We start from the raw sequence: 109,612 nt of genomic DNA on the forward strand, positions 1-109,612 counted from the left end.
TCCCAGTGGGAAAGACTTTCTTGACCAGGAGCTGTGCCCAGGGTCAGCCAACAGAGCAGGGGGCACATCCCCACCGCCGCCATCGGTGCCGGGGTCAGCGCCCTCCAGCCCTGCCCGTCCTGACCTCCAGGGCCCTTCCCACACGGAGCCTGGCACTGATCCCACCTTCGAGAAGTTCAGCATTCCCAGGGAGTTTAATCCGAGTTTCCCCTTCTGACTCACCTGGCTGAAATCCACGGGGAGAAATGGTTCCCATGTGCTCCCCAAAAAGGCAGGGGGTGCCCGTCCACGAGCAAAGGAATTAAAGGAATTAAAGGAATTAAAGGAATTAAAGGAATTCCTGAATTCCTGCGGCTCTGTTGGCTGCTAATGAGCCCCAGGAGGGGTTCAGTGCCCCAGAGGTGTCCCCAAGTTTGGAACGTCACCATGGAACTGAGGGGGCTGGGGGCAGGTTGGGTGCAGGGCAGGGACTCATGGAATTGTTTGGGTTGGGAAAAACCCTCTGAGACCATCGAGTCCGGGCTTGCCAAGGCCACCACTGGCCGTGTCCCCAAGTGCCACATGCCCAGGGCTGGTAAATCCCCCCAGGGATGGGCACTGCACCCCTGCCAGGGCCGGACAGCCCTTTCCAAGGAGGAATTTCCCCAATATCCCACCTGGCCCAGCCTGAGGCCGTTCCCTGGGACCAGATCCCAACTCCTGGCTCCAAGAATCCAGGGAGTTGTGCAGAGCCTGAAGGTCCCCCCAATCCCCCTTTTCTCCAGGCCAAGCCCCTTTCCCAGCTCCCTCAGCTGCTCCTGGAGCTCCAGACCCTTCCCTTGACTCTCTCCATGGATCCCCTGGATCGCCAGTGTCACCCAGAGTCACCAAACCCCAAGGAATGACCCCAAACTCGAGCCCTGGGGTAACTATACAGTAAGAACATTTATTTCCTGGAGACACCTGGAACAGTCTCTCCCACGTCGGATGATCGGAGACACAATTCCAACCCTCTCCTGCTGCTTTGGGTTTGGTCTGTTCCCAGCTCCGATTTTTTACACCGTGGATGCTCCTTCCCGCCCCCGAATGACAAAGGAAATCCGAACACACAGAACTGACTGGCCCCGAAGTGTGGTTCCTGGGAAGCTCCATCACCTGGAGCTCGGCTCCTCCCCGCCGCTTTCCTGCTGCTTGGCCATGAATTTCTGTGGAGAAGGGAGAAGAGATGGTGCTGCAGGGATATTCCGGGATTATCCCCTAAAACCTGGGCCAGGAACACCCGGGCCAGGTTTAATCAGCTCCTCCCACGGCCAAGGTGGGATTTGTCCCATAAAAACCCCCAAATTCCACATGGGAAGCTCCTGAGGGGAACGTGGCCAAATCTCAGGGGGCAGGATCCCCCACAATCTGGGCATGGAATAAAAATATTCCATATTCCCACTGCATTCCCAAACTCCATCACACGTGAACTCCCAGGGAATTCTCGGCACCCTGAATCCAAGGATTTGGGGGGATATTCCCGTTTTTCTGGTGGTACCTCCATGTTCTGCCGGTGCAGGGGGGTCCTGCAGTGGTTGATCATGGAGGGTTCGTCAGCGTAGAAGAGGGAGCAAATCTGGCAGAAGAATCCGGCCTTTGGGACCAGGATGTCCAGAGCTGAGGATACACCACAGTCACCACACACAGCGCCCAGAAATATTCCAACCCCACCTTTCCTTTAGCCAAATCTGGGGGATCATCTGTGATTCCTCAGGGGGAAATTGCAGATATTTAACATTCCAAAAAAATCAGGTTTTTCACCCAAGCTGGTCCTTGCCCCACTTCAATCCACAGGTCATCTCCAGTTCCCATATACACACCATCTTCTGGGAATAAAGCAACCAATCTCATGGAAGTTGGAGCAGTTCCTGAAGGACTGGCCCCATGGAAAAGTGACCCATGTTGGAGCAACCTATTCCTGAAGGACTCGCCCCATGGAAAAGTGACCCACCTTCCCGAAGGATTAATCCCAGGGAAGAGTGACCCACACTGAAGCAGTTCCTGAAAAACTGACCCCATGGAAGTTGGAGCAGTTCCTGAAGAACTGATCCCATGGAAAAGTGATCCATGTTGGAGCAGCCTGTTCCTGAAGGATTGACCCCATGGAAGTTGGAACAATTCCTGAAGGAAAGACTCCATGGAAAAGTGACTCATGTTGGAGCAGCTCCTGAAGGACTGACCCCATGGATGTTGGACCAGTTCCTGAAGAACTGAGCCCACAGAAATTGGAACAATTCCTGAAGGACTGACCCCATGGAAAAGTGACCCATGTTGGAGCAGCCTGTTCCTGAAGGATTGATTGATCCCATGGAAGAATGACCCACACTGGAGCAGTTCCTGAAGGAAAGACTCCATGGAAAAGTGACCTGTGCTGGAGCAGTTCCTGAAGAACTGAACCCATAGAAGTGGGAGCAGTTCCTGAAGGACTGATTCCATGGAAATTCAGGAAGCTCCTGAAGGACTGACCCCACAGAAGCTGGAGCAGCTCCTGAAGGATTGATCCCATGGAAAAAGGGACCCACACTAGAGCAGCTCCTGAAGGAAAGACTCCATGGAAGTGACTCATGTTGGAGCAGTTCCTCAAGGACTGACCCCATGGAAGCTGGAACAATTCCTGACCTCATGGAATTCACTACATCCCTACACCCTCATTTCACAGCCCTGGCAGCAATTCCCTCCTTTCCAGACACTGAATGTTGGGAATAAAACTCGCCAGAGGATGGGAACCCTCAGGAGACACCACACTGCACCCCACTAATAATCCATAATTCCACCTGGATTTGGAAATCTCCAGAAAAAAACTCTCCATGAGAGGCTTCTGAGTTTAACCAACTAGTTAAACGTGGATTTGGAAGAGCCAAGAAAAACCATGGATTCTGGGCCCTGCCTTTGAGGTTCTCTGTGGTGGTGAGGCACAGGAGGAGTTTTCAAACGGGCAGGACAGAATCTTCCAGCCAGGAAAACCTGGAGCATTTCAGGGGATTCCTTTGGATTTACCTTTGGGAGTGCTCTGCGTCTTGGGGACACCTGGAAAAGTCGTTTTCTTCGGCTGAGACTTTGGTTCTGCATCTTCTGATCCCAGCTGAGCTGCTGGAGACAGAAATGCATGTTGGGATGGAATCATGGAATCATGGAGTGATGGAATGGAATCATGGAACAGAACCATGGAGCGATGGAATGGAACCATGGAATGGTTTGGCTCGGGAGGCACCTAAGAGACATGGACGGGGACACCTTCCACCAGCCCAGCTGGCTCCAAGCCTCGTCCAAGCCGGCCTTGATGTTCCTCACCTTTTGGCTTGGAGATTTCAGCCATTTCATCCTCTGGATTTGTATCTCCTAGAATTCCCATTTCTTCTGGTCCTGCAACAGCAACAATATCTTCGTCATCTTCATCCTCGGGCGGGTTCTTCCCTGGGAAAGTGTTTTCTTCTTCCTCATCGCCGACTTCGTCGACTGTAACAAAGTTTAGTTCCTCTTTGAGGTGGTTGAAGTCGGCCAGGAAATCATCCTCATCCTCGTTAACCTCATCCAGAGTCACCAGAGGATTGTCCTCGTTGTCCTCCTGGATCTCATCCACGGTCACCAAGGCGTTGGGATCATCGGGCACCTGGGAGGCCGCGCCATCCCCGGGATTGGTTTTCCCCTCCTCGGCGGCGCTCAGCTCCGCGGGCTCGTTGAGGGGCAGCTCCTCCACCTCCCCAATCTCATCCACGGTCACCAAGGGCTCGGCCTTCAGATCCCGCTCCTCAAATTCCGCCCGGGGCCCATTCCCGTGGGAGCCCGGCTCCTCCTGCTCCGAGATCTCATCCAGCGTCAGCAGCGCCTGCGGATCCTTCACCGCTTCCGACAGCTCCTCCTCTTCCACCACCTCATCCACCACCACCAGGCCCTGGGGGTCGACGCCCGGCAGCGGCACCGGGGCGTCCTCCTCCTCCTCCCCGATCTCATCCAAGGTGACAAAGGACAGCTCACCTTCGGCTCCGCAACTCTTCCCTTTCCTCTTCTTGGGCGCCGGCTCCGAAGGGTTGGCTTTGGGGGCTTCTTTTCTCTTCCCCCTCGGGGGGTTCCGCCGCGGCATCACCGGAGACTCGGCTTCCTCCAGCACCTCGTCCACCGTGACGAACTCGTCCAGGTTAAACGGGAAGAGCTCTTCCTCCTGGGAATGGAATAGTTAACTGTCATCTCCAGGAGGAACATCCACACATGTTGGATCCAAAAAATAACCCCAAATTTAATTTGAGTGGGGAAAAAAAAAAAAGAAGTGGTCAGGGCTTAAATTGCAGCTTAAACCTGAGTTAATTTAAATGAATGACTCAGAAATTCAACATTTCTGAGGAATTAATTTAAATTAACTCAGGTTTAATCTCGTCCACCATGATGAACTCATCCAGGTTAAACAGGAAGAGCTCTTCCTCCTGGGAATGGAATATTTAACTGTCATCTCCAGCAGGATCCAAAAAATAACCCCAAATTGTATTTGAGAGTGAAAAAAAAAAAAAAAGTGGTCAGGGCTTAAATTGCAGCTTAAACCTGAGTTAATTTAAATTAATGACTCGGAAATTCAACATTTCTGAGGAATTAATTTAAATTAACTTAGGTTTAACCTCGTCCACCGTGACGAACTTGTCCAGGTTAAACGGGAAGAGCTCTTCCTCCTGGGAATGGAATATTTAACTGTCATCTCCAGGAGGAACATCCACACATGTTGGATCCAAAAAATAACCCCAAATTTAATTTGAGTGGGGAAAAAAAAAAAAGTGGTCAGGGCTTAAATTGCAGCATTGCAACTTAAACCTGAGTTAATTTAAATTAATGACTCAGAAATTCAACATTTCTGAGTCATAAATTTAAATTAACTCAGGTTTAACCTCGTCCACTGTGACAAACTCGTCCAGGTTAAATGGAAGAGCTCTTCCTCCTGGGAATGGAATATTTAACTGTCATCTCCAGGAGGAACATCCACACATGTTGGATCCAAAAAATAACCCCAAATTTAATTTGAGTGGAGAAAAAAAAAAAAAAAAAAAAGCGGTCAGGGCTTAAATTGCAGCTTAAACCTTAAACCTGAGTTAATTTAAATTAATGACTCAGAAATTCAACATTTCTGAGTCATAAATTTAAATTAACTCAGGTTTAACCTCGTCCACCGTGACGAACTCGTCCAGGTTAAACGGGAAGAGCTCTTCCTCCTGGGAATGGAATATTTAACTGTCATCTCCAGCAGGATCCAAAAAATAACCCCAAATTGTATTTGAGAGTGAAAAAACAAATAAAAAAGCGGTCAGGGCTTAAATTGCAGCTTAAACCTGAGTTAACTTAAATTAATGACTCAGAAATTCAACATTTCTGAATAATTAATTTAAATTAACTCAGGTTTAGTTCAGGAAGCCAAAGTCCTTTGGAAAAATCGCAGTGGATCAATAGGGGATAAAATTCCATGGGTAAAATTCAATGGATGAAATTCGGTGGATAAAAATCAATGGATAAAATCCAGTGGGATAAAGGTCAATGGACAAAATTCAGCAGATAAAATACAACTGATAAAATTCAGTGGATAAAATTAAAGGGACAAAATTAAGTGGATAAAATCCAGCGGATAAAGTTCAAGGGACAAAATTCAACGGATGAAATTCAGTGGATGAAATTCAGTGGAGAAAGGCCAAAGGATAAAATTGAAGGGATAAAATATAGTAGATAAAATTCAGTGGATAAAACTGAAGGGACAAAATTTAGTGGATAAAATTCAGTGGATAAAGTTCAACAGATAAAATCCAATGGATAAAATTCAGTGGATGAAATTCAATGGAAAAAAATCAATGGATGAAATCCAGTGGAGAAAGGCCAATGGATAAAACTGAAGGGACAAAATTTAGTGGATAAAATTCAGTGGATCAAGTTCAACAGATGAAATTCCTGCCAATTCGAAGTTCTGGCTCCAAAGGAACGGGTGCCCCACCCCAAATGATGCCTCTGATTTCTTCCATGGAGAATTCTGAATTTTTGTTACTTTTTCTGCCAAAATATTCCATCCTACCCTCACATTTTCATGGATATTTAACACAAACTGGGAAACTGGGATTTGGGGATGGATTTACGGGATCTGATCCCAGCTGGGGTTTCCTGGTGGCCCCAGCTCCGTGAGCCTGGAAATAGGGACTGGAGAGATCCAAAGGGAATGGATCCAAAGGGAATGGATCCAAAGGGATTCCAGCACCCCAGAGCCCACGGGATCCATGGACACCAGAAGGAAAAAGGGCAGGAATTTGGTGATATCATTTTGGAAAGAGGGGAAAGATTCCTGAGAGCAGGAACATCCTGGAATCCTGGAATGGTTTGGGTTGGAGAAGACCTTAAATCGCACCCAATCCCACCCCCTGGAACATCAGAAGTCCCCATTTCCATACACTCCATCCTTTTAATCCCACGGTTTTCCATCCTTACCTCCTTCTGTTTCCCAGTGCTGCCAGTGCCGCTTTTCCAAGCTGCAGCACCGCCCCCACCAGGAGCCTGCAAAATGGGACAAAAAATTCCATGAAATCCCAGGAAATCCCAATCCTCACTGAGCACAGCTTTGTTAGGACCAAAGAGCTGCTCTGGGATGTCTTCATGGCTCCAGGTGTTTGCCACCAACAGGTGACACCTGGCTCAGGAGCCCCTTTTCCATCTGTGCAGGGCTTGGAAAAGCCAATTCCACCTCCCCAGAGGACACGGGCTTTATTCCCACTTGGAGCTGCTCCAAGGAATTCAGTTTGGATTCCCTTCCAAAACAACTTCCATAGGATTTTCCAACCAGTTCCGCCCTCGTGGTGCAGCTAAAAGGAACAGGCTGCCCAGCAGCTCCTCTGGCGGCCCCAGGATTTATGGAGAAGGGATGATCCCAGAAACCCAGGGTGGGAGAAGCCCAGGGAACACCTGGGCATTCCTGCCCTCCTCACCTGATTCCCACCAGGATTTTCCTTCGTGCCAGATGTTCCGCTCTCTCCCGGCTGGCTCTGCTTTGAACTTGCCCGAGATTCCAGCTGGGAATCCTTTTCCTGCTGGGATGAGCTCTTCCCACCGTCCCCCTGTGCGTCCACTCCGGAATTTCCATTCCCTTTCCACTGGCTGCTCCCAGCTCCTGGCTGAGCCGTGGTTTTGGGTGGGATTTTCTTCTCCAGCCCCGCTTTGGGGGGGATTTTCTGCTCTCCAGCTCTTCCCAGGGAAGGCTCGGTGATCCTGACGGGAATTTTCTGCTTCAGGATGTCCGGGACAGACACCACTGCCTTCAAAAGCGTTTTCCCAATGCAAGATTCCTTCAGGGACGCAGCGGGATTTACCGGAGCTGCCGCGCGGTTTTCTTCAGATTTTGCAGCTCCCATCCCTTTATTTTGTGGGATTTTAACCGAACTTCCCCCGTGCATCTCACCAACAGCATTCCCAGAGTTCTCCCCACCCTTGGATGATGTTTTTCCAGGTGTTTTCTCCAGCTCTGTCCCAGCCTTGCCCCCACTCTTCCCCGGATTTTCCCCGATTTTGAGCACGGATTCCTCCGCTGTCGCCTCTCTCTCTGCTCCAGCCACATCCAGTTTTTTCCCTGGAGCATCCGGAGTTTTTGGGACAGCTTTCCTCTCCGTGGACGTTTCCTGGCTGCTTTTCCCAGCCTCGGGAACGGGAGTTTTTTCCGGAGCAGCCAGCTCCGTGCTGGGCTGGGTGACACCGGGTGACACCGCGGGAGCCTCCTCCGAGCTCGGGGACATTCCAGGGATGGCTCCTGGCGTTCCCCCAGCTGCTGGGATGGCCTTGCTGGATGATTCCAGAGGCTCCACGGCGGGAGCAGAGGGTTCCTCATCCTCCTTGTGGATTTCCAGCTCCGGCTCATCCTGAGATTTGTCCGTCCCCGCTCCGGAAAGCGGCGCCGGTTTCTCCTCCGACCTCGCTCCGGGCGATTTGCTGCCAGCAGGATCCACAGGAATTCCAGGATCCGACCCCTCCACATCCATCCCTGCAGGAGATTCCCTCACTGCTGCTCCTCCTGCCTGCGACTCAGGGATCTCCAGTTGTCCCGCTGGAATCTCCTCCGGGACATTTGGGGTGGGAATTTGGCCTTTCCTGGCCTCTCCTGATGGATTCCCAGCTGGTTTTTGCACCGTTCCTGATCCCTCTGGAATTTTTTTCAAGCCAGAGCTAAAAGCATTTAAAAGAAACAAAAATCAAACCACGGGGAGAGAATTCCAGAAGTCTCAGAAAGCTCTGGATGGCACCGGTGGGAGTTTTCCTGGAGCATGAGGAAATGGGATTGGGAATTCTGCGGGAAAAGGCGGCACTTGAGGTGAATAATTCACATTTTGGAGACCTCAGGTCTCAGAAAATTTCCATCCCACAGAGGGGAAAATTGGGAATATCCCACCAAAAGGCAGCTCCTGGATAGGAGCATTAGAGGAGCTTTGCTCTGTCTGCAGTTCCCAATCCCCAGAGAGCAGGTCTGGATTTGGGATTGGATTTGGGTTTAAAATCCCTGTTTTCCATGGAGAACCCTCTGGGATAACACAGCCCAAGGTGCCACAGGATGGAGCTTTCCAGGGAATTCCAGAGACTTCACTGAAGGAAAGAATCCCACAGCATGAGCTTGGGAAGTGCTGGAATTAGGGATGGCTGGGCCTGGAGCACCCATTCCAGCAGAATTCCAGCAGGGAATTTCTGCTCCAAAACCTGGAAAAATCAGGATTATCCAGGAGAGCGGGATTTGGGATCCTCCAAAGGGATTTTCCCATCAATTTAACATTTCTGGCTGTGCTCAGTTTGTTTTCTACTGGGATTCATGGAAAACTCCTGGGATTCATGGAAAACTTCCCCCTGGATTCATGGAAAACACAGCCTGGGAAAGGCAGAGTCCAGGAGCTGAGTTTAATTAATTAAAGCTTCATAGAAATAATCACTAATTAACAATTAAAATTATAATTCTGGTCTTTTCTGCTCCCTATGAAATGAAATAATTTTGTGTAAAATGTGTGGAACAGGAAAAATGTCAATTTTCCAACTTTCCAGGAGCTGGGATTAACGAAAAAGTCACATTTTAATTTTAATTTTAATTTTAAATCCCACTAGTCTGGAATAAAGAAGTGGCTGTGAGGAAGAGATTCCCGTTAATTTGGGAATTAATGCTCCCAAAATTCAGCAGTTTCATGGAATGATAAGGAAAGAAACGAGATCTGGGAATACAGAGCTTTTCCATAACAGAATTCCTTAAATTTGAGAATGATCCTTACACAATTTGGGGGTTTTGACAACAAAACTCATCCAGAAATCCGAGTTGGAATCACAGAAAAAAGGGATCGAAGCCATATTTAACAAAAATTCCTAAAAATTTCTGGAAATTCAGCAGTTGGGAAAAGGCATTGCAGAGGCAGGGATAGAGGGAAGAGCTGCAGGATGGAATGAAAGCAACAGGAGGAGCCAGGACCTGAGCAGGGGAAAAAAAAACAAGGAAAAACTCCACAGAAATTGGGATTTCACGCCATTTTTCCATGATTTTTTTAATGAATCCCAAATATTTTGTCTCATGGAGGACATGGACTGGGAAGGAGGAGCAGCAGGACACAGCTGGAGGGAGGCTCAGCGATCCCTAATCGTGGATGAACATTCCAAGAGAGAAAAGAAATGGATAAAATTCCCAAAAATCCTTGCAGGCTGTACCTTCCTTTGCTCCCGTCCTCTCTCTTCACTTCCTTTTTCCCAGTTTCTGCCTGAAAAACAAAAATCCCAATCCCTGAGGGTGAAATCCCGGCCCTGAAGAAAATATCCCAACCCTGAGGGAAAAATCACGATCCTGAGGGAAATCCTATCCTCGAGGGAAAAATCCCAAACTCTGAGGGGAATTCCATCCTTGAAGGAAATCCCAAACTGTGAGGGGAAAATCCCAACCCTGAGGGAAAAATCCCAACCCTAAGGGAAAAATCCCAACCCTGAGGGAAAAATCCCAACCCTAAGGGAAAAAAATCCCAAACCCTGAGGGAAAAATCCCAAACCCTGAGGGAAAAATCCCAACCCTAAGGGAAAAAAATCCCAAACCCTGAGGGAAAAATCCCAACCTTGAGAGGAAAATCCCAACCCCTGAGGGGAAAATCCCAACCTGAGGGAAGAACTCCAACTCTGAGAGAAAAATCCCAAACCTGATGGGGAAAATCCCAACCTGAGGGGGAAATCTCAATCCTGAGGGGAAAATCCCAACCCTGAGGGAAAAATATCATTTTTGAAGGGAAAAATCCCAATCTCTGAGGGAAATCCCAGACCTGAAGGAAAAATCCCAACCCTAACAGGAAAACCACAATCCTGAGGGAAAAATCCCAACCCTGAGGAAAAAATCCCATCCTTGAAGGAAAAAATCCCAATCCCTAAGGAAAAATCACGATCCTGAGGGAAAAAATACCATCCTTGAAGGGAAAAAACCTAAACCCTGAGGGAAAAATCCCAATCCTGAGGGAAATCCCATCCTTGAAGGGAAAAATCCCAAACTCTGAGGGAAAAATCCCAACCCTGAAGGAAAAAATCCCAACCCTGAGGGAAAAAATCCCAACCCTGAGGCAGAAAATCAGGCTCTGAGGGAAAAAAATTCCAACCCTGAGAGAAAATCCTGGCCCAGAGGGAAATCCTATCCTTTAGGGGAAAAATCCCAAACCCTGAGGGAAAAAATCCCAAACCCTGAGGGAAAAATCCCAAACCCTGAGGGAAAAATCCCAACCTCTGAGGGAAAAATCCCAACCCTGAGGGAAAAAATCCCAACCCTGAGGCAGAAAATCCTGGCCCAGAGGGAAATCCCATCCTTGAGGGAGAAAATCCCAAATCCTGAGGGAAAAAGTCCCAAACCTAAGGGAAAATTCCAACCCTGAGGGAAAATCCTGACCCGGGGGGGGGGAAATCCCAACCCTGAGAGGAAATCCCAATCCTGAGAGAAAATTCCAATCCTGAGGAAAAAATGCCATCCTTGAAGGAAAAAACCCTAAACCGTAAGGAAAAATCACGATCCTGAGGGAAATCCCATCCTTGAAGGGAAAAATCCCAAACTCTGAGGGAAAAATCCCAACCCTGAGGCAAAAATCCCAACCCTGAGGGAAAATCCCAGCCCTGAGGCAGAAAATCGTGGCCCTGAGGGAAATCTCAACCTAGAGGTAAAATTCCCAACCCTGAGGGTAAAATCCCATCCTTGAGGGAAAAAATCCCAAACTCTGAGGGAAAAATCCCAACCCTGAGAGGAAATCCCAATCCTGAGGGAAAAATTCCAATCCTGAGGGAAAAAGTCCCAACCCTGAGGGAAAAAGTCCATCCTTGAAGAAAATCCCATCCTTGAGAGAAAAATCCCAACCCCTGAGGGGAAAATCCCAATTCTGAGGGAAGAACTCCAACTCTGAGAGAAAAATCCCAAACCTGATGGGGAAAATCCCAACCTGAGGGGGAAATCTCAATCCTGAGGGGAAAATCCCAACCCTGAGGGAAAAATATCATCTTTGAAGGGAAAAATCCCAATCTCTGAGGGAAATCCCAGACCTGAAAGAAAAATCCCAACCCTGACAGGAAAACCTCAATCCTGAGGGAAAAATCCCAACCCTGAGTAAAAAATCCCATCATTGAAGGAAAAAAATCCCAATCCCTAAGGAAAAATCATGATCCTGAGGGAAAAAATACCATCCTTGAAGGGAAAAAACCCTGAATCCTGAGGGGAAAATCCCAATCCTGAGGGAAATCCCATCCTTGAAGGGAAAAATCCCAAACTCTGAGGGAAAAATCCCAATCCTGAGGGAAAAAGTCCCAAACCTAAGGGAAAATCCCAACCCTGATGGAAAATCCTGACCCTGAGGGGAAAATTCCAATCCTCAGGGGGAAATTCCAATCCTGAGGGGAAAAAATTCTGACTGTGAGGGAAATCCCATCCTTCAGGGAAAAAATCCCAAACCCTGAGAGGAAATCCCAATCCTGAGGGGAAAATTCCAACCCTGAGGGAAAAAAATCCCAAACCCTGAGGGAAAATTCCAACCCTGAGAGGAAATCCCAATCCTGAGGGGAAAATCCCAGCCCTTAGGGGGAAAATTCCAACCCTGAGGGAAAAAGTTCCCAAACCTAAGGGAAAATTCCAACCGTGAGGGAAAATCTTTGCCCTGAGGGGGAAAATCCCAACCCTGAAGGAAATCCCATCCTGCAGCTCTTTGCAGGAACATTCTCCCATGCCCAAAAAAAAGCCAGATGGTGGAAAATACGGAATTTTTACCTCAGGAATGTCTCCGTGGGAGGACAAGGAGCAGGTGAGTGTGTGCTCTCCTATGGAATAAGGGTACTGCTGCAGGAAGCTGTGCATGGAGCGCGCGGATTTGGGGCTGTCCAGGTGCAGGATGGCCTGAGGGAAAAAAATCCTGGTAATTCCTTAATTTATGGATAAAATGAGAATTCTTAAACCTGCTGGAATGCCTTGGTTTTCCCCCGCCATTTTCTAAGCATAAAAATGGTTAAAAGTCACTTTAAAATGGCCCAATTTGGGTCTTAAAGGTGGAACTAACTTGGGTTTTTTGGGATTTAAAAAATACATCCTTGGATTTTTAGGATTTAAAAAAACATTTTCAATGGATTTTGGGATTTAAAGGGCATTTTCTTTGGATTTTAAAGACTATTTCCATGGGTGTTTTCTTTTTGTTTTTGGGACTTGAAAAACATTTTCTTGGTTTTTCTGTGATTCAAAGGATATTTTCCTTGTTTTTCTTGGGATTTAAAAACATTTTCCTCAGTTTTTTTTTTTTCTTATTTAAAGACCATTTCCTTGTTATTTTGGGATCTAAAACATAAAGAATCCCACAGAAACTGCAGCAATTCTGCCATTCCCATTCTTTCCAATTCCCAAAAACTCCCAACCCCCTCACCCCCAAGTCCCCAAAATTCCCCCAAAAATCCACCAAAAACTCCCCAAAAATTAAAAAAAATCCCCCAGATCCACCAAAAACTCCCCCCCCAAAAAAATCCCCCCGAAATTAGAAAGTCCCCCCAAAATTAAAAAAATCCCCCAAAAATCACAAGAAATCCCCCCAAAAATCAACAACAACAACAAAATCCCCCAACATTTCCACAAAAATGCCCCAAAATTAAAAAATAATTCTGAAATAATCCCCCAAAATTCCCAAATAAATCTACCAAAAATCTCCCAAAAATTTCAAAAAAATCTCCAAAAATTCCCCAAAAATCCCAAAGGAAAAGAGAAAAGGGAGGAAGGGGCAGAAAAGGAGGGGAAAAGGGAAAGAAGGAAGGGGGAAAGAAGGAAATGGGGGAAAGGGGAAAAAGGGAAGGGGAAAAGGGGGAATAAAGTGGGAAAGAGGAAACAGGGGCAAAAAGGAGAAAAATTGAAAGGATGGGGAAAGGAAGGGGGAAAAGGAAAAAAAAAATCCTCCAAAATCCCTAAAAATTTCCCTAAAATTCCCAATAAATTAAAGGAAAAACAACAAAAAATGTCCTAGAAATCTCCAAAAATTCTGGAAAATTCCCCCAAAAAAATTCCTCAAACCATTTTACCCCGTTTTTTCCCCTCCAAGCCCCATTTTTTTTACAGTCCTTGGGGCTGAACCCGGTGGTGGTTGCTGAGCACGGTGCAGTGCTCCACCTTGCCAAGCACAACCCAGCTCCAATTCCTGGAACCCCTGTGCCAAAAATCCCCCAAAATTTCCCAAAAAACCCCAAAATTTCCCCCATTTTTTCCCCTCCAAGCCCTGATTTCCCCAGTTCCTGGGGCTGTACCCGGTGGTGGTTGCTGAGCACAGCGCAGTGCTCCACCTTGCCAAGCACAACCCAGCTCCAATTCCTGGAACCCCCGTGCCAAAAATCCCCCAAAATCTCCCCAAAAACCCCATTTTTGCCCATTTTGGGCCATGTTTTTCCCCGCCGTACCCGGCAGCGGTTGCTGAGCACGGCGCAGTGCTCCACACTGCACAACCCAGCACTGGCTCCAATTCCTGGAACCCCTCTGCCAAAAATCCCCCATATTTCCCTGAAAACCCCCATTTTTGTCCATTTTTGCTCCATGTTTTGCCCCTGTGCCGTACCCGGTGGCAGTTGCTGAGCACGGCGCAGTGCTCTCCACCTTGCACAACCCAGCACTGGCTCCAATTCCTGGAACCCCTGTGCCAAAAATCCCCCAAAATTTCCCCAAAAACCCCATTTTTGCCCATTTTTGCCGTGCCGTACCCGGTGGCGGTTGCTGAGCACAGTGCAGTGCTCCACCTTACCCAGCACAAACCAGCTCCAATTCCTGGAACCCCTGTGCCAAAAATCCCCCAAAATCTCCCCAAAACCCCTGTATTTTGCCCATGTTTTGCCCGTGTTTTGCCCGTGTTTTGCCCATGTTTTGCCCGTGTTTTGCCCGTGTTTTGCCCATTTTCCCCTGTGTTTTGCCCCCGTGCCGTACCCGGCGGCGGTTGCTGAGCACGGTGCAGTGCTCCACCTTGCCCAGCACAACCCAGCTCCAATTCCTGGAACCCCTGTGCCAAAAGTCCCCCAAAATCTCCCCAAAACCCCCGTGTTTTGCCCATGTTTTGCCCATGTTTTGCCCGTGTTTTGCCCATATTTTGCCCATATTTTGCCCGTGTTTTGCCCGTGTTTTGCCTGTGTTTTGCCCATTTTGGCCCATGTTTTGCCCATGTTTTCCCCCGTGTTTTCCCCCGTGCCGTACCCGGCGGCGGTTGCTGAGCACGGCGTAGTGCTCCACCTTGCCGAAGCGCAGCCCCGCGCACACCAGCTCCAGCTCCCGGTAGCCCTGGGCTGGGAGGTTCCCCAGGTGCACCAGGTGAGAGCGCAGAGAGGCAGCGTCCACCTGAGGGGAGAACAGCAGGGGGGTAATGGGGAAACAGGGGGAAAGGGGGGGAAAGGGGGGAAAAAGGGGAAAAAAGTGGGGGGAAAGGGGGGAGGGAAAAGGGGGAAAAAAAGGGAGAAAGGGGGATAAAAAGGGGTGAAAGGGAGGAAAAAGGGGGGAAAGGGGAAGAAAGGGGAAAAAGGGGGAAAAAGGGGGAAAAAGGGGGGAAAAGGGGGAAAAAGGGGGAAAAAGGGGGAAAAAGGGGGAAAAAGGGGGGAAAAGGGGGGGAAAAGGGGGGAAAAGGGGGGAAAAGGGGGGAAAAGGGGGGAAAAGGGGGGAAAAGGGGGGAAAAGGGGGGAAAAGGGGGGAAAAAGGGGGAAAAGGAAGGAGAAAAGGGGAGAAAAGGGGAGAAAAGGGGAGAAAAGGGGAGAAAAGGGGAAAGGGGGGAAAAAAGGGAGGAATAAGTGGAGGGAAAAGGGGGAAAAAGGGGGAAAAGGGGAGAAAAGGGGGAAAAAGGAGGGGGGAAGGGGGAAAAGGGGAAGAAAAGGGGAAAAAGTGGGGGGAAAAGCGGAAAAAAGGGGTAAAAGGAAAAAAGGGAGAAAGGGGGGAAAGGGGGGAATAAGTGGGGGGAAAAGGGGGGGAAGGGGGAGAAAAGGGGAAAAGGAGGGGAAAGGAGGGAAAGGGGGGAGGGAAAAGGGGGAAAAAGGGGAAAAAAGGGGATAAAAAGGGGTGAAAGGGAGGAAAAAGGGGGGAAAAGGGGAAGAAAGGGGAAGAAAGGGGAAGAAAGGGGAAGAAAGGGGAAGAAAGGGGGAAAAAGGGGGAAAAAGGGGGAAAAAGGGGGAAAAAGGGGGAAAAAGGGGGAAAAGGGGGAGAAAAAGGGGGGAAAGGGGGAAAAAGGGGGAAAAAGGGGGAAAAAGGGGGAAAAAGGGGGAAAAAAGGGGAAAAAAGGGGAAAAGGGGGAAAAAGGGGGGAAAGAGGGGGAAAAGTGGGGGGAAAAAGGGGAGGAGAAGGGGAAAGCGGGGAAAAAATGAGGGAAAAGGAAGGAGAAAAAAGGGGAGAAAAGGGGAAAAAGGGGAGGAAGGGGATAAAAAGGAGGAAAAAGGGGGAAAAATGGGGGAAAGGGGGGGGAAGGGAGAAAAGGAGAAAAGGGGGAAATGGAACAAAGAGGGGAAAAAGGGAAAAAAGTGAAAAGGGGGGAAAAAGGGAAAAAAGAGAAGAAAAGGCGACAAAATAGGAATAAAGGGAAAAAGGGAAAAAAGGGGAAAACAAGGGGAACAGAAGGGGAAAAGAAAGGGGAAAGGAAGGGGGGGAAAAGGAAGAAAAAGGAAAAAGGAAGGAGAAAAGGGGAAAAAGGGGGAAAGGGAGAAAACGGAACAAAGCAGGGAAAGAGGAAAAAAGGGAAAAAAGGGAAAAAAGGGAAAAAAGGAAGGGGAAAGGAAGGGGAAAGGAAGGGAAAGGAAGGGGAAAGGAAGGGGGGAAGAGGGGGGAAAGGGGGGAGAAAAAGGGAGAAAATGAGGAAAAAAGGGGAAAAAGGGAAGAAAGGAAGGAGAAAAGAGGAGGAAGAGAGGGGAAAGGGAGAACAGGAGAAAATGGAACAAAGGGGGATAAAGAGGGAATACAATGAAGGGGAAAGAGGAAAAGGGGGAAAGGGGGAAATGGAACAAAGAGGGGAGAAAGGGAAAAAAGGGAAAAAAAGGGAAAAAGGGGAAAAAAGGGAAAAAGGGGGAAGAGGGGGAAATGGGGGAAATGGAACAAAGAGGGGAAAAAAGGGGGAAAAGGGAAAAAAGGGAAAAAAGGGAAAAAAGGGGGAAAAGGGGGGAAAAGGGGGGAAAAGGGGGGAAAAGGGGGGAAAAGGGGGGGAAAAGGGGGGGAAAGGGGGGGGAAAGGGGAAAAAAGGGGAAAAAAGGGGAAAAAAGGGGAAAAAAGGGGAAAAAAGGGGAAAAAGGGGGAAAAAGGGGGAGGGAGGGGATAAAAAGGGGGAAAAAGGGGCAATAGGGGAAATAGGGAGAAAAGGAGGAAATGGAACAAAGAGGGGAAAGAGGTGGAAAAGGGAAAAAAGTGAAAAGGGGGGAAAAAGGGAAAAAAGAGGAAAAAGGCAAAAAAAGAGGAATAAAGGGGAAAAGGGGGAAATAAGGAAAAAGAAGGGGAAAAGAAGGGGGAAAAGAAGGGGGGAAAAGGGAAAAAAAGGAAGAAAAAGGGAAAAAGGAAGGAGAAAAAAGGGGGAAGAGGGGGGGAAAGGGAGAAAAGGAGAAAACAGAACAAAGGGGGATAAAGAGGGAACAAAATGAAGGGGGGAAGAGGAAAAGGGAAGGGGAAAAAGGGGAAAAGGGAAAAAAGGAAGGAGAAAGAAAGGGGAGAAAAGGGGAATAAAGGGGGGAAAGAGGGAAAAAGGAAAAGGAAAAAGGGAAAAGGAAAAAGGAAAAAGGAAAAAGGAAAAAGGAAGGGGAAGGAAGGGGGAAAAGAGGAAAAGGGAGGGGGGAAAAGGAGAAAAGGGGGAAGGAAAGGGGAAGGGAAAACGGGGAAGGGGGGAAAGGGTGAAGGGGAAAAATGACCAAAAAAAGGAAAAAGGGGAGGATGGGAAAAGGAAAGGAAAAAGGGAAAAAAAAAGGAAAAAAATGGGAATAAATGGGCAAAAAGGGAAGAAGGAAAGAGGAAAAATAGGGGAAAAGGGGGAAAAGTGAAAAAAATGGACCAAAGGAAGGACGAAAAGGGTGGGGGGAAATGGGGAGAAAGAGGGGAAAGGACAGAGGGGGGAAAGGGGAATAAAGGGGAGAAGGCAGGAAAAATGGGGGAAAAAGGAGAAAAAGGGAAAAAAGGAGGAAATGGGGAAGAAGAGAACGAAGGACAGGGAAAAAGGAGTGGGAAAAAGGGGGAAAAGGGGAAATTAGGGGGGAAAAAGAAGAGAAAAAAGTGGGGGGAAAAGGAAAAAACCTCTCTGCATTTATAAATAATGGAATTTTGAGTGGGAATTAAGAAAAATTCCCCATTCCCATTTGGAACTTTCCAACACGTTATTTTACAGGGAGAAAACCTCTGAGAATCCTGGAATTAATCCTGGAATTAATCCTGGAATTAATCCTGGAATTCTGAAAGGATCTAAGGGCCAGGGAGATCCCTGAGGTCTCAAATAATCCCATTCCAGAAAGAAAATGGGATTTAGCCCAACCTGAAATGCTCAGGAAGGAGCACTCCCAGCTCCCAGTTCAGGAAATTCCAAAGAAATTTGGGACAATGAGGAGAAAAATTGGGGATAATGAGGAGAAAAATTTGGGACAATGAGGAGAAATATTTGGGACAATGAGGAGAAAACTTTGGGGATAATGAGGAGAAAAATTGGGGATAATGAGGAGAAAAATTTGGGATAATGAGGAGAAATATTTGGGATAATGAGGAGAAATATTTGGGATAATGAGGAGAAATATTTGGGATAATGAGGAGAAAAATTGGGGATAATGAGGAGAAAAATTGGGGATAATGAGGAAAAACTCACCTTGGGATCAGCCTCCTTGATGAGGGAGATGAAAATGGCTTCCTTTAGGGAGGGAAAAAGGGATTGGGGCTTAATTAATAATAATTGATGATTGATTAATAATTAATAATTGATTAATTAATCATTATTAAAGTGGTCATCATGTTAAAATAAATAAAATTAAAAAAACCACATTTCCCGGGGAAAAAGTCCTTTATTTTATACTCCAGGAAGTGCAAAAAATTCTATTTAAATTTTATTTAAATCCCAAATCTTGCTTGAAGTGGAATTTTTTTCCCAGAGTTATTCCCACAATTCCCAAATTCTCCACATTCCCACAATCCCCCAACTTCCCCCAATCTCACAATTCCCAATTTTTCCCAATCCTCCCAACACCCCCAGTTCCTAAAATTCCCACAATTCCCAATTTCCCTCAATCCCACAATCCCCAGATTCCCAAAATCCCCAAATTGCTCAATTTCCCTCAATCCCACAATCCCTAAAATTCCCAAATTCTCACAATCACCAAATCCCCAAAATTCCCCAATTTCCCTCAATTCCCCAATCCCCCAATCCCTCCAACTCCTAAAATTCCCACAATTCCTAAATCCCCACAACTCCTCCAATTCCCACAATTCCCAAAATGCTCAACTTCCCTCAATCCCACAATCCTTGAAATTCCCAAATTCCCAAATCCCCACAATTCCCCAAATCCCCAAATTTCCCAAATCCCCCAACTTCCCCCAATCTCACAATTCCCAATTTTTCCCAATCCTCCCAACACCCCCAGTTCCTAAAATTCCCACAATTCCCAACTTCCCTCAATCCCTCAATCCCCAGATTCCCAAAATCCCCAAATTGCTCAATTTCCCTCAATCCCACAATCCCTAAAATTCCCAAATTCTCACAATCCCCCAAATTCCCAAATTCTCACAGTTCCCAGTTCTCACAATCCATATCATCCCTCAATTCCCCCAACTCCTACAATTCCTAAATCCACCCAACTCCCTCAATTCCCACAATTCCCAAAATGCTCAAACTCCCTCAATCCCACAATCCCTAAAATTCCCAAATCATCGCAACCCTTCAAATTTCCAACTCCCCCGATCCCTACAATCCCACAAATCCCCCCAACTCCCTCCATTCCTAGAACTCCCACAATCCCATGATCTCCACAATTCCCAAAATCCCCACAATCCCCACATTCCCCAATCCAAGTTCCCCAACTTCTCTTAATTTCACAATTCCCAAGTCCCCACAATCCCCAAATTCCCCAATTTCCCCCAATCCCCAGAACTCCCCCAATCCCATGATCTCCACAATTCCCAAAATGCTCAGGTTCCCTCAATCCCACAATCCCTAAAATTCCCAAATTCTCACAATCACCAAATCCCCAAAATTCCCACATTCCCGAATTTCCCTCAATTCCCCAATCCCCAAATTCCCCCAATCCCTCCAATCCCGCAATTCCCCCAACTCCTAAAATTCCCACAATTCCTAAATCCCCACAACTCCTCCAATTCCCACATTTCCCAAAATGTTCAACTTCCCTCCATCCTACAATCCCTGAAATTCCCAAATCCCCAACTTCCCTCAATCCCCAAATTTCCCAAATCCCCAAATTTCTCAACTTCCCCCAATCTCACAATTCCCAAATTCCTCCAACTCCTACAATTCCCACAATTCCTAAATCCCCACAACTCCCTCAATTCCCAAAGTGCTCAACTTCCCTCAATTCCCCGATTCCTCTCAATCCCCACAATCCCCAAATTCCCAACTCCCCCGGTTCCTACAATCCCCACAATCCCAAAATTCCCCAAAATCCCCAACTTCTTCCCCCAATCTCACAATCCCTGAAATTCCCAAATCCCCACAATCCCCCAATTTCCCTCAATCCCCAAATTTCCCAAATCCCCCAATTTCCCCGAATTTCCCAATTCCCCAAATTCCCACAATCCTCCCAACTTCCCTCAATCCCACATTTCCCACAATTCACTCAATCCCCAAATTTCCCAAATTTCCCAAATTCCTCAACTTCCCCCAATCCCCCCAACTCCCTCCATTCCTAGAATTCCCACAATCCCATGATCTCCACAATTCCCAACATCTCCACCATCCCCACAATTCCCAGATTCCCCAACCTCCCCCAACCCCCCAATTCCCTCAATTCCCACAACTCCTGAAATTCCCACAATTCCTAAATCCCCACAATTCCCCAATCTCCAAATTCCCCAATTTCCTTAATTCCACGATTCCCAAATCCCCACAATCCCCCAAATTCCCAACTCCCCCAATTCCTACAATCCCCACAATCCCCAAATCCCCACTTCTTCCCCCAATCTCACAATTCCCAAATCCCCAAAATTCCCCAATTTCCCTCAATCCCCAAATTTCCCAAATCCCCAAAATTCCCCAATTTCCCTCAATCCCCAAATTTCCCAAATCCCCCAACTTCCCCCAATCTCACAATTCCCAAATTCCTCCAACTCCTAAAATTCCCGTAACTCCTAAATCCCCACAACTCCCTCAATTCCCAAAGTGCTCAACCTCCCTCAAATTCCCCAACTTCCCTCAATCCCCACAATCCCCCAAATTCCCAACTCTCCTGGTTCCTACAATCCCCACAATCCCCAAATTCCCCCAAATCCCCAACTTCTTCCCCCAATCTCACAACTCCCAAATCCCCAAAATTCCCCAACTTCCCTCAATCCCCAAATCCCTCAACTTCCCCCAATCTCGCAATTCCCAAATTCCTCCAACTCCTAAATCCCCACTCCCTCAATTCCCAAAATGCTCAACTTCCCTCAAATTCCTCAACTTCCCTCAATCCCACACTTCACTCAATCCCCAAAATTCCCAAATCCCCAAATTCCTCCCAAATCCCCCAATCTCACAATTCCCAAATTCCTCCAACTCCTAAAATTCCCGTAACTCCTAAATCCCCACAACTCCCTCAATTCCCAAAGTGCTCAACCTCCCTCAAATTCCCCGATTCCCCTCAATCCCCACAATTCCCAACTCCCCTGGTTCCTACAATCCCCACAACCCCTAAATTCCCCCAAATCCCAACTTCTTCCCCCAATTCCCCAAATCCCCACAATTCCCCAACTTCCCTCGATCCCACACTTCCCACAATTCACTCAATCCCTCAATCCCCCCAATCCCCCCAATCCCCCATTTTTTTGGGATTCCCGTGGTTCCCACCTCATCCTGCAGGGATTGGTGCCGGGGCTCGTGCCGGATGCGGAGCTGGTTCCCCTCCAGGCACATGGGGAAGCAGCCGTAGAACTTCACCATGGACTCCGCGGCTCTGCGGGGAATCTCCAGGAACGCCTGCAGAACGTGTCCACAATTCCCAAAAATCCTCCCAAACATTCCCCCAAACATTCCCAAAAATCCTCCCAAAAATCCCCCCAACATTCCCAAAAATCGTCCCAAAAATCCCCCAACACATTCCCAAAAATCCCCCCAAACATTCCCCCAAATCCTCCCAAAAATCCCCCCAAATATCCCTAAAAATCCTCCCAAAAATCTCCCCAAACATTCCCCCAAATCCTCCCAAAAATCCTCCCAAATATCCCTAAAAATCCTCCCAAAATCCCCCCCAAACATTCCCAAAATCCTCTCAAAAATCCCCCCAAACATTCCCAAAAATCGTCCCAAAAATCCCCCCAAATATCCCTAAAATCCTCCCAAAAATCCGCCCCAAACATTCCCAAAAATTCCCCCAAACATTCCCCAAAATCCTCCCAAAAATCCCCCCAAACATTCCCCAAACCCTCCCAAAAATCCCCCCAACATTCCCAAAAAACGTCCCAAAAATCCCCCCAAATATCCCTAAAATCCTCCCAAAAATCCCCCCAAATATCCCTAAAAATCCCCCCAAACATCCCCAAAATCCTCCCAAAAATCCCCCCAAACATTCCCCAAAATCCTCCCAAAAATCCCTAAAAATCCTCCCAAAAATCCTCCCCAAAACCTCCCTAAAAATCTTTAAAAATCACCCCAAATTCACAAAAAATTCCCTAAAAGTCCCCCCCGCAAAAATCCTTAAAAAATTCCCCCCCAAATTCCCAAAAATATCCCAAGAAATACCCCCAAAATTCCTCCCCAAAAAAAAACCCTAGAAGAATTCCTCCCAAAAAGCCTAAAAGAATTCCCCCAAAATTCCAGAAAAATCCCCAAAATTTCCCCAAACATCCCTCAAAATCCCAAGAAATTCCCCAAAAAATCTCAAAAAAAACTTTCCTAAATACCCCAAAAAATCCTACGAAACTTCCCCAAAAATCCTCAAAATATCCCCGATACCTCAAAAACTAAAAAAAACTTTAAAAACCCCACAAAATTTAAAAAAAATTCCCAAGAAGCCTCCTAAGAAACCTCCAAAAATCCTAAAAAAAATCCGCCATAAATTTTGAAAAAAAAAACTCCCAAAAATCAAAAACAAATTCTCAAAACTTTAAAAATCCCCAAAATCATTAAACCCCAAAATCCCCAAAAAATCTTCCCAAAAGTTCTTAAAAACATCCCCAAAAATCCTCACAAAAAAATGATAAATTAAAAAAAAATCCGCAAACGTTTCTTTAAAATATCCCCAAAAATCCCCAAAAATCCCCTAAAAATTCCCCAAAACCCCCAAATACCCCCAAAATTCCCATTTTTCTCCCAAGAGCTGTCCCTTGTCCCAGAATTCCCGGGAATTACCTTTTTGTGGGATGAGAGGATGAGCAGGTCCCGCAGGCCCCCGAAGGGCTTGGCCAGGTTGGAGATTTCCTCTGGGGAGTAACCCCGGGCTGGGAGGTTGGACAGCAGCAGCACACAGCAGGGATCGGGGTCGTCATCCTGTGGGGTCAGGGGATTACAGATCCTAAATCCCAGTCCTGATCCCAATCCTGATCCCAAATCCTGATCCCAAATCCTGATCCCAAACCCCATCCCGATCCCGGCAGGTTGGACACCAGCAGCACGCAGCACTGCTCGGGATTGGGGTCATCCTGTGGGGTCAGGGAATTACAGATCCGAAATCCTGATCCTGATCCTAAATCCCCATCCTGATCCTAAATCCTGATCCCAAATCCTGATCCTAAATCCTGATCCCAAATCCTGATCCTGATCCCAAACCCCATCCTGATCCCGGCAGGTTGGACAGCAGCAGCACGCAGCACTGCTCGGGATGGTCATCCTCCTGTGGGGTCAGGGAATTCCTGATCCTAAATCCCCATCCTGATCCTAAATCCCAAATCCTGATCCCAAACCCCATCCCAATGCTGGCAGGTTGGACAGCAGCAGCACGCAGCACTGCTCGGGGTCGGGGTCATCCTGTGGGGTCAGGGGTACAGCTCATTCCTGATCCTAATCCTGATCCCGATCCCAAATCCTCATCCTGATCCCAAATTCCCATCCCAAACCCCATCCCAATCCCGGCAGGTTGGACACCAGCAGCACGCAGCACTGCTCGGGATCGGTGTCCTGTGGGTACAGCTCATTCCTGATCCTAATCCTGATCCCAAATCCTCATCCTGATCCCAAATCCCCATCCCAATCCCAATCCCGATCCCGGCAGGTTGGACACCAGCAGCACACAGCACTGCTTGGGATTGTCATCCTCCTGTGGGGTCAGGGAATTCCTGATCCCAATCCCACAGCTCCTGTTCCCATCCCAATCCTGATCCTGATCCCACAGCCCAGAGCTCCCGTTCCCATCCCAAAGGGAATCCCCATCCCCATCCCAATCCCAATCCCAAATCCCAATCCCAATAGGTTGGACACCAGCAGCGCGCAGCACTGCCTCAAGGTCATCCTGTGGGCTCAGGGAATTCCAGCCCCATCCTGATCCCAATCCCGATCCCAATCCCACAGCCCACAGCTCCTGCTCCCATCCCAAAGGGAATCTCAACCCCAATCCCAATCCCAGAGCTCCCATTCCCATCCCAAAGGGAATTTAAATCCCAATCCCAATCCCAGAGCTCACTGCTCCCATCCCAAAGGGAATTTCAGTCCCAGTCCCAGAGCTTCCTGTTCCCACTGTTCCCATCCCAAAGGAATTCCCAATCCCAATCAGAGATCTCGTTCCCATCCCAAAGGGAATTCCAATCCCAATCCAAATCCCAATCCAAATCCCACACTTTGCTGTTCCCATCCCAAAGGAAATTTCAGTCCCAATCCCAATCCCAGAGCTCACTGTTCCCATCTCAAAGGGAATTCCAATCCTAATCCCAATGCAAATCCCAAAGTTTGCTGTTCCCACCCCAAAGGGAATTCCAATCCTCATCCCAGAACTCCCATTCCCATCCCAAAGGGAATTTCAGTCCTGTTCCTATTCCAAAGGGAATCCCAATCCCCATCCCAGAGCTCCCATTCCCATCCCAAAGGGGATTTCAGTCCTGTTCCTATTCCAAAGGGAATCCCAATCCCAATCCCAATCCCAGAGCTCGGTGTTCCCATCCCAAAGGGAATTTCAGTCCTGTTCCTCTTCCAAAGGGAATCCCAATCCCAATCCCAATCCCAGAGCTCGGTGTTCCCATCCCAAAGGGAGGTTCTGGGGTTTGGGATTGGGATGGGAATGGAGCCAAGGCCAAAGGGGTTGGAGCTTGGGAATGCTGGGAATCACTGGGAAAGCAGGGAAATTCCCAGTGTTCCCACAATTCCCAACGTTCCCAATGTTCCCACAATTCCCTCATTCCCCCAAACCCCCACAATCCCACAATTCCCTAAAATCCCCCAAATCCCCAAACCCCGCTGACCTTCCCGCCTGGGTCCGTGGGTTCCTCGCTCACCGCAGGCTCTGGAAAGGGGGAAAAGGAGCAGAGCTCAACCCTCCAGAATTCCCAAATTCCCTTTTAATCCCCTCTTCCCCACTGCATTTCCCCCAGCCCCACCAAAATCCCGGAATGACCCCAAATGGGGAATTCCAGGAATTCCTTGGGATTACCTGGCCCTGCCTCTGCCGCGGGCTCCTCTGCTCCTTCTGGCCTTGGGGAGCTTTTGGGATTGGGGTTTTTGGGATTGGGGCTGTTGGGATCGGGGCTGTTGGGATTGTTGGGATTGGGGCTGTTGGGATTGGGGTTTTTGGGATTGGAGCTTTTGGGATCGGGGTTTTTGGGATCCGAGGGCTCCGATCCCGGGATTTCCAGCCCGGCCCCGGGATCGTCCCCGGGCTCCTTCCCTGCAGGGAGGAACAGCAGCACAGGGGGTTTGGGCACGGCTCCATCCCCCGGCCCCATTTCCCCTACATTTTACCCCAATTCCCCATCTTCCCATTCCCCAAATTTCACTTTCTCGCTTTCCCAATTTTTCCCCATTTCCTGCCATTTTTCCCCAAGATTTTCCCCATTTTTCCCCATCTTCTCAAGTGTTTTTCCAATTTTTTTCCCATTTTCCCCAAATTTCACTTTCACATTTTCCCAAATTTTTTCCCCATTTCCTCCCATTTTTCCCCCAATTTTTTTTCCTCATTTCCCCAATTTTTTTTCCTCATTTCCCCAGTTTTTCCCAATCTTCTCAAGGGGTTTTCCATTTTCTTTTCCCATTTTCCCAAATTTTTTCCCCATTTCCTCCCATTTTCCCCCAAGATTTTCCCCATTTTTCCCCCATCTTCTCAAGGGTTTTTCCATTTTCTTTTCCCATTTTCCCAATTTTTTCCCCATTTCCTCCCATTTTCCCCCAAGATTTTTCCCCATTCTGCCAAATTTTCCCCATTTTCTCATTTTTTCCCCATTTTTCCCCATCTTCTCAAGGGTTTTTCCATTTTTTTCCCACTTTCCCCAAATTTCACTTTCTCATTTTCCCAAGTTTTTCCCCATTTCCTCCCATTTTCCCCCCAAGATTTTCCCCATCTTCTCAAGGGTTTTTCCATTTTCTTTTCCCATTTTCCCAAATTTTTTCCCCATTTCCTCCCATTTTCCCCCAAGATTTTTTTCCTCATTTCCCCATTTTCCTCCATCTTCCCAAGTGTTTTTCCATTTTGTTTTCCCATTTTCCCCAAATTTCACTTTCTCATTTTCCCAAATTTTTTCCCCATTTCCTCCCATTTTTCCCCCAATTTTTTTCCTCATTTCCCCAATTTTTCCCAATCTTCTCAAGGGTTTTCCCATTTCCTTTTCCCATTTCCCCCCTTTTTTCCCCCATTTCTGAGTTTCCTCCCCCCAAACTTTGGTTTCCCATTTCCCTGAGATTTTTTTGCCATTTTTCCCCATTTTTTCACCATTTCCCCAAGGTTTTTCTTCCATTTTCTTTTCCCATTTTCCCAAATTTCACTTTCTCATTTTCCCAAGTTTTCCCCATTTCCTCCCATTTTTCCCCCAAGATTTTCCCCATTTTCCCCCCATCTTCTCAAGGGTTTTTCCATTTTCTTTTCCCATTTCCCCAATTTTTCCCATTTCCTCCCATTTTCCCCCAAGATTTTTTCCCCATTTCTCAAATTTTTCCCTTTTTCCCAATTTTCCCCCTTTTCCCCCCTCTTCCCAAGGTTTTTCTTCCATTTCCTTTTCCCATTTTCCCAAATTTCACTTTCTCATTTTCCCAAGATTTTTCCCCATTTCCTCCCATTTTCCCCCCAAGATTTTCCCCATTTTCCTCCATTTCCTCCATCTTCTCAAGTGTTTTTCCATTTTCTTTTCCCATTTTCCCCAAATTTCACTTTCTCGTTTTCCCAATTTTTTCCCCATTTCCCCACATTTTTCCAAGATTTTCCCCCCATTTTGACAAATTTCCCCATTTCCCCCCATCTTCTCAAGAGTTTTTCTATTTTCTTTTCCCATTTTCCCATTTTTTCCTCATTTCCTCCCATTTTCCCCCAAGATTTTTTTCCCCATTTCACCAAATTTTCCCCTTTTTCCCCATTTTTCCCCATCTTCCCAAGCTTTTTTCTTCCATTTCCTTGTCCCATTTTCCCAAATTTCACTTTCACATTTTCCCAAATTTTTCCCCATTTCCTCCCATTTTTCCCCCAAATTTTTTTTCCTCATTTCCCCAATTTTTTTTCCTCATTTCCCCAATTTTTCCCAATCTTCTCAAGGGTTTTCCCATTTTCTTTTCCTATTTTCCCAAATTTCCCCCATTTCTGAGTTTCCTCCCCCCAAACTTTGGTTTCCCATTTCCCTGAGACTTTTTGCCAATTTTCCCCATTTTCCCCATCTTCTCAAGAGTTTTTCCATTTTCTTTTCCCATTTCCCCAATTTTTTTCCCCATTTCCTCCCATTTTCCCCCAAGATTTTCCCCATTTTCCTCCATTTTTCCCCCTCTTCCCAAGGGTTTTTCCATTTTCTTTTCCCATTTTCCCAAATTTCACTTTCACATTTTCCCAATTTTTTTCCCCATTTCCTCCCATTTTTCCCCCAATTTTTTTTCCTCATTTCCCCAATTTTTTTTCCTCATTTCCCCAGTTTTTCCCAATCTTCTCAAGGGGTTTTCCATTTTCTTTTCCCATTTTCCCAAATTTTTTCCCCATTTCCTCCCATTTTCCCCCAAGATTTTTCCCCATTCTGCCAAATTTTCCCCATTTTCACATTTTTTCCCCATTTTCCCCCATCTTCTCAAGGGTTTTTCCATTTTTTTCCCATTTTCCCCAAATTTCACTTTCTCATTTTCCCAAATTTTTTCCCCATTTCCTCCCATTTTTCCCCCAAATTTTTTTCCTCATTTTCCCAATTTTTCCCAATCTTCTCAAGGGTTTTCCCATTTCCTTTTCCCATTTCCCCCCTTTTTTCCCCCATTTCTGAGTTTCCTCACCCCAAACTTTGGTTTCCCATTTCCCTGAGATTTTTTGCCATTTTCCCCATTTTTTTTCACCATTCTCTAAAGTTTTTTTCCCCATTTTCTCATTTTTTTTCCATTTTCTTTTCCCATTTTCCCAGATTTCACTTTCTCATTTTTCCAATTTTTTCCTCCAAGATTTTTTCCCTATTTCTCCATTTTCCCCCCTTTTCCCCATTTTTTTTCTCTTTCCCCCAAGTTTTTTCCCCATTTTCCCTGAGGTTTTTTCTTCTATTTTCTCTTCCCTTTTTCCCATTTTCCAAAGTTTTTTCCCCAATTTCCCCAAATTTTTCCCCATTTCCTTCCCATTTTCCCAAGGTTCTTTCCCCCATTTCTTCCCCATTTTCCAAGGGATTTTATTCCATTTTTTTCCCAATTTTTCCCCAAGATTTTTTTCCCATTTTCCCAAATTTCACTTTCTTATTTTCCCAATTTTTTCCCCATTTCCCCACATTTTTCCCCCAAGATTTTTTTTTCCGTTTCCCCATTTTTTCCCCTCTTTTCCCCATTTCCCCCCATTTCTTCCCCATTTCCCAAGGGATTTTTTCCCATTTTTCCCAAATTTTTTCCCATTTTCCCAAATTTCACTTTCTCATTTTCTCAAATTTTTTCCCCATTTCCCCACATTTTTCCCCCAAGATTTTTCCCCCAAGATTTTTTCCCCATTTTTTCCCCATTTCTTCCCCATTTCCCAAGGGATTTTTTCCCATTTTTCCCAATTTTTCCCCCATTTTTCCCCCTCACCTCCCACATTCGAGGTTTTCTTCACTTTCTTCTCTCCCACCGCTTTCTTCACTTTTTCCTTTTTCCCTACAAAAAAATCCCCAAAAACCCCAGAATTCCCAATTCCCATCAGCGATTCCTTCCCAAGGGAACAAATTCCCAAAAATTCCAAGGAATTCCAGGGATAGGAGCAAAAAAAAAAAAAAAAAAAAGATTTGGGGAGGGAAAAAAAATGAGGATTTTTTAGGCTAAAAATCCCAAAATTTCAATTAAATCCAGGGCAATTTATGGAAAAAAAATGGGAATTTTTGGGGGGAAAAAATCTGGATTTTTTTGGGGTAAAAGAAACCCAAAATTTGAATTCATTCTGTGGGATTTTGGAGGCAAAACGTCCCAAAATTTCAATTAAATCCAGGCAAAATTTTGGGGAAAAAAAAAAGAGATTTTAGGAGCAAATGTGGATTTGAGGTGAAAAAAGTGGATTTGAGAAGGATTTGGATTTAGGATGGAAAAATAATTTTGGGGAGAAAAAGGAAGGATTTAAAAAAAAAAATTAAATTGGGATCCTGGGGGAGAAATTCAGATTTTTTTAGGGTAAATAATCCCAAAATTGGAATTAATTCTGCAATTTTAATTAATCCCAAAAGCCAGTCAGGAATGGATGAAAATCAGGAATTTGGAACCCAGGAATTTCCTATTAATAAAATTAAAATGGATTCAGCCAATTCATTAATTAATGAATTAATTGACTGATCACTCATTAAGAATTCATTCATAAATAAACGAGCTCAGGAATGAAAAGAAATGAATTATTGGGCACCCAATAATTTCCTATGAAAAGCCAATGAAGTTCAAATTAATTAAGGCAATTCATTTATTAATTAAGCCGGCCAATGCACAATTAATTATTAATTAATTATTAATGAATTATTAATTATTTAATGAAGATCGGCCTCACCTGTCAGGACTTTGGGGCTCTTGGTGCTGGTGCTCGGGACCTTCCTGGGAGGATAAAAAGGACACACAAAAATCAATTTAATTAATAATTATTAATTATGAAGCCCCAATTAAAGGTCAGAGTTGGAGCCCCTCGGGTTCCCAATTAACGTAATTAACATCCATGCATTAATGAGGCTCTTACTTGGTGCTTGTTGGGGTTTTTTTGGGGTTCAGGACTCGTTTTTTCACCGGTTTTTTGGCCTGGAATGGGAAAAAATTTGAGATTTATTAATGATAAATGGGATTCTGAACTTTAATTAATTACTGCTAATTAAGTAGTAATTAATGTAATATTAATAAGTAGTAATTGATTGTTAATATAATTAATTAAATTAATTAATTATGAATATTTTTATTTTTAAAATTTATTTTTAAATTTTTAAAATTTTATTTTTATTTTTAATTATTTGTATTTATTAATATTAATATTAATATTGACAAGGTATAAAAGTAGTAATTAATAAAATACGAATATAATTATTTTTATTAATTAATTATTTATTCATATATATTTTTTTAATTTTTTAAATTTATTTTAAATGTCTTTTTCTTTTTAATTATTTATATTTATTAATATTAATATTAATAAGGTATAAAAGTAGTAATTAATAAAATATTACTTCTGTCCGTTGTTCATTAAAATTTCACTCACATTTTATTCACAAATGTGCAGATTTATATATGAATACATTAAATAGATTAATAGTTACCAATAATTAAGTATATTAATTAATTTTGACTAGGTTAATGTAATTTTTATTTAATTAAAAATATGTATATGGAACCATAAATGCATTATTAATAATTAATCCTTAACGGTAAGATGTAATTAATATTAATTTAATTATTAATAACTGACATTACATGCAAATAGGATGCTTAATTTCAACTCATTAATGCTAATTAAGCAGTTATAAAATACAAATTCTGTCCATCATTAATTAACATTTCAGCAAGACTTTATTAACAATTGTGTGAATTTTAGATATAAACATATAAAACGGACAAATAATTAACAATTAACCACATTAATTAATTTTTAAATAATTAATTTCATTTTTATTAAAAAATGTGTGCAGGGATACAGAAATCAACACAAATAAAGTTATAAAATAAAATGTTAATTATCGTTAGTGCTTAAGTGCAGGAATTAATTAATAGCTCTGGCTGGAATTCCCAGCTGGAATTCCCACTCCAAATTCCTGCCTGGCATTCCCTGTCAGAATTCCCAAATCCCAGCCAGAATTCCTGCCTGGAATTCCCAGTTAAGAATTCTCTCTCCCAGTCAAAATACCTGGCAGGAATTCCCAGCCCCGGTCAGAATTCCCAGTGGGAATTTCGAGTTGGAATTCCCAGCCCTGGTCAGAATTCCCTCTCCCAGTAGGAATTCCCAGTGGGAATTCCCAGTCCCAACAGGAATTCCCATTGGAATTCTCAGTAGGAATTCCTGGCTGGAATTCTCACTCCCAGTAGGAATTCCCAGTTGGAATTGCCACTCCCAGTCAGAATTCCTGATGGAATTCCCAGCTGGAATTCCCTCTCCTGGTCGCTGTCAGAATTCCCTCTCCTTGCTGCAATTCCTGGTCAGAATTCCCGGTCCCAGTTGGAATTCCCATTGGAATTCCCAGTAGGAATTCCCAGCTGGAATTCCCAGTCCCAATAGGGAGTCTTGGTTAGAATTCCCAGTCCCAGTCAGAATTTCCGCTCCCATTGGAACTCCTGCTCCCATCAGAATTCCCATTCCCAGTCAGAATTCCCAGTCCCATTCCCAGTGGCAATTCCCATTCCCAGAATTCCCATTCCCAGTCAGAATTCCCATTCCCAGTGGCCATTCCCAGTGGCCATTCCCATTGGAATTCCCATTCCCAGTGGCCATTCCCATTATGGCCATTCCCATTATGGCCATTCCCATTATGGCCATTCCCATTCCCAGTGGCTATTCCCAATGGCCATTCCCATTCCCATTATTCCCATTGGCATTCCTGTCATTCCCATTCCCAGTGGCCATTCCCATTCCCAGTCAGAACTCCCAGTCCCATTCCCATTCCCATTATTCCCATTCCCACTGGCATTCCAGTTATTCCCATTGCCATTCCCGCTGGCGTTCCCATCATTCCCGTTATTCCCACTGGCATTCACATTGCCATTCCCATTCCCATCATTCCCACTATTCCCACCATTCCCACCATTCCCGCTGGCACTCATTCCCACTGGCATCCGCATTGCCATTCCCGCTGGCATTCCCATCATTCCCACTGCCATTCCCGCTGGCGTTCTCATCATTCCCATTATTCCCATTGGCATTCCCATTGCCATTCCTGCTGGCGTTCCCATCATTCCCGCTGCCATTCCCACTGCCATTCCCATTGCCGTTCCCACTGGCATTCCCACTGGCGCGTGTTCCCATTCCCATCATTCCCGCTGCCGTTCCCATTCCCATCATTCCCATTCCCATCATTCCCATTGCCGTTCCCACTGCCATTCCCATTCCCATTCCCATCATTCCCATTCCCATCATTCCCATTCCCATCATTCCCATTCCCATTCCCATCATTCCCATTCCCATCATTCCCATTCCCATTCCCACTGCCATTCCCATTCCCATTCCCATCATTCCCATTCCCATCATTCCCGTTCCCGTCATTCCCATTCCCGTCATTCCCATTCCCATCATTCCCATTCCCATCATTCCCATTCCCGTCATTCCCATTCCCATTCCCATTCCCATCGTTCCCATTCCCATCATTCCCATTCCTGCCATTCCCATTGCCATTCCCATTGCCATTCCCGTCATTCCCGTCGTTCCCATTGCTGTCCCCACCTGCGCTCTCTCGGCCACGCTGATCCGCACGCGTTTCCCGTTGAGCAGCACCGGCGCCGTCTCCCCAAACTTGACCGCGGCCATCACGGCCTCCTTGTAGTTCATCTCCAGGTAGGCCTGCAACGCACAGCGCTCAGGGAATCCCGGGATTCCCGGGATTCCAGGGATTGCCGGGGCTAGGAGGGGGCTCTGAGGGAATCGGGGTCCCAGGGAGGCGAGGGAGGGGAAATCCGGCCGGGATTGGGAATGGCAGGGGGAATGCAAGGGTGAGGGGAAAGGGGGAAAGGAAAGAAGGGAAAGGGAATAAGGAGGAAAAGGGAAAGGGAAAGGGGGAAAATGGGAGGGAAAGGAGAGGGAAAAAGGGGGAACAAAAGGGAAAAAGAGAGAAAAGGGAAAAAGAGAGAAAAGGGAAAAAGGGGGGAAGGGGAAAAAGGAAAGAAGGGAAAGGAAATAAGGAGGAAAAGGGAACGGGAAAGGGGAAAAAGGGGGAGGGAAAGGAGAAGGAAAAAAGGGGGAAAAGGAGGAAAAAGGAAAACAAAAGGGAGAACAAAAGGAAAAAGGGGGAAAGAAGGGGAAGGGAATAAGGAGGAAAAGGGAAAGGGGAAAGGGGAAAAAGGGGGAGGGAAAGGAGAGGGAAAAAGGGGGAAAACGGGGGAACAAAGGGAGAACAAAAGGAAAAAAGGGAGAAAGGGAAAAAGGGGGAAAAGGAAAAAGGGGGGAAGGGGAAAAAGGGGGGAAGGGGAAAAAGGAGAAAAGGGGAAAACAAAAGGAAAAAAGGGAGAAAGGGACAAAGGGAGAAAAGGGACAAAGGGAGAAAGGGAAAAAGGGGGGAAGGGGAAAAAGGAAAGAAGGAGGAAAAGGGAAGGGGGAAAGGGGAAAACTGGGGAGGGAAAGGAGAGGAAAAAAGGGGGAAAAGGAGGAAAAAGGAAAACAAAAGGGAGAACAAAAGGAAAAAGGGGGAAAGGAAAGAAGGGGAAGGGAATAAGGGGGAAAAGGGAAAGGGGAAAGGGGAAAAAGGGGGAGGGAAAGGAGAGGGAAAAAGGGGGAAAAAGGAAAACAAAAGGGAGAAAGGGAAAAAGGGAGAAAAGGGAAAAGGGAGAAAAGGGAAAAAGGGAGAAAAGGGGAAAAAGGAGAAAAGGGAAAGGGAATAAGGAGGAAAAAGGGAAGGGGGAAAGGGGAAAAAGGGGAGGGAAAGGAGAAGGAATAAAAGAGAAAAAGGGGGGAAAGGAGGAAAAAGGAAAACAAAAGGGAGAAAGGGAAAAAGGGAGAAAAAAGGGAATGGGAAGGGGGAAAACCAGGGGAAAAAAACCAGGGAAAAAGGGGGACAACGGGAGGGAAAAAGGGAAGGAAAGAGAATCCCCCATGGATAAAATCCCAGAACTGCGAGCGGGAAGGGCCCGGAGCCTCCCAAGGCCGGCCCGTCCCAGCCGGGCCCTGTAGGGTGGGAATTGGGGTCGGGATTGGGGTCGGGATTGGGGTCGGGATTGGGGTCGGGATTGGGGTCGGGAATTGGGGTCGGGAATTGGGGTCGGATTTGGGGTCGGATTTGGGGTCGGGATTTGGGGTCGGGAATTGGGGTGGGATTTGGGGTCAGAATTGGGGTCGGATTTGGGGTCGGGATTTGGGGTCGGGAATTGGGGTCGGAATTGGGGTCGGGATTTGGGGTCGGGAATTGGGGTTGGGATTGGGGTCGGATTTGGGGTTGGAATTGGGGTCGGATTTGGGGTCGGGAATTGGGGTCGGAATTGGGGTCGGGAATTGGGGTCGGAATTGGGGTCGGATTTGGGGTCGGGAATTGGGGTCGGAATTGGGGTCGGGAATTGGGGTCGGATTTGGGGTCGGATTTGGGGTCGGATTTGGGGTCGGGATTTGGGGTCGGATTTGGGGTCGGATTTGGGGTCAGATTTGCCCTTTTGGGACCGACCTCGTTGCGGGAGCGCAGCACGATGAGGTCGCTGACCTTCCCGAAGGGCTGCACCAACTTCTTGATGTCCTGGTCGGAAAATCCCGAATCCGGCAGATCCGAGATCTGCAGCACCGTCCCGCAGCTCAGCAGCTCCTCCCGCAGCAGCTGCAAACACACCGGGACCATTCCCAAAAATTCCCAAAATTCCAACAGAACCGGCACCGGGAACGGCCAGGGCAGGAGGGGATGGGGCTGGGGAATAAACGGGGAGGGGGTTCCAGGATTTTGGGGGATTGGAGGCCAGGGAAAGGTGGGATCGGAGCCACCTCGGATTGGATTGGATTGGAAGGTTGGGATTGTGGAGTTAATCCTGATGGAATTCCAGAATTCCAGGAATTTTCCATCCCTGGAAGTGTCCAAGGAAAGGCTGGATTGGAATTATTGGAATTGTTGGAATTGTGGAATAAATCTTGATGGAATTCCAGAATTTCACAAAATTCCAGGAATTTTCCATCCCTGGCAGTGTCCAAGGAAAGGTTGGCTTGGAGCCATCTGGGATTGAGGGAATTGTGGAATAAATGTTGATGGAATTCCAAGAATTCCATGAGTTTTTCATTCCAAGGAAAGGTTGGATTGGAGACACCTTGGATTGGATTGGAATTGTTGGAATTGTGGAATAAATGTTGATGGAATTCCAGGATTTCGGGACTTTTTCATTCCAAGGAAAGGTTGGCTTGGAGCCACCTTGGATTGTGGAGTTAATCTTGATGGAATTCCAGAATTCCAGAGAATTCCAGGATTTTTTCATCCCTGGAGGTGTCCAAGAAAAGGTTGGATTGGAGCCACCTGGGATTGTTGGAATTGTGGAATAAATGTTGATGGAATTCCAGGAATTTTCCATCCAAGGAAAGATTGAATTGGAGCCACCTTGGAATGGATTGGAATTGTTGGGATTGTTGGAATTGTGGAATAAATCTCAATGGAATTCCAGGATTTCGGGAATTTTTCATTCCAAGGAAAGGCTGGGTTGGAGCCACCTTGGACTGGAATTGTTGGAATCATGGAATAAACCTTGATGGAATTCCAGGATTTTTTCATCCCTGGAAGTGTCCAAGGAAAGGTTGGATTGGAATTGTTGGAATTGTGGAATAAATCTTGATGGAATTCTGGAATTCCAGAGAATTCCAGGATCTTTTCATCCCTGGAGGTGTCCAAGGAAAGGTTGGCTTGGAATTGTTGGAATTGTGGAGTAAGTCTCGATGGAATTCCAGAATTCCAGGACTTTTCCATCCAAGGAAAGGTTGGCTTGGAGCCACCTGGGATTGGATTGGAATTGTTGGAATTGTGGGATAAATGTTGATGGAATTCCAGAATTCCAGGAATTTTCCATCCCTGGAAGTGTCCAAGGAAAGGCTGGATTGGAATTACTGGAATTGAGGAATAAATGTTGATGGAATTCCAGAATTCCAGGAATTTTCCATCCAAGGAAAGGCTGGATTGGAGCCATCTGGAATTGTGGAATAAATCTTGATGGAATTCCAGAATTTGGGGAATTTTCCATCCCTGGAAAGGTTGGCTTGGAGCCACCTGGGATTGGATTGGAATTGTGGAATAAATCTCAATGGAATTCCAGGATTTCGGGAATTTTTCATTCCAAGGAAAGGTTGGCTTGGAGCCACCTTGGATTGGATTGGAATTGTTGGAATTGTGGAATAAATCATGATGGAATTCCAGAATTTCACAAAATTCCAGGATTTTTTCATCCCTGGCAGTGTCCAAGGAAAGGTTGGATTGGAGCCACCAGGGATGGTGGGAATTGTGGAATAAATTGGAAATTTATTGGAATTCCATTGGAAAAATGGAATTCCAGGAACTTTCCATCCAAGGAAACATTGAATTGGAGCCACCTTGGAATGGATTGGAATTGTTGGAATTGTGGAAAAAATCTTGATGGAATTCCAGAATTTCACAAAATTCCAGGAATTTTTCATCCCTGGAGGTGTCCAAGGAAAGGTTGGATTGGAATTATTGGAATTGTGGAAAAAATCTTGATGGAAATCCAGAATTCCGGGAATTTTCCATCCCTGGAAAGGCTGGATTGGAGACACCATGGATTGTGGAATAAATCTTGATGGAATTCTGGAATTCCAGAGAATTCCAGGATTTTTTCATCCCTGGAAGTGTCCAAGGGAAGGTTGGATTGGAATTGTTGGAATTGTGGAGTAAATCTTGATGGAATTCCACAGAATTCCGGGATTTTTTCATCCCTGGAGGTGTCCAAGGAAAGGCTGGCTTGGAGCCACCAGGGATGGTGGGAATTGAGGAATAAATCTTGATGGAATTCTGGAATTCCAGGAATTTTCATGCCTGGAAGTGTCCAAGGAAAGGCTGGATTGGAATTGTTGGAATTATGGAATAAATGTTGATGGAATTCCGGAATTCCAAGGAAAGCTTGGGATGGGATTGTGGGAATCATGGAATAAATCATCCCCAAATCCCTCCCCATACAGAATTCCAGAATTCCCACCTCCATCCTGGCAGGAATTCTCCCACAGAACAACTTCCCTGGAGTCAAACCCCAACACCAAACCCCAGGAATTCCCAAAAATCCACAAACCCCAGGAATTCCCAAACTCCAGGAATTCCCAAATCCCAGAAATTGCTCCAAACCTCCAAACCCCTGGAATTGCTCCAAACCCCCCAAACCCCAGGAATTCCCAAACCCCAGAAATTCCCAAAAACCACATAACCCCAGAAATGCCCCAAACTCCCAAAATTCCCCCAAAACTCCCCAAACCCCAGGAATCCCCAAATACCCCACAAACCCCAGGAACTTCCCCAAACCCCAGGAATTGCTCCAAACCTCCAAACCCCAGGAATCCCCCAAAAGCCCCAAACCCTAGGAATTCCCAAATATCCCCAAACCCCAGAAATGCCCCAAACCCCCCAAACCCAGAAATGCCCCAAATCCCAGAAATTGCTCTGAACCTCCAAGCCCCAGGAATTCCCCAAACCCCCCCAAACCCCAGGAATCCCCAAATATCCCCCAAACCCCAGCAATTGCCCCAAACCCAGAAATCCCTCAAATGCCAGGAATCCCCCAAAACCCCAGGAATCCCAAACCCTAGGAATGCCCCAAGCCCCAGGAATCCCCCAAAACCCCAGGAATCCCCCAAAAGCCCCAAACCCTAGGAACCCCCAAATATCCCCCAAACCCCCGGAATGCCCCAAACCCCCGGAATGCCCCAAAGCCCAGGAATCCCCCAAACCCCCGGAATGCCCCAAACCCCAGGAATCCCAAACCCCCGGAATCCCCCAAATCCCAGGAATCCCCCAAACCCCAGGAATGCCTCAAACCCCAGGAATCTCCCAAATCCCAGGAATCCCCTGAAACCCCAGAAGTGCCCCAAATCCCCCAAAGCCCAGGAATCCCAAAGCCCAGGAATCCCCTAAACTCCTGGAATCCCCCAAAACCCCCAATTCCCTGGAATCCCAAACCCCAGGAATGCCTCAAACCCCAGGAATGCCCAAATATCCCCCAAAGCCCAGAAATCCCCCAAGCCCCTGGAATCCCCCAAATCCCAGGAATCCCCCAAACCCCAAACATCCCCCAAATCCCAGGAATCTCCCAAATCCCAGGAATCCCCTGAAACCCCAGAAGTGCCCCAAATCCCCCAAAGCCCAGGAATCCCAAATCCCAGGAATCCCCAACCCCAAAACCCCCAAACCCCTGGAATCCCAAACCCCAGGAATCCCCCAAACCCCTGTAATCCCCCAAGCCCCAGGAATCCCCAGGAATCCCAAACCCCAGGAATGCCCAAAACCCCCAGGAATCCCCCAAACCCCAAAACCCCCAAACCCCTGGAATCCCAAACTGCAGGAATCCCCCAAACCCCAGGAATGCCCCAAACCCCAGGAATTTCCCCAACCCCCCCAAACCCAGAAATCCCCCAAGCCCCCGGAATCCCCCAAACCCCAGGAATCTCCCAAATCCCAGGAATGCCTCAGACCCCAGGAATCCCCCAAACCCCAGGAATCCCCCAAACCCCAGGAATCCCCCAAGCCCCAGGAATCCCCAGGAATCCCAAACCCCCAAATATCCCCCAAACCCCAGGAATGCCCCAAACCCCCAGAACCCCCCAAAACCCCCGGAATCCCCCAAACCCCAAAACCCCCAAACCCCAGGAATCCCCCAAACCCCCGGAATCCCCCAAACCCCAGGAATGCCCCAAACCCTGAAATCCCAAACCCCAGGAATCCCCCAAAGCCCAGGAATCCCAAATATCCCCCAAACCCCAAGAATCCCAAACCGCAGGAATCCCCCAAACCCCTGGAATCCCCCAAACCCCAGGAATCCCCCAAACCCCAGGAATCCGCACACCCACCCTGTTGTAGGGCTGGCTCTTCCCCGCTGCCTCCTCCTCCTCCTGCTGCTCCTCCTCCTCCTCCCGGTCTCTTTTTGGGGTGGGTCCCGGGGTTTCGGGGCCCCCGTCCTTGCGGGGCCCTTTGGGGCCGGGCCGCGAGGGTTTCCTGGGGACGCCGTGGGCTTTGCCCAGCGACTCCTGCAGGGATTTGTGCCTCTGGAACTCGGCCAGGAAACCCGGGCCCAGCGTGCGCATGACGGCCTCCAGAGCGGCTCGGCGGGCTGGGGGGGAAACGGGAGAGGGGTTGGTGGGGGAAAATGGGGGAAAATGGGGGAAATGGGGGAAAAATGGGGGAAATTGGGGAAAAATGGGGGGGAAATGGGGGGGGAAATTGGGGGAAAATGGGGGGAAAATGGGGGGAAAATGGGAGAGGGATTGGTGGGGGAAATGGGGGAAAATGGGGGAAAAATGGGGGAAAAATGGGGGGAAATGGGGGGGAAATGGGGGGAAATGGGGAAAATGGGGGGAAAATGGGGGGAAAATGGGGGGAAAATGGGGGGAAAAATGGGGGAAATGGGGAAAAATGGGGGAAAATGGGGGAAACGGGAGAGGGATTGGTGGGGGAAAATGGGGGGAAAAATGGGGGAAAATGGTGGAAAATGGGGGAAAATGGTGGAAAATGGGGGGGGAAATGGGGAAAATGGGGGAAAAAGGGGGAAAAATGGGGGAAAATGGGGGGAAAATGGGGGGAAACGGGAGAGGGGGATTGGTGGGGGAAATGGGGGAAAATGGGGGGAAATGGGGGGAAAATGGGGAAAATGGGGGGAAAATGGGGGGAAAATGGGGGAAAAAGGGGGGAAAATGGGGGAAAATGGGGGGGAAATGGGGGAAAATGGGGGGGAAATGGGGGAAAAATGGGGGGGAAAATGGGGGAAATGGGGGAAAAATGGGGGAAACGGGAGAGGGGTTGGTGGGGGAATGGGGGAAAAATGGGGGGAAAAATGGGGAAATGGGAGATGGGGATTGGTGGGGGAAAAATGGGGGAAAAATGGGGGGAAAATGGGGGGAAAATGGGGGGAAATGGGGGAAACAGGAGATGGGGATTGGTGGGGGAAAATGGGGATTGGTGGGGGAAATGGGGATTGATGGGGGAAATGGGGATTGGGGATTGGTGGGGTGAATGGGGAAAATGGGGGAAACGGGAGAGGGGGATTGGTGGGGGAAAATGGGGGAAAATGGGGATTGGGGGAAGTGGGGATTGGGGATTGGTGGGGAAAATGGGGGGAAAATGGGGGAAAATGGGGAAAATGGCGGAAAAATGGGGATTGATGGGGGAAATGGGGATTGATGGGGGAAATGCGGGAAATGGGGGAATGGGGGAAAAGGGGGGAAAATGGGGGGAAAATGGGGGGAAATGGGGGGAAAATGGGGGGAAAATGGGGGAAAATGGGGGAAAATGGGGGGAAAATGGGGGAAAATGGGGGGAAAATGGGGGGAAAATGGGGGGAATGGGGGGAAAATGGGGGGAAAATGGGGGGGAAATGGGAGAGGGATTGGTGGGGAAAATGGGGGAAAAATGGGGGAAATGGGGGAAATGGGGGAAACGGGAGAGGGATTGGTGGGGGAAAATGGGGAAAAATGGGGGAAACGGGAGATGGGGATTGATGGGGGAAATGGGGAAATGGGGGAAAATGGGAGACGGGGATTGGTGGGGGAATGGGGAAAATGGCAGAAACGGGAGATGGGGATTGGTGGGGGAAAATGGGGAAATGGGGATTGGGGGAACAATGGGGATTGGGGGGAGGAATGGGGAAAATGGGGGAAACGAGAGAGGGATTAGTGGGGGAAAAATTGTGGGAAAATGGGGGAAATGGGGGAAACGGGGATTGGGGATTGGTGGGGGAAAATGGGGGAAATGGGGGAAAAATGGGGGGAAAATGGGGGGGGGAATGGGGGAAAAATGGGGGAAAAATGGGGGGAAAATGGGGGAAAAATGGGGGGAACGGGAGAGGGGTTGGTGGGGGGAAAATGGGGATTTGGGATTGATGGGGGAAATGGGGGAAATGGGGGAATGGGGGAAAATGGGGGAATGGGGATTGATGGGCGATTGGGGATTGATGGGGGAAATGGGGAAAATGGGGGAATGGGGGAAAATGGGGAAATGGGAGATGGGGATTGGTGGGGGGAAAATGGGGGAAACAGTAGAGGGATTGATGGGGGGAAAATGGGGAAATGGGGATTGGGGGAAATGGGGATTGATGGGGGAAATGGGGGAAACGGGAGATGGGGATTGGTGGGGGAAAATGGGGGAAAAATGGGGGAAATGGGGGAAATGGGGATTGATGGGGGAAATGGGGGAAATGGGGGAAAATGGGGGAAACGGGAGATGGGGATTGGTGGGGGGAAAATAGGGATTGGTGGGGGAAATGGGGATTGGGGATTGGTGGGGTGAATGGGGAAAATGGGGGAAACGGGAGAGGGGGATTGGTGGGGGAAAATGGGGGAAAATGGGGATTGGGGGGAAATGGGGATTGGGGGAAGTGGGGATTGGGGATTGGTGGGGGAAATGGGGAAAATGGGGGGAAAATGGGGGAAAATGGGGAAAATGGCGGAAAAATGGGGATTGATGGGGGAAATGGGGTTTGATGGGGATTGATGGGGAAAATGGGGAAAAATGGGGGGAAAATGGGGATTTGGGGATTGATGGAGGAAAAATGGGGATAGGGGGATTGATGGGGGAAATGGGGAAAATGGGGGGAATGGGAATTGATGGGGGGAATGGGGGAAAATGGGGATTGATGGGGGAAAATGGGGGAAAATGGGGGAAAATGGGAGATGGGGATTGGTGGGGGAAATGGGGGAAATGGGGGAAATGGGGGAAAATGGGGGAAACGGGAGATGGGGATTGGTGGGGGGAAAATGGGGATTGGGGGAAATGGGGATTGGGGGAAATGGGGATTGGGGGGGAAATGGGGATTGGGGATTGATGGGGGGAATGGGGAAAATGGGGGAAACGGGAGAGGGGGATTGGTGGGGGAAAATGGGGGAAATGGGGGAAACGGGAGAGGGATTGGTGGGGGAAAATGGGGGAAATGGGGAAAAATGGGGGAAATGGGGGAAATGGGGATTTGGGGGGGAATGGGGATTGGGGGGGGGAATGGGGAAAATGGGGGAAACGAGAGAGGGATTGGTGGGGGAAAAATGGGGGGAAAATGGGGGAAATGGGGGAAACGGGAGAGGGATTGGTGGGGGAAAATGGGGGAAATGGGGATTTGGGGGGAAATGGGGGAAAATGGGGATTGATGGGGGGAAAATGGGGAAATGGGGAAAAATGGGGGAAACAGGAGAGGGATTGGTGGGGGGAAATGGGGGAAACGGGAGAGGGATTGGTGGGGGAACAATGGGGATTGATGGGGGAAATGGGGGAAATGGAGAAAAATGGGGGAAACGGGAGTGGGATTGGTGGGGGAAAATGGGGATTGGGGGATTGATGGGGGAAATGGGGGAAAATGGGGATTGATGGGGGGAAAATGGGGGAAATGGGAGATGGGGATTGGGGGGGGAAAACGGGGATTGATGGGGGAAACGGAGATTGATGGGGGAAATGGGGGAAAAATGGGGATTTGGGGGAAATGGAGATTTGGGGGGAAAATGGGGATTTGGGGGAATGGGAATTTTGGGGGGGAAATGGGGATTTGGGGGAAACGGTTTGATGGGGATTTGGGGTGAATGGGGATTGATGGGGATTTGGGGGAAATGGAGATTGAGGGAGAAAATGGGAATTTGGGGGGAATGGGGATTGGGGATTGATGGGGATTGGGGATTGATGGGGATTGGGGATTGATGGGGGAAAAATGGGGATTTGGGGGAAAATGGGGATTGGGGGAAAATGGGGATTGATGGGGATTTGGGGGAAATGGAGATTGGGGGAGAAAATGGGAATTTGGGGGGAATGGGGATTGGGGGGAAATGGGGATTGGGGATTGATGGGGGGAATGGGGAAAAATGGGGGGAAAATGGGGATTTGGGAATTGATGGGGGAAATGGGGATTGATGGGGATTTGGGGGAATGGGGGAAAATGGGGATTGATGGGGGAAAATGGGGACTGGGGGGGGAATGGGGATTTGGGGGAAAAATGGGGATTTTGGGGAAAAATGGGGGGAAATGGGGATTTTGGGGAAGAAATGGGGATTGATGGGGAAACGGGGATTTGGGGATTCATGGGGATTTACGGGAAAATGGATTTGGGGATTGATGGGGATTTGGGGGAAAATGGGGATTTTGGGGGAAAATGGGAATTTTGGGGATTTTTTAGGAATTTTGGGAAAATGGGAATTTTGGGGAAGAAATGGGAATTTTGGGGTATTTTTTTAGACAAAAATGGGAATTATTTGGGATCTATTTTGTGAAAAAATGAGAATTTTTGGGGAGAAATGGGAATTTTTGGGGAATTTTGGGAAAAAATGGGGATTTTTGGAGAAAATGGGAATTTTGGGGGATGTTTTTGACAAAAATGGGAATTTAGGGGATTTATTTTGTGAGAAAATGGGAATTTTTGGGGGGGGAATGGGAATTTTGGGAAAATGGGAATTTTGGGGCATTTTTTGGGGAAAATTTTGGAAAAATGGGGATTTTGGGGATTTTTTTTATTTTGGGGGAAAAAACCCAGGATTTTAAAAAATTTTTCTAGGGAAAAAAAAAAGATAATTTTTTGGGATTTTTTGGGATGAAAATGGGAATTTTTGGGGATTTTTTTAAAAATTTTAGGGAAAAAAAACGGGAATTTCTTGTGAATTTTTTTTTGGCATTTCTTTTGGAATTTGGGAAAAAACGGGAGTCTTTACAAAATTTTTGAATTTTTTCGGAATATTTTGGGAAGAAAATGGGAATTTTTGGGGAATTTTTGGGAAATTTCTTTTGGAATTTTTGGGGTTTTTTTGGGGGGGGGAGAAGGGATTTTCAATTTTTTTTTTTAATTTATATTTTTGGGAAAAATGGCAATTTTGGGGAATTTTTGAGGGATTTTTTTGGAATTTCTTCAGATTTTGGGAAAAAACCCCAGGAATTCGTTGGATTTTTTTTTTTTGGGGGGGGGGGAATTTTGGGAATCAAATGGGAATTTTGGGGGAATTTTTTGGGATTTTTAAAAATTTTTATTTTTTAATTTTTATTTTTTAAATTCTTTGGGAATTCTCTGGGAATTCTCTGGGAATTCTCTGGGAATTCTTTGGGAGCCTGCTCCTCTCTGAGCCCGCAGTACTTACGAGCTTGGAGCCTTCCTGCGCTGCTTTAATTAGTCCTTAATTAGTCCTTAATTAATGCCCGGCTGCTGCGAGGCTGCAGAGAACCCACAGGTCGGTTATTGGCTGGAGCATTCCCAAGGATTTGAATTTATCCCTAAAAAAAATCCTGGGAATCCCAAAATTCCCTTTGGGGGTGGGAAAAAAAAACCAACAACTTTGGGAATCCCATTGGGAATTCCATTGAGCATTCCCAAAATTCCAGTTAGGGGTGAAAAGTTGGGAATCCCACTGAGCAATCCCAAAATTCCCATTGAGCATTCCCAAAGTTCCAATTAGGGGTGAGAATTTGGGAATCCCACTGAGCAATCCCAAAATTCCCATTGAGCATTCCCAAAATTCCCATTGAGCATTCCCAAAATTCCAATTAGGGGTGAAAATTCGGGAATCCCACTGAGCAATCCCAAATTGCCCATTGGGGATCTAAAAATCATCGTGAATCCCAGTGAATTCCCAAAATTCCAACAGGAGGTGAAGAAAATCATTGGGAATCCCATTGGGAATTCCCAAAATTCTCATTGGGAATCCCATTGATCATTCCCAAAATTCTGACTGGAGATGAAAAATCATCAGGAATCCCATTGAGCAGTCCCAAAATTCCCATTGGGAATCCCATTGAACATTCCCAAAATTCCCACTGGTGATAAAAAAAAAAACTTTGGGAATCCCCACTGAGCAAAATTCTGATAAGGGTTGAAAAAATCATCAGGAATCCCAGTGAATTCCCAAAATTCCCATTGAGGGTGAAGAAAACCATCAGGAATCCCACTGGGCATTCCCAAAATTCCAATTAGGGGTGAAAATTTGAGAATCCCACTGAGCAATCCCAAAATTCCCATTGGGTTTAAAAAGATTTTGGGAATCCCACTGAGCATTCCCAAAATTCCAAATCAGGGGTGAAAATTCGGGAATCCCACCAAGCAATCCCAAAATTCCCATTGAGCATTCCCAAAGTTCCAATTAGGGGTGAAAAGTTGGGAATTCCACTGAGCAATCCCAAAATTCCCATTGAGCATTCCCAAAATTCCCATTGAGCATTCCCAAAATTCCAATTAGGGGGGAAAATTTGGGAATCCCATTGAGCAATCCCAAAATTCCCACTGGGTTTAAAAAGATTTTGGGAATCCCATTGAGCATTCCCAAAATTCCAATTAGGGGTGAAAATTCAGGAATCCCACCGAGCAATCCCAAAATTCCCATTGAGCATTCCCAAAATTCCAAATCAGGGGTGAGAATTTGGGAATCCCATTGAGCAATCCCAAAATTCCCATTGAGCATTCCCAAAGTTCCAATTAGGGGGGAAAATTTGGGAATCCCATTGAGCAATCCCAAAATTCCCACTGGGTTTAAAAAGATTTTGGGAATCCCATTGAGCAATCCCAAAATTCCCATTGAGCATTCCCAAAATTCCAATTAGGGGTGAAAATTTGGGAATCCCATTGAGCAATCCCAAAATTCCCATTGAGCATTCCCAAAATTCCAAATCAGGGGTGAGAATTTGGGAATCCCACCGAGCAATCCCAAAATTCCCATTGAGCATTCCCAAAGTTCCAATAAGGGGGGAAAATTTGGGAATTCCACTGAGCAATCCCAAAATTCCCATTGGGTTTAAAAAGATTTTGGGAATCTCATTGAGCATTCCCAAAATTCCAATTAGGGGTGAAAATTTGGGAATCCCACTGAGCAATCCCAAAATTCCCATTGAGCATTCCCAAAATTCCAATTAGGGGTGAAAAGTTGGGAATCCCATTGAGCAATCCCAAAATTCCCATTGAGCAATCCCAAAATTCCAAATCAGGGGTGAGAATTTGGGAATCCCACTGAGCAATCCCAAAATTCCCATTGGGGATCTAAAAATCATCGTGAATCCCAGTGAATTCCCAAAATTCCAACAGGAGGTGAAGAAAACCATTGGGAATCCCATTGAGAATTCCCAAAATTCTGACTGGGGATGAAAAAATCATCAGGAATCCCATTGAGCATTCCCAAAATTCCCATCAGGAATCCCACTGAGCATTCCCAAAATTCCCACTGGGAATCCCATTGAGCATTCCCAAAATTCCCACTGGGAATCCCATTGAGCGTTCCCAAAATTCCCATCAGGAATCCCACTGAGCATTCCCAAAATTCCAATTAGGGGTGAAAATTTGAGAATCCCAGTGAATTCCCAAAATTCCCTTTGGGGGAGGAGGATAAATTTTGGGAACCCCAGTGAATTCCCAAAATTCCCATTGGGGGGGTGAAGAAAACTTCGTGAATCCCACAGAGCATTCCCAAAATTCCCATTGGGAATCCCACTAAACATTCCCAAAATTCCAACTGAGGATTAGAAAAAAATCATCGGGAATCCCACTGAGCATTCCCAAAATTCTGATTGGGGTGAAGAAACAATTGGGAATCCCACTGAACATTCCCAAATCCCATTGGGGGTGAAGAAAACTTTGGGAACACCACAGAATTCCCAAAATTCCCATTGGGAACCCCACTAAACATTCCCAAAATTCCAACTGAGGATTAAAAAAAAAATCATCGGGAATCCCACTGAGCATTCCCAAAATTCCAATTAGGGGTGAAAATCTGGGAATTCCACTGAATTCCTAAAATTCCCATTGGGGGGTGAAGAAAACTTCAGGAATTGCCGTGAATTCCCAAAATTCCCATTGGGAGTGAAAAACCAACAAGAATTCCACGGAGCATTCCCAAAATTCCCATCAGGAATCCCACTGAGAATTCCCAAAATTTTGATCAGGCAGGAAAAACCCTCAGGAATCCCAGTGAATTCCCAAAATTCCAACCGGAGATGAAGAAAACTTTGGGAATTTTTGCCGTGAATTCCCAAAATTCCCTTTGTGGGGGGTGAAGAAAACTTCGTGAATCCCACAAATTGTGAATCCCATAAAATTCCCTTTGTGGGGATAAAGAAAACTTTGTGAACGCCACAGAATCCCCAAAATTCCCATTGTGTGAGTGAAAAAAACTTCGTGAATCCCACAGAAATCCCAAAATTCCCTTTGCGGGGGGTAAAGAAAACTTCGGGAACCCCAGAGAATTCCCAAAATTCCCCTTTGTGGGAGTCAAGAAAACTCCGGGATCCCCACAGAATCCCCAGAATCCCCTTTGGGAGAGTGAAGAAAACCTCGGGATCCCCACAAATTGTGAATCCCATAGAATTCCCAAAATTCCCTTTGTGGGGATAAAGAAAACTTCGTGAATCCCACAGAAATCCCAAAATTCCCTTTGCAGGAGGATAAACTTTGGGAATTGCCATGAATTCCCAGAATCCCCATTGTGTGAGTGAAGAAAACTTCGGGAACCCCACAGAATTCCCAAAATTCCCTTTGGGAGAGTGAAGAAAACTTGGCGAATCCCACAAATCCCAGAGAATTCCCAAAATCCCCTTGGCGTGAGCAAAGAAAACTTTGCAAATCCCACAAATCGCAAACCCCACAGAATTCCCAAAATTCCCTCTGTGGGCAGTGAAGAAAACTTCGGGAACCCCAGAGAATCCCCAAAATCCCCATTGTGTGAATGAAGAAAACTTCGGGAACCCCACAGAATTTCCCGGATCCCCTTTGTGTGAGTGAAGAGAACTTGGCGAATCCCACAAATCCCCGGGAATTCCCGGCTCCCCTCGCCGCGATCCCCGCCATCCCCGCCATCCCCGGGATCCCCGCCCGGCCCGGTTCGCGCAGGGACCTTCGGAGGCGCGGCTGGGGCGGCTGCGGGCGCGCTCGGCGCTGTCGGAGCGGCGGGGCCGGGGGCTGCCCCGGGCCAGGCTCCGCGGCCGGGAGCGGGAGCGGGAGCGGGGCCGCGGGAGGTGCCGCCCGCCGGGGCTGCGGGAGCGCGGCCGCCGGAGCCGCCCGGGGCTGCGGGAGCGGGAGCGGCGGCGGCGCGCGGAGCCCGGAGGCGGCGGCGGCGGCGGCAGCGGCGGGGCCCGGGAGCGGCGGCGGGAGGGGCTGGGCGGGGAGGCCGAGCGGCGGCGGGGGGTGCGGTTCTCCTTGCGGTCAGCGGCATGCCTGAGCGGACACACGGACACACGGACGGACACACGGACACACGGACGGACACACGGACACACGGACGGACACACGGACGGACACACGGACACACGGACAGACACACGGACGGACACACGGACGGACACACGGACACACGGACAGAGAGACAGACAGAGAGACAGACACACGGACAGACACACGGACAGACACACGGACAGACACACGGACAGACAGACACACGGACAGACAGACACACGGACAGACACACGGACACACGGACGGACACACGGACACACGGACGGACACACGGACACACGGACGGACACACGGACACACGGACGGACACACGGACAGACGGACACACGGACAGACGGACAGACACACGGACAGACAGACGGACACACGGACACACGGACACAGAGAGAGAGAGAGGGGAAATGAGAGACAGACCGGGAAACGCCGGGCAGATCGAGCAAACTGGGAAAAGTGGGGGAAACTGGGGGAAAAAATGGGGAAAAAATTGATGAAAAACTGGGGAAAAACTGATTAAAAACTGGGGAAAACAGATTAAAAACTGATGAAAAACTGGGGAAAAACTGGAGGAAAACTGATTAAAAACTGGGGAAAAAGTGATTAAAACTGGGGAAAGACTGATGAAAAACTGGGGAAAACTGATTAAAAGCTGATTAAAAACTGGGGGAAAACTGATTAAAAACTGGGGAAAAAGTGACGAAAAACTGGGGGAAAACTGATGAAAAACTGATTAAAAAATGGAGAAAAATGGATTAAAAACTTATTAAAAACTGGGGAAAATGGATTAAAAACTTACTAAAAACTGGGGGAAAAGTGATTAAAACTGGGGAAAGACTGATGAAAAACTGGGGAAAAACTGTGGGAAAACTCATGAAAAACTGGGGAAAAACTGGGGAAAAACCTGATTAAAAACTGGGAAAAAAGTGATTAAAACTGGGGAAAAAACTCCCCAAACAAATTTGGGGAAAGGGGGATTGGGGAAAGGAAAAAATGAGAACCAAAATGGGAAACACTGGACAGATGTGGAGTAAACTGGAAAAACTGGGGGGAAAACTGATTAAAAACTGATTAAAAACTGGGGAAAACGGATTAAAAACTGATGAAAAACTGATTAAAAGCTGGGGGAAAAAATGGGGAAAAACTGGAGGAAAACTGATGGAAAACTGGGAAAAAAGTGATTAAAACTGGGAAAAAGATGGAAAACTGATTAAAAACTGTTGAAAAACTGGGGGGAAAATGGGGAAAAACTGGAGGAAAACTGGGGGGAAACTGATGAAAAACTGGGAAAAAACTTGGAAAAAAACTGGGGGAAAACTGGGGAAAAATTGATTAAAAACTGGGAAAAAAGTGATAAAAACTGGGAAAAAAATGGAGGAAAAACTGATGAAAAATTGGGGGAAAACTAGGAAAAAATTTGGGGAAAAATCTGATGAAAAACTGGGGAAAAACTGATGAAAAACCTGATTAAAAACTGGGGAAAAACTCCCCAAACTAATTTGGGGAAAGGGGGATTGGGGAAAGGAGGAAATGAGAAACAAAATGGGAAACGCTGGACAGATCTGGAGTAAACTGGAAAAACTGGGGGAAAACTGATGAAAAACTGATTAAAAACTACAGAAAATCTGATTAAAAACTGGGAAAAAAATGGGGAAAAACAGGGGGAAAACTGATGAAAAACTGGGAAAAAACTGGGAAAAAAACTGATGAAAAACTGGGAAAAAACTGGGAAAAAAACTGATTAAAAACTGGGTAAAAAATGGGGAAAAAACTGGGGGAAAATGACGAAAAACTGGGAAAAACGGATTAAAAACTGATTAAAAACTGGGGAAAAAACTGATTAAGAACTGGGAAAAAAGTGATTAAAACTGGGAAAAAACTGGGAAAAAACTGAGGAAAAACTGATGAAAAACTGGGGGAAAAAACTGGGGAAAAACTGGGGAAAAACTGGGAAAAAACTGGGAAAAAACTGGGAAAAAACTGGGAAAAAACTGGGAAAAAACTGGGAAAAAACTGGGAAAAAACTGGGAAAAAACTGGGAAAAAATCTGATTAAACTGAATATGGGAAAAGGGGATTTGGGGAAAAAGGGGATTTGGGAAATGAGATTTGTGGGGAAAAGGGAAAATGAGGAAAAAAATGGGAAAATGCTGGACAGATCTGGACTAAACTAGAAAAACTGGGAAAAATGGATAAAACTGGAAAAACTGGGAAAAACTGAGTAAATGAGACTTAACAGGATCAAACTGGAATGAAAGGGACAAAACTGGAAAAAAGTGGGAAAAAAAGGAAAAAAAATGGAAAAAAAAAAGGAAATAATGGAAAAAATGGAAAAATGGGAAAAATGGGAAAAAAGGGAAAAAAAAAAGGAAAAAAAGGAAGAAAAAATGAAAATGGAAAAAAAATTGAGAAGCTGGGAAAAATGGACATAACTGGAAAAAGCTGGACAAAACTTGAACCAAATGGATTAAACTGGAATAAAAGGGATAAAACTGGAAAAAACAGGACTAAACTGGAAAAAATGGAAAAAAAATTTACAAAACTGGAAAGAAATGGAAAGAAATTGAGAAAACTGAGGAAAATGGAAAAAATGGATTTATTGGGATTAAACTGGAATAGAAGGGATAAAAGTGGAAAAAAATGGAGAAACTGGGAAAAATGGACAAAGCTGGACTAAATTAGATAAACTGGGAAAAACTGGAAAAAAAAAATCAAAAAAACCCAGAAATAATGGAAAAACCTGGAAACTAATTTGAAAATAAATGGAAAAAAAAAATTGGATAAAAATATGTGGAATTTAAGGTCCCTCCAACCCAAACCAGCTCGGAATTCCGTGGAATTTGAGACAAAATCCCATGAAAATGTCCTGAAATTTTATGATAAAAATGTGACCTCGTGGGGAGGGGTTGAGAGGGCGAATCAGGGAAATGAAAAGGTTAAAATTAATTATTAATTATGTGTAATTAAGGGAAGGAATGAAAAGCACGAGGTACCTGCTGGAGGAGTGAGCCTCAGGGTTCCACTCGGGATATCTGCCAGTGCCAAAGGGAAAAATGGAAAAATGTCACTGGAAAAGCCAAAATTCCCAAAAAAACAAAAAAATAAAAGGGATTTTTTTTTTTTTTCCCGGATAAATTTTCCCATCTGGGACCCCAAAAGCACCAAGTGTTGATTCCTGCTTGGGAATGTCCCTGGATGGGACTGGAGGTTCCTCCCACCCCAAAGCATTCCAGGATTTTGGAGCCCCTTTGGCTCTGGGAGAACTGGGAATGTTCACCTGGAAAGGGGAAATTGCAGGGAAAACTCGGAGGGATTGCAGAGGGGAGCTGTGATTGTGGGATGGTTCAGGATTAGAGCCCATGGGGTGTCTGAAATCCCAAAGGTTTTTTGGGATTGGGGGGGAGAATCCAGGGAAATGCTGGAATGTCCAAGGCCAGCCCGGACAGGGCTTGGAGCAGCCTGGGATAGGGAAAGGTGGGAATGGAGGGGATTTAGGGTCACTCCCAGCACAATTCCAGGATTCTGGTCTGGAGCCAGGCTGGGAGAGCTGGGAATGCTCCCCTGGAGAAGGGAAAATTCCAGGGAATCCTCAGAGCCCCTGCAGGGGCTCCAGGAGAGCTGGAGAGGGGCTGGGGACAAGGCCTGCAGGGACAGGAGCCAGGGAATGGCTCCCACTGGGAAAGGGGAGATTGGGCTGGGATCTTGGCAAGGAATTCCTGCCTGGGCTGGAATTCCCAGAGCAGCTGGGGCTGCCCCTGGATCCCTGGCAGTGCCCAAGGCCAGGCTGGGATGGTGGGAGGTGTCCCTGCCCACGGATGGGGTGGAATTGTTGGGATTTAAGGTCCCTCTCCAGCATTCCGTGATTCTCAGTGGATCCCAAATGGATCCCAAATGGATTCCCAGTGAGCTCCCAACTTATTCCCAGTGGATCTAAATAAAGATCCCAAATGGATTCCACAGTGGATTCCCAATGCATCCCCAGTGAATTCCCAACTGATTCCCAGTGGATCCCAAAAAGATCCCCCGTGGGTCCCCAAATGGATTCTTCAGTGGATTCCCAATGGCTCCTGTATGGATTACACAGTGGATCCCTGGCAGACCCCCAAATGATCCCCAGTGGATTCAAATGGATTCAAATGGATCCCCAAGTGGATTCCAAATTGATTCCCAATGGATCCCCAGTGGATTCTCAGTGGATCCCGAGTGAATTCCCAGTGGATCCCCAATGGGTTCCCAACAGATTCCTGGCAGATCCCCAGGGGATTCCCAAATGATCCCAAATGGGTCCCCCAGTGCAATCCCTGGCAGATCCCAAACTGATTCCCAGTGCATTCCCAATGGAACCTCAGTGGATTCCAAATGGATCCCAAATTGATTCCCAATGGATCCCACATGGATCCAACAGTGCAATCCCAGTGGGTCCCCAATTGATCCCCAGTGGATCCCAAGTGATCCCCAACGGATTCCACAGTGGATTCCCCACAGATCCCTGGCAATCCCCAATGGATTCCCCGTGGATCCCATGCAGATTCCAAAAGGATTCCCACTGGATCCCTGGCAATTCCCAATGCATTCCCGGCAGATCCCCAGTGGATCCCTGGCAGATTCCCAATGGATTCCCAGCAGATCCCCAGCAATTCCCAATGGATCCCCAGCAGATCCCCACTGGATCCCTGGTAATTCCCAATGGATTCCAAATGAATTCCCAGCGTGTCCCTGTCAATTCCCAATGGATTCTCCAATGGATCCCCAATGGATCCCTGGCAATTCCCAATGGATCCCTGGCAATTCCCAATGGATTCCCAATGGATCCCTGGCGATTCCCAATGGATTCCCAGTGGATTCCCAGTGGATTCCCAATGGATCCCTGGCAATTCCCAATGGATCCCCGGCGTGTCCCTGTCAATTCCCAATGAATTCCCAGCAGATTCCCAGCGGATCCCCAGCGTGCCCCTGTCAATTCCCAATGAATTCCCAGCAGATTCCCAGCGGATCCCCAGTGTGTCCCTGACAATTCCCAGTGGATCCCCAGCGTGCCCCTGTCAATTCCCAATGGATCCCCAATGGATCCCCAGCGGATCCCCAGCGTGTCCCCGGCGTGTCCCTTACTGTTGGCGCAGCCTGCGGCAGCTCTCGAGGTGCTCGGGGTTGTTCTGGTGCAGGATCCAGTCCTGGGGAACAGAGAACATTGGGAACGGTGGGATCGGGGTGGAAACCCCCGGGATCACCCCAATCCCTCGGGGCTGGATTTCCACTCCCCAGCCCTTGGTTACCTGGGAAAAGCCGAATTCCCATGGAATTCAGGCAGGAGGCCAAAGGCCGATTATCACTGCTCCACAACAAAAGCCTCAGTCAAACCGACTCCTCCAATCAATTAATTAAAATGATTAAATCAATTCGTTCAATCAGTTCATTAAATCAATTAATTCACCAGTTAACGAAGGGGATATGGCAGCAGCACCGTGGATCACCGGAGGCTGCTCCGAAAAAACAAAAATGGGAATTCAAGGGGAATAAATGCACGATTTGCTGTGGCACCCATGGGCAATTCCAGCTCCCCTCAACATGTGGCATCTCCACGTCCAAGCTCATTCCCAGGCTGGAATTCCCGTGCCTGGAGCTCTGGGAATGCTCAGTTCCCATCACGTCACGGCTCAAAGGCCATCCCAGAGCCCCGGGATGTTTTTCACGCTCGCTCATCGTTTAAAAAATCCGATAAAAGCGGGATTTAATTCCATGTAAAAATGCCCAAACTCTGGTTTAGCTGGGAATGTTGACAGGGAGCTGGGAATAAACAAAAAAAAGGAAGGCAGTTTTCTATGGAGAAGGGATATTCCTTGGAAAACTCTGGAATTCTTCAAGGTGGAACATCAGCAATGATAACAATGAAATATCCATGGGGAAAAAAATCCAACTTCCAGCTGCTCTGAGATCGTAAAATCCAATCAAATACGGAATAATTAATATAAAATAATGGATCTGAGGAGTCAGGATGATGGAATGATTCCCATGGGGATAAAAAGCAGCGATTTCAGCATTCCAAGCTGGTTTTCCCTAATTCCAGACCGTCCCCTAAGCCAATCCCATTCCCAAGGATCCAGATTTTTCCAGGTTTGAATTTAACCAGGATAAACCAAAGCTGCTCCTCAAGGAAAACTTGGTGGGAATGAAAAGGGAATTCGACTCCCGAAATTCCAATTCCATGGTGCCAGAGGGAATTTGACTCCCAGAATTCCAATTCCATGGTGCCAAGGAGGGGTTTTGGTCCCAAATCCCTCCAGCTGCTGATCCAAGACTTTTGGGAATCTTCTTCTCCTTGCCAGGTCCTCACCAGCCAAAGCCCTCTGGATTTATGGATTTTCCTCCTTTTTGCCTCATTTCGAACTCTTCCACTCTTTGGGAATATTCCACTGTCCACAGAATCCAAAACCCTCTGGATTTATGGATTTCCCTCCTTTTTGCCTCATTCCTGGCCTTTCCCACTCTTCAGGAATATTCCACTGCCCATGGAACCATCCTGGAATGGTTGGGTTGGAAGGGAACCCAGAGATGATCCCATGATCCCAGGTTGCTCCAAGCCCCATCCAACCTGGATTTGGACATTCCAGGGATGGAACAGCCAAGATTTCTCCTGGGATCCAACTAAATCCTTCCCCTAAAATTACAGGATCCCTTCCCATAATTCCTGGCGAGAAGAAAAAATCCCATCTGAATGAACTCCTCCATTCCCACCTTCCCTAATTCCATCCCAACCTCCTCTCACCCATGGATCACCTCCAGGAAATCCTGGAAGCAGAAGGTGGCGGAGTGAAGTGTCCAATAAAAGAACTCTGGGTGCAAATCTTCACGGAAAACAGAGAATCCCAAGGATTTCGCAAATTCCGCGTCCGAGGAGGCGTCGCCCCCAACTTTGACAGGATGTGGGGAACAGAAGTGGATAAAGATAAGGATAAATCCCATCCCATTGTGCTGGGAACGTTTCAAATCCACTTCATTCCAGATGTGGTGGGACTGAGGATGAAGGAATTGTTATTCCAAGAGATCTGCTCCATCCGAGACGCCAAGTGTCCGGAGAAGGAGGAATCCCACAGATCTCCCTTTGTTATTCCCACGGGATGCGATTCTGAGCTGAAAATGAAGCTGCTCCACGGAATATCCCTAAAATCCTTCGGGATTTTTTGAGGATTTGGGAAATCAGAATTAAAAGGGACAGCAGGGGGGGGTCAGACTCCGCCCATCCCAAAGCAGAATTTGGAATTTTGCCCTAAAAAAAAAAAACACCCAGGACACAAAGATTTTTAGGAATACCTGGCCCAAGCATCAAATTTTGCCTGAAATTCTGATTTTAACGCCCTAAAATCCAGCTTGGTGTGGCTGCTCCTCCTCACAGAGGATCCCACAGGAATGTTCCCCAGGATCAGAGTCCAGCCTCTCACCACGGCCCTTCCTGCCCGACACCAAAACGAGCCCAAATCTGTCAAATTCTGCTGCAGCCCCAAACCCACCTTCCGCGGACACCTCCACAAATTTCCACCATTTCTTCCACAAATTCCCAATATTTCGGACCTGCCTGCTTCAAACGATGCATTTTCCATAAAAAAAACTCTGGATGCAGGTGGGAAATACTAAAACTTGTGGCTTCTAACAAAAAAACCCCAAAAAACATAACACCAATCAAACCACCTTGAAATGCATCAGAAATCTGAAAAAATGACATCCAGGATGTTTTGGTTTTTTTGTTCTTCCCAGGGAAAATTCAGCTCCCAGAGTTTTGGCACAGCCAAGCTGGAGGGACAATGTTGGGATGAACGTCCCACATCCAGGTGAGGTGGGAACCTCTGGGTTTCATATTCCAGGGGCTGGGATTCTCTTCCCATGGGCAACGCGGAGTGGTCGGATCCAGAACGAGTCAATCCAAGAGTAGATTAAAAAATCCATGGAAAAATTGTGAAAAACTAATGGAAAAAGGGAGCTCAGCACCAACAGCCTGAGCTCAGAATCCATCACTAAAATTTTGGTTTTGGGGTCTTCAAATGTGGGATAGAAAAGGTTTCCCTCGTTGGGCACCTTCATCTTCATCCAGTGTCAGCTCTGTTATCCCAGAATCCTGGAATGGTTTGGGTGGGAAGGGACCTTAAATCCCATCCCATTCCCACTGCTGCCATGGGCAGGGACACCTTTCCCAATCCCAGGTGGACCCAAATCCATCCAGCCTGGCCTTGGGCACTGCCAGGGATCCAGGGGCAGCCCCAGCTGCTCTGGGAATTCCAGCCCAGGCAGGAATTCCTTGCCAAGATCCCAGCCCAATCTCCCCTTTCCCAGTGGGAGCCATTCCCTGGCTCCTGTCCCTGCAGGCCTTGTCCCCAGCCCCTCTCCAGCTCTCCTGGAGCCCCTGCAGGCACTCTGAGCATTCCCTGGAATTTTCCCTTCTCCAGGGGAACATTCCCAGCTCTCCCAGCCTGGCTGCAGAGCATCTCCATGGCCTCCTCTGGATTTGCTCCAGGTCCTGCTGATGTTGCCCCAAAGCTGGAGGCAGCTCTGCAGGTGGGGTCTCACCTGGGCAGAATTCCCACCTTTGCTGCTGCCCGTGCTGTGGGATCAGCCCAGGGCACAGGGATCCGTCCAGGACATTTGGAGCTTCCCATCCCCAACACCCCAAGTCCTTCTCCCAGAGCTGCTCCAATCGTCCTCGTCCCATCTTGGATCTGTGCTGGGATTGTCCTGCCCCGGGAGCTCCTGCCCTTGCTGGGCCTCATGGGGTTGGGATGGCCCCACCTCTCCAAGGAAACCCCTCCAGGGCAGAGCTCGGTGTCACCTTCACCATGCCGAGGTGGCCGGTCCCGGTGTCCCTGTCACCGCTGGAGACGCTGGATGACGCCAATCCCAATGCCAGGGTGGCTGCTCCAAGTGCCACCATCCAGGCCTGAACGCTCCTCCATCCACGAAATCCATTGCTCCAGGCCAAGGACAGCCATGCCACCTGGGACAGCATCAAACGCCTCAGGTCCTGGGGAATCCTGGGAATCACCAGGTCTGGTGGCTCTTCCAAGCTGAGGCCCCATCCAGCTCTCCCAGGACAGACAGGGAATGGTTGGGAAGACAAATCTTGAATGTCCAGGTCACCTCCAAGCACCCAAAACCGACCAGGTTTGCTGAACTGCAGAGCTGGAACTGAGAGGAATTCTTTGATCTCTGCAATCCGTGGATACACCAGCTGCACATTTCTTCATCAAAGTTTTATTTTTGGGATAAAATTCCCAAACTCTTGTGGTTCTTCTGCACCAGGGCTGGTCCTGGGAGGTCTCCTGTGGCCCTGGGAGACAAACACCAAACGCTTCCCGAAGGAAGGGGATCCAGGGCTGAAGGACAGGGAGCACATTTGGGAGTGGGATCCTGCAGTAGGATCAGGATTCCTGGGAACACATCCCGCCCCAGGGCCACCAGGACAAGATCTCACCACCTTTATTCCCCCCCAAAACTCTCAGCCAGAGCTGATTGGCCAACAGATTTTTAGTGACAACATTTCCCTCCTTAAAGGCGCTAAGAATTCCCATATAAATTCATTCCCTTTTCCCAAATTGCTTTTTCCCTTTGTTAACAGTCCCCCGCTTTCATTTTCCTGTTCAATTTTACCCATTTTTATTTAAATTCATCCTTCTCTTCCTATTTCCAGCTGCCCATCTCCCTGGCCCTCAGCACCTCCTGCGGAAAACGGTTTGGGAATTTCTGTTTTTTTTTCCTAACAAAGCCATCCCCGTTTTCAGCCAGATTTTTAATTCACAGCAAACAGAGCCTAAAATCTCCAGGATTTTGCCAAATTACAAAAATCCCTCCCCCGCAGCCTCTCCACACTTTGCAATTCAAACACGTTAAACAACTATTAATGAATTATTCTGGGTTTTTATATCACCTTCTCCAATATTTTTGATGGATCAAACCTTGGGCTTTTCCAGGAAAACCCACAGCTTCCAAAACATTTTTTATCTCCCAGTATCCACCATTTTCTCCCTTTATTTTTTCCTTCAAAGCTCAAACTGTGATTTCCTCCAAGGCTGAGAGCCCGGTGGGATGAAGGGACGCATTTTTCGCGTCGCCCCGAGCCAGCCTCTGGAATATCCAGCGTTGTCGCACAGAGCGGATTTGGAAGATGAAATTTCGGGTTCTAAATGGGCTCTTTTGTTTTCAGGCAGAGTTTGGAGGAGGAGGAGGAGGAGGGGGGGAATGAACACACGGACATCTCACCCACCCCCCAGACACGATCTGAGTCCCCCCCCCACAACGTTAATATTTCACTCCGCTGCTCGAGGTTTGTTTTGTTGTTTGACACCCGCTGCAAAGTCAAAAAACATTTCAATACTGGAAAAAAAAAAATAATAATCAACACGTAAAGCAAGTCTGAAATGCAACTGGGAGCAGAACACGCCGTTACAATCATTTCTAGCACCATTCCCAACACTCAAACTTGGCGACCAGCATCCCAATCCACGGAATTCCCAGGGAAAAGGTGCCGAGTACACACGCTTAGGGAATAATCTGGGAAAGCCACTCACCTTCATATGAGTGCATTCAAGGTTACACAGAGAACACAAATGTGGGAATATTCGCGGCGACGTGGCATAGTAGTCGTTCATCATGGACGGGGTGGGCAGGCGTTTGCTCTTCTGCTCCGGGAACACGGGCAGCCAGGACGCCTTCACCACCCCGAACGGGGATTTGATGGGCTCCTGTGCCGGCGCGTGGAAGGGTTTGTGGTAGGGCTTGTGTCCCGCCGAGGCCCCGCCGGCGGCGCTGGGCCCGGGATGGGCGCTGGGCCCGGGATGGGCGCTGGGCCCGGGATGGGCGCTGCCGGCGTCGCGCTGCTTCTGCTCGTGCTGGCTGATGGCGGCCAGGAGCCCGGCCGAGAAGGGCGGCGGCGTCAAGGGCGGCAACACGTGCTGGGACACGGGCGGCTGGACCAGCGGCGGCATCACCGGGGGCAGCATGGGCTGCGGCAGCGGCGTGGGCAGCAGCGCCGGCAGGATGGGCGGCAGCACCGGCGGCATGGGCGGCTGGGACGCCGGCTTCACCACCGGCAGCGCGGCGGGCGCGGCGCTGCACAGCACCGGCACCTTGGCCGGCGGCTCGGCCGGGAAAAACGACGGAGCGGGCGAGGAGTCGGCGGGGAAGGCCGGCAGCTTGATGAGGTCTTCGGCCGGGAACACGGGGTTGCACGGCACGTTGGGCGGCGGGACGGCCACCGGCACGCTCTGCTCCCGCTGGAATTCTTCCCGGTTCTCCGCGCTCGAGCTTTCGGGATTGAAGACGCGCGCTTCCAGCGGTTCCTCGGGCAGCGCCTCGGGGTTGTAGGTGCGGATCTCCAGCGGGTCCTCGGTGTAGCCGTACTTGCTGGCGTGGCCGTAGTCGATCACTTTGCTCTTGACGGCGGTGCCGCTGCTCTCGCCCACCGGCTCTTCCCCCCGGCTCGGAGCGTGCAGGCCGGGCACGGCGTGGCCCATCTTCCGGATGCGGATCTCCCGCAGGATCCGCGGCATGTTCTCGGGCGTCAGCTGGTCGTCGGGGTAGCGGCTCAGCTCCTCCAGGTCTTCGTTGGACAGCCCGAAGCTCGCTAAAATGCTGGAGGCGCTTTCGGGCGTGTAGCGGTTCTGAGGGTTGGAGTTGTGCTCCAGGACCGGCGCCGGGCCGGGCGGCTTCGGCCCGGCGGTGCCGGCGGGGCAGGGGCCGCCATCCCAGCGAGTGGCACGCGGGTCTCCCTTCTGCTCCTGGTGCAGGCCGCTCTTCTCCTTGACTTTCCTGGGATCGGCCCTGTGCAGCGTGACGCGGACGTTGATCCTCTGCGAACCCGTCCACTCCTGCCCCGAGAATCTCTGGGGCGCTCCTTGGGGCGTCGCGGGCGCGGCTTTCCTGGGCGGCCCCGCCGCGCCTCCGGCCCTGAAAGCTGCCGGGGGTTTGGTGCCCGCCGGGTTGGGTCCTCTGGGCCTCGGGGGCAAGGTTCCTCTGGGGCTAAACATTGCGTCTTTCAGCAATGCCTGGCGGACGCCAGCGTGGGGAGGCGCCCGCCCGCCGCCGGCAGCCAAGCGCTGGAGAGCCAAGTGGGTCTTAATTTGGGCAAGCTGAAAAGGAGGAGGGCCCAACACAAGGGGGCTGGCAAGGCCAAGGTTCAGGGAATTCACAAGTGGAGCGAAACTTTCCAAGAACAACACAAAGCTGCAAGTTAAAAGACAAGGATTAGATGGGTCATCTTTGGCATCTGCTCACAGCGGCTTCTAGGACGGGGAGAAAAGCAACCCGAGGCACGGAAGCGGGATTTGCACCACAGTTTAAAGCACTCATAATTCACAAAAAAACCGTTTTCTTTCACTGTTTAAAATCTTAAATATAGAGAACAGGTGATTAATCAATCAAACAGCTGATTAACAAGCTTAACCCAACAAACTGGATGTCACAGGGAACACAACCGGTGGTGACACTTGCAACAGCATTGCTTAAAACCTGCCATTTCACTTCTTTGTGACAACAGAGTTTGGATTTAATTACAATTAATAATTTTAGGAGCAGCAAGGCAAAGCGTGAAGCCCCCCTGTCGGAAGGGTGACGAGGGATGAGCTGGAAGTGGAACCGTTTAGGTGGAGCACTCCAACCATTTCCAGCTGGGTGGAGCGGAGCCGAGGCCGGAGCGGTTTCCAGGAGGACACTCCCATGAGCGCTCCCATGGGTGAAGAGCAAACCCTGCAAGAATTCGCAGGGTGGGACGAGGCTGGAATTCTGTGGGTAGAAAATATCCCATCTCTCCGAGAGCTTAAATAGAAAGGGTTGGAAACAGAGAGGAGTAAAATCGTACAGGAACAGCGACAAAAAATCTCCACACAAAAAGCACCGTGGTCAATGGAAGTGGGGCTTGGTTTGGGTGAAATCACTGAGAATTTGGTGCTGTGTGGTGGGAAAAGAAGGTACAAATACAGGGAGAGGAAAACGAAACAGCACAGAGTTCTGGAGAGAGAATCACACAGGGCTTTGGGCTGGAAGGGACCCTAAAGCCCATCCCATTCCATCTCCTGCCATTCCCATTCCCACACCTCCCGTTATCCCAGAGCGCTCCAAGCCCCGTCCAAGCAGGTCAGGGATGGAGACCGAGATCAGTGCAACATCAAAGAGCGGCCAAGTCCCCGTGCAGCTCCTCGGAGACCGAGCGAGGACACCGGGAATTCTGGATTTAGGGCGAGGACAAAGCAGCGGCCACAACATCAGCGCGTTCCCAGCTCCATCCCCGTTCCCAACCCCGAACACGGCACCACCGGAGCAGCAGCTGCAGAAACTCCCAACCCTGTCCCAGCCCAAACCAGGAAAACTCCAAACCCGGGAATTCCTCATTTCCCCCTTGTCCATCTGTTGTCTCCTGGAGCTGGACTCTTCTCGCAGGTTTTCCAGGAGTTTTCCCAGCCGTTCCCGGAGCTCTGCGCTGAGTTCCCGCGGTGCCGAGGCTCTCGTCCCGCCGATGCCGTCACGGGGTTTTGTTTTCCAAGCTCGTGGAAGTCGACTCCAGCTGGAAGTTTTTCCACGAGCAGTGGTTCACGCTGAGATCAAAGCTCAAGGAATAAACCTCACAGGGAATGACCAAACCTGACAGGTGCAGGAGAGGAGGATTTTCCAGCACAATTCCCGGAGTTTGCTCCCATCTGGGTGTGAATTTTTTTGAGGAATTATTTAATTTGAACCGAGTACAAACTGTTCAGGCTCAGGAGAAACATGAATCCTATTAATCCTCTTCAAGAAAACAATAACCAGATTCCCACCAGACAGCATTCCCAAAATTCTGGCCTCTCACCCAATATTCCTCCTCCCTCCATAAATTAAACCAGATTTTTCAACAGGAGCTGCATGCGAAGCCAAGTTTGTTCCAGAGGGTTTCCAAACAAATGTCAACCAACATTCCCCGAGCCACCTCCTGCCTTTCTGTTTGTGTTTTCTCCAGAATTCCCAGCACTGGAGGACAAAAATTCCCTCTGAGCCCATCCCTGTGGGAAGCACTTGGAGAAGGAACACTGTCAAAGCCACCCATCAGCAGGACAACCTCAAACGCATCAGCAGAGCAAATCTGGAACACCACCAACCTTAATTCCACGGACCAGGAACCTCCCAAAGGAGGGGAAAAAAAAACAGAACTCCCACAGGATGAGTTTTTACCTCTCCAGGTATTTCCAGGTGCTGCATCTCACACGGACAGCTGGGAGCAGGATCGGGGATACCAACTCACCTGTGCAAACCTCAGGGATGGGATCCAGGCTGGGAAAGACTTGGAGCAGCCTGGTCTATGGAAAATGTCCCCATCCATGGCAGGGGGTGGCACTGGATGGGATCTGAGGTCCCTTCCCACCCAAACCAGTCTGGGATTCTAGGAAGGGCTGCGGACAAGGAGCTCCCGAGTGACCTTTCCAAAGGAAATGCTGGAAATGCTCCAAAGGAAATGCCAAGACGGAGGAAACAATGGTCTGGAGATATCAGGGAGAGCCTCACCTTCCTCCTCCAGGCAGCTTTGCCTGGGAAGCGTCAGAGCCTCGGAGGCGCCGCTGCTGGGACAGGGACACCACAGCAGGGACCGGGCTCCGAGCTGGGGCTGCCACAGTGACACCGACTGGAAATCATGGAATGGTTTGGGTGGGAAAAGAGCTTAAATCCCATCCAATCCCGCCCCCAGATCAGGGACATCTCCCACCGTCCCAGCTGGATCCAAGCCCCAATGTCCAACCTGGCCTTGGGCACTGCCAGGGATCCAGGGGCAGCCCCAGCAAATCTGGGAATTCCAGCCCAGCCAGGAATTCCTTGCCAAGATCCCAGCCCAATCTCCCCTTTCCCAGTGGGAGCCATTCCCTGCGTCCCATCTCTCCATCCCTCATGTCCCAAGTCCCACTCCCGCTCTCCTTCAGGCTCTGAGGTCTCCCTGGAGCTCTCCCTTCTCCAGGAGAACATTCCCAGCTGATCCCTGGGAAGGGCAATCCCAGAACTTCGGAGCACAACACAAAAGCCGAACGACGCCTTCCTTGCTTTCCCCTTCAACTTCCTGCCTCCATTTTCCAGCCTTCCCAATATGGATGGAGAAATGGAAAGTTCTGGATTTTAAACTCTCCCTGGTGTTTGCAGAGCCTGAATGAGAGCACAGAGCAAGAATTCCTGCATGGAGGAAAAGGACAAGGAACCTGCACCAGCACAGAATCCTGGGATTATCCCGGCTGGAAAACACCTTTGGGATCACCCAGTCCAAGCTGTGCCCAATGCCCGCCTTGGCACTGGGTGCCACATCCAGGAATTCCTTGGACACCTCCAGGGATGGGGACTCCAAACCTCCCTGGGCCCTTCCAAGGCCTGAGCACCCTTTCCATGGGGAAATTCCTGCTGGTGTCAACCCTGAGCCTCCCCTGGCACAGCCTGAGGCCGTTCCCTCTTATCCTGTTATTCCCTGGGATCAGATCCCAACTCCCCCTTCCCTGTCAGGGATTTGTGGAGACCCTCAAGGTCCTTGTGAAGCCTCCCTTTCTCCAGGAGCCTCAGGAGAAGGCAGAAGGGGATTCCTCCCGTTACACAGAAGGCTCATCCAAAAGGAAATTCCAAAAGGAGAATTTCCTGATCTGTCCCTATAAATAGCATGGAATTTTCTGGCTCTGTGCTAACTCCAGAGCAGATAAACAAAGCTGGAACCAAAGCCATGCCTGGGAAGCTGCTGGGCCTTTCCAAGAGTTCTTCCAGACCTGACCACATCCCCATGGATCTCACCATGTCCAGTCCCAAGACCTGGATCTCCTTTGGAGATTCCCTGCTCTTCCTTTGCTTGATGGCAAAATCTTGGAATGTTCTGGAAGAACCTGGATTTTCCTCCTCCTTCCTGTGCTGCCCAACAGCACGATGGCATCCAGAGGGTGCCATGGTCCTTCCCTCTGGAGAATTCCTCACCCACAGCAGCCCAGATGTCCTCTCATCAAGGTCAGGCCTTGGGCAAGGCATTCCCAGCCCTTTCCCTGCATCTGGGAATTCTTTCCCGTGATTTTGGATGGCTCTGGGCAGTTCACCACCCTCTGGATCTCTGGGATTGTCATCTCCAGACCTTCCCTTGCCAGCACAACCCCACTGGGACATCCCAGTTCCAGCAGGAGCTCCTGGATTTTCCAGGTTATCTGTGGTGTCCACCCTTATTATCCCTCCATCCTGGGATCTTCCAGGTGCCAAACCACCACACAGCTCCTCCCAAATCCAGCAGAGCATGACAGATCCAGGTGGGCTGCCATTCCAGGTTCTCCTATTCCTGGTGGGATGCAATTCCAGGTTCTCCCATTCCGGGTGGGTTGGCATTCCAGGTTCTCCCATTCATGGTGGGTTGGCATTCCAGGTTCTCCCACTCCAGGTGGGTTGGCATTCCAGGTTCTGCCATTCATGGTGGGATGCCATTCCAGGTTCTCCCATTCCAGGTTCTCCCATTCCAGGTGGGCTCCCATTCATGGTGGGCTCCCATTCATGGTGGGCTCCCATTCATGGTGGGCTCCCATTCCAGGTTCTCCCATTCCAGGTGGGCTCCCATTCCAGGTTCTCCCATTCATGGTGGGCTGCCATTCCAGGTTCTCTCATTCCAGGTTCTCCCATTCATGGTGGGCTGCCATTCCAGGTTCTCTCATTCCAGGTTCTCCCATTCCAGGTTCTCCCATTCCTGGTGAGCTGCCATTCCAGGTTCTCTCATTCCAGGTTCTCCCATTCCAGGTTCTCCCATTCCTGGTGGGCTGCCATTCCAGGTTCTCCCATTCCAACAGGGCCACCTGCCTGCTCAAGCAAGAATTCCCAGTATTTGAGAGGTGAAAGCAGCTCCAGGCAAAATCCTCCCTGGGGATATTCCAGTTACCAGCTCCGGATCCAGCAGGATCTCAGCTGGGATCAGTGGGTTTGGAATTCCAAGAGCCAGGATCACTGGGAATGTTCCAGCCACACCAGCACACACAAGGGATTGGGATGTGTCCTGGAGGATGAGGAGGAAGAGGAAGGCAGAATGGGAATGGTCCTGAAGCACCTGGATAATGGGAAGAGGACAAATCCCAGCCTGGAAATTTGGATTTCCCAGGAAAAAGGGAACAGCAAAGGCTGAGCTGGAATTGTAAAGCCTGAAGGAGGCAGATCCTAAAAAAGGACCGGGATGGGGAAGGAAGCACTTGAACAAGAAAATTCCTGGCATGAGATAAAACCACGTGGAAAAAGGGACCCAAACCCCAAGCAAAGTTATTCCTCCCACTCTGCGCCATCCTGGGAACCGAAGTCCCATTTTCCCACTCCTCTCTCCCAGTTTTCCTATGGAAAAGGCCATTTTGCAGGTATGGAATATCCCTCCAGCCACTCCAGGCCCGTTCCCAGCCCAGGGAAAGGCAAACTCAGCTCCCAAATCCCAAACAAAACTCCCAGCAAGAGTTCATTCCATCCCAAGCTGGACATCAACACCAGCCCTACTGGAATCTATTGGAGTATTCCCAAAATTCTGCCCCATCCCAGCCTTTGGGGCAGGAGGTTTCTATCCAAGAAAAAAAAAAAAAAATCAGGACAAGCCTTTCAACCAAGAATTCCAGAAACAGGACCAAAACTGGGCATTTTAACACCAGGAACCTCCCTCAAATTCCACTTTCAGAGCAGCACAAAGTTTAATAAATCAACTTAAACACCAGCAACAGGTCCCTGACACCATCACTGACATTCCTGCCTAAAATTCCCAAAAAAAGCCCAAGTTCCACACAGAATATTTAACTGATGGCAAGGAGGTAGGAAAATAGGTTTTATTTACCTTCAGGAGTGGAAGATAAAGGGGAAATACCCAGATGAGCTCCTTGTCTGGCAGCAAAATCAACTCAAATCCCAAATTGGGGAAGGAAAAGAGGGAAGAGAAGGAATCCAGGTTTTGGAAGCCTTTGGCAAACCCCACCCTTGGATAAATATCCCAAATTTCAGCAGAAATTGGGGAAGAGGCTGGGCTGGTCCCTTCCATCCCCACACCCCAGGGGCAGATTTAAATGGGGAAAAAGAAATGAAAAATGAAATTCAGGATACTCCTTCTCCTTGGGGAATGTCTTATCCCAAAGAAAATCATGAGCTCATGTCAGATCCACCCTCTCTGATCCTCCCAGCAGCCAATTGAAGGTTTTAGATGTCCAGGGAAGGATCCCACAGCAGAGAAAGGAGCAAAAAAACCCAAACCAACAACACTTAAACATCAATTCTGGGCTGGAATGAGATTTTTTTGGAGGGTTGGTTTGGATTCTGAGTCAAAAAACCTATCAAGTTTTATGTAAATAATCTCAGAAATTACCCTATAAAAGGAGATTAAAAAAAAAAATTAATTAAAAGAGCAACCCGCACTACATTTCTGATTTAAAATAACACTAAAACTATCCAAGGAGCCTGTGCTTAAATCGTATTTTAGAAAATGTTAAATCCCCCGAAAGAGGAAGTTCCTGCAAACCACGTGATGCTACTGAGCTACAACACTTGGCCTCACGTAAAAATCGTTTTTCTTCGGGTATTTTACCCAATTTTGCTCAATTATTCCTGTTTTAAAGCAGAAAAAAGGGAAAATCCGCGTTTTTAACCCCAAACCACGAGCAGGTGCCTGAGGTCACATCCCGGTCCTGAGGTGCAAACTCAACCTAAAGCTGGTGTTGCTCTATTTAGGGTCAATTTTAACCCAAAACCACAACTCCCAGCATCCATATCCCATTGTTTTAACGTAAAAATGCTGAATTTAAGGATTGAAAAGCCTGAGTATGGATGAAATTAAGACTTTGAGTGTGGTTTGACGTGCAGGGGAATGGAGGATCAGGGCAGCGTTTCCCTCGCTTCAAACCGCGTAAACCCGAGACTGAAATGTCTAAAAACCAGATTTAAATCCGTGCTGGGTACAAAATGTAGCGAATCCCTTGCGGGGTTGCGGCTGCGCTGCAGGTCGGTGGCTACACGGCGGCTTTATCCGCGTGCCGGAAGAAAAAGGATAAAAGATTAACGACAAAGAGGCTTTAAAAATAAAGGAATGAAGGAGAAGAGATAAAAAAATAAACAATAAACACGCACAGCCCGAAGCTCCTCATGAGGGCCCCTCAGCCGCCCCCCCCCCCCACAGCCGCCATTACGCGCGTCCCCCTCAGCCCTCACCGCTGGGGGGGGGGGGGGGGGGGGCGGCCGCCGCTCGCCTCCTACCTCCGCCGGCGCGCAGCCGCCGCTCTCCCCGCGTCCCCCGCCGCCGGGACGAGCCGGGAAGAAGCCCCTAAAAGCGGGGGGAAGTCCCTAAAAGCGAGAGGAAGCCCCGAAAAGCGGCGGGGAGAGCCCCGGGGGCGGCGGGCGGAGGGACATGGCGCGCCGGGCGCTCTGCGCGTGCGCGGAGGCAGCGCGGGATTCGCGGGGGGGGGGGGGGGAGGTGAGGAGTGGGGGGGGGGGGGGGAGGTGAGGAGTGGGGGGGGACCCGCGCATGCGCGCCGTGTGCAAAGGGGAGCCGAGCCCCGCCGCGGGGCATGCTGGGAGCAGCCCTCCTATAAAAGGACGGCGGCGGCGCGCGCCGCCTCAAAGCGGCGCTGGCGTCCGAAGCTTTTGGTGCTCGGTTCTTGCTGCGTTATTGCCACTTTTGGCGCTTCTGCGGGTATTTTTGTAATTCCCGCAGCGTATTCTGCCCTCTTTGTGGTCCCCTCGTTGTTTTGCTGTGTGTAGCACAGCCCTTCCCGCCCTGCTGCCGAGCCCGGCCCGTCCGTGAGGGAGCGGGAGCTGGTTCATTCCCATGCTCGTCAATTAACACTGAGAGCCTTCATTTCATCTTTACTCTGCCTTTAAATCCATACATTCAGCATTTTTACCTTAAAACAATGGGATCTAGCGGTTGGGAATTGTTGGTTTGGGTTATAATTAGCCCTAAATAGAGCAATACCAGCCTCAGGCTGGGTTTGCACCTCAGCCTCCCTCAGCAGCAGCATCAGGGATGCTCCTCCAGCCACGTGGGTTTGTTCCAAATTTTTCTTCTTTTCACGCTTTATCTGCGTGCCGGAAGGAAAAGGATAAAAGATTAACGACAAAGAGGCTTTTAAAATAAAGGAATTCCATGGATTTGGGGCTGTTTTGCCAATTGCAGCCTGAGGATCCTTCCTGATGAAAAGGATTTGGGGAGGGAAAATCCGTGGTGAACCCAAAGCAGCTTTTGGGGTGAGCCCCAAAATCAGGGAAATTGCTTTTGGTCACTTCAAATTCAATAAATTAAGGAATTGAAATTAAAGAATTGAAGGAATGATGGAAAAATATTGAAATTAATGGATGGGCACAAGGAATTCTGCTCTTTCAGGGGTTTTGAGAAAATCCCAAATTGCTTTTACTCATCCTGGATGTGCTGGTGGGGGTCAAAAATAAATCCCCAAAAAATCAAAATCTGGAAATGTGAGCAAATCCCCAAAATTGATGAACCCTAAATCCTCCATCCCACAAAGATTTGGGGGCTGAGGAGAAGAATTTTGGGATGCAGCCAGAAATGAGGGGATTTTTGGGATTTGGAGCAGCAGGAAAAGCTGAGGGAGCTGGGACAGGACAAAAGGGGATTTGTGGGGTGGGAATTGGGATTTGGGGACAGGAACTGCAGGGACATGGGGAATTCTCCTCCTGGAAAAGCATTTCCAGCCCTGGGATTTGGGGAATTCTCCTCCTGGAAAAGCCTTTCCAGCCCTGGGACATGGGGAATTCTCCTCCTGGAAAAGCCTTTCCAGCCCTGGGATTTGGGGAATTCTCCTCCTGGAAAAGCTTTTCCAGCCCTGCCACCGCTGCCCGCGCCAGGGCGGAGTCCCCGTCCCATGGCGGGGGCTGGTGGCACTTGGGGACATGCGGTGGCCTCGGGGTAATGGTGGCGCTGGAGGCTGCGGGCAGCTGCGGGCCCCAATTAACTCATTAACTCATCAAGTCATTAACTCATTAAGGCATTAAGTCATTAACTCAGGTGGCTCCGGGCCAGCGCCGGGGGTCGCTGAGCTCTCAGCGCTGTCCCCAAGGTGCGACAGCAGATGGGGCCACCAGCCCCGCGGGGACCGCGCTGCGCGACAGCGGCGCCGGGGCGGGGACAGAGCGGGGACAGCTCTGGGGACAGCGACAGGGACAGCCAGCCCCGTGTCACTGCTAGGGACAAGGACAGGGACAGCCAGCCCTGTGTCACTGTTTGGGGACAGGGACAGGAACAGGGACAGCCAGCCCCGTGTCACTGCAGGGGACAGGGACAGGAACAGCCAGCCCCGTGTCACTGTTTGGGGACAGGGACAGCCAGCCCCGTGTCACTGCTGGGGACAGGGACAGGGACAGCCAGCCCCGTGTCACTGTTGGGGACAGGGACAGGGACAGCCAGCCCCGTGTCACTGCTGGGGACAGGGACAGGGACAGGGACAGGGACAGCCAGCCCTGTGTCACTGTTTGGGGACAGGGACAGGGACAGCCAGCTCTGTGTCACTGCTGGGGACAGGGACAGGGACAGGGACAGCCAGCCCTGTGTCACTGCTGGGGACGGGGACAGGGACAGGGACAGCCAGCCCTGTGTCACTGTTTGGGGACAGGGACAGGGACAGCCAGCTCTGTGTCACTGCTGGGGACAGGGACAGGGACAGGGACAGCCAGCCCTGTGTCACTGCTGGGGACGGGGACAGGGACAGGGACAGCCAGCCCTGTGTCACTGCTGGGGACAGGGACAGGGACAGCCAGCTCTGTGTCACTGTTTGGGGACAGGGACAGGGACAGGGACAGCCAGCCCTGTGTCACTGTTTGGGGACAGGGACAGGGACCGCCAGCCCCGTGTCACTGTTTGGGGACAGGGACAGCCAGCCCTGTGTCACTGTTGGGGACAGGGACAGGGACAGCCAGCCCTGTGTCACTGCTGGGGACAGGGACAGGGACAGGGACAGGGACAGCCAGCCCCGTGTCACTGTTTGGGGACAGGGACAGCCAGCCCTGTGTCACTGCTGGGGACAGGGACAGGGACAGCCAGCCCTGTGTCACTGCTGGGGACAGGGACAGGGACAGGGACAGGGACAGCCAGCCCCGTGTCACTGTTTGGGGACAGGGACAGGGACAGGGACAGCCAGCCCTGTGTCACTGTTGGGGACAGGGACAGGGGACAGCCAGCCCTGTGTCACTGCTGGGGACAGGGACAGCCAGCCCTGTGTCACTGTTTGGGGACAGGGACAGGGACAGCCAGCCCTGTGTCACTGCTGGGGACAGGGACAGGGGACAGCCAGCCCTGTGTCACTGTTTGGGGACAGGGACAGGAACAGCCAGCCCTGTGTCACTGCTGGGGACAGGGACAGCCAGCCCTGTGTCACTGCTGGGGACAGGGACAGGGACAGCCAGCCCTGTGTCACTGCTGGGGACAGGGACAGGGGACAGCCAGCCCCGTGTCACTGCTGGGGACAGGGACAGCCAGCTCTGTGTCACTGTTTGGGACAGGGACAGGGACAGCCAGCCCTGTGTCACTGTTTGGGACAGGGACAGGGACAGCCAGCCCTGTGTCACTGTTTGGGGACAGGGACAGCCAGCCCCGTGTCACTGCTAGGGACAGGGACAGGGACAGCCAGCCCCGTGTCACTGCTGGGGACAGGAACAGGGACAGGGACAGCCAGCCCCGTGTCACTGCTGGGGACAGGAACAGGGACAGGGACAGCCAGCCCCGTGTCACTGTTGGGGACAGGGACAGGGACAGCCAGCCCCGTGTCACTGTTGGGGACAGGGACAGCCAGCCCTGTGTCACTGTTTGGGGACAGGGACAGGGACAGCCAGCCCCAGCCGCTGTCGCTGTCCCCTGGCCGGCCCCACGTGGCGGTGCCATCCCAGCCGCTGGGTGACATTCCTGTCACCGCGTGTCGGTGACATTCCCGGCCTCACTCGGTGGCCCTCGGTGACCTTGCGGGGCTGGCCTGTCCCCTCCTGTCCCCTCCTGTCCCCTCCTGTCCCCTCCCACCCCACAAATCCCGCCCGCATTCGGGACACACCCGCCCCAAACCCCAAACCCCAAACCCCACAGGACATCTGTCCCCAAGGGCGACACCCCCAGTGCCACCGCAGCCCCCCCGAGTGTCCCCAGCACCTCCCGCTGTCCCCGAGGTGCCACCTCCGAGGTGCCACCCCCTTGTCCCCCCCGCCCCGCGCTATTCCTGTCCCCAGCCATACAAGGAGCCGGCGGCCACGCCGGGGGACGTCACCTGTCCCCAAGTGTCGCCTTCTGGGTGGCCCGAGCTGGCGACGGTGACATGAGCACGGGGATTGTCACCTCCCGCTCGTTGGGGACACTTTGTCGTGTTTGTCCCTCTCGCTGTTGGGACTGACCCGGGATTAGCGCCCGCCGAGGTGACAGGAATAGCTCTGGGGACACTGGTGACCCTCGCGCTGGCCTTGGGGACAGCTCTGGGGACACTGCCCTGCACCCGGCCCCTCTCTGTCCCCCGGCTCCAGCGGGAACTGTCCCCGTCCTGCTGGGGACACTGGGGACAGCCCACCCCAAACGGGGGGACCGGCCAGGGCAGGGACAAACCCCAAAAGATTGGGGGGGGCCCGGGCCAGGAGCACCCCTGGGGGACCCCAGAACTGCCCACGGACCCCAAAACTGCCCACGGACCCCAAAACCGCTCCCTGCACCCCAAAACCGCTCCCTGCACCCCAAAAGTGCCCATGGAGCATCCAGGGCATCCTTCAGGAGAACCCAAAAGTGCCCACGGAACATCCAGGGGATCCCCCAGGACATGGAAACCCCAAAACTGCCCACGGAGCCCAAAAGTGCCCGCGGAGTGTCCAGAGAATCCCTCGGGAGACCCTAAAAGTGCCCACGGACCCCAAAAGTGCTCCCTGCACCCCAAAAGTGCCCACGGACCCCAAAAGTGCCCACGGAGTATCCAGGGCATCCTTCAGGACATGGAAACCCCAAAACTGCCCACGGACCCTAAAAGTGCTCACACACCCCAAAACTGCTCCCTGCACCCCAAAAGTGCCCACGGAGCATCCAGGGAATCCCTCAGGACATGGAAACCCCAGAACTGCCCACGGACCCTAAAACTGCCCATGGAGCATCCAGAGAATCCCTCAGGAGACCCCAAAACCGCTCCCTGCACCACAAAACTGCTCCCTGCACCCCAAAAGTGCCCACGGAGCCTCCAGGGAATCCTTCAGGAGACCCCAAAAGTGCCTACGGACCCCAAAACTGCCCATGGAGCATCCAGGCGATCCCCCAGGGCACAGAGACCCCAAAACTGCCCACGGACCCCAAAACCGCCGACGGAACCTCCAGAAAATCCCCCAGGAGACCCCAAAACTGCTCCCTGCACCCTAAAAATCCCGGCCCGGAGCAGGGAATGGGTTTGGGGTCACGCCGAGGGGTGGGGGGACATTTTGGGTCCCCCTTTTCTGAGGTCTCCCCAAATGGAGCACGAAGCCTTCAGGGAGGCTTTCTCTCCTCAGGAGACCCCAAAACTGCTCCCTGCACCCCAAAACTCCTCACGGAGCCTCCGGGGGAATCCCCCAGGGGACAAAGACCCCAAAACTGCTCCCTGCACCCAAAAAACCCCAGCCCGGAGCAGGGAATGGGTTTGGGGTCACACCGAGGGGTGAATCCCCCAGGAGACCCCAAAACTGCTCCCCCCACCCCAAAACTGCCCACGGACCCTCCAGGAAGCCCCACCAGGGCACAGAGACCCCAAAACTTCTCCCCGCACCCCAAAACCGCCCACCGAGAGTCCTCAGGACACGGAGACCCCAAAACTTCTCCCCGCACCCCAAAAACCCCAGCCCGGAGCAGGGGATGGGTTTGGGGTCACACCGAGGGGTGAGGGGACATTTTGGGTCCCCCTTTCTCTGCCCTGGGGGTGCTCCCGGGGGTGTCCCCCCAACCCCAAATCCGGGGGTGCGCGGCTGCGTCTCCCCAAAATTGGGGCTCCTGCCGTGCCCGGGTGAGGCTGGGAAACCCCAAACCCGCCCCAAACAGCGCGGGGGGATTTGGGGGACCCCCGAAAAGGGTCGGGGGGGGGGGCACTCACCGTCCGAGGGGGTCCAGGGGGGTCGGGGGGGGCCGGGGACCCCGATTATTTTGGGGGGGCGCGGAGGAGGCGCGGCCGCCCGCCGGCATCGCGGGGAGCGGGGTTGGGATCGGGATCTTTGGGATCTTCCTATGGGATCATCTTTGGGATCGTCACTGCGGGGAGGCGGCGCTGGAGCAGCCGGGGGGGGGTCCCGGGCACGGGGGTGCGGGGATGGGACCCCCCCAAAATGGGTTTGGGGGTGCGGGGATGGCTGAATGCCCCAAAAGTGACCCCAAAAGTGCGGGGGCACAGCCGGGATCGGGATCTTTGGGATCTTCCTATGGGATCATCTTTGGGATCGTCACTGCGGGGAGGCGGCGCTGGAGCAGCCGGGGCGGGGGGGTCCCGGGCACGGAACCCCCCCCCAAAATGGTCTCAGCGTTATTGGGGTGCGGGGATGGCTGAATTCCCCAAAAGTGACCCCAAAATGCGGGTGCACAACCGGGATTCCCCCCCCCCCCCCCCGGTTTTGGGGCGCTCCCCATTGGGGGTTCAAGGCCGGGGGGACCCCACTTGGAGGTGGCACCAAAATTTGGGGTCCCCCTCGTGCTGCGCTGCTCGATATTGGGGTGTGGGGATGATGGGGAAACTCCCACGGGGGTGACCCCAAAACTGGGGGTGCGGGGATGGGTAAACCCCCCACCGCCCCGTTCCTGAGCCCAAAACTGCAGAGCCGGATCCCCCCCGTTCGTGGCTCAAATCTGGGGGTGCAGGGCTGGATCCCCCCCGTTCCTGACCCCAATTTGGGGGTGCAGGGCTGGGTGAACCCCCCCGTTCCTGACCCCAATTTGGGGGTGCAGGGCCGAGTGAACCCCCCCGTTCCTGACCGCACTTTGGGGGTGCAGGGCCGGAGCCCCCGGGTGTCCCCGATGTGGGGAGCAGACCCGGGGCCGGCTCCCCCCATGTGCTCCCCCATTTTGGGGTTCAGGCCCGGTCCCCCCATCCCGGTGTCCCCAACACTGGGGGGGGGGTCACAGCTCGGTGTCCCCTCCTGTCCCCTTCCCCCCCTTCCCCAAAATTGGGCCCCCCCCCCCCCCCCCAAAAGCCACGCGCAGGCCACGTGACCGCCCCGCCCCCTCCCTGTGTTTACATGTTCCAGCCAATCAGCGTGCTTCTACCAACGCGCCCTGGCGGCGGGGTAGATTTGTGACGCCCGTCCCCATTGGGAGAAGCGTTTGTCAATCATTCTCCAGCCGCGGGGGCGGGGCGTTCGGTGTTATTTACATCGCGCGCGGCCCCGCCCCCCGCGCGCTGCCCGTCTGCCCCACGTGGGCGACGCGTGCGCTCAGCCAATCAGAGCCGCCGGCGGCAGCCAATCCGGAGCGCCGCTCGGTGGGTGGGGTTAACCGCCTGATTGACAGCTCAGCGGCGCAATAGCAACGCGGTTTATATCCGTGCAGCCCAACCAGAACGCTGGAGGGCGTGGCCACGCGGCGGGGCTGGCCAATGGGGGGCGGGGGCGTGGTGGCGGCGGGAGGGGCGGGGCGTGGCGGCGGCGGAGGGCGCGGAGCGGCACCGGCCGGGCCCGAGGTACCGGGGGGGACACGGGGGGGACGCGGGGGCGGCCCCGGGGACCCGGCCCGGGCCCGGCGGGGGCAGCGGCGCAGCGCGGCCCGGGGGCACTCGGGGAACGCGGGACCGGCGGGGCCAGGGGGGCTCCGGGCCCGAGCAGGCCCCGCTGTCCCGCGGGCTCCGGGGGGCTCCGGGGGCGCTGCCGGGCCCCGCTCGGGCTCCTGGCGCGGCGCCCCCGGGAGCGGCATCGCGGCGTCCCGAAAGAGCCCCGGAGTGCGCTCGCTGTGGGCCGGGATCGGCTCCTGCGCCCCGTTCCCACTCCTGTTTCATTCCCAATCCCAATCCCATTCCCATTCCCATCCCATTCCTATCCTGTTCCCAATCCTGTTCCCGTTCCTATTCCCATCCCAATCCCATTCCCTTTCCCGTTCCCTTCATTCCCATCCCCGTTCCCATTCCCATCCCCGTTCCCATTCCCATTCCAATTCTAGTCCCAATCCCATTCCAATCCCATACCCATTCTCATTCTCAATCCCATCTCAGTTCCCATTCCCATCCCAATCCTGCTCCCATTCCCTTTTCCATTCCCGTTCCCATCCCAATCCCATTCCTGTTCCCTTTTCCATTCCCAATCCAATTCCCATCCCAATCCCAATCCCATCCCCATTCCCATTCCCATTCCCATTCCCATTCCCGTTCCCATTCCCAATCCCGTTCCCATTCCCATTCCATAGGGTCGGGCACACCCCAATTCCCCGTGGATCCCCCAGGCCGTGGCACACTCACATTTGGGGCAGGTCTGTGTCCCCCAATTCCCCCTCCAGCCGGGATTTTTGGGATATTTCTGCCTCGTTCCCATGGGGTTTTTGGGATATTTGGGATTTTTTCCACGCCAGCCCAGCCTGCAGGGCTGGATGGGGACACCAGGCTGTGTGTCCCAAATCCAGGATTTGGGAAAGGTTTTCCCAAACACTCCTTGGGGTGTTTGGGATAAAAACTCTGGATAAAAGCTCTGGGATTTGGAGGGTTATCCTGGAAACATCCACGTTTGGGGAATTTGGGGTTTTCATGGAATCCTGGAATGCTTTGGGCTTGGTAAAAGCCTTAAATCCCATCCAGGGACATTTTCCATCATCCCAGATGGATCCTTGGCTTCCAGGAATTCTCTGGGAATTCCAGCCCAGGCAGGAATTCCTTGCCAAGATCCCAGCCCAATCTCCCCTTTCCCAGTGGGAGCCATTCCCTGGCTCCTGTCCCTCCATCCCTTGTCCCCTTTTTCATAATCCCTGATCCTTAAAACCCAAACATTCCTTTCTCCATTTCCCCCTCTTTTTTCCCATTTTTTTTCTCCCATTTTCCCCCATTTTTCTCAATTTTTTTCCCTTTTCTTCCCCTTTTTCCTCAATTTTTTCCTGTTTTTCCTCCCTTTTTCCCTCTCCAGCTCTCTTGGAGCCCCTTTAGGCACTCAGAGAATTCCCTGGATTTTTCCCTTCTCCAGGTGAACGTTCCCAATTTTCCCAGCCTGGCTCCTTTTCCTGTTCCATGAAGATTTAACCCTTTGGGAATCCTCCCAGATTTCCAACCCAATCCCAGGGCTCCTGTCACTGCAGGAAAGGAGGGAAGTGGGATTGACCCTGCCCAGGAAATTTTGGGAACGATGAAGACTCCCAGGGCTCATCCCGGCTCAGCCATTCCCGCTGGGGTGGGACAATCCCAGAGATTCCAGCTGTGGAATCCCAAAATTCCAGCTCCAGCATCCTGGGAGAATTCCAGCTGTGAAATCCTGGGAGAATTCCAGCTCCGGAATCCCGGGAGAATTCCAGTTTTGAAGTCCTGGGAAAATTCTAATTTTGGAATCCTGGGAGAATTCCAGCTGTGGAATCCCAAAATTCCAGTTCCAGCATCCCGGGAGAATTCCAGCTCTGGAATCCTGGGAGAATTCCAGTTTTGAAATCTTGGGAGAATTCCAGCTTTGGAGTCCTGGGAGAATTCCAGTTTTGGAGAATTCCAGCTCTGGAGTGCCAGGAGAATTCCAATTCTGAAACCCCAGGAGAATTCCAGTTTTGGAGTCCCAGGAGAATTCCAGCTCTGAAATCCTGGGAAAATTCCAATTTTGGAATCCTGGGAGAATTCCAGTTTTGAAATCCTGGGAGAATTCCAGCTGTGGAGTCCTGGGAAAATTCCAGCTGTGGAATCCCAGGAGAATTCCAGCAATCCCAGGAGCTGTTCCCTATCCCGGTCCCGCCTGTTCCGGTGGGATTTGGGATTTTGGGAGAGGTGGCAGAACCGTGGATGGAACCCTGGAATTGTGGAATGGTTTGGGTGGGAAAAGGGATCCCAGATCCCAAATCCAAGCTGGGCTTCCCTTCCTGCTTTTCCAGAGGGAATGGGGGCCGGGGAGCAGAGCCAGGGGTGAATTCCCTGTGGAATTCCCGGCTGGAATTGCTGCTCCTGCTCGATTTTCCCCAGGGATGGATTTTGGGAAGGAATTCTGCTGGTTAACCCTTCCTGTGCCACAGGGATGCTGCAAGCCAGGCTGGGAATGCTGGGAATGTTCCCCTGGAGAAGGGAAAATTCCAGGGAATGCTCAGAGTCCCTCTAAAGGGGCTCCAGGAGAGCTGGAGAGGGGCTGGGGACAAGGCCTGCAGGGACAGGAGCCAGGGAATGGCTCCCACTGGGAAAGGGGAGATTGGGCTGGGATCTTGGCAAGGAATTCCTGCCTGGGCTGGAATTCCCAGAGCAGCTGGGGCTGCCCCTGGATCCCTGGAATTAATTAATCCAAGGCCAGGCTGGATCCACCTGGGACAGTGGGAGGTGTCCCTGCCCATGGATGGGGTGGGATTTGAGGTCTTTTCCAAGCCAAACCATTCCGGGATTCTGGAGCTCTTTTGCTCTGGCAGAGCTGGGAATGTTCCCCTGGAGAAGGGAAAATTCCAGGGAATATTGAAAATCCCTGGAGGCAGGGGCAGGATCCAGGGAATGGCTGCCAGGATGGAATCCCGTGGGATCAGGGCTGGCCTTGGGCTCCCCAGCCGCTCCCTCATTCCCGAATTCCCGATCCCAGAGTCCCTGAGGATGAATGGCTCCGAGCTCGCCGGCAGCACCGCGCCCAACCCCAAAGGCAAGGAGGATCCGGCTGGGAATGGGCACGAGGAGAAGGAGAACAATCCCTTCGCTGAGTACATGTGGATGGAGAACGAGGAGGACTTCAACCGGCAGGTGGGATTCCCGGAATTGCTGGGATTTGGGAACAGCCTGGGAGTGAGTCCCAGAGATTCCCGGAATTGCTGGGATTTGGGAACAGCCTGGGAGTGATTCCCAGAGATTCCCGGAATTGCTGGGATTTGGGAACAGCCTGGGAGTGATTCCCAGAGCTGGGAATTGCTGGGATTTCGGTTTAGCCTGGGAGTGATTCCCAGAGAATTTCCAAATCCAGGAATTCCCAGAGAATTCCACATTCAGGAATCCTCGGGATTTTGGGTTCAGCCTGGGGTGATTCCCAGAGATTCCCAGAATTCCTGGGATTTGGGAACAGCCCGGGAGTGAGTCCCAGAGCTGGGAATTGCTGGGATTTGGGAACAGCCTGGGGTGATTCCCAGAGAATTCCATATTCCCAGGAATTCTCGGGATTTGGGATTCAGGGCGGGTTTCAGTCTGGGGTGAGTCCCAGAAAATTCCCACATTTGGGAATTCTTGGAATTCAGGAATAGGGCAGATTTTAGCTTGGAGGTGATTCCCAGACATTCCCATATCCAGGAATTCTTGGGATTTGGGAACAGGCTGGATTTCAGCCTGGGGTGATTCCCAGAGGCTCCCACATTTGGGAATTCTCGGGATTTGGATTTCAGCCTGGAATTGATTCCCAGAGAATTCCATATCCATGAATTCTTGGGATTTGGGTTCAGCCTGGGGGTGATTCCCAGAGATTCCCAAATTTTGGGAATTCTCAGGATTCAGGGCAGATTTCAGCCTGGAGTGGTTCCCAGAGAATTTCCAAATCCAGGAATTCCCAGAGAATTCCACATCCAGGAATCCTCGGGATTTTGGGTTCAGCCTGGGGTGATTCCCGGAGATTCCCGGAATTCCTGGGATTTGGGAACAGCCCGGGGGTGATTCCCAGAGAATTCCACATCCAGGAATTCTCGGGATTTGGGATCCAGGGCGGGTTTCAGTCTGGGGTGAGTCCCAGAAATTCCCACGTTTGGGAATTCTTGGGATTTGGGAACAGGCTGGATTTCAGCATGGGGGTGATTCCCAGAGATTCCCACATTTGGGAATTCTTGGGGTTTCGATTTCAGCCTGGGGGCGATTCCCAGAGAATTCCACACCGAGGAATTCCCGGCATTTGGGAACAGCCTGAATCCCAGAGATTCCCACATCCAGGAATTCCCAGAGAATTCCACATTCAGGAATCCTCAGGATTTTGGGTTCAGCCTGGGGGTGATTCCCACATCCAGGAATTCTTGGGATTTGGGAACGGGGGCGGATTTCAGCCTTGGGGGTGATTCCCAGAGATTCCCACATCCAGGAATTCTCGGGATTCAGGGTGGATTCCAGCCTGGGCCGGTTCCCACCTCCCGTGTGTATCCATAGGGAAAGCGATCCCTTCTCCCCAGATTTTGGGATTTTCCTTCCCTTTCCTCAGGATCAGCCCCTGGAGTTTGGGTCCAGATCCCAGTCTGGGCTGAAATCCTGGATTTCAGGGAATCTCCGGAGCGGGCAGAGCTCCTGGGATGTTGTGCTGGGACCCAAACAGCTCCAAAATTCGGGAATAACGACCTGGAAGAGCTTTGGATCCTCATCCCAATCCCAGGACATTCCCTGGAGCCATTCCAGGAGCTGGAGACACCTTGGGAAGGAGGAAGGAGCTTTTCCCTGGATGCTCCTTCCCTCCCTTCCCTCCCTTCCCTAAAACATTCCCAGGCTCCAATTCCCACCCCCAGGGTGTCCAGGAAGGCCAGGAAAAGGGAATTCCCGCCCCCTTTTCTCCACAGGAAAATTCCAGCAGCATTCCCGGTTTATCCCCAGCCAACATTCCCCGTTTCTGACCCACATTCCAATCCCATGACTTTGGATTTTCCTCCAGAGGTTTTCCCTCGTCCTGAATTTCCCGAAGCCACGTGGCTCCCCTGGATTTTCCAGCTGGGATTTGGGACATCCATCCAATGGGATGGAGCTCTCCAGGTGCTTTTCCAGCCCTTTGCCATGGATCCAGACATTCCTTTCCCATAGATCTGGAAATTCCCATGGATCCAGAAATGCTTTTCATTGGATCTCTGGAAATTCCTTTCCCAAGGATCCAGAGATTCCCATGGATGCAGAAATTTTTTTCTCAATGGATCTGGACATTCCTTTTCCATGCATCCAGAAAATCCCATGGATCCAGACATTCCTTTCCCATGGATCCAGATTTTTTTTTCTCAATGGATCCGGAAATTCCTTTCCCATGGATCCTGAAATTCCTTTCCAATGGATCCAGAATTTTTTTCCTCCATGGATCTGGAAATTCCTTTCCCATGGATCCAGAAATTTTTTTCCCTCATAGAACCAGAAATTTTTTTCCCTCATGGATCCAGAAATTCCTTTCCAATGGATCCTGAAGCTCTTTTCCCATAGATCCAGAATTTTTTTTCTCCAAGGATCCAGAAATTCCTTTCCCATGGATCTGGGGCTGAGGGGAGCATCCAGGCTGGCAAACAGGGAATGTTCACCTGGAGGTGCAGAATCCTGGGATATTCATCCTCCTGCCAGGATGAGCTGACATTCCTGGGATATTTGGATTTTAGATCCCGATTTCTCTGCAGGAATTCCTTCCCAAATCCCAGCCAAATCCCACTTTTCCAACGGGAGCCATTCCCTGTGTCCTGTCCCTCCGTCCCTTGTCCCCAGCCCTGCAGCCCCTTTAGGAACTCTGAGAATTCCCTGGGTTTTTCCCAGGTGGAACGTGGAAAGCTCAGCCTTTCCCCGGCATTCCATGGATCAAAATTTTCAGGATTGGCTCCTCTTGGAGTCTCCTAAATCCAGGGAAAAAACAAAACCCAGGAAAACGGGAACGGCTGCGATTCCCAACCCCATCCTCTGCTTCCACCTCCCTGCCTGGGCAGCTCCAGGAATTCCAGGCTGGGGAAGCTCTGGGATCACATCCACCATTCCTGGAAAAAAGGAATTCTTGGAAAAAAAGGAATTCCTGGAAAAAGGGAATTCCTGGAAAAAAAAGGAATTCCTGGAAAAAAAAGGGAATTCCTGGAACAAAGGAGGCTCAGGGATCTTCTGGAGCCCCACAAATCCCTGGTAGGGGGAGGCAGGTGGGAATCGGGATTTGGGAACGGTGATGGGATGAGAGGGAAAGCTGGGAAAAATTGGGAATGTTCCTGTTGGAAAGGAGCTGGAATGGCCCCGTATTCCCGGCGGGATTGGGCGGATGCGGCACCCGGGCACGGGAAGGGTCCCTCCGAGGGCTTTTCCGACCTCGAGAATTCCGTGAGCTCCTCGGAGCTGCCGGCTCTTCCCGCGGGAAATGCCGGCATTCCCTGCCCTTGGAATGTTCTCCTTGCAGGTGGAGGAGGAGCTGCAGGAGCAGGAATTCCTGGATCGCTGCTTCCAGGAGATGCTGGAGGAGGAGGAGCAGGATTGGTTCATCCCGGCGCGGGATCTCCCGCAGGGAATGGCGCAGCTCCAGCAGCAGCTCCACGGCCTCTCCGTGGGCGACGGGCACGCGGCCGAGGACATCCTGGTGAGCGCCTGCCCGGGAGCAGCGGCACAGCAGCATTCCCGGGATCGGTGCCGCAGCATTCCCGGGATCGGTGCAGCATTCCCGGGATTGGCACCGCATTCCCTGGGATTGGCACATTCCCGGGATCGGTGCCGCAGCATTCCCGGGATTGGCACAACATTCCCGGGATCAGCGCATTCCTGGGATCGGTGCCGCATTCCCGGGATCGGTGCAGCATTCCCGGGATCGGTGCAGCATTCCCGGGATCGGTGCAGCATTCCCAGGATCGGCACATTCCCAGGATCGGCGCATTCCTGGGATCGGCGCATTCCCTGGGACTGGGACATCCTTGGAATCCTGTCCCTGGAATTCGCCCATCCCTGGAATCCTGTCCCTGGAACTGTCCCATCCTTGGAATTGCCCAATCCTTGGAATCCTATCCCTGGAATTCTCCCATCCCTGGAATTGTCCCATCCCTGGGACTGTCCCATCCTTGGAATCCTGTCCCTGGAATTGTCCTGTCCCTGGAATTGTCCTGTCCTTGGAATTCCACCCTTGGAATTCTATCCCTGGTATTCTCCCATCCCCGGGAATTGTCCCATCCTTGGGATTGTCCCATCCCTGGAATCCTGTCCCATCCCTGGAATCCTGTCCCTGGAATTGTCCCACCCTTGGAATTCTCTCATCCCTGGAATTGTCCCATCCTTGGAATTGCCCAATCCTTGGAATCCTATCCCTGGAATTGTCCTGTCCTTGGAATCCTATCCCTGGTATTCTCCCATCCCTGGAATTGTCTGTCCCAACCTTGGAGGTCTCTTCCTGGAATTGTCCCATTCTTAAAATTGTCCCATTCTTGGAATTGTCCCATGCCTGGAATTCCACCCCTGGAATTGTCCCGTCCCTGGAACTGTCCCATCCTTGGAATTCTATCCCTGGAATTGTCCTGTCCCTGGAATTGTCTGTCCCATCCTTGGAGTTCTCTCCTTGGAATTGTCCCATCCTTAAAATTGTCCCATCCATGGAATTCTACCCCTGGGATTGTCCCATTCCCTGGGATTGTCCCATCCTTGGGATTGTCCCATCCTTGGAATTGCCCAATCCTTGGAATCCTATCCCTGTTATTCTCCCATCCCTGGAATTGTCTGTCCCGTCCTTGGAGTTTTCTCTCTGGAATTCTCCCATCCTAGGAATTGTCCCATCTCTGGAATTGTTCCAGTCTCGGAATTCTCCCGTCCCTGGAATTGTCCAATCCTTAAAATTGTCCCATCCATGGAATTGTCCAATGCCTGGAATTCTCCTGTCCCTGGAACTGTCCCATTCCTGGAACTGTCCCATCCTTGGAATTCTATCCCTGGAATTCTCCCATCCCAGGAATTGTCCCACCCTTGGAATTCTCCCATCCCTGGAATTCTCCCATCCTCAAAATTGTCCCATCCCTGGAATCTTCCAGTCCCTGGAATTCTATCCTTGGAATTCTCCAATCCCTGGAATTCTCCCATCCTTGGAATTCTCCAATCCCTGGAATTCTCCCATCCTTAATTGTCCCATTCCTGGAATTGCCCCTGGATCCCTGGAAGTGTCCAAGGCCACGTTGGATCCACCTGGAATATTTGGATTGGGATGGGATTTGAGGATGGGATTTAGGGATGGGATTTGAGGATCCCTTCCCACCCAAGCCATTCCACAATTCCATGAATTTCCTCTCCATGTGATCCCACAGAAACCCCAGATTTCCCAAACCCAGCCCGAGACCCCAAACCCGGGGAACCCTCGACCCATCCCAGGAATCCCTGGAATTCCCAACACTGACCAATCCCATTCCCATCTTTTTTTCCCAGAGCAAAAGCAACTTGAATCCAGATGCCAAGGAATTCATTCCCGGCGTGAAGTACTGACCTCGGAAATTCGGGAATGGCCTGGCCAGAGACTGAATCCCTGCTCCAGGGAAAAGCTGGGACATGGGAAGAGCCCGGAGCGGCTCCGGCACCGGGATCTGCTCCAGCTCCAACTTCTGGGTTTCCCTGATTTTGTTTTTTTCTTTTTTTTTGGTTTTTTTTTTTTCCTGGCTTTTCCTCACTTTTTCTTGGCAGTTTTTGGCTTCCTGGGATTTGCGGCGACCCCGCCAGCGGGAAAATCTTGGGAAAAGTCATGGGAAAATCACAGGAAAATAATGGGAAAAATCACGGAAAAATCACAGGAAAATCGTGGGAAGATCACAGGAAAATCCTGGGAAAATCTTGGGAAAAAATCATGGGAAAATCACAGGAAAATAATGGGAAAATCTTGGGAAAAGTCATGGGAAAATCACAGGAAAATAATGGGAAAAAATCATGGAAAAATCACAGGAAAATCGTGGGAAGATCACAGGAAAATCCTGGGAAAATCATGGGAAAATCCTGGGAAAATCACAGGAAAATAATGGAAAAATCTTGGGAAAAAATCATGGGAAAATCCTGGGAAAATCACAGGAAAATCCTGGGAAAATCTTGGGGAAATAATGGAAGAATCACAGCAAAATCTTGGGAAAAATCATGGGAAAATCACAGGAAAATCCTGGGAAAATCTTGGGGAAATAATGGAAAAATCACAGCAAAATCTTGGGAAAATCACAGGAAAATAATGGGAAAATCTTGGGAAAAATTATGGGAAAATTACAGGAAAATCTTGGGGAGATCACAGGAAAATAATGGGAAAAATCACAGGAAAAATCACAGGAAAATCATGGGAAAAATAATGGAAAAATCACAGGAAAATCGCGGGAAGATCACAGGAAAATAATGGGAAAATCTTGGGAAAAATCATGGGAAAATCCTGGGAAAATCACAGGAAAATCCTGGGAAAAATCTTGGGAAAATAATGGAAGAATCACAGCAAAATCTTGGGAAAATCACAGGAAAATCCTGGGAAAATCACAGGAAAATCCTGGGAAAATCTTGGGAAAATCACAGGAAAATAATGGGAAAATCTTGGGAAAAATCATGGAAAAATCACGGGAAAAATCATGGAAAAATAATGGGAAAATCATGAGAAAATAATGGAAAAATAATGAGAAAAGCATGGGAAATCAATCATGGGAAAATCATGGAAAATCTTGGGGAAAATCATGGAATAATCATGGCAAATCTTGGGAAAAATAATGGAAAATCATGGAATATCAATAATGGGAAAATAATGGGAAATCAGTAATGGGAAAATCAGGTTTTCCTGCTTCCAGAGGATTTTTAGGGTTGGGAGCTGCTCTGGATTTTCCCTGATTTTTCGGGAATGGGATTTCCCCTGATTTTTCCGGGATGGGATTTTCCCTGATTTTTCGGGAGCAGAATTTTCCCTGATTTTTCGGGGATGGGATTTTCCCTGGTTTTTCCGGGCTGGGATTTTCCCTGCTGGAAGTGAAGGGTTCCAAGGTGCAATCCCAAATTCCTCCATGTGGAAGCTGAGCAGGGGGATCCTGCCAATCCCAGAGGTTTTTAGGGAAACCTGGATTTCCCAAACTCCTCTTCCCCTTAAGGAATTCCTCAGCTCATCCAACACTACAGCCCCGATTCCTCACAGGTGAAAAATCCAAGGAAAACTGAATTCCTGGGAAAAAGAGAGAGGGTTGGGATGAGGGATATTTGGGAATATCCTGGTGCTGATCCCTTTTCCAAGGATCCTGGGGTGGGATCTGTGTCTCCATCGGGATTTGATCCTGGGAATTTCCTTCCCAATCCATGGGAGCTGCAGCTCCCAAAATCCCAGCCACTCCCAAGGTTCTGAGAGGTTCAGGAATCCAAGGAAAGCAGGAGATCCTTGAATTTGGGAATCCCTATCCAAGGAAAGCAGGAACTTTTTGGGATTGGGAATCCCTGTCCAAGGACAGCAGGAGCTTCCCAAGGTCAGAAACCCTGCCCAGGGAAACCAGGAATGTCTTGGGATTGGGAATCCCTGTCCAGGGAAATCAACGACTTTTTGGGATTGGAAATCCCTATCCAGAGAAATTGGGAATCTTTTGGGATTGGGAATCCCTATCCAGGGAAACCAGGAATGTTTTGGGATTGGGAGTCCCTGTCCAGGAAAAATGGGAGCTCTTTGGGATTGGGAATCCCTATCCAGAGAAATCGGGAATCTTTTGGGATTGGAAATCCCTATCCAGGGAAATTGGGAGCTCCTTGGGGTCAGGAATCCCTATCCAAGGAAATCAGGAATTTTTGGGATTGGGAATCCCTATCCAAGGAAATCAGGAGCTCCTCAGGGTCAGGAATCCCTGTCCAAGGAAATCAGGAATGTTTTGGGATTGGGAATCCCTGTCCAAGGAAATCAGGAGCTCCTTTGGGATTGGGAATCCCTATGCAAGGAAATCAGGAGTGTTTTGGGATTGGGAATCCCTACAGAGAAAAGCAGGAGCTCCTTGGGGTCGGGAATCCTCATCCCGAAAGGAAATCGGGAACTTTTTGGGATTGGGAATCTCTGTCCAAGGAAATCAGGAACTTTTTGGGATTGGGAATCCCTATCCAAGGAAATCAGGAGCTCCTCAGGGTCAGGAATCCCTGTCCAGGGAAACCAGGAACTCTTTGGGATTGGGAATCCCTGTCCAGGAAAAGTGGGAGCTTCCCAAGGTCACAAATCCCTATCCAAGGAAATCAGGAGCTCCTTTGGGATTGGGAATCCCTATCCAAGGAAATCAGGAGTGTTTTGGGATTGGGAATCCCTACAGAGGAAAAGCAGGAGCTCCTTGGGGTCAGGAATCCTCATCCAAGGAAAGCAGGAACTTTTTGGGATTGGGAATCCCTGTCCAAGGAGAGCAGGAGCTTCCCAAGGTCAGAAACCCTGTCCAGGGAAACCAGGAATGTTTTGGGATTGGGAATCCCTGTCCAGGGATATCAACGACTTTTTGGGATTGGAAATCCCTATACAGGGAAATCAGGAACTTTTTGGGATTGGGAATCCCTGTCCAGGGAAAGTGGGAGTTCTTTGGGATTGGGAATCCCTATCCAGGGAAATCAGGAGTGTTTTGGGATTGGGAATCCCTACAGAGGAAAAGCAGGAGCTCCTTGGGGTCGGGAATCCTCATCCAGAGAAATCAGGAACTCCCTGGGATTGGGGATCCCTGTCCAAGGAGAGCAGGAGCTTCCCAAGGTCAGAAACCCTGCCCAGGGAAACCAGGAATGTTTTGGGATTGGGAATCCCTGTCCAGGGATATCAGGAGCTCCTTGGGATTGGGAATCCCTATACAGGGAAAGCGGGAGCTCCATGGGGTCAGGAATCCCTGTCCAAGGAAATCAGGAACTTTTTGGGATTGGGAATCCCTATCCAGGGAAACCAGGAATGTTTTGGGATTGGGAATCCCTGTCCAGGGATAGCAGGAGCTCCTTGGGATTGGGAATCCCTATACAGGGAAATCAGGAACTTTTTGGGATTGGGAATCCCTATGGAGAAAAATGGGGAATGTTTTGGGATTGCAAATCCCTGCAGAGGAAAAATAGGAGCTCCTTGGGGTCAGGAATCCCTGTCCAAGGAAATCAGGAACTTTTTGGGATTGGGAATCCCTGTCCAAGGAAATCAGAAGCTCCTGATCGGGGCCAGAAATCCCTGCCCAGAAAAATCAGGAACTTTCTGGGATTGGGAATGCCTGCCTGGAGAAAGTGGGAGCTCTCTGGGATTGGGAATCCCTCTACAAGGAAATCAGGAATTTTTTGGGATTGGGAATCCCTGTCCAGGGAAATCAGGAGCCTCCCAAGGTTACAAACCCCTGTGCCTGGAAAACGGGACCTACTTGGGGTTGGAAATCCCAAACCAGGAGCATCCCAAAGGCTCCAAACCCCTTTTCCAGGGAAAGTGGGATCTGCTGGGCTGGGGAACCCTGGCAAAGCAGCGGCACCGGCCCCGTTCCCGCTGCTCATCCCTGAAAATCCCCATGGATCAGCGGGATCGGGGCCGCCGGAGCGTGAACAGGGCTGAGCTCATGGAATTCCCGGCGCTTCCCGCTGTCCCAGCCCCTCTGGAAGCAGCGGCCCCATGGAAACCCCGCCCCACAAGCCCCGTTTGGGGCCGGCTTTGGCTGGGATGGATCCCACGCTCTCCCCCTCCTCTTTTTCCCGGTTTTCCTTGGATTTCTCCCCCAGTTCCCTCCTTGTCCCCGCCCCCCAGTGCTGTACATTTCAGACCAGAGGTGTTATCCCAAATAAACTTTTTTTGGAAGGGAGCGGGGCCGGAGTTTTCCTTGGAAAACTGTGGGGTCTCCGTTCGGCCGCCCCACCCCTCCCAGTGATCCCAGCCATTCCCAGTTTGGAGCCTGTGCTGGCTCTGCTTGGGAATTCCCCTCCTGGAGAAGCTCCTGGAGGATTTTCCAGCACTTTGGCCTTTCTGGGCACTTTTGATTCCCTACGGGGATTTTCTCCCTTTTTTTGTTTCCCCTTTTAAGGGGATTTCCCCCAAAAGCTGCTCCAGCAGCTCCACGTCCATTCCCAGGCTGGGGATGTCATCCCTGATCCCAATCTTTGGGATTTCCTCCTTCCTGCTTTTCCTTGGATGCAGAGCCCTCCCTGCCTGTGCTGGCAGGCTCAGCACCCCAATCCCATTCCCAATCCCATTCCCAATCCCATTCCCAATCCCAATCCTGTTCGCAATCCCATTCACAATCTCATTCCCAATCCCGTTCCCAATCCCGTTCCCATTCCCAATCCTGTTCCCAAACCCATTCTCATTTCCATTCACAATCTCATTCCCAATCCCAATCCCATTCCCAATCCCGTTCCCAATCCCGTTCCCATTCCCAATCCTGTTCCCAAACCTATTCTCATTTCCATTCACAATCTCATTCCTGTTCCCAGTCCCATTCCCAATCCCCTACCCCGTGCCATTCCCATCCTGCCCCATTCCCACTCTCCCATCTCCATCCCATCCCCACACGCTTATCCTCATCCTGCCCCATTCCATGATCCCATTCCATGATCCCATTCCCATCCTGCCCCATTCCCACATTCCCATCCTCATCCTGCCCCATTCCAGGCTCTCGTTCCCACTCCCTATCCTCTCAGTCCCATCCCCATCCTGCCCCATTCCCATCCTGCTCCATCCCCTCACTCCTGGTCCCATTCCCACTCTCCCCTTCCCATTCCCATTCCCATTCCCACTCCCCTGGGCCAGTGCAACCGTTTTATTGCTGAACCACACACCCCACACACCCACAGACCCCAAACACCCCACAGACCCCACACACTCCACACACCCCAAACACCCTCACAACACCCCACACACCCCCCCAGCCCCGTCCCTCCCGCGCCCGCTCCCCCTTCATCTGGGGGGCGCTCCAGGGGCAGTTTTGGGGCGCTGTTCCATTTTTGGGGCGCTCCGGGGGCAGTTTTGGGGCGCTGTTCCCGTGTTTGGGGTGGCTCTGGGGGCAGTTTTGGGTTGGCTCTGGGGGCAGTTTTGATGTGCTGTCCTGTGTTTGGGGCACTCTGGGGGCAGTTTTGGGGCACTGTCCCCATGTTTGGGGTGGCTCTGGGGGCAGTTTTGGGGCACTGTTCGGGTTTAGGGCGCTCCGGGTGCAGTTTTGGGGCGCTGTTCGGTTTTTGGGTTGGCTCTGGGGACAGTTTTGGGGCACTATTCTATTTTTGTGGCGCTCCAGGGGCAGTTTTGGGGCGCTGTTCCATTTTTGGGGCACTCTGGGGGCAGTTTTGGGGCACTGTTCCATTTTTGGGGCACTCTGGGGGCAGTTCTGGGGCTCTGTCCCATGTTTGGGGTGGCTCTGGGGGCAGTTTTGGGGCACTGTCCCCTGTTTGGGTTGGCTCTGGGTGCAGTTTTGGGGCACTGTCCTATGTTTGGGGCGCTCTGGGGGCAGTTTCGTGGCGCTGTTTGGTTTTGGGGCACTCTGGGGGCAGTTTTGGGGCACTGTTCCATTTTTGGGGCACTCTAGGGCAGTTTTGGGGCTCTGTTCCCGTGTTTTGGGGCACTCTGGGGGCAGTTTTGTGGCGCTGTTTGGTTTTGGGGCGCTCTGTGGGCAGTTCTGTGGCGCTGTCCCGTGTTTGGGTTGCTCTGGGGGCAGTTTTGGGGCACTCTAGGGCAGTTTTGGGGCTCTGTTCCTGTGTTTTGGGGCACTCTGGGGGCAGTTTTGGGTCCCTGTCCCGTGTTTCGGGGTGCGGCTCTCAGAACTCGTGTGTGTAGAACACGTCCACGTTCCCGGCGCGATCCAGCGGCAGCGCCGCCCCCACGTTCCGGGCCCCGAGCCGCGCCCCCCCCAGCGCCGAGGAGCGCCGCAGCTTCAGCAGGCTGAACCTGGAGAAATGGCCCTGAGCCGCCAACCGCGCCTGCTCCAGCACCGGGATGAACCCTGCGGACACCGGCACGCGCTCACGGCCGAGCCCAAACGCAACCCAAAAGCCAGCCCCAAAAGCCAACGCCAAAATCCAACCCCAAAAGCCGACCCCAAAACCAGCCCCAAAAGCCAGCCCCAAAAGTGAATCCCAAAAGCCAACCCCAAAAGCCAACCCCAAAAGCCAACCCCAAAAGCCAACTCCAAAAGCAACCCCAAAAGTGAACCCAAAAATCCAACCCCAAAATCCAACCCCAAAATCCAACCCCGAAAGCCAACCCCGAAAGCCAACCCCGAAAGCCAACCCCAAAAGCCAGCCCCAAAAGCCAACCCAGAAAGTGAACCCCAAAAGCCAACCCGAAAAGCCAACCCCAGAAGCCAACCCCAAAACCAACCCCAAAACCAACCCCAAAACCCAACCCCAAAAGAACCCAGCCCCCGGAGGCCCCGCTGCGCTCACCCGCCCGCAGGCGCTCCCAGCTGTTCCACACGGAGCCCACGCAGACGATGGGCAGCCCCAGCTCGCCCCCGAACAGGCTCTGCGGGGTGGCCGCGCTCAGACAGGGACAGTGGCACCGCAGCGGGGGTGGGGACACCCGGCCGGGCGCGGTGGCACCGATGGCACCGCCGGGTGCGGCCTCACCTGGTGGATCTTGGGCAGCACGGCCACCACGTGGCGCGCCAGCACCGCGCCCGCCTTGGTGAAGATGTGGCAGCACAGCGGGTCACCGAGCTGGGCACCTGCGGGTGGCACCCGCGGGGACATGGGACACTCCCCTGTGCCCCCTACCCTGGGGGAGGCACCCACAGGGACATGGGACACTCCCCTGTGCCCCCTTCCCCAGGGGTGGCACCCACAGGGACATGGGACACTCCTCTGTGCCCCCTACCCCAGGGGTGGCACCCACAGGGACATGGGACACTCCTCTGTGCCCCCTACCCTGGGGGAGGCACCCACAGGGACATGGGACACTCCCCTGTGCCCCCTTCCCCAGGGGTGGCACCCACAGGGACATGGGACACTCCTCTGTGCCCCCTACCCCAGGGGTGGCACCCATAGGGACATGGGACACTCCCCTGTGCCCCCTTCCCCAGGGGTGGCACCCACAGGGACATGGGACACTCCTCTGTGCCCTTCCCCAGGGGTGGCACCCACAGGGACATGGGACACTCCTCTGTGTCCCCTTCCCCTCCCCGGGCTTGGCACCTGGGTGTCCCCACCCTGAGGAGGGCAGAGGGTTCTGGGGTCAAGGTGCGCCCGGGGCAGAGAGCGGGGAGTGGCAGCGGGAGGGACAAGGGGACAAGGATAAGGGGACAGCGATAAGGGGACAGGGATAAGGGGACAAGGATAAGGGGACAGGCAAAAGGGGGCAGGGACAAGTGGGCAGGGACAAGGGGGCAGGGACAAGGGGACAGGGATAAGGGGACAAGGATAAGGGGACAGGAACAAGTGGGCAGGGATAAGGGGATAGGGACAAGTGGGCAGGGACAAGGCAGCAGGGACAAGGAGGACAGGGATAAGGGGACAGGCAAAAGGGGGCAGGGACAAGTGGGCAGGGACAAGGGGACAGGCAAAAGGGGACAGGGACAAGGGGTTGGTGATAAGGGGGCAGGGACAAGGGGGACCAGGATGGGACCGGGGACAGGGACAAAGGGGAAAGGGACAATGGGTACAGGGACAAACGGGGATAGAGACAAGGGGGACAGGGATAAGGGGGCGACAGGGAAAAGGGGGACGGGGACAAAGGGGACAGGGACGGGAAGGAGGACAGGGACAAATGGGATAGGGACAAGGGAGGTAGGGACAAGGGGGATGGGGACAAACAGGGACAGGGACAAGCAGGTGACAGGGACAATGGGGTCATTCCCTGGGCAGGGGTTTCCCTACCCTCCGCCAGTTTCTGGCAAAATCCCGCAAATTTGGACTTCTCGAAGGTGCGGTAGAGGTGGGTCAGGAGCCCCATCCTGTCCGAGATCTGCGGGGTCGGGGCCAGGGGGGCCCCGGGTGAGGGCTGGGGACCCCTCCTGGGCACCCCAATGTCCCTGGGTACAGCTGGGAGCAACCCCAGGCCAGCCAGGACCCCGGAACACGGCTCAGGGCCACCCCTGGACCCCAACACCCACCCCAAAACCCTTCCAGGACCCCAATACTCACCCCAGCCCTGCCTCCAGGACCTTGACACCCATCCCAGAGCCCTTCCAGGGCCCCGAGACCCATCCCAACCCCCCAAAACTCCCAATACTCAGCCCAAAGCCCCTCCAGGACCCCAAAACCCATCCCAAACCCCTCAAGACCTCCGATACCCATCCCACAACACCCCCGGACCCCTACACCCATCCCAAAGCCCCTTAAGAAAGACCCTGATACCCATCCCAAAACTTCCCCAACACCCTGATACCCATCCCAGATCCCTGAAAACCCATCCCAAACCTCCCCAGAACCCCAACACCCATCCCAAAGCCCTACTAGACTCTCAAAACCCATCCCAACCTCCCCAACACCCCAAAATCCATCCCAAACCCCCCAAGAACCCCAAAACCCATCCCAAACACCCCAAAAGCCCCGGCAGCACCTGGAAGTAGTCGAACATGGCCTGCCTGACGTAGGCGATGTCGTGGGGCGGCACCTCCAGGTTGTCCATGCAGTCAAACACAATCTTGATAGCCTGGTGAGCGATCCAGTACGCTGGGAATAATGGGAACGGGGTCAGGGATCGATGGATGGATGATGGATGATGATGGATGGATGGATGGATGGATGATGGATGGATGATGGATGGATGGATGGATGATGGATGGATGGATGATGGATGGATGATGGATGGATGGATGGATGATGGATGGATGGATGGATGGATGATGGATGGATGGATGGATGGATGGATGGATGGATGATGGATGGATGGATGATGGATGGATGGATGGATGGATGGATGATGGATGGATGATGGATGGATGGATGGATGGATGGATGGATGGATGGATGGATGATGGATGGATGGATGATGGATGGATGATGGATGGATGGATGGATGATGGATGATGGATGGATGATGGATGGATGGATGGATGGATGGATGGATGATGGATGGATGATGGATGATGGATGGATGATGGATGGATGGATGGATGGATGGATGATGGATGGATGATGGATGGATGGATGGATGATGGATGGATGGATGATGGATGGATGATGGATGGATGATGGATGGATGGATGGATGGATGGATGGATGGATGATGGATGGATGGATGATGGATGGATGATGGATGATGGATGGATGGATGGATGGATGGATGATGGATGGATGATGGATGGATGGATGGATGGATGGATGGATGGATGGATGATGGATGGATGGATGATGGATGATGGATGGATGGATGGATGGATGGATGGATGGATGGATGATGGATGGATGATGGATGGATGGATGGATGATGGATGGATGGATGATGGATGGATGGATGGATGATGGATGGATGATGGATGGATGGATGGATGGATGGATGGATGGATGATGGATGGATGATGGATGGATGGATGGATGGATGGATGGATGGATGATGGATGGATGATGGATGGATGGATGGATGATGGATGGATGGATGATGGATGGATGGATGGATGATGGATGGATGGATGATGGATGGATGGATGATGGATGGATGATGGATGGATGGATGGATGGATGATGGATGGATGATGGATGGATGATGGATGGATGATGGATGGATGGATGGATGATGGATGGATGGATGGATGGATGGATGATAGATGATGGATGGATGATGGATGGATGGATGGATGGATGGATGGATGGATGGATGGATGATGGATGGATGGATGGATGGATGATGGATGGATGGATGGATGGATGGATGGATGATGGATGGATGGATGGATGATGGATGGATGATGGATGGATGGATGGATGGATGATGGATGATGGATGGATGGATGGATGATGGATGGATGGATGGATGGATGGATGATGGATGGATGGAGGGATGGATGATGGATGGATGATGGATGGATGATGGATGGATGGATGATGGATGGATGATGGATGGATGATGGATGGATGATGGATGGATGGATGATGGATGGATGGATGATGGATGGATGATGGATGGATGGATGGATGGATGGATGGATGGATGGATGGATGATAGATGATGGATGGATGGATGGATGATGGATGGATGGATGGATGGATGGATGGATGGATGGATGGATGGATGGATGGATGATGGATGGATGATGGATGGATGGATGGATGATGGATGGATGATGGATGGATGGATGGATGGATGGATGGATGGATGGATGATGGATGGATGGATGGATGGTCACTAATGGGGTCACTAATGGGGTCAGCAGTGGGGTCTCCCCTCCCCGGTGCCCCCCGGGCTCACCAGAGCCTTCGTCCCCCATCATGTGTCCCCAGCCTCCACAGCCGGTCTCGGAGCCGTCGGGGTTGATGAGTTTGCAGTTGGAGCCCGTGCCCGAGATGAGCACGATGCCACCTGCGGGGTGACACCCATGGGGGGGGCACGGTGCCCGATGTCACCAATGCCATCCCAGCCACCAGGGACAACGGGGGCAGGGACAAATGGGGACAGGAATGGCAAGGGGGACAGGGACAATGGGGACAGGTACAAATGGGCCAGGGACAAGGGGGACAGGGCCCAGCCGCACCGTGGTCGGTGGCCGTGGCCATGGCCCCCACGGCATCGGTGGTGATGAAGTAGCTCTGGCTCAGGTGGGGGAAGCGGCGCTGCAGCTCCTCCGTCAGCTTCCCGATGGCGTCCTGCTGGTCCCCTCCGCTCAGCGACAGCCCCTGCCGCACCCAGGGCCACCGTCACCCCCGTGGTGGCACCGGGGGGGTGGCACGGGGCTTGGGGACAGCGCGGGGGGCTCACCAGGGAGCGCAGGGGCACCTGGGGGTCGGCGCCCGCCTTGCTCTTGGCCTCAGTGACCATGCGCTCGATCCTCTCCAGGCACTTGTCGGAGCCGATGAGCTGTGACAATGCCAGGGGACACCCTGAGGCCACCAAGGTGCCACACCGGGGGTCCCACGTGGCGTTTTGGACACCTTGAGGCCACCCTGGGGGTCTCACGTGGGTTTTTGGACACCCTGAGGCCACCCCAGTGCCACCCAAGGGTCCCGCATGGGTTTTTGGGTATGGGAACACCCTGAGGCCACCCAGGGGCCATCCCATGAGGGTTTTTGGGAATGGGACACCGTGTCACCATCTGCAGTGGCTGCGTCCCACCCAGGTGTCCGTGAGTTTGGGGACAACCAGAAACAGCAACACTCCGTGTCCCACACCCTGCTCCACACCCCACATCTCCATGTCCCACACCCCATTCTGTGTCCCAAACCCATTTCCATGTCCCAAACCCAGGCCTGTGTCCCAAACTCTGCTCCCTGTCCCAAACTCATCTCCATATCCCACATCTCCACATCCCACAGCCCACTCCATGTCCCAAAGCCAGCTCTGTGTTCCACACCCCGCTCCGTGTCCCAAACCCAGCACCACGTCCCAAAGCCATCTCCAAATCCCGTATCTCCATGTCCCACACCCAGCTCCGTGTCCCAAACCCATCTCTGTGTCCCAAAGCCATTTCCATGTCCCACATCCCACTCTTTGTCTCAAACCCATCTCCACATCCCAGACCCAGCTCCGTGTCCCAAAGCCATCTCCAAATCCCATATCTCTATGTTCTACACCCTACTCCACATCCCAAACCCTGCTCTCTGTCCCAAACCCAACTCCATAACCCATTCCTCCATTTCCCAAAGCCCTTGTCCCTGTGTCCCAAAACCCCCTCCCCGTGTCCCACACCCAGCTCCATGTCCCAAACCCAGCTCCATATCCCATATCTCTGTGTCCCAAAACCCCCTCCCCATGTCCCAAACCCAGCTTCATGTCCCAAACCCATCTCCGTGTTCCAAACCCAGCTCCATGTCCCATACCCAGCTCCATATCCCAAACCCAGCTCCATATCCCATAACTCCATGTCCCAAACCCAGCTCCATGTCCCAAACCCATCTCCGTGTCCCAAACCCACCTCCATGTCCCATACCCAGCTCCATATCCCATATCTCTGCATCCCACACCCCCTCCCCATATCCCACACCCCCTCCCCCTGTCCTGTCCCCTGTCCCCGTGTCCCAGCCCAGCCTGGGGACAGGGCTGTCCCCCAGCTCACCCAGTGGTTGGTGCAGGGTCCCTCGGTCTCGGCCAGGATTTGGCCATCCCCGGACACCAGCACCACCCTGGAGTGGGTGCCCCCGCTGCGGAGAGAGGGGGGGACACTGCCAGCACCGCCCCCTGGCCCCTGTCCCCTGTCCCACCGAGCGGGGGTACCCAAGGGGTCACTCGGGGGGCCCTGAAATGGGGGGTGCTGACCCCCACCCGGGGCAGGAGCCGCTCCTGGGGGGTCCATCCGAGCCCCCCTCCATGGCTGCCTCCCCCCGGTTTGGGGGTGCCCGGGCGGGGCGGTGGCTTTGGGGGTGCGGAGGAGCCCCCGGAGCCCCCGTCCATCGGTCCCCGTTCCCTCGGTTTGGGGGTACCCGGGGCGGGGCGATGGGTTTGGGGGTGCGGAGGAGCCCCCGGAGCCCCCGTCCATCGGTCCCCGTTCCCTCGGTATGGGGGTGCCCGGGCGGGGCACTGGGTTTGGGGGTGCGGAGGAGCCCCCGGAGCCCCCCCGGCCGCGCCGCGCCCCTCACCCCTCCACGCCGCCGAACAGCGACGCCATCGCGGCCGCCACTGGCCCCGCCCCCCGGTCCCGGACACGCGCCCCGCTCCCGGACACGCCCCGGGCGAGGCCGCGCCCACTGACACGCCCATGACCATTTATGGATATTGGCCACGCTCATATACACGCCCGTCCGCGTGGCCCCGCCCATAGCCCGCCCATCTCCATATATGGGCAAAGTGTAGCGTCGTCTAGTCCATGGCCACGCCTCCCGCTTTGGCTCCGCCCCCCGCCCGCTCCGGGTCCCTGTGGCCCCTCCCTGTCCCCGTCCGTCCCCTGCGCGTTGGCACCGGGACCCCACCCGCGACACGGCCCCGCGCACGGGGCGCTGCTGCCCCACGGACACGCTCAGGACACGGCCCCGCGCGTGTGGGGCCGCGGAACGGCGCAAATCCCCCAAATCCCCCCAAAACCCACCCGTGAGAAATCCCCCAAATCCCCCAGGGCCCATCCGCGGCACAACCCCAAGCAACCACAAGTGACAAATTCCCCCAAATCCCCCCTACCCACGTGTGATAAATCCCCCAAATCCCCCCAAAACCCGCCCGTGACAAATCCCCCAAATCCCCTCTGTACCCCAACTGTGAGAAATCCCCCAAATCCCCCCGTACCCATCCATGGCACAGTCCCACGCACCCACAAGTGACAAATTCCCCCAAATCCCCCCTACCCACCCGTGAGAAATCCCCCAAATCCACCCTGTACCCACACGTGAGAAATCCCCCAAATCCCCCCAAAACCCACGCGTGAGAAATCCCCCAAATCCCCTCTGTACCCCGACTGTGAGAAATGCCCAAATCCCCCCAAAACCCACAAGTGACAAAATCCCCCAAATCCCGCAAAAATGCACCCGTGAGAAATCCCCCAAATCCCCCCGTTCCCTCCTGGCACAGAGCCCCCCTCGCACTCCGCCTCTCCTACCTGGAATCCCCCAAAGCTAATGGGGTTCCCCCCTGTCCCCTCTGTCCCTGGTGTCCCCTCTGTCCCCTCTGTTCCCGGTGTCCCCTCCCCCGCGGGTCCCTCCACAGCCGCTGCCGGTCCCCCCTCCCCCGGGTCCCCCCTCCCCAGGCCAGCGGGGTCACAGCTGAGGCCCTGCAGGGCCCCGCGGGCTCAGCGGGGGACAGAGGTGACAGTGATGGCAGCGGTGACAGCGGTGGCAGAGGTGACAATGATGGCAGCAGTGACAGCCACGTGAGCTGGCTGTACCCACCCCAGGGACAGGGAGGGAGAGAGGGGAGGGAGAGAGGGGAGGGGGGAGATGGAAAACGTGAAGGGAAAGAGAGAGGGATGGATGATGGATGGATGGATGGATGGATGATGGATGGATGATGGATGGATGGATGGATGGATGATGGATGGATGGATGATGGATGGATGATGGATGGATGGATGGATGATGGATGGATGATGGATGGATGATGGATGGATGGATGGATGATGGATGGATGGATGATGGATGGATGATGGATGGATGGATGGATGATGGATGGATGGATGATGGATGGATGATGGATGGATGATGGATGGATGGATGGATGGATGGATGGATGGATGGATGATGGATGGATGGATGGATGGATGGATGGATGGATGATGGATGGATGATGGATGGATGGATGATGGATGGATGGATGGATGGATGGATGGATGGATGGATGGATGGATGATGGATGGATGGATGAGGGATGGATGGATGATGGATGGATGATGGATGGATGGATGGATGGATGGATGGATGGATGGATGGATGGATGAGGGATGGATGGATGGATGGATGAGGGATGGATGGATGGATGGATGGATGGATGGATGGATGATGGATGGATGATGGATGGATGGATGGATGGATGAGGGATGGATGGATGGATGGATGGATGGATGGATGGATGGATGGATGATGGATGGATGATGGATGGATGGATGGATGATGGATGGATGGATGGATGGATGGATGATGGATGGATGGATGATGGATGGATGGATGGATGGATGATGGATGGATGGATGGATGGATGGATGGATGATGGATGGATGGATGGATGGATGGATGGATGATGGATGGATGATGGATGATGGATGGATGGATGATGGATGGATGGATGGATGGATGATGGATGGATGGATGATGGATGGATGGATGGATGGATGATGGATGGATGGACAGGCAGGAGGAGGAGCAGGGACAACTGCAACCAGCTGGGGACAATGGCCCAGAAACCAGAGGAGGGCACAGGTGGCCCAGCATGGTCAGGAACCCTTTCCCACCCGGCAGCACCATCCGGGCCATCCCAAATCCCAAATCCCACACCCCACATCCCACACCTCGCACAGCCACATTGCCTCTGTCAGGGGTTCTGTGGTCCTGGGATGCTGGGACGGGGACACAGTGGGGCAGCTGGGCCACAGCTGGGATGAGGACACAGCCGGGATGGGGACACGGCCAAGATGGGGACACAGCCGAGGTGGGGACACAGGCGAGGTGGGGACACAGCCGGGATGGGGACACAGCCGGGATGGGGACACAGCTGGGATGGGGACACAGCCGAGGTGGGGACACGGCCATCCCGGGACTGAGATCGTGTCGTGTCCCCCCCGCCCTTCAGCAGGGTGTGGCGGAGTCTTCTTGCCGTGTGTCGCCTCCTCCTGGGGGCTGTGCCCGCCCCAGGCATGCGGACCCTCGGGATTGTCCCCGTTTTCCAGGCTGGGGGTCCCGGGCTCCGCGGGAGGAGCGAGCCCGGCTCCCCCCGGGCGGGGGAGGCGGCGGCAGGGGAAGGGTTAAGGCGGGGAGCGCGCGTGTGCAGCCCCCGAGCCCACCGCCCTGTGCCCTCATTAGCCCCGGTGGCACCAGCCTGTCTGGGGACAGCGGCGACAGGCGACAGGGGACGGCCCCCGCCGCCTTTGTCTCAACTTGTGGCAAAGTTGGAGCGGAGCCGGGAGCTGCCGGTGAGTCCCACGAGGGGACAGCGCTGTCCCCGCTGCCACCCCCGGCGCCAGGGGGACGGCGGGGCCGTGCCGCGAGTGCCCCGACCGCATCGCGCCACCCGCTCGGGGACGAGGACAGGAGCGTCCCCGCGGTGCCCTGAGCGTGTCCCCAGCCTGGAGGAGGTGGCTTCTCCCACCTGGGATCGGGTGGCACCGGCGGGACGGGAGGCGCGGGGTAAGGCACGGAGGTTTGGGGGGCTCGGGGCAAACAGGCGGTGGGACCCAGCCCGGGAATGGGGCGCGGGAACCAGGAACGCTCCAGGGACAGCCCGGTGCCAGCAGAGCCCGGGAAGGGCGGGGAGGCTCCATCCCTGCCGCTCCCGTGGGTTCCCGATGGAGGGACAGCGAGGGCAGCGGGACAGCGAGGGGACATCGGCACGAGGGGACCCGGGCTGAGCCCCCCAAAACCTGGCTGGGGCTCCTCCGTTATCCCGAGCTCCACCCCGGAGCATCCCCGGCGGATCTGGCTGGGAGAGGAGGGAAGAAGGCCCAGGCAGGAGCGGCCCCGCTGCGGGGGAAGCGCTGATTTCTGGGGGCTGGGTGGAATTCCGGGCTCTGGATCCATCCCCGGCTGCTGAGCCAGGGTCGGAGCAGCACCAGGGACATCCCAGGGACGTCTCGGGGACATCTCAGGGACATCCCGCCCGGAGGAGGAGGAGGAGGATGGTGAGCGGAGGATCGGGAATGGGGCGGTGGTGGGGTGGGGTGGGCGGCTGCCGTTGGGATTGGATTTGGGGCGCCCATCCCAGCGGGTGATCCCATCCCAAACGGACGATCCTGTGCCCGTTCCCATCCCAAATGGGTGATCCCACACCCGTCCCCATCCCAAATAGACCACACGGGGTCACACCCATGCCACCGGTACCGGGAGAAAGAATCAGCCGGGAGAGCCAGGATGCAGGGAAGCGGAGCCTGTCCGTGTGTCCGTCCGTGTGTCTTTCCCTGTGTCCGGTTGCCTTCATGCGGCTCTGAAATCCCACTGTGTTCCTGGAGATCCCAGCTGTGCTGTAAGTGCTGTCTGTCCCATTGCCAGAGTCCGTCCATTTGTCTGATTGTCCGTCCATCCATCCATCATCCCTCCATCCATCCATCCATCATCCATCCATCATCCATCATCCATCCATCCATCATCCATCCATCATCCATCATCCATCCATCCATCCATCATCCATCCATCATCCATCATCCATCCATCCATCCATCATCCATCCATCATCCATCCATCCATCCATCCATCCATCCATCATCCATCCATCCATCATCCATCCATCCATCCATCATCCATCCATCATCCATCCATCCATCATCCATCCATCATCCATCCATCCATCATCCATCATCCATCATCCATCCATCATCCATCCATCCATCCATCCATCCATCATCCATCCATCATCCATCCATCATCCATCCATCCATCATCCATCCATCCATCCATCCATCCATCCATCATCCATCATCCATCATCCATCATCCATCCATCCATCCATCCATCCATCATCCATCATCCATCCATCATCCATCCATCATCCATCCATCCATCATCCATCATCCATCCATCCATCCATCCATCCATCCATCCATCCATCCATCATCCATCCATCCATCCATCATCCATCCATCATCCATCCATCATCCGTCCATCCATCCATCATCCATCCATCATCCATCCATCATCCATCCATCCATCCATCCATCCATCCATCCATCCATCCATCATCCGTCCATCCATCCATCATCCATCCATCATCCGTCCATCCATCCATCATCCATCCATCCATCCATCCATCCATCCATCATCCGTCCATCCATCCATCATCCATCCATCATCCATCCATCCATCATCCTTCCTTCCTTCCTTCCTTCCTTCCTTCCTTCCTTCCTTCCTTCCTTCCTTCCTTCCTTCCTTCCTTCCTTCCTTCCTTCCTTCCTTCCTTCCTTCCTTCCTTCCTTCCTTCCTTCTTTCCCTGTGTGCATCCATCCATCCCAGCATTTGCTCATCCATCCCACCATCCCTTTGTCCCTTCATCCCTCCATTGCTCCATCCATGCCTCCATTTTCCCACTCCCCACCCTCCACCCCTCCCTCCATCTCTCTCTCCCTCCCTCCACCCCACTCCCCATCCCAGGGATCTGGGCAGGGACAATGTTGGTGACATTTGCGCTCCGGCTCTGCCGCCTTCCAGCCGGACACCGTGGAGGGGACAGGAGGTGAATTCCAGAGGAGGTGAATTCCAGGTGAATTCCTGAGGGGATCAGGAGCAGGGCTGGGAGGTGACGCTGTTGGGGCCGAGCCGCCCTGGGGTGGTGGCACTGGGGACACGGGTGGCTCCTGCCTGTTCTGGGAGGTGTCACAGAGCAGCCTCAGCTCTGAGGGCTGGGGATGAGCACCGGGATGTGGCTGTGACCTTTCCAACCGGGAATGTCACCGGTGTCCACCCACGGAGACCCTGGGCTGGACAGGGATGGGGACAGGGACAGGGAATGGAGATGGGGACAGGGAGTGGGGACAGGGACAGGGAATGGGGATGGGGATGGGGATGGGAGTGGGGAATGAGGACAGGGAATGGGAGATAGGGACAGAAAATGGGAATGGGGATGGGGATGGGATCTGGGAATGGAAATGGGGATGGGGACAGGAATGGGGATGGGGATGGGGACAGGGAATGGGGATGTGACAGGGACAGGGAAAGGGACAGAGAATGGGGACACAGACAGGGACAGGGAATGGGAATAGGGACCGGGAATGGGGATGGGATAGGGAATGGGGACAGGGACAGGGAATGGGGACAGGGAATGGGGATGGGGACAGGGACAAGGACAAGGATGGGGATGGGGACAGGGACAAGGATGGGGATGGGGACAGGGATGGAGACGGGAATGGGGCAGGGATAGGGATGTGGGTGGGGACAGGGATGGGGACAGGGACAGGGACAGCAGTGGGGGTGGGCAGGGGGCTATGGGCGTGTCCAGGGGGACAGGGACAGGGACAGCCCCAGGGGCGCCCATCCCCACCGGAGGGGTCGGGGCGGGGCCGATGGGGCCGCGGGGCCCCGGTGGGGGCAGAGGGCAGGAGCCGAGGGGCGCCGCTCGTTAAAGCTGATCGCTCCATCGCTAATTGATATCATTAATGAGCGGGGGGAGGGGGCGGAGAATCCCCCCGGAGCGGCTCCGCCCCTCCTCCACCCGCGCCGTGCCTCAGTTTCCCCCACCCGCCTGCGGAGCGCGCGCGCGGGGACACGCGGCGATGTCACCGCCCCGCGCGTGCCACGGGAGCGGGGGGGGAGAGGGCAGGGGACACGGCCGGGAATGTCCCTTGGGGTCACCCGATGAGACAATCCCTCCGGGGAGGGACCTGGGGACGCTGGTGGCACCGCCCTGGCGTCACCCGGGCTGGTGGCACCGCCTCGGTGTCACCCGGGCTGGTGGCGGGGATAGGCGGGGCTGTCCCCACAGCGCTCCCAGCAGCGCGCGGGGCTGCACTGGGATGGACTGGGATGAACTGGGATGGACTGGGCCAGACTGGGCCAGACTGGGATGAACTGGGACAGACTGCAATGGACTGGGATGGACTGGGACGGACTGCGTTGAACCGGGATGGACTGTGATGAACTGGGATGGACTGGGATGAACTGGGATGAACTGGGATGGACTGGGATGGACTGGGATGAACTGGGACAGACTGCAATGGACTGGGATGGACTGGGATGGACTGGGATGGACTGGGACGGACTGGGATGAACTGGGACAGACTGCAATGGACTGGGATGAACTGGGATGGACTGGGATGGACTGGGACAGACTGGGATGAACTGGGATGAATTGGGATGAACTGGGATGGACTGGGATGGACTGGGATGGACTGGGATGAACTGGAAGTCTTCCAGTGCTCCCCAGGAGCTGGGCAGGAGCCCCAGCAGGAGCACCGAGAGGTCCCCAAAACCCGGCTGAGGGGACACGGGAGCCCAAAACCCGGCTGAGGGGACACGGGAGCCCTGAAGCCGTGACAAGGGGACAGGGGACCCCAAAGCTGTGGTAGGGAGGACATGGGACCCCCAAATCTCTGCTGAAGGGAGATGGGACCCCCGAATCTCCCCCAGGACCCCCAAATCCTGGCTGAGGGTAAATGGAACCCCAAACGTGGACTGAGGGGAGAAGGGGTCCCCAAAATCCCACCCGGGGGGAAATGGGGCCCCTGAATCCCCGGTGAGGACAAGCGGGGTGTCCTGGGCACCCCACAAGGGTGATGGAGCAGGGGATGGGGGCACCCCAAATCCAGGGGTCACCCCGGATTTTCCCAGACCCCAAATCCATGGCACCATCCCATGATGGGGATCCGCTCCCACCACCCCAAAACCATTTTGGGGACACGCGGGGGGTGCTGGGGCCGGAGTAGATCGGGGGTGCCCCCAAACCCCTCCCGGAGGGAGGCGAGGCCGCCCCGTGTCCCCTCTGCCGTTTGGAGTCCGTGGGGACTCCGTGTGCCCATCCCGGGGGTCCCCTGGGGGTGCGGGCAGTGGGTGCCCCCCAATCCTTCCTGATCGATCCCCCAATCCTTCCTGATCGATCCCCCCAATCCTTCCTGATTGATCCCCCCCGTTCCTGATTGATCCCCCCCGTTCCTGATTGATCCCCCAGTCCTTCCTGATCGATCCCCCCAATCCTTCCTGATCGATCCCCCCAATCCTTCCTGATCGATCCCCCCAATCCTTCCTGATTGATCCCCCCCGTTCCTGATTGATCCCCCCAATCCTTCCTGATCGATCCCCCAATCCTTCCTGATCGATCCCCCCAATCCTTCCTGATCACCCCATTTTCCTGATTGATCCCCCCCCTTCCTGATTGATGCCCTGACCTTTCCCAATTGCTCCCCCCCTTTTCCTGATTGATTTTCCCACCTTTTCCAACTGAACCCCATCATTCCTGATCGATCCCCCCATTCCTGATCGATCCCCCCCATTCCTGATCGATCCCCCATCTTTTCTGATTGAACCCCGTTTCCTGATTGATCCTCCCCCTTCTTGACTGATCCCCCATTTCCCGATTGCTCCCCCACCTTCTCCCGATTGATTTTCCCCCTTTTCCTGATCGATCCCCCCATTGTTCCCTTATTGATCCCCCCAATCCTCCTTGCTTGCCCCCCCTTTTCCCAATTGATCCCCATCATTCCCAATTGCTCCCCCATCTTTTCCTGATTGATTTTCCCCCCTTTCCTGATCGATCTCCCGACCTTTCCTGATTGATCCCACCTTTTCCTGATTGATCCCCTCGCCTTTCCTGTCTGCTCCCCCATCATTCCCGATTGCTCCCCCTTTTCCTGATTGATCACCCCCTTTTCCTGATTGATCACCCCCTTTTCCTGATTGATCCTCCCCTCTTTTCCCGATTGATCTTCCCACTTTTCCTGATTGCTTCCCCATCATTCCCGATTGCCCCCCCTTTTCCCAACTGATCCCCATCATTCCCAATTGCTCCCCCATCTTTTCCCGATTGATTTTCCCCCCTTTTCCTGATGGATCCCCCGACCTTTCCTGATTGATCCCACCTTTTCCTGATCGATCCTGCTTTCCCTGATTGATCCCCCGACCTTTCCTGACTGCTCCCCCCCTTTTCCCAATTGATGCCCCCCATCCTTCCAGACTTTTTCCCATCCTTCCTGATTGATCCCCCCCATCCTTCTTGATCACCTCCTCTTTTCCTGATTGATCACCCCACCTTTCCTGATTGATCCCCCATCATTCCCGATTGCTCCCCCTTTTCCTGATTGATCCCCCCCTCTTTTCCCGATTGATCCCCTCACCTTTCCTGTCTGCTCCCCCATCATTCCCGATTGCTCCCCCTTTTCCCGATTGATCTTCCCACCTTTCCTGATTGATCCCCTCCCCCCCCTTTTCTCGATTGATTTTCCCACCTTTCCCGACTGCTCCCTCATCATTCCCGAGTTCTCCCCACATTTTTCCCGATTGCTCCCCTTTTCCCCATCGCTCCCCCTTTTCCCAATTGCTCCCTCGCCGGTCCCGGGAGGCAGAGCCGGTCCCGGGGAGCAGCGGGGCTGGTTCGGGGGAGGCAGAGCCGGTTCCGGAGAGGCAGAGCAGCAGCAGGAGCGGGGCCAGTCCCGGGGAGCAGCGGGTCCGGTCCCGGGGAGGCAGAGCCGGTCCCGGGGAGCAGCGGGTCCGGTCCCGGTTCGGGGGAGCAGCAGCAGGAGCGGGAGCGGGCCCGGTCCCGGGGAGCAGCAGCAGCAGGAGCGGGGCCAGTCCCGGGGAACAGCGGGCCCGGTCCCGAGGAGGCAGAACCGGTCCCGGGGAGCAGCAGCAGCAGGAGCGGTCCCGGTCCCGGTCCCGGTCCCGGTCCTGGTCCCGGTCCCGGGGAGCAGCAGCCGCAGCAGCGGGAGCGGGCCCGGTTCGGGGGAGCAGCAGCCGCAGCAGCGGGAGCGGGCCCGGTTCGGGGGAGCAGCAGCCGCAGCAGCGGGAGCGGGCCCGGTCCCCGGCCGCGGTGCATTCACGGTTCGGGGAGCGCGGGAGGCTGAGCGGAGCTGACGGCAGCCGGCGGGAGCGGCGCTCCGGGGGGAGCAGGGCCCGGATCAGGCAGGGCTGACCGGAGCGCGACCCGCGGCGCAACACGGAGCCGATGAACGGCGGCGGCGGCGGCGGCGGCGGCGCGGGGGCAGCGGGGCGGGGGCGGCTCTGTCAGCCCGGGGCAGCGCGGCCAGGCGTGCGGGGAGCGGGGCGGGAACGGGAACCGGGAACCGGGAACCGGGATGGAGCAATGGGAACCGGGATGGGGGAACGGGGATGGCAATGGGGTCATGGGAACGGGAATGGGGATAAGGGAATGGGAACGGGGAGATGGGAATGGGAATGGGAACCGGGGTGGGGGAATAGGGGATTGGGGATGGGGGAATGGGAATGCGGGAACGGGGATGGGGATGGGAATGGGAATGGGGTAATGGGAACAGGAAAGGGATGAGGGAATGGGGATGAGAATGGGAATGGGGATGGGGATGGGAATGGGAAAGGGAACAGGAACTGGGAGCAGGAGTGGGGATAGGGACGGGAATGGGAATGGGGGAATGAGGATGAGGATGGGAATGGGGATGGGAACGGGAACAGGGATGAGAGTGGGAATGGGAATGGGGAAATGGGAATGGGGTAATGGGAAGGGGGGAATGGGAATGGAGATGGGGATGGGGGAATGGGATTGGGAACGGGAACAGGAAAGGAGATGGGAACTGGGATGTGGGAATGGGAACAGGGATGAGAGTGGGAATGGGGATGAGAAGGGGAATGGGGATGGGGATGAGATTGGGGGAATGGGAACAGGAACAAGATTGGGGATGGGGACGGGGATGGGAAAGGGAATGGGGATGGGAATAGGGATGGGATTGGGGTGGCAATGGATTGGGAATGGGAATGGGAACAGGAATGGGGGAATGGGAACGGGGATGGGGATTGGATTGGGATGGGATTGGGAACAGGAATGGGGATGGGGGAATGGGAAGAGAAACAGGAGTGGGGATGGGGATGGGAACAGGAACGAGAAGGAGGATGAGGGAATGGGAACAGGAATGGGAATGGGATGGGATGGAACAGGAGCTGGAATTGGAATGGGAATGAGATGGGAATGGGGATGAGGACAGGAATGGGGGAATGGGAATGAGAATGGGAATGGGGGAATGGGAATGGGGGAATGGGAACAGGAGTGGGGGTGGGAAATGGGGATTGGAATGGGAATGGGAATGGGAGTGGGGATGGGAATGAGGATGGAAATCAGACAGGGGGAGGTGGGGGGCGCTGGGAGTCAAATCCCATCCATGGGGATGTTCAGGGATTAGGGGACAAAATCCCATCCATGGGGATGTTCAGGGACAAATTCCCATCCATGGGGACCTGTAGGGCTTGGAAACAAAACCCCATCCATGAGGATTTCTGGGATTTAGGGAAAAACCCCCTCCAGAAGGATTTGGGGGAACCCAAACCCCATCCATGGGTTCAAGCCAAGCTCTGGGGGGTGCCAAACACCCAAACCACTCCCCGAGAACCTTCTGGAAGCTCCAATCCCGGATCCCTGGGGAGCTGTGGGGTGTGAGGGGAAGGGGGGAGCGGCAGAGAGCCCCGTCAGCCCCGTCAGGAGCGGGAAAAGGGGAGGGAACGGCGCTCCCGGGGCGCCTCTCGCACATTTTTCACGCCTGGATTCGCCGGCAGCTCCCGGCGGGGCCCGCCCGGAACTTCACGGGGTTTTGGTTGCGGAGTGGAAATGGGAAAAGAGAAAAAAAAAATATCCTGCAAAAGAAAAAGAAACAAAAAAGGGGGAAAAAAAAAAGCTGTAAAAATAGCTCTAAAAATAGCCCTAAAAGCAACCTAAAAACTGCCCTAAAAATAATCCTAAAAACTGTCCTAAAAATAATCCTAAAAACTGCCCTACAAATAATCCTAAAAATTGCCCTACAAATAATCCTAAAAATGACCCTAAAAACAATCCTAAAAACTGCCCTAAAAATTGCCCTAAAAATAACCCTAAAAACGATCCTTAAAATGGCCCTAAAAATAACCCCACACGCAGCTCTGAGGGTCCTAAATGCCCTAATGGGGGATTTTGGGGTGACAGGGAGGGGTGGGCATGAGGAGCGCCCTATTGGGGTGTTTGGGGTGCTTGGGGTTTTCGGGTGTTTGGGGTATTTGGGGTTCCTGGAATTTTTTGTGTGTTTGGGGTATTTGGGGCTGTTTGGGTAATTTGGGGTGTTTGGGTTGTGTGGGGTATTTGGGGCTGTTTGGGGTGCTCAGGATTTTGGGGTGTTTGGGGTATTTGGGGTGTTTGGGGTTTTGGGGTTTTTGGGGCATTTGGGGTGCTTGGGGAGCTCGGATTTTTTGGGGTGTTTGGGGTATTTGCAGTGTTTGGGGGTTTTTGGGGTGCTTGGGGTGATTTTTGGGGTGTTTGGGGTTCTGGGGTCCCCAGGACACCTGAGGTTCACAGGAGTTTTGGGGTGCTTGAGGTGTTTGGGGTGCTCGGGGTATTTGGGGTATTTGGGGCGTTCGAGATTTTGGGATACTTGGGGTGCTCGGGGTTTTGGGGTATTTGGGGTGCCCAGGGATTCACAGGAGTTTTGGGGTATCTGGGGTGCTTGGCGCACCTGGAGTTTTGGGGTGCTTGGGGTGCTCAGGACACGTGAGGGTGTTCTCCGAGGTTTTTGGGGTGCTCAGGGTGCTCGCGGTTTTGGGGTATTTGGGGTGTTTGGGGTGTTTGGGGGCTTCACAGGGGTTTTGGGGTGCCTGGAGCCCTCAAAAGAGGATTTGTGGGGAAAACGGGGAAAATTCGGGCAGGGGGGACACGGGGACAAAGGCGGGGGGGAGAGGGGGAGCCCCAAAACGCGGGGCGCGCTCATCCCAAAGGATTCCGGGGATTTATCCCGGATTGCCGGGCCCGGGGTGCGGCTGGAAGCGGGATCGGGAATGATCGGGAATGATCGGGAGGGATCGGGAGGGATCGGGAATGATCGGGAGGGATCGGGAATGATCGGGAGGGATCGGGAATGATCGGGGGAGATCGGGAGGGATCGGGGGGGATCGGAAAGATTGGAGGGGGTTCGTGAGGGATCGGGGAAGATCGGGAGGGATCGGGAAGGTTCGGAAGAACTGGAGGGGGTTCGTGAGGGATCGGAGAAGATCGGCAGGGATCGGGGAAGATCGGGAGGGATCGGGAATGATCGGGAGGGATCGGGGAAGATCGGGAGGGATCGGGAAGGTTCGGAAGGATTGGAGGGGGTTCGTGAGGGATCGGGGAAGATCGGGAGGGATCGGGAAGGTTCGGAAGGATCGGGGGGGTTCGTGAGGGATTGGGAATGATCGGTGGGGGGGGGAATCGGGAGGATCTCGGTACCTCCCAGGGAGCGCAGAGATGGGAGCGAGGACCCGGAGGTTCTCCCTGTCCCTGTCCCCATCCCCGTCCCTGTCCCCATCCCTGTCCCCTCCATTCCCCTCTGCCCGCGCCATTCCCGGGCCCTGGGGGGCTCGGCCTCACCCTCCCCCCCCCCCCGCCCCCTCATGGCGTCACCCTTCGGTCACCTCTGTGTCCCCCCTGTGTCCC

At 52.0% G+C, this 109,612-nt stretch overlaps 3 protein-coding genes and 1 long non-coding RNA gene across 19 annotated transcripts; 2 read left to right on the forward strand and 2 right to left on the reverse strand.

The window, feature by feature from the left end:
• Window positions 1–905: 905 nt before the first annotated feature.
• ZNF638 (zinc finger protein 638) lies at window positions 906–66,118 on the reverse strand. 3 transcript variants are annotated; one of them, XM_071455858.1, is made up of 26 exons: window positions 65,985–66,118; window positions 58,732–60,385; window positions 53,291–53,352; window positions 51,175–51,213; window positions 47,851–48,170; window positions 38,875–39,134; window positions 34,508–34,654; window positions 32,584–32,700; window positions 29,905–29,963; window positions 29,722–29,765; window positions 28,785–28,850; window positions 25,219–25,452; window positions 25,031–25,071; window positions 23,237–23,281; window positions 22,992–23,087; window positions 21,492–21,620; window positions 18,309–18,350; window positions 14,699–14,839; window positions 12,260–12,385; window positions 9,694–9,743; window positions 6,957–8,184; window positions 6,463–6,528; window positions 3,310–4,177; window positions 3,016–3,108; window positions 1,517–1,635; window positions 906–1,184 (listed from the first exon to the last, which is right to left on the reverse strand). In XM_071455858.1, exons 2-26 carry the CDS (start codon window positions 60,187–60,189, stop codon window positions 1,131–1,133), a joined length of 5,904 nt encoding a protein of 1,967 aa, XP_071311959.1. In that variant the 5' UTR covers window positions 60,190–60,385; window positions 65,985–66,118; the 3' UTR covers window positions 906–1,130. The 3 variants fall into 3 exon arrangements, with proteins under 3 accessions (XP_071311959.1, XP_071311957.1, XP_071311960.1); XM_071455856.1 differs by lacking the exons at window positions 23,237–23,281; window positions 65,985–66,118 and adding exons at window positions 23,562–23,606; window positions 61,535–64,449; XM_071455859.1 differs by lacking the exons at window positions 23,237–23,281; window positions 65,985–66,118 and adding an exon at window positions 61,535–64,449 and having other exon boundaries at window positions 22,992–23,129.
• Window positions 66,119–74,727: 8,609 nt separating this feature from the next.
• On the forward strand, window positions 74,728–87,671 carry PAIP2B (poly(A) binding protein interacting protein 2B). 2 transcript variants are annotated; one of them, XM_071455901.1, is made up of 4 exons: window positions 74,728–74,796; window positions 77,843–77,997; window positions 81,335–81,511; window positions 83,329–87,671. In XM_071455901.1, the coding sequence occupies exons 2-4, from the start codon at window positions 77,854–77,856 to the stop codon at window positions 83,383–83,385; spliced, it is 378 nt and encodes a 125-aa protein (XP_071312002.1). In that variant the 5' UTR covers window positions 74,728–74,796; window positions 77,843–77,853; the 3' UTR covers window positions 83,386–87,671. The 2 variants fall into 2 exon arrangements, with proteins under 2 accessions (XP_071312002.1, XP_071312001.1); XM_071455900.1 differs by lacking the exon at window positions 74,728–74,796 and adding an exon at window positions 75,448–75,575.
• Window positions 78,004–80,817, forward strand: LOC139604692 (uncharacterized). Its single transcript, XR_011684062.1, has 2 exons — window positions 78,004–78,139; window positions 78,322–80,817. It is a non-coding gene; the product is annotated as an uncharacterized lncRNA (long non-coding RNA).
• A 1,099-nt stretch (window positions 87,672–88,770) lies between the features above and the next one.
• Window positions 88,771–96,710, reverse strand: NAGK (N-acetylglucosamine kinase). 13 transcript variants are annotated; one of them, XR_011684055.1, is made up of 13 exons: window positions 96,523–96,647; window positions 96,003–96,087; window positions 94,709–94,807; window positions 94,485–94,626; window positions 94,202–94,312; window positions 92,354–92,466; window positions 91,669–91,756; window positions 90,424–90,521; window positions 90,241–90,319; window positions 89,567–89,798; window positions 89,339–89,378; window positions 89,073–89,214; window positions 88,771–88,946 (listed from the first exon to the last, which is right to left on the reverse strand). XR_011684055.1 is itself a non-coding variant. In XM_071455886.1 (11 exons), exons 1-10 carry the CDS (start codon window positions 96,549–96,551, stop codon window positions 89,614–89,616), a joined length of 1,029 nt encoding a protein of 342 aa, XP_071311987.1. In that variant the 5' UTR covers window positions 96,552–96,647; the 3' UTR covers window positions 88,771–88,817; window positions 89,567–89,613. The 13 variants fall into 13 exon arrangements, 1 of the variants encoding a protein (XP_071311987.1); XR_011684056.1 differs by lacking the exon at window positions 89,339–89,378 and having other exon boundaries at window positions 88,771–88,839; XR_011684058.1 differs by lacking the exon at window positions 89,073–89,214 and having other exon boundaries at window positions 89,280–89,378.
• Between the last annotated feature and the right edge of the window lie 12,902 nt (window positions 96,711–109,612).

Source organism: Agelaius tricolor, unplaced genomic scaffold (genome assembly GCF_023055355.1).
Source record: "Agelaius tricolor isolate 1412-34295 unplaced genomic scaffold, bAgeTri1.0.p SCAF_54, whole genome shotgun sequence".
In the NCBI taxonomy this organism is placed as follows: domain Eukaryota; kingdom Metazoa; phylum Chordata; class Aves; order Passeriformes; family Icteridae; genus Agelaius; species Agelaius tricolor.

Excerpts from the sequence above, each read along its gene's own strand:
- ZNF638 (XM_071455858.1), bottom strand. The coding sequence starts at position 60,189 with ATGTTTAGCCCCAGAGGAACCTTGCCCCCGAGGCCCAGAGGACCCAAC. Across the intron at positions 32,701-34,507 it reads TGCTGCGCTCCCGCAACGAG|GCCTACCTGGAGATGAACTA; the intron begins GTCGGTCCCAAA and ends TGTGCGTTGCAG. Across the intron at positions 29,964-32,583 it reads GCGTGGCCGAGAGAGCGCAG|GCCAAAAAACCGGTGAAAAA; the intron begins GTGGGGACAGCA and ends TTCCCATTCCAG.
- PAIP2B (XM_071455901.1), top strand. The coding sequence starts at position 77,854 with ATGAATGGCTCCGAGCTCGCCGGCAGCACCGCGCCCAACCCCAAAGGC. Across the intron at positions 77,998-81,334 it reads AGGAGGACTTCAACCGGCAG|GTGGAGGAGGAGCTGCAGGA; the intron begins GTGGGATTCCCG and ends TTCTCCTTGCAG. Across the intron at positions 81,512-83,328 it reads ACGCGGCCGAGGACATCCTG|AGCAAAAGCAACTTGAATCC; the intron begins GTGAGCGCCTGC and ends TTTTTTTCCCAG.
- NAGK (XM_071455886.1), bottom strand. The coding sequence starts at position 96,551 with ATGGCGTCGCTGTTCGGCGGCGTGGAGGG. Across the intron at positions 94,627-94,708 it reads AGGTGCCCCTGCGCTCCCTG|GGGCTGTCGCTGAGCGGAGG; the intron begins GTGAGCCCCCCG and ends TGGGTGCGGCAG. Across the intron at positions 91,757-92,353 it reads CCATGTTCGACTACTTCCAG|ATCTCGGACAGGATGGGGCT; the intron begins GTGCTGCCGGGG and ends CCGACCCCGCAG.